Here is a 144,179-nt window from a genome sequence, read left to right on the forward strand (position 1 = left end):
AGACAGAACGTGTAAAGATGATGAATCTGCTAATCCCAGTGATATTGACTGAGGAGGTCTAAGAATGCTGCTATTGATCCTGAGCCTGAGGATGACACAGGGGTGTTAACTGTAGTCGGCCCCGCATTGGGCCTGTCATCCTCAGGTACATTTACAGCCATATTGAACGCACATAAAATAAGCCCATAAGCATGTGGGGAATGATTTAAGAGCATTGTGTCCCTCAAGAATTTAATCAATACTTCTTCATTTTCTCTGAGCTGGAGAGCTGTTTCCAGCAGTAATACAGCAACGTTACATCCTTCGTTTGAACTAAAGTGCTGAATATAATAATTGAATCCTGAGATTTGCTTGTGCTTAATTCTGCATTTACAGAGTCCAACTCTAGATTTCCCTCCCAGTCAGCAGTTGTATGTGGACTAGAGTGACGGCTGACATCATTAATATGAAAGGTGCACCTTCGGTCTCTCTCTGTCTAAAACCCAGCGAGCCCTTAGGGGGCACAAAGACCTCACTGTGTCCTTCACACATAAAATGCTTCCTCTATCTAAAGCTTCACCCTCTAGCCTTTCTCTCCATCATCAACCCCCCTAGGGCCTACACCACCAGGCTGTCATGGATACCAGCATGCCACAGAGGCCAGCTGATGCACTGATACAATAAGGTATCCATCAAGCACAGTCACAACATCAGATCCATCTGTAATGAAGTTATGGAGAGTGAAACTCATTGGGGCTTCCTTCCTCATAATCCAGATAGAAAACACACGGAGACAAATTAAATTAGACCAGAGCGGGGGATGACTGACTGAGGAGTACAGAGAGAGACACTAAATAGAACAGAGCTGACAGGAAGAAACACATTAGTGTTGGATGATGGTAGGAGGCTGACTAGGCAGCCCACACTATTGAAACCTTCCCACCTGACACTAGTGGTGGCATCACACACATGGAACAATGGAGTCATATTTAATCTCTCCATGTCTATGCAGCCGGCAGACAGTGAGTCATCAATTACGGAGGAAATTGGTGCACAAATGCAACTATCTTTAGTTTATACTGTGCCAAACCTTCATTAGCTTTTAAAGGTTTGGACAGCCTTTTATTGCCTGAACCCCAGCCAAGTGACTCTTACCTTTAATCACTGTTAGATTGTTTATAGGCCTACTTCCATGGTGAAGAACTGGGGATGAAGCACCACTCTGTATTGGTAGCAGAGGAGTCTTGTCCAGGGAGGAAGAGGATGATTCATTTGATGGAAAAAACAATAAAACATATTATTCAAAAATCCTCCCTGTAAATAGAATTACACCTCTGTTATACACACCAACAAATCTGATCAAACATACTAGTTTGCAGAGAGTTCTAAAAGGAAGGACACACTTGACCATGGTCTCCTTCCATGAGTGGAAAACCCCAAATCATGAATAAAAGGTATTGACGATGTTGCCATGGCAAAGTGACAGTTAGCTTTCTTCCTCTCTAGATAGCGAATGTCTGGTCCTGGTCTGAGGGTAAACAGGGACCAGAGATGTGATTGATTATGATGCTGATGATGATGCTGAGAGCCCTGGGGTGATTTCCTGCACGTTAAACTGGAGATTGATGGGGTTATTGACAAAGTGTCAGGTGCCAGGGACTATGAATCATTGTCAATGTGCTTTAGCTGGGCTGAACAATGGCCATGAGCTGTTACCAGGATAATACCCCCTGTTAACACGTCGCTGACATGATGCAGGCTAATGTGGTGTTTCCCTGCCTCTATAGGAATCCCTAAACTGTCCTCCTATGCCAAGACAGAGGACAAACTGTTCAAGAACCTCTTCAGAAACTACCAGAAATGGGTGAGGCCTGTGGAATACCTCAACGGCACAGTACGGGTCAGATTTGGACTGGCCATCTCCCAGCTAGTGGACGTGGTGAGAAAAATATGAATATTATGGGATATTGTGGTTTGTGTCTTCCTGATGATTATTTTGATGTTTGTCAATCCAAGCTGGACTTTCAAGGCAAAGAATCAGTGGAGGAAAAAGTACTCAATTCTCATACTTGAGTAAAAGTAAAGATACCTTAATAGAAAATGACTCAAGTAAAAGTGAAAGTAATCCAGTAAAATACTACTTGAGTAAAAGTCTGAAAGTATTTGGTTTAAAATATACTTAAGTATCAAAAGTATAAACCATTTTAAATTGTTTAAATTAAGCAAACCAGACGGCACCATTTTCTTGTTTTTTTATTTATTTATCAGTAGCCAGGGGCACACTCCAACACTCAGACATTCTTTACAAATGAAGAATGTGTGTTTAGTGAGGCCGCCAGATCAATGGCAGTAGGGATGACCAGCGATGTTGTCATGTTCATCATAACGAGGAGACCAAGGCGTGATAAGAATACATTCTTCTTTTAACAAAATGACCGTGACGCTACACTAACAAGTGCTGACAGGCAACTACACATAGAAAATAACCCACCAAACCAAAATTGCAAATGGCAACCTAAATAGGATCCCCAATCAGAGACAACGATAAACAGCTGTCTCTGATTGGGAACCAATTCAGGCCACCATAGACCTATAATAAACCTAGACTGACAAACACCCCTAGAAAAACAAAAAACCCTAGACAGGACAAACAAGCATACCCATCCTCGTCACACCCTGACCTGACCAAACTAATACATAAAACATAGACAACTAAGGTCAGGGCGTGACATATGTTTTCTTCTAAGTGTGTGCATTGGACCATTTTCCTGTCCTGCTAAGCATTCTAAATGTAATGAGTACTTTTGGGTGTCAGGGAAAATGTATTCTGTAAAAAGTACATTATTTTCTTCAGGAATGTAGTGAAGTAAAAGTAAACATTATCAAAAATATAAACAGCAAAGTACAGATACCCCCAAAAACTACTTGAGTAGTTTAAAGTATTTTTTTACTTAAGTACATTACATCACTGCAAAGAATATATCACTATAAATACATTTAGACTAATTTACATTCTGTTTTTTACCACATACTGACTGTATAACAACACAAAGGTACAGATAAAACCTTTACAGTATGCTCTCTCCATTACAGGACGAGAAGAACCAGTTGATGACAACCAATGTGTGGATGAAACAGGCAAGATCTTAAAAATATTTTGGGGGGGTATAGTATAATTAAGTGATATTTCCTGAGAAGCCAGTGTTTGGAGGATAAATTAGCACGGTGGTTGTTAGGCCCGAGACGAAGTCGAGTGCTGGCAAACCATGCCAATATGTCCTCCAATCACCGTCTTTGAGGGCATCACCTTTATACAATGGGTTACCAACATATTTATATTATGATTAGCATATTTTAATTAAAAAGTTATTTTGAGGAATTTATTCATACTATTTCATCGTTCCACAAGATATAGTCCTGACACAAATCTAGGTGTTTCTACCTAAGCCTGCTGGTTGTTCATTCTATCGGTTTGGTTCTCAGAGACGTGACCCAGTTGTTAAGTATTTTTGTTCTGTATCTATGGACGCGACCCAGTCGTTCGTTTAAGCTGTTTTCTAGTGACATTCATTTGGATACATCCATAACAATGATGATGCGCGATTTCACCTGCCATAGAAAATGTGCTCGCTCGTCAGAACACTGTTGTTCAGAGGAGTTAGCCAACAACAAAGCTAACACAATCACTTCAAACTGAAGCTGGAAAGACCGCAAACTAGCTGCACTTCATTTATTTGACCTGTTTCTAATGACATTTCTTTGTATATATCCCTCCCAAAAATGGACTGGCTGAGAAAAGCTGCCTGCTTGTCTGTCTTGTCCCTACTCCCGACCCCTACAAGTTCATTACTATGGGACAGCTGGAGATCAAATTTCAAAATTAAACAATGGTACAAATGTCAGAGAGACAGACAGCAAGGTTTATACAAATATCCACTATTGAAAACCAAATGCTAGTCTAACAGAAATGGGAGACAATGTCTAGGTGCTTTTTACATTGGAGGTCATGTTATAAATTGTCTGGCTGGGCTGATGAGACAGTGGATTGCACAGTGAGATTGAACAGTGCAAATAGGCATTTCAACGTCACAGCTTTAGCCGGTGGTAACTTGTGGAATAGACACCGACTGGAATGCGGTTTTAACCAATCAGCGTCCAGGATTAGACCCACCCATTGTATAATTCACAACACTCTACAGCAGTGGTTCCCAACCAGGGTTACTAGGACCCCCGGGGGTACTTGGCCTATCCAGAGGGGGTAATTGAAAAGACTCATAAGTCCACAGGGTTACATGCACATAAGCGGGTACTTCAGGGGTACTCCAGGCAAAGCAAAATTCAGTTGGGAGTACAATAACCAAAAAAGGTTGGGAACCACTGCTCTACAGCAGCGTCAGCTAGACATACAAAGGCGACATGGCATTTAGAGTAACAATCAACCTCCCTTCCCCCTGCATGTCCCCTTGTTCTGGTGGCATTTCACGAAAAGCTCACATCTTCATTTCTCCCCACCCTCCTCCACCTTCCCTTGTGCCCACACGAGCCACCCACTTTGCAACTCCCGCCCCCCGGCATCCTGCCTTGCCACCCAGCCCTCTTGGCAGCTTAATTCATATCCTCTGACTGCATCGGCTATCTGCAGCCAGGGAATCATCACTCCAGACCAGGGTCTGCGGGTCAGCCTCTCCCAAGTATGCCACAATGACAAACAACTCCATGCAAATCAGAGGACAGAGGGCAATAGCTAACATGGCCACAGTGGTGGAAAAAGTACTAAATACTCATACTTGAGTAAAAGTAAAGATACCTTAATAGAAAAAGACTCAAGTAAAAGTGAGTCATCCAATAAAATACTACTTCAGTAAAAGTCTAAAAGTATTTGGGTTTAAATATTCTTAAGTTTCAAAAGTAAATGTAATTGCTAAAATATACTTAAGTGTCGAAAGTAAAAGTATGAATAAATTAAAATTCCTTCTATTAAGCAAACCAGATGGCACAATTTATTTTACAGATAGCCAGGGTCACACTCCAACACTCAGACATTGTTTACAAATAAAGCATTTGTGTTTAGTGAGTCCGCCAGATCAGAGGCAGTAGGCATGACCAGGGATGTTCTCTTGATAATTGTGTGAATTGGACCATTTTCTGCCCTGCTAAGCATATAACGTGTACTTTTGGGTGTCAGGGAAAATGTATGGAGTAAAAAGTACATCATTTTCATTAGGAATGTAGTGAAGTAAAAGTAAAAGTTCAGATACACCCAAAAAATACTTAAGTAGTACTTTAAAGTATTTTTTACTTAAGTACTTTACACCACTGCATGGCCACATCTATTTGTCAGCGGTGAATGAGGACATAAGGTTGAAGATATTGCTCTGTCCACGTCAGTGCTTCTCTCCTATCTACTTTATTTGTTTCTTTAACCTGTCTCCTCCCCTTCATCTACACTGATTGAAGTGGATTTAACAAGTGACATCAACAAGGGATCATAGTTTTCACCTGGATTCACCTGGTCAGTCTATGTCCTGGAAAGAGCAGGTGTTCTTAATGTTTTGTACACTCAGTATATAGTGTAGTGCAATCAAATGTATCTCATGAGGAGAAAAGTAATTCATGGCGAGCTCCAGCAAAAGTCTTGTCAAATGGATCCGCTTGTAAAAAGAGATGACTCATCCCTCTCTCTCGCTCTCTCCCTCCCTCTCTCTCTCTCTCGCTCTCTCTCTCTCTCTCTCTCTCTCTCTCTCTCTCTCTCTCTCTCTCTCTCCTGTTTAGGAATGGTTGGACATGAAGCTACGCTGGGACCCTGATGACTACCTGGGCATCACTAACATCAGAGTCCCCTCGGACTCCATCTGGATCCCAGACATTGTGCTCTATGACAAGTAAGTACCATGCCCGACAGACTGCCAACAGTAGAACAAAAGATGGCACTGATATTGAACTAACACTTTCGGTTCAATATAATCTCCACATTAGGGTTGCAAAGGGAGGGTATATTACCAGTGCTTGACTTGGGCCGTAGCTGTCCGGAACGCCGTACTAGCACAACGTACAGCTCCTCTTTAAAAACAAAGTTGCCTTTCGCTGGCCCAGATTCACACACCGAGCCAAAAAATGTTGATAAAATCTGAATGAAGGTGGGATCGTCATTGAATAGCAATGGCGAGTTTCTGCTTTGTTCACGTTTATTTGTCGCTAGTCTCTGAATCTGTGAGTGCCAATATAGGCTGTTCGAGATAGCGCAGATTGAAAAAGTGCTAGGCTGAATGGCATGAATCCTGCTCCAAACGGTCAAATTAGGGTTTGTAAGGTAATGAAAAATAGTTGAATAATTGTTTCGAATGTAATTCAAAAAAGCACACTTTTAAATATGGTCAATCAATAAAAATAACTACATATCAGCCATTATCGGAATGACCCTTTAGTGCATGTCTGTGGTGTTGCGTATGTGTCAGTGTGGTGTTGCGTGTGTGCCAGTGTGGGGTTGCGTGTGTGCCAGTGTGGGGTTGCGTGTGTGCCAGTGTGGGGTTGCGTGTGTGCCAGTGTGGGGTTGCGTGTGTGCCAGTGTGGGGTTGCGTGTGTGCCAGTGTGGGGTTGCCCGAGGAGAGAGAGCGCGACATTCCAGCAGCAGGTATTCCATAATGACAGACAGACTAACTCGATCACCAATTCAATATATAACTTGTAGCAGTTATCTCGCTAGTTAACTAACGTATAGCTAACTAAGCATTCATTTCGTTGTTGCCTTTCCACCGGCACTGTAGAGCCTATCTGCAATGTTAAACAACTGTGATTCCCCCCTATTAAACAGTAGACATGTAATTGCGATAACGTAAAAATATTCTAAGAAATTGACAAATACATTTTTGTGCATAGATCTCCCTCAAAACATAAATATTTGTGCCTTATATATAAACAGGTCTAGTTAATACCTTGCTTTGAAGAAGCCTACCTTATCCATTTGTTGAATGAGAGAATCATTTTTATAGAGACAAAAGTATTTGGTTGTAATGTTGAAAAAGCCAAGCCTGCACACCCTGCTCTCCAGATAGAGAGTTAGTCACATGTTGTCAACATGGGGTCAACTCTCTAACAGTCCATTTCTATCTGGGGGGCTAAGTGCCTTGATCAAGGGCACAACAGCAGGAGAACGACGTGGTAGGTCTACATGGAATCAGACACTTCATCTTTCCAGTGTCAATAATGCTTGCTTTTTCATGTAGGCTATAATAATAGTCTTTTTTAAAAAAATTTAAAGGTCATATAGAAGTAATGGAAAATGAGTTTAATCCACTAACAGTGAATAATCAGAGGTCTCTATAACATAATCTCTAATGTACCGACTTGGAATAATACAGCTCCTACACTACTTCCATCCCAAGTCAAGTCAAGCACTGCATAATACTGGAAACTTTCCATGTTCACCAGTAAACTACCAGAATTTTGGTATGTTTCATGGATTTGATGTAATCTATTACAAGACATCTAGTGGCCCTTTTGGGTACTTCAGATTATCACAGGTGTCTGTAACAATCTCTGGCCCTCTGTGGCTGTTTTTACACAGGAAGCCCAATTCTGATCTTTTTTCTACTAATTGGTCGTTTGATGAATCACATCAGATCTTTTCACATTAGATATTTTTCAGAGTTGATCTGATTGTTCAAAAGACCAATGAATTAAAACAATCAGAATTGTGTAAATGCAGTCTTAGTGGCCTCATCACAGAAAATATCTTAAATAATTTAATAAGATGATTAAAAAAATTCATAAAATAGAATGAAAAAGCTGTAAAACATGAACCTAAATATAAACCATCAATTTAGTGAATACCATTGGTGTTTAATATGAGGGTTTCAAACATTTTTACTATGTCAGTATGTGTTTGTCAGTGTTTTGGCGTCAAACTGGTGGCAGTTGTGTTGCAGAGTTAATTGAAAAGAATGCTTTTTTAATTACTTAGGTTATTTTCTCTTGAACCATATGGTCTTTCTACTAGAAACTCATGGACAATATGGACACAGATATAATACATTAATACTATATATTCATTAAAAAAAATATATATTTTTCAAGTATAAATGACGAAAGTTACGATAGATTGCTATAGATTGTCTGTTAAATACCAAAATTGAAGATTCCAGTAACTTTGGGAAATTACCGGTAGCTTTGCAACCCTACACAGCATAGACTATATTTTGAACAGCACAAATTAAATGAATCCAACACATCAAGAAAAGCCTGATTCAACCCCGTAGAAGAATAACAGATGTTAACCCTTTCCTCTAACAGTGCCGATGGACGTTTTGAGGGCTCTGTCACCAAGGCTGTTGTCAAGTATGATGGCACCATCATCTGGACACAGCCCGCTAACTACAAGTCAGCCTGCATCATCGATGTCACCTTCTTCCCCTTTGACCTGCAGAACTGCTCCATGAAGTTTGGCTCCTGGACCTATGATGGCTCACAGGTTGTAGCCTACACAGCATTGTGAAACAGTCTACAGTATAGTAATGACCATACGGTCTTTAATTTATGTTAGAAATGTGTTAATCTCTTGTTTATACTTTGGGGAGTTGAAGGGAAGACACGTCTGTTGATGTTTAATCTTTTCTAACCTTGTATTCATTCAATAGGTTGACATCCTCCTGGAGGACTTCCATGTAGATAAGAGGGACTACTTTGACAATGGTGAATGGGAGATAGTGAAAGCGACAGGCAGCCGTGGTCTGAGGATGGACGGTCCCTGCCACTTCCCCTTCATCACCTACTCCTTTATCATCCGTAGACTGCCGCTCTTCTACACCCTCTTCCTCATTATCCCCTGTATCGGCCTTTCCTTCCTCACCATCCTGGTCTTCTACCTGCCCTCCAATGGCGGGGAGAAGATCTCCCTGTGCACCTCTGTGCTGGTGTCCCTCACCGTCTTCCTCCTCGTGATCGAGGAGATTATTCCGTCCTCCTCCAAGGTCATCCCTCTTATCGGGGAGTACCTGGTGTTCACCATGATCTTTGTCACGCTCTCAATTGTCATTACCGTCTTCGCTATCAACATCCACCACCGCTCCTCATCCACGCACCAAGGCATGGCGCCATGGGTGCGCCGTATCTTCCTGCACAGGCTGCCTAAGCTGCTGTGTATGCGCAGCCACGTGGACCGCTATGCTACCCCAGGCGGTGCCAGGGAAGGACTAACAGGGAGAGAGTGGGCAGGACTGGCAAGAAGAGAGGGGGTAGTAGGGGCCATTACGACGGGTTCTTCACCAGAGTCCACCCCTCATCTCTCCTCTAGGAATAACCTGCAGGCTGCTTTGGACTCTATCCGCTACATCACCATGCATGTGGTCAAGGAGAACGAGGTCAGAGAGGTAAGAACCCATTGAGTTACAGAGAATCAGTCTGCCCCTCAGTATCAATGACAAAGTTGGCATGAGAGAATATTGTGTTTATTTGTTATGACTTGAACACCATTCAAAATCAATTCTATAGTACTGAATTTAGGTTTTTGAAGTCTTACTGTAATTCTCTCTATATATTCATCTCCATACTGTATATTTGTCTCCATCCTCTGATTGTCACATGCAACTGCACCTCTGAGTGCAAAGCCCTCCCAGCCTGTGTCAACGAGGTCATGTGTTGGTGTCTGAAGGGCGTTTTGGTCTCTCTCTCCAGGTGGTGCAGGACTGGAAGTTTGTGGCTCAAGTTCTAGATCGTGTGTTCCTGTGGACCTTTCTCCTGGTCTCAGTACTGGGCTCTGCTCTGCTCTTCATCCCTGTCATCTACAAATGGGCAAACATCATCGTCCCCAACCATGCAGGCGGCAGCGGATAAGACTAAACTGAGACTAAGTGCACTGAGCACAATAATTTCAGAGACATTACAGTCAGTGCAGATAAAGAGACACTTACTCACGTGGGTGTGGGAGACCAGTTATAATTGCAATGGATTCTAGTTCCATCATGATTTTTGATTTGTGTAAATGAATGAGGGATTATTGTCTCTATGTTGCTGTATCTGTTTATAGATTAAATTAACAATCAATTGTTTTATATTCTGAATGGAGGATACCTCCCTATAGGCATATCTCACAAAGTAAAGTATAACAACGAATACAATTCTACAAGTTAGTGTCTTTCTTGCCTCTGAAAAACAGGCTTCTCACAGTTAAGGAGACAGGATTATGGAAGGCTGGCCACATGAGACTAGCTAATAGTTAACAGGTGTTAATTCATAACTTTTAATCCACCCCTTTGTAAATAAGTGTACAGTACCCTTTACCATTACCCTTTTATATATATGACCCATTACCTTTTATGTTTAAGTCAACATTAACCTTGTAACGGCTTTCCTCCTCTTCGTCTGAAGAGGAGTAGCAAGGATCGGACCAATACGCAGTGTGGTAAGTGTCCATGATACTTTAATAATCACTAAACACGACAAAATACAAAAATAACAAAGTGAATGAAAACGGAAACAACAAACCCCCCCCCCCCCCCCCCCCAAAGGTGTGAACTCCGGCCACAAAACCTGAACCTATAGGGGAGGGTCTGGGTGGGTGTCTGTCCACGGTGGCGGCTCTGGAGCGGGACGTGGACCCCGCTTCATCATAGTCTTTAACCGATTCTTAGCCCGCCTCCGTGGCGCCTTTCGAGCGGCGACCCTCGCCGCCGACCTCGGACTGGGGACCCTAACAACGGGTCCCGACGTGAAGGGCGATTCTGGCAGCTCCTGACTGACGGGCTGCTCTGGCAGCTCAGGACAGACGGGCGACTCTGGCAGCTCAGGGCAGACGGGCGACTCTGGCAGCTCAGGGCAGACGGGCGACTCTGGCAGCTCAGGACAGACGGGCGACTCTGGCAGCTCAGGACAGACGGGCGACTCTGGCAGCTCAGGACAGACGGGCGACTCTGGCAGCTCAGGACAGACGGGCGACTCTGGCAGCGCTGGACAGGAGGGAGCACCTGGAGGAAGGAGACGGAGAGACAGCCTGGTGCGTGGAGGAGGCACCGGATAGACCGGACCGTGGAGGCGCACTGGAGGTCTCGAGCGCCGATCCTGCACAACCCTACCTGGCTGGATACTCCCCGTCCGCACTGGGCTGTGCTGGCGAACTGGGGACACCGTGCGTAGGGCTGGTGCCATGTACCCCGGCCCAAGGAGATGCACTGGAGACCGGATGCGATGAGCCGGCTTCATGGCACCTGGCTCGATGCCCACTCTAGCCCGGCCGATACGAGGCGCTGCGATGTAACGCACCGGGCTATGCCTGCGCACCGGGGACACCGTGCGTCTCACGGCATAACACGGTGCCTGCCCGGTCCACCTCTCTCCACAGTAAGCACAGGGAGTTGGCTCAGGTCTCCTACCTGCCTCAGCCACACTTCCCGTGTGCCACCCCCCCTCCCCCCAATACATTTTTGGGGCTGCTTCTCGGGCTTCCTTGACCGCCGTGCGGAACTCCATTCTCCGGTATCCCTCCTCGCACTGTTCCAGAGAATCCCAGTAAGGGTTCCGGCACTCTCCCTGGGTCGACCGACCACCTTTCTATCTCGTCCCATGTTGTTACCTCTTCCAGATAGCGCTGCTCCTTACCACGCTGCATGGTCCTTTGGTGGTGGGTGATTCTGTAACGCTCGTCGTGGGTGGAAGAAGAGGAGGACCAATACGCAGCGTGGTAAGTGTTCATGATACGAATAATCACTGAACACGACAAAATACAAAATACAAAAAGTGAATGAAAACGAAAAACGAAACAGTCCTGAATGGTGACACAAACAACAAAACAGGAAACAATCACCCACGAAACACAGGTGGGGAAAGGCTACCTAAGTATGATTCTCAATCAGAGACAACTAACGACACCTGCCTCTTGATTGAGAACCATACCAGGCCAAACACAAAAACGCAACATAGAAAAACAAACATAGACAACCCACCCAACTCACTCCCTGACCATACTAAAACAAAGACAAAACAAAAGAACTAAGGTCAAAACGTGACAAACCTTTTATACCCTTTTATATACACTACCCTTTATATTACCCTTACATTACACTTTTCTATTTTATTAACTCTAGGTTGGTAAATTACAACAACAAAATTTTTTTTTAACAGTGGCTACATTCTCAGAAAAGCAGTGTTACATAACAAGATCAAGAAAGAGTTTAATTATAATCCACTTGAACAAGCTTCACTGAAGAATTCAGCTGTGAATGCTCTTGTATGAGCAAAAACTACTGTTTTAATGTAACTACTTTCCAGCTTCTAAGACCATCTCTTTGCATTACAGAGGTGTCTTGAGATGAGGTTTGAAGTCTGTGAGTCTGTTAGAAACTGGGGGACATAGTTGGGGACTTAAGTCAGTCAGAGTCTACCTGATACAAAAACAAGAGTTGTTGTTTTGCATTCTGTTCATCCCGCCTTCTGATTTCACCTATCATTCAGATGAAAGATGGCAAGCCATAATGGAAGCATAAACTCATACCTTCTCATATCTTTACTGGTTGTTTCTTGGAGAACCTACGATGGTGGGAAAATTCTACTATTTCCCTTAGAAGGTAGCCACTGGTTGAACATGGACAATCTGATTAAGGCTCTTCACTCTCGGGGACACACCGTCACAGTGGTACGGACAACTAAAGTTGGTATATTAAAGAAGGGTCTCTACATTACAGTTTTATTACAATACCTGTCACTGATGATGTGGAATATGAGGAATTTGTAAAGCCAATCGTGAAGAAAGTAATTGATATAGAGAGAGGAAAGAGCTCTGTATTAAACTTAATACATTTTCAAATCAAGATGTTCTCTGCAATGTCTAAGGTTCATGGACTGGAATGTGACACGGCAACTGCTGTATTGAAAGACAAGGATTTAATGAAGACCCTAAAGGAGAGCCAGTATGACAGTATGGTGTTTACTGACCCAACATGGGGAGCAGGTATTTCGGGTGGCTCACTGTCTTCAGGTACCTCTGGTCTACAATGTACGGTGGGGAAACAGTGGAGAGGAACATTTAAGCCATTGCACAGTTCCCCATGCCTTATATTACAATGACTGGATCAGGGCTCTCACACAAAATGATCTTCACAGAGAGAGTAAATAATAAGTGCTTTCGGGAAGCTCAAGACAGATTTTTTATTCAGCCACATTACCAAGATGTGTTTTGATAGCGACCAGTTTTGATAGCCTTTAGCCGCACCCTCATACTACTCCTTCTCTGTTCCGCGGGTGATGTGGAGGTAAACCCAGGCCCTGCATGTCCCCAGGCACCCTCATTTGTTGACTTCTGTGTTCGAAAAAGCCTTGGTTTCATGCATGTCAACATCAGAAGCCTCCTCCCTAAGTTTGTCTTACTCACTGCTTTAGCACACTCTGCTAACCCTGATGTCCTTGCTGTGTCTGAATCCTGGCTCAGGAAGGCCACCAAAAATTCAGAGATTTCCATACCCAACTATAACATCTTCCGTCAAGATAGAACTGCCAAAGGGGGAGGAGTTGCAGTTTACTGCAGAGATGGCCTGCAAAGTAATGTCATACTTTCCAGGTCCATACCCAAACAGTTCGAACTACTAATTTTGAAAATTACTCTCTCCAGAAATAAGTCTCTCACGGTTGCCGCCTGCTACCGACCCCCCTCAGCTCCCAGCTGTGCCCTGGACACCATTTGTGAATTGATCGCCCCCCATCTAGCTTCAGAGTTTGTTCTGTTAGGTGACCTAAACTGGGATATGCTTAACACCCCGCCAGTCCTACAATCTAAGCTAGATGCCCTCAATCTCACACAAATCATCAAGGAACCCACCAGGTACAACCCTAACTCTGTAAACAAGGGCACCCTCATAGACGTCATCCTGACCAACTGGCCCTCCAAATACACCTCCGCTGTCTTCAACCAGGATCTCAGCGATCACTGCCTCATTGCCTGTATCCGCTACGGAGCCGCAGTCAAACGACCACCCCTCATCACTGTCAAACGCTCCCTAAAACACTTCTGTGAGCAGGCCTTTCTAATCGACCTGGCCCGGGTATCCTGGAAGGACATTGACCTCATCCCGTCAGTTGAGGATGCCTGGTCATTCTTTAAAAGTAACTTCCTCACCATTTTAGATAAGCATGCTCCGTTCAAAAAATGCAGAACTAAGAACAGATACAGCCCTTGGTTCACCCCAGACCTGACTGCCCTCGACCAGCACAAAAACATCCTGTGGCGGACTGCAATAGCATCGAATAGTCCCCGTGATATGCAACTGTTCAGGGAAGTCCGGAACCAATACACGCAGTCAGTCAGGAAAGCTAAGGCCAGCTTCTTCAGGCAGAAGTTTGCATCCTGTAGCTCCAACTCCAAAAAGTTCTGGGACACTGTGAAGTCCATGGAGAACAAGAGCACCTCCTCCCAGCTGCCCACTGCACTGAGGCTAGGTAACACGGTCACCACTGATAAATCCATGATTATCGAAAACTTCAATAAGCATTTCTCAACGGCTGGCCATGCCTTCCGCCTGGCTACTTCAACCTCGACCAACAGCTCCGCCCCCCCCGCAGCTCCTCGCCCAAGCCTCTCCAGGTTCTCCTTTACCCAAATCCAGATAGCAGATGTTCTGAAAGAGCTGCAAAACCTGGACCCGTACAAATCAGCTGGGCTTGACAATCTGGACCCTCTATTTCTGAAACTATCTGCCACCATTGTCGCAACCCCTATTACCAGCCTGTTCAACCTCTCTTTCATCTCGTCTGAGATCCCCAAGGATTGGAAAGCTGCCGCAGTCATCCCCCTCTTCAAAGGGGGAGACACCCTGGACCCAAACTGTTACAGACCTATATCCATCCTGCCCTGCCTATCTAAGGTCTTCGAAAGCCAAGTCAACAAACAGGTCACTGACCATCTCGAATCCCACCGTACCTTCTCCGCTGTGCAATCTGGTTTCCGAGCCGGTCATGGGTGCACCTCAGCCACACTCAAGGTACTAAACGACATCATAACCGCCATCGATAAAAGACAATACTGTGCAGCCGTCTTCATCGACCTCGCCAAGGCTTTCGACTCTGTCAATCACCATATTCTTATCGGCAGACTCAGTAGCCTCGGTTTTTCGGATGACTGCCTTGCCTGGTTCACCAATTACTTTGCAGACAGAGTTCAGTGTGTCAAATCGGAGGGCATGCTGTCCGGTCCTCTGGCAGTCTCTATGGGGGTGCCACAGGGTTCAATTCTCGGGCCGACTCTTTTCTCTGTGTATATCAATGATGTTGCTCTTGCTGCGGGCGATTCCCTGATCCACCTCTACGCAGACGACACCATTCTATATACTTTCGGCCCGTCTTTGGACACTGTGCTATCTAACCTCCAAACAAGCTTCAATGCCATACAACACTCCTTCCGTGGCCTCCAACTGCTCTTAAACGCTAGTAAAACCAAATGCATGCTTTTCAACCGGTCGCTGCCTGCACCTGCATGCCCGACTAGCATCACCACCCTGGATGGTTCCGACCTAGAATATGTGGACGTCTATAAGTACCTAGGTGTCTGGCTAGACTGCAAACTCTCCTTCCAGACTCATATCAAACATCTCCAATCGAAAATCAAATCAAGAGTCGGCTTTCTATTCCGCAACAAAGCCTCCTTCACTCAAGCCGCCAAGCTTACCCTAGTAAAACTGACTATCCTACCGATCCTCGACTTCGGCGATGTCATCTACAAAATGGCTTCCAACACTCTACTCAGCAAACTGGATGCAGTCTATCACAGTGCCATCCGTTTTGTCACTAAAGCACCTTATACTACCCACCACTGCGACTTGTATGCTCTAGTCGGCTGGCCCTCGCTACATATTCGTCGCCAGACCCACTGGCTCCAGGTCATCTACAAGTCTATGCTAGGTAAAGCTCCGCCTTATCTCAGCTCACTGGTCACGATGGCAACACCCATCCGTAGCACGCGCTCCAGCAGGTGTATCTCACTGATCATCCCTAAAGCCAACACCTCATTTGGCCGCCTTTCGTTCCAGTACTCTGCTGCCTGTGACTGGAACGAATTGCAAAAATCGCTGAAGTTGGAGACTTTCATCTCCCTCACCAACTTCAAACATCAGCTATCTGAGCAGCTAACCGATCGCTGCAGCTGTACATAGTCTATTGGTAAATAGCCCACCCTTTTCACCTACCTCATCCCCGTACTGTTTTTATTTATTTACTTTTCTGCTCTTCTGCACACCAATATCTCTACCTGTACATGACCATCTGATCTTTTATCACTCCAGTGTTAATCTGCAAAATTGTAATTATTTGCCTACCTCATGCCTTTTGCACACATTGTATATAGACCCCCCCTTCGTTTTCTACTGTGTTATTGACTTGTTAATTGTTTACTCCATGTGTAACTCTTTGTTGTATGCTCACACTGCTATGCTTTATCTTGGCCAGGTCGCAGTTGCAAATGAGAACTTGTTCTCAACTAGCCTACCTGGTTAAATAAAGGTGAAATAAAAAAAAATAAAAAAATGTTTGTAATGGGTTTTTCCAACAAGGTGTGGACTTCTATGAGTTATTACAGGGGCTGGTCATTAGCTCATGAGAGTTGACTTTGTGTTCGACTTTTGTGTTCGAGCTCCCTCGTCCGACCATGACTAATTTTATCTATAGAGGGTTCCAATTTATGGGAGGGTTCCAATTCTCCCTATCGTGTGGGGTAGAAAAAGCATGAGGTAGTTCTATATGGGTAACTCTGAGGGCTTCCTTGAAATGTTTGGACGAGAAAATATTGTTGTTTGACATTGTGAAATGTGTCTGCAATGTTAAACAGTATTTTAATGAGTAATTTTATGCATCCAAATTATAATCATGTTCACTCACTGAGTTTTGAGTAACCATCACTGTGACTTTAACAAATGAAAAGGTTCTCAAAAAGCAGTACTTTGACCTTAACTTAACCCTTATAAACCAACACGCCACACAAAAGCCAAAGTTAACTGCACATTTTACACGTGGCTTCCATACACATAATATGAAGATCAACTGGTAAGTAATATTGCACTGCATCTCACCTCCAGACTGAATAAGCTAATAATATTTACGTTAATTTAATGTTCATAAACAAGGAGGAAAGGTATTGTGAGATATTGTTAACATTCTGAATCAAATGTGAATCTGAATGAAGAATAAAGTTTAATCTTCATTGTCTCAAACTCTCAAAACCCTAATGGGAATTAATAAGGCACTATTGAGAACAGCTTTCATGGTCTTTCATGATTTGTATCAAATCAAATTGTATTAGTTGGTCGCGTATGGATATTGAGCAGATATTATCACAGCTGTAACAAAATGTATGTACATAAATGAGAATATATATATATATATAGTCCGCTAACTGACAATATGTCAAAATCCATTCAATGTGTTATTCAAACTGAATATGATTTCCTATCTCTGTTTGTTTTATATTTCAGATAAATGATGACATACATTGGAAGCATGACTTTGTGCCTTTTGTTATTTCTGTTGATTATGTGTGGTTCAGTTTGCCATGGTGGGAAGTTGCTGGTCTTTCCTGGGGAGGGAAGTCACTGGGTTAACATGGACATTTTGATCAAGGCTCTTCACTCTCAGGGACACACCATCACAGTGGTACGAATGACAAAAAGTTGGTATATCAAAGAAGAATCGCCCTACTATAGTTCTATTACAATACCTGTCACTGACGCTATGGATGAGGAATTTGTAAAGCCAATTTTTAAGAAAGTAATTGATATAGAGAGAGGAACGAGCTCTGTATTAAACTTTATACATTTGCAAATCGAGATGATATCTGCCAGGTCTAAGTTTCATAAATATGCTAGTGACTTAGCAACTGCTGTATTGAAAGACAAGGATTTAATAAAGACCCTAAAGGAGAACCAGTATGACCTGGTGCTTACTGACCCATTATGGGGAGGAGGTCTATTGGTGGCTCACTACCTTCAGCTACCTCTTGTCTACAATGTACGGTGGACAATCAGTGGAGAGGGACATTTAATTATTGCACCATCACCAATGTCGTACATTCCAATGAATTTATCAGGGCACTCAGACAAAATGACTTTCACAGAGAGAGTAAAGAACATGCTTTTGTATTTGCTATTTACTGTTCGGGACAGGTTGACTGTCTGGCCACATTACCAGGCCGTTTGTGATGAGTTTTTCCAACCAGGTGTCGACTTCTATGAGTTATTACAAGGAGCTGATCTGTGGCTCATGAGAATTGACTTTGTGTTTGAATTTCCTCGTCCCACCATGCCTAATGTTATCTATATGGGAGGGTTCCAATGTAATCCTGCCAAACCTCTTCCCCAAGAACTGGAGAAGTTTGTTCATAGTTCTGGGGAACATGGAGTCATTATCATGTCTTTGGGGACTTTCATTACTGAATTTCCACATGATATAGCTGATGTGATTGCTGCTGCTTTTTCCCAACTGCCTCAGAAGGTAATCTGGAGACACAAAGGAGACAGGCCAGCTTCTCTGGGCAACAACACCTTAGTAGTTGACTGGATGCCTCAGAATGATCTGTTAGGACACCCTAAGACAAGGCTGTTTGTAGCTCATGGAGGAACAAATGGGGTTCAAGAGGCTCTTTACCATGGAATTCCTGTTGTGGGTCTACCTCTGTTTAATGATCAATATGACAACCTCCTTCGTCTGAAAGAGAGAGGAGGAGCAAAGCTTTTATCCATGGCAACAGTAGACAAGAACAATAACTTCCTAGAGGCCTTACAGGAAGTTCTGGATGAGCCGTCCTACAGGATGAACATGCAGAGACTCTCCAAGCTACACCGGGACGTGCCAATGAAACCCCTGGAAACTGCCCTCTTCTGGATTGAGTTTGTCATGAGACACAAAGGTGCTGCTCACCTGCGTACAGACTCCTACAAAATGCCCTGGTACTCGTACCACTCTGTAGATGTTGTCCTGATGTTGTTGGGTGTTGTGTCAGTGCTTCTTCTTCTTCTTGTTGCAATAGTCAGATATTTATGCATTAGAAAATGCTTGAAAAGAAAGATTAAAAGTGAATGAGCAGATCCAATTCTCCACATTCTGGTGCACACAAATAGTAGGATATGTATGACGTAAAGCTGTTATATGGAACTTTTAGAGCGACCCAACAAAACTCCTATAGATATGCGAGTTATGGATCTGTCATTCTCATTGAAAGCAAGTCTAAGACGCCGTAGCTCTGTTCTATGTGTGCTATCTCTATCTTTCCCACGTTTAAGTATCTTTTTGCTTCTTTTACTTTCGGTTTTGTACACCAGCTTCAAACAGCAGGAAATACAACATGTTTGGTTATGGAAAATATATTTCACAGTGGTTTAGATGATACAATGATTCTCTACACTACACTTGCTTGTTTTGCCACATAGACTGAAATTAGGCAAACGATTACAATTTTATCAACCAGGAAATGGCAGAGTGATTTCTGCATAGTACATCTTTAAATCATGAAAATGTATAATGTTGAATTGATGCCAGCATAATAAAATGCTTATGTATAATTTAGTGTGGAATATATTTGTTGTCAAGTATTTCCAGATGGTTGAGCATTTTGTGATTCAATTCTACACTGCAAATATTTACTGTAAGTGTTACATTCACAGTGTTAAAGATTTTTTACCCTGTGTAGTGTCAAAAAAATCAAAACCTCATCCATCATTATCATATTTACCATCATGCTCTATTGCAGGTTGATGTTTAGTATTGTTTGTTTCAATATCTGTGTTTTTGCATGTACATTGTGTCATGTCTTGTCATAATATGTCTTGTTCCTGTTCTTTCTCTTCACTCTGTCTCCCTCTGCTGGTCGTATCAGGCTACCTTCTCTTTCTCTCCTCCTCCAGCTGTTCCTCATCTCCTCTAACTACCTCGTTCACCCTTTTCCCACCTGTTCCCTTTTCCCCTCTGATTAGGTCTCTATTTCTCTCTCTGTTCCTGCTTCTTTCTTTGTCAGATTCTCGTTTGAGTTTCTCATGCCAGAACCAAACTATCGTCTTGTTTGCTTCACCCTTGTCCCATCCTGTTGGACTCTGCCTGTTCTTCTGATGCTACGTGTGATCAGGTACCTCTGTCCGCTACGACCCGCGCCTACCCAGAGAGACCAGCAGTCTGTCGCCGCAACCCAGCTATTCTCCTCTGCTGCTAAGAAGGGGACTCTTTTGTAAATATCAGAAGGACTTTCTGTTTCATTTGTCGCCCTCTCTGAGGGTTGTCTATTTTGCCATTTTCTACATCTGAAGAGGATCTATGTCTTCCCTGTGTTTTTACATTAAAGGACTCTGTTTTTGTTAAATCACTTTTGGGTCCTCACTCTAGTGCACAACACATTGATCTTATGCTACAGAAAGATACATACTTTGCCAGCCAGCATAATGTAATTTGCAGGCCTGATGTGGCTTGCGAGCCAAGAATTTCAGACCACAGTGTTAGGGAGAAACAAGCCCATCAAAGAAAGGCCATATGATGTATGTGATGTATTGTCATAAAGGGTTTAATCTTAATTAAACTATAACACATAGGCACTCACTTCGTGAAGGCTACAGGCCTGGAAGTGAATGAACAAATGCAACAAACTCTGTCACTAACAAACACAGTAATGGGTGGTAACTCAATCATTCCCTCAAAAGGCAGACTGGTAAATACACAATTAAGGCTTTACACCCTACAGTGTTAAAATATAATAAACTTCTAGAGTACAAATGTTGTCTGATGGAGTTGACTGTCAACAACTGCTACATAGTTCACACTTTCAAAACTGTTATTTTAACACCAGTTAAGTTGGACTCATATATACATTCTGATATAATACAATGTACAATCTCCGAGTTCAATGTACACTCGTGATTTTGCTGTGTACAGCTTAAATTGACAACCTCATAGCCTTAAATAATAACATAGCATTTAGAAGACGCTTTTATCCAAAGTCACGTACAGTCATGCGTGCATCATTCTTTTGTATATGAGTGGCCCCAGCTCTCACAAACACATTGCATATTCCAAACATGTACAAGTTGGTGAAAGTCCACAAACACAGGAACATTGTGTTCACTCAGATTAACTCACTCACTCTCATCAAGGGATTTTTACGTTAATGATTACATCTGTCAAATAATTGATATGGGTAGGTCTATTTGTGTGTTTAAACAGAAACAATGTGAATGTTAAAAAGCCCACGAAACACCTGAACACCTTCCTAATATTGAGTTGCCATTTTGTCCTCAGAATAGCCTCAATTTGTCAGTGCATGGACTCTACAAGGTGTTGAAAGCATTTCTCAAGGATGCTGGCCCATGTTGACTCCAGTGCTTCCCACAGTTGTGTCAAGTTGGCTAGATATCCTTTGGATGGTGGACCATTCTTGTTACAAACTGTTGAGCGTGAAAAATCCAGCTGCAATATGTAACTTTTTTTAACTACAGTTCTATTACAATACCTGTCACTTATGCTATGCATGAGGAATTTGTAAAGCCAATCACAAAGAAAGTAATTGATATAGAGAGAGGAACAACCTCTGTATTAAACTTTAAACATTTACAAATGGTGCATTCAACCCAGTGCATTAAAACTAAAAGCAGATTTACCTAGCTTTGGAGACCCTAGGAACCTCAACAGTAAACCAATCCTGTGAACGGGTTAGGCAACTCAGGTGTGTGTACTTCAACAGCAAAGTTTAGGAAGTTTAGGAAGTAGGGCCTTGTAAACAAAGTAATGTAGAGATCTACGGGTCTTTAGTTACGTTCAGCCAACCTTTTGATATAGGATACAGAGATGAGTATCAAAACTGTTGCCTGTAACAGAACGAAGCGCTCTATGGTAGATGGCATCCAAAAGTTTAAGAGTCGTAGCAGCTGCACTTTGATAAATAATATCATCATAATTAAGAACAGATAAAAGGTTGACTGAATCACCTGCTTCCTACTGCTTAGAGAAAGGCACAATCTGTTTCTGTAGAAAAAGACAACTTGAAATCTTAGCTTCTTAACCAGCACATCTACATGTTTTATTTAAATGTCAAATCACATAAATCAAAATGCCTAAGTATTTAAATATGCGGGAACACGTTAGATTGGAGAATGAGTGAACATGTAGTTAATCTGAAACATCCAGAGAGTTTACAAACAACATGTAGGTGAAAGTCCACAAACACAGAAACATAGCGTTCACTCAGATGAGCTCATTGAACTCTTTCTCATTGAGGGATTGTCTGTTCACGGTTACAACGTCTGTCAAATAATTGAGTAGGATAGGTCCGTTTATGTGTTAAAACAGAAACAAGGTGAATGTTAACAAGTCCACTCTAATGTATTGTCTATAAGACATCCTATCCCTGGAGGAGAGCCAGTATGACCTGGTGCCTACTGACCCAGCATGGGGAGCAGGTCTATTGGTGGCTCACTATCTTCAGCTACCTCTAGTCTACAATGTACGGTGGGTAAACAGTGGAGAGGGACATTTAATTATTGCACCATCACCAATGTCGTACATTCCAATGACTTTATCAGGGCACTCAGACAAAATGACTTTCACAGAGAGAGTAAAGAACATGCTTTTATATTTGCTATTTACTGTTCAGGACAGGTTGACTGTCTGGCCACATTACCAGGCCGTTTGTGATGAGTTTTTCCCAACTAGGTGTGGACTTCTATAAGTTATTACAAGGAGCTGATCTATGGCTCATGAGAGTTGACTTTGTGGTCGACTTTAAGTTTAAGCTCCCTCCCACCATGTCCATCATCCATTTCGTATGATATGTTACGAATTACAATTCGTATGATAAGTTACAAATTGTAAATCGTCCAATATATTACAAATTTGTCAAATGTATGATATGTTACGAATTCAAAATTGTTGTTTCTCCCGTCTCCACAGAGGAACTCTAGAGCTCTGTCAGAGTGACCATCGGGTTCTTGGTCACCTCCCTGACCCAGGGCCTTCTCCCCCGATTGCTCAGTTTGGACAGGAAACCAGCTCTAGGAAAAGTCTTGGTGGTTCCAAACTTCGTCCATTTAAGAATGATGGAGGCCACTGTGTTCTTGGGGACCATCAATGCTGCAAAAAAAATGTGGTACCCTTCCCCAGACCTGTGCCGCAACCCAATCCTGTCTCTGCACTTTACAGACAATTCCTTCGACCTCATGGCTTGGTTTTTGCTCTGAGGGACCTTTTGTAGGCAGTTGTGTGCCTTTCCAAATCACGTACAATCAATTGAATTTACCACAGGTGTCACGCCCTGACCTGAGTATTCTTTGTTTTCTTTATATTTTTGGTTAGGTCAGGGTGTGATATGGGTGTTTATATGTTTCTCTTGTCTAGGGGTTTTGTATGTTTATGGGGTTGGCACCAATCTAGGGTTTTTTGTATGTCTATGGTTGCCTAGATTGGTACTCAATTAGAGGCAGCTGTTTATAGTTGTCTCTGATTGGGAACCATGTTTAGGCAGCCATATTCTTTGGGTATTTTGTGGGTGGTTGTTTCCTGTGTCAGTGTTTATGCCACACGGGACTGTTTCGTTTCCATTCACTTTGTTATTTTGTATTTCTGTCGTGTTCAGTTTTGTGCTATTAAAACATGGACACTTACCACGCTGCGTATTTGGTCCGATCCTTGCTACTCCTCTTCAGACGAAGAGGACGATATCCGTTACAACAGGTGTAGAAACATCTCAAGGATAAAGAATGGAAATAGGATGCACCTGAGCTCAATTTCGAGTCTCACAGGAAATGGTATGAATACTTATGTGAATGAGGTATTTCTGTTTTTTATTGTTAATAAATTAGCAAACATTTCTAAAAAACCTGTTTTCACTTTGTCATTATGTTGTATTTTGTGTAGATCGCTGAGGACATGTTTTTATTTAATACATTTTAGAATGATCAAAATGTATCAAAATGTAGAAAAGTCAAGGTTGTTTGAATACTTTCAGAAGGCACTGCATACAGTGTATTCATACCCCTTGGATTACTTCACATTTTATTGTCTTACAAAGCGGGAATGAAATGGATTTAATTGTATTTTTTGTCAACAATCTACACAAAATATTCCGTAATGTCAGAGTGGAAGAAAAAATCTTAATTTATTTCAAAATGAATACAAATGTAATAACTAAAATATGGTTGTTACATAAGTATTCAGCTCCCTGAGTTAATACATGTTAGAAACATCTTAGGCATTGATTACAGCTCTTCTTGGGTAAGTCTCTGAGCTTTGAACTCCTGGATTGTGCAATATTTATTATTTTCAAAATTCTTCAAGCTCTTAAAAGATGTTGGGCATTTTCAAAACGTGACATTTTCAAGCAGATTTAAGCCAAAACTGTAACTTGGCCATTCAGGAACATTCACTCTCTTCTTGGTAAGCAACTCCAGTGTAGATTTGGCCTTGTGTTGAAGATTACTGTCCTGCTGAAAGGGGAATTCCTCTCCCAGTCTCTGTTGTAAAGCAAACTGAAGCAGGTTTTCCTTTGGTATTTAGCTCCATGTTTCTTTTATACTGAAAAACTCCCCAGTATTTGCTGATGTCAAGTCTACCCATGCTATGGTATGTTTGAAAATAAGGAGGCAATTACTTTGTTGTGTTGGAATTTCCCCAAACATTATGCGATGCATTTAGGCCAAAAAGTGTTTTCCTTTGCTGTGTTTTTTTTGCAGTATTACTTTAGTGCCCTGCTGTATACAAGATGCATGTTTTAGAATATTTTATATTCTGTATATTTGTATTCTTTCTTCCACTCTGTCATTTAGGTCATTATTGTGAGTCACTGCAGTGTTGTTGATCCATCCTCAGTTCTCCTATCACAGCCAATTTGTTTTTTATATATATATATTTTATTTTTGCATTTTCCAATTAAGAACATTCAAAACAAACGTGAAAAGATATTAGACAACGATAGGACAAAGTGACAGTAACAGACGAGCGTAACAAAAATAATAATTATAATTATATATACAAACATACAATAAGAAAAAAAAAATAACTAGACATTGGATCACCTGCCGTAGGCTACATATTATACATTACGTGTGAAACATTATGTGAGGATTATATATAGATTCAATCAATGAGATGTGGGGGGAGATTCTCCATATAGTCAATAAAAGGTTGCCAAATTCTGTAAAATGTCTTTAACTTATTCCTCAAGCAGTAAGTGATTTTCTCCAAAGGGATACAACTATTAACTTCCGATAGCCACATTGCAACTGGCAGGGAGGAATCCAATTTCCATTTCAAGGCAATACATTTCTTGGCAATCGCTAGCAATATTTCTGTTAGCTTTATAGTATGGCTTTGTCTAAGATTGGTGTGAGTAAAATTACCCAGTAGACAGACCTCCGGATCTAAAGGGAATGCAACCCTGTGAATTGAGGATATGGTATCACATACCCCCTGCCAGAAACCTTGTAGTTTTGAACACTGCCAAGTGGAATGGAGGAATGTTCCTTCATCTGAGCCACATCTAAAACATAGGGAGGAGATATCTGGGTTGAACTTGTGCAGTCTAGATGGGGTGATATAGAGCTGATGGAGGAAATTAAACTGGATCAGTCTGTATCTGGAGTTCAATGTGGATATAACACCATCCCTGCATAGGTCACTCCATAGATCCTCATCAAGATCAATACCCAGATCTTTTCCCCATCTAAGTCGGGGTTTATCTAGCCCAGGCAGTGTTAGTCCTGACATAAGAGCATCGTATACATCGTATACACGGGAAATGGTCTTGAAAAGTGGTTGGTCTGCGTTGCGAAGTTGTTCAATAGGTGACATCTTAGGTAGGTTCCATTGTCCCTTGAGAGTCACCCTAATAAATATTTTCGTAGTTGTAGGTAGCTAAAGAAGTCCCTGTTAGGCAAGTGGTATTTCTGTTTCAGCTGATCAAAAGACATAAGAACTCCCTCCTCGTAACAATGTTCCAGAAGAGTGATCCCCTTATCAGACCATGGTCTAAAGTTACTATTCTGGAAAAACATAGGGATCAATCTATTAAAGGGGTTTTAGGGGAAAGGAATCCCTCTCGTCCGAACAGCTCATGCAGTTTGCACCATGCCAGGACAGAATGTATGATTAAAGGGTTGTCTGTGATGGTTTTTATAGATTTTCTGTCCCATGTGTAAAACAATTCCACAGTGTCATCATTTACCTCAAGCTTTTCAATGTTCAACCATGAGGGAGAGAGACCATTGTCAAACCTCTGAGCCAGAAACCTAGACTGTGCAGCCCAGTAGTACATTCTAAAATTGGGTAATCAAGGGTCATTTTATCCAGGCCAACCCTAGGGGTTTTGCCGTGCCAGATAAACCGTCTGGTCAGCTTGTCGAGAGAGGGAAAAAATGCTGCGGGAACAGGGATAGGGAGAGATTGAAACAGATATAGAAATCTGGGCAGGACATTCATTTTAATTACGTTGATTCTACCCAGTAGAGTGAGAGGTAAGTCCATCCATTTACAAAGGTCAACCTCCACCTTTTGCAACAAACTGGCCAGATTGAGTTTATAGAGGTTGTTCAGATTACCATCCACCATTATGCCCAAATATGTGAAGCCCATAGGCAACCATCTAAAAGGAAACTTGTGCTTGATGGTATGATGGTCAAAGACAGACAACGGTAAGATTTCGCTTTTATCAAAATTGAAAAAACTATAACACTGTAGTAGAATCTGCAAGTGAGAGAGGGAGTGTTCTGGGTTTGTTAGAAATAAGATAAGGTCATCCACAAAGAGTGATAATTTATGGGTATGGGGGCACACCTCAAAGCCATGTATGTCAGGGCACGTTCTAATAGCCTCAGCCAACGGTTCGATGGCAAGGGCAAAGAGGTGGGGGCTAATTGGGCAACCTTGTCTGTTCCCCCTATAAAGAGGGAAAGAGGAGGAAGTAATCCCATTGGTAGCAATCCTAGCTTTAGGAGATTTGTAGAGTGATTTTATCAAATTTACAAACACGGTACCTAAACCGAACTTTTCCAAGACGCGAAATAGGTATGGCCATTCAACCCTATCAAAGGCCTTTTCAGCGTCGAGGGAGACTGTGACACTAGGTATTTTGTTTTTGTTAGCAAGGTGAATTATATCAAAGAACCTTCTGAGATTATTGGAAGACAATCTATTAATTATGAAGCCAGTCTGATTTGGGTTGACCAACAGGGGAAGACATGACTCCAGTCTCTTAGATAGCATCTTGGTGACCAGTTTACAATCTGTGTTAAGGAGAGAGATTGGTCTATAGGAGGCGCACTTTAGCAGGTTTTTCCCTTTCTTGTGGATTACAGTAATCACTGCTTGAGAGAAGGACTCTGGAAAGCAGTTGTCTTCTCTGGCTTTTTTAAGTACCTCCATAAGGTAGGGGACCAACAGCTCCCTAAATTCTTTATAGAACTCTGGAGGGAAGCCATCCTCCCCAGGAGATTTATTAGAAGGTAAGGATTTAATGGCCTCCAACAATTCAGGAACTGAGAAGCGTTCACTCAGGCGCTCGCTGTCTTCCCCTGACAGGCATGGGAGGTTGAGAGAGGAGAGAAAGGAGTTGATCTCTGATAGATCGTCGCTTGATTGGGAAGTGTAGAGGTCGTCATAGTATTTCTTAAAAGTATTATTCATTTCAGTAGGGTCGAAATATCTCATTAGTAAGAGTTTCTATGGCATTAATTGTCCTCTTACTTTCCTCTGCTTTCAGTTGCCATGCCAATACTTTGTGAGCTTTCTCTCCAAGCTCGTAATAACGCTGTTTTGATTTAGTAATGGCCCTCTCAGCTTGATATGTGTTCAGAATATTATATTTAAGTTTTTTATTTACCAAAAGCCTGTATAGATCTTTAGTCGGGCCTCTTTGGTAGGTTTTCTCTAGCTCGGAGATTTCAGATTCAAGGTCACTCAGTTCCGCACCGTGTTTTCTCTTCAGTCCTTTAGTATAGGAAATAATCTGTCCCCTCAGATAGGCCTTCAATGTGTCCCAAAGAATGAAGCTGTCAGGAGCAGAGGGTTTGTTTGATCTGCTCTTTGATGAATGCACAAAATTCAGGTTGCTTTAGGAGTGTAGAATTTAGTCTCCATCTATATGCTCCATTTACCTTGGTAGGAATGGAGATTGATAATACCAGAGGAGAATGGTCACTAAGCAATCTGGGGAGATACTCGACATCTAACACTATATGAAACAGTTGTGTCGAAAGTAAAAAGTTATCTATGCGTGTGTGTGTCTTGTGTGGGTGGGAATAAAAAGAGTAGTCCCTATCCTGTGGGTGCAACTGTCTCCAGATGTCTAGTAAATTGAGATCTTTCATGAATGACATGGTGAGCTTGCCGGCTTTGGTAAGAAGTGAGGGTTTATCAGAAGACCTATCAAGAACTGTATCTAAACAAAAATTAAAATCTCCTCCAACCAGTAGCCATCCTGGTGGTGCTTGAGCGACCTGAAGGAAGACATTCTGAATAAACATATGGTCATCGAAGTTAGGAGCATAAATATTCAATAGGGTCCAAGACTCTGAAAACATATGCCTCTGCACCAAAACAAACCTGCCAGAGGGATCAGAGATGGTGTTGTTGATGCAGAAGGGGATGTGTCTACTTATCAAAATTGCAGTTCCTCTTGCTTTGGAGTTAAAAGAGGAAGTAAAAACTTGGCCTACCCATTCCCTCTTCAATTTCTTGTGTTCACTGGCTGTAAGATGTGTTTCTTGTAAAAACACAATGTCAGCCTTTAATTTCTTAAGGTATGTATAGACTCTTTTCCTTTTAATCGGGCTGTTAAGACCTTTTACGTTGATTGTGACATATTTTAGTGGATTAAGCATAGGTTGGGTTTCAAATATGTAGCTGAATAGAAATCTATCAATATGCAGATAATTAGGAAATGTTTCAACTTTGGTTTGAGCACAAAATTGACCTGTGTGTCTCTTTAGGAAGGAAACAATAAACATAGAAAAAAGGAAGGAAAAAATAATAAAAATCCCACCCACCCTGATTGTCAGACTAAAACAACAATCCCAACAATCAAACATGAATACACTTGTAGAGATACGTTGCTGCTCGCTTTCCATCTTGCTCTTACTAGCTAAACCTTGGCGTAAACTAAAACCTGTGAGCTCTTTAAGTTGAAAACAAACGTTGTGAATAGACATTTATGGCTGAATATTTACTGCCCACGGTAAGGGCTGCTTGAGTCTCTTTTCGAAAGATTAACATAAATGAGGGGGAAAGCAGTGGGCCTAAGCCCACTTATTGCTTCGCCCAGTGGATATGGACTAAACCAAAATATTCTCTCCTGTAAATGTAATAGAACTCACCCCGGAAAGATACGGTTAGTTGAAAATGTACAAATCAATTATAGTGACCGGGAGATACCAGCAGTTCAGTCCGGATAAGAGAAAACAAACTACCTGCATTTTATCCCCCAGAGAGACCGTCCTGGCTCAGACGTTGCATTTTATCCCCCAGAGAGACCGTCCTGGCTCAGACGTTGCATTTTATCCCCCAGAGAGACCGTCCTGGCTCAGACGTTGCATTTTATCCCCCAGAGAGACCGTCCTGGCTCAGGCGTTGCATTTTATCCCCCAGAGAGACCGTCCTGGCTCAGGCGTTGCATTTTATCCCCCAGAGAGACCGTCCTGGCTCAGACGTTGCATTTTATCCCCCAGAGAGACCGTCCTGGCTCAGACGTTGCATTTTATCCCCCAGAGAGACCGTCCTGGCTCAGACGTTGCTCAGTTCTTTGAGAAAAGTGTGCACATCTCCCGGTGTGTTGAAGAGATGGCTTCGGCCTTTGTACTGAACTTTCATCCGCTCAGGGTGGATGAGGTAGCCGGTGATGTTCTTCTCCTTCAGTGCTTTGGCGGCAGGTCTGAACTGCTTGCGACGTCTGGCGAGATCCGCGCTCATATCTGGGAAAAGGCTGACCCTCTTTCCATCGATGGTGATGTCCCCTTTGGCTCTTGCGAGTTGCAGTATCTTCTCTCTGTCTTGGAAACGGAGGAACCTGATCAGGAAGGCTCGTGGGGGCTCATCTGGCCGGGGTTTCGGAGCTGATGTTCTGTGGGCGTGTTCAATTTCCAGCGGCTTGGTGAAGTGGATTATGCCTAGGACCTCCGGGATCCATTGAGTGAAGAAACGGACCGGGTCACGGCCCTCGCTGTCCTCTTTCAATCCCACCACACGGATATTACTAGGTCTACTCTGGTTCTCCATCTGATCTACCTTGTTTTTGAGGTAGGCATTGTCTTTTTGCAGTTGTTTCAAGACCTGGTCATGTCTAGTGATGGTATCTTCAACTGTGCTAATGCGCAACTCTCGTTCTCAAAAGGAGATCATTCATGTAGGATTTCAGGGTCGTCAATGGAAGAATGGAGTTCAGACGATTTCTTATCAATTTTCATAGAAAGACCTCTGTTACCATCCTGAATTTCCCGGAGGAGAGTAGCCAGCATGTCGGCAGGCTCGCAAGAGGCTGCTGAGAGCAACAGTCTGGAACTGTCGTCTGAGTTATGAGGGCTAATGCTAATCTTGCTAGCAGTAGCGTTATCGTTATCTTGGGAATCAACAACGTTTTGTTCGTCCTTCTTGCCTCTCGGTCGGAGGTCCCTGGCTCTTTGGGAAGGTAAGTACTTGACAATTTATCAGCCGATGTTAGAATATTGTTTCAACGTTGTTATTTAGGTAAAAATAGAATAACTTTGAAGAGCTCGGTTTGTCAACATCTGCTCAGCTCCGCGGCATCACGTGCTCGCCAATGAACTTTTAGCTGTTTTAAAATCACCAATGGTAACACCATGGTAACATCCCTGAGCAGTTTCATTCCTGTCCTGCAGCTCAGTTCAGAAGGATGACTGTATCTTTGATGTGTTTGGATGTTTTAATACATCATCCACAGCATAATTATTAACTTGACCATGCTTAAAGAGATATCCAATCTCTGATTTGTTATTGTTACCCATCTACCAATCACTGTTGTTCTTTATGAGGCTTTTGAAAAGCTCCCTAGTCTTTGTAGTTGAATATGTGCTTGAAATGTAATACTTGACTGAGGGACCTTACAGGTGTTATATGTATGGGGACAGAGGAAGGGTCATTCAAAAATCATGTCAACCCCTATCCATGTAACTTATTATGTGATTTGTTAACTTCATTGGGATAGGGAGCACTATTTTCACGTTTGGATGAAAAGCGTGCCCAAAGTAAACTGCCTGCTACTCAGGCCCAGAAGCTAGGATATGCATATAATTGGTAGATTTGGATAGAAAACACTCTAAAGTTTCTAAAACTGTTACAATAATGTCTGTGAGTATAACATAACTTATTTGGCAGGCGAAACCCCGAGGACAAACCATCCAGGATTTTTTGTTGTTGAGTTCACTGTGTTTTCAATTGGTTTTCTATGGGAATCTAGATTTCTGAGGCATCTGGTTCATATGGCTTCCACTCGATGTCAACAGTCTCTATAAATTGGTTGATGTTTTTCTTTTGAGTAATAAAGAGGTAACCCTTTCCTTTCTGAGTGTCGAGCCAAGTGGACTGTTTTGTTTGGGGCGCGCGACCTGAAGCTATTGAACACAGTATATTCCGTCTTAAATTTGATCGATTATTTACGTTTTAAAATACCTAAAGTTGGATTAGGAAAGTTGTTTGAAATGTTTGGACCAAGTTTACCGGTAATTTATTAGATCATTTGTAGTCATGTTGGGCAAGTTGGAACCTGTGTTTTTCTGAATCAAACGCGCCAAATAAATTGACATTTTGGGGATATAACGACAGAATTTATCGAACAAAAGGACCATTTGTGATGTTTATGGGACATTTTTGAGTGCCAACAGAAGAAGATCTTCAAAGGTAAGGCATGAATTATATTGTTTCTGAGTTTTGTGTCGCGCCTGGCGGGTTGAAATATGATTGTCATGTGTTTGTATGATGGGGTGTTGTCCTCAGATAATCGCATGGTTTGCTTTCGCTGTAAAGCCTTTTTGAAATCTGACAGGTGGCTGGATTAACAAAAAGTTTAGCTTTATTTTGGTGTATTGCACTTGTGATTTTATGAAGGTTAAATATTTCTAATAATTTAATTTGGATTTGGTGCTCTGCCATTTCACCGGATGTTGTCAAATCGATCCCGCTAACGGGATTTGATCCCTTTAAGACACATTTTACTGAACTAATTTATGCCACAACTATTTTAGTTATGCTTTTTTTATAATTATTTATTTGTATTCGACTTTGACATTACATAGTATTTTGTGTAGATTGCTGACAAAAAAATGGCATTTACATCAATGTTAATCCCACTTTAACACAGTAAAATGTGAAGAAATCCAAGGGGTCTAAATACTTTTTCAAGGCACTGTATATATATTTTTAGGCAGGGACATCACTAGAGATTCATGGATAGGGGGGCTACGCCTCTTTTAGGGGGGTCTGGGAATACTCCCCAAGGATTTCTTTTTAGACACTGATCAAATATGACTTACTTAAATTCTATCCAAATAAAGAAATTAAAGTCCACTCTGTCCCCATGCAACACCAACAAAAGGCAAAAATGGCAGTACTATGTAATGGCTGTACTATGTAGACAAAATACTTTATTTTGTGTGAGTGAGTGAGAGAGAGGAGGAGACCTGCAGGTCATATTATAACATTTGAAAAACATCTTTATTTAAGTTTCACCCTTTTGTTAATTGTTGCTCAAAATTTACCCAATAATTCAGACACATGGAAGATCCCAAACAAATATTACAACCTATATTACAGAACTGCTCCTCCTTCTCTCTTTTGATGCTTATTTTGTGGTTGGACGCATCAAAGTGTACCTCTTTTTTTTCAATTTAAAGTTTTATTAAGTTTTCTTGTTTTTCAATCAACCAACAAAACACATTCCACATTCACAGATGTGACAGGCTTTAAAAACACATTCCACATTCACAGATGTGACAGGCTTTAAAAACACATTCCACATTCACAGATGTAACAGGCTTTAAAAACACATTCCACATTCACAGATGTGACAGGCTTTAAAAACACATTCCACATTCACAGATGTGACAGGCTTTAAAAACACATTCCACATTCACAGATGTGACAGGCTTTAAAAACACATTCCACATTCACAGATGTGACAGGCTTTAAAAACACATTCCACATTCACAGATGTGACAGGCTTAAACACATTCCACATTCACAGATGTGACAGGCTTTAAAAACACATTCCACATTCACAGATGTGACAGGCTTAAAAAACACATTCCACATTCACAGATGTGACAGGCTTAAAAAACACATTCCACATTCACAGATGTGACAGGCTTTAAAAACACATTCCACATTCACAGATGTGACAGGCTTTAAAAACACATTCCACATTCACAGATGTGACAGGCTTTAAAAACACATTCCACATTCACAGATGTGACAGGCTTAAAAACACATTCCACATTCACAGATGTGACAGGCTTAAAAAACACATTCCACATTCACAGATGTGACAGGCTTAAAAAACACATTCCACATTCACAGATGTGACAGGCTTAAAAAACACATTCCACATTCACAGATGTGACAGGCTTAAAAAACACATTCCACATTCACAGATGTGACAGGCTTAAAAAACACATTCCACATTCACAGATGTGACAGGCTTAAAAACACATTCCACATTCACAGATGTGACAGGCTTAAAAAACACATTCCACATTCACAGATGTGACGGGCTTAAAAAAGAAAAAGTCAAAAAATAATAATACATTTGAAAAAATTTAAATAAAATTATAATGAATGATAAAGTCAAATAAAAGCATTTATTTTTCTTAATCTATTTATTTTCCTTGGTATATATATATATATATATATACGTACATACATACATACATACACACATACGCACACGTACTCAAAAACTAAATTAAAATAAAAACACACAAAAAAACATATAACACTTGCAGCAGCACTATCAAGGTTCTTATCAGCTATTTCAAGCATTCGCTGAGACGACGGGCCAATCATTTGTTTTTAGGTTTTACAGTACCTTACACAACATGTATCTGCGCATTTCCCTAGTCACCCCGTTCACTCTGTCCAGTTTGAAATATAGTTGAATAGTGGAGACCAGAGTCTATCAAACTTGGGCTGTCTCTTGTGGAGGTCATAAGTGAGCTTTTCAAGAGGAAGAAAGTCAACAATCTGGTCAATCCACATTTTAAATGTAGGAGGGGTATTAGAGGCCCACAATAGAAGAATACATTTCTTAGCAAAGTATGTAATAGTCATAAGCAAATTTTCTCTGTCAGGATCAAGAACAAAGTCCTGCTGGGCAAAGAAGAAGAAGATAGATACACGGGGTCATATCAGACTGTACCTCTAGTATTTTCTGTGCAGCAGTATGTACAGATTGCCAGAATCTGGCAATCTCTCTACAGCTCCAAAATACATGCATATAGGTTCCACTTTCAGAGGTACATCTTTTACAGTTAGGAGACATATCTGTTTTCATTCTATGGAGTCTCAAAGGAGTATAATAAAATTTGTACAAAAATTTGTAATTAGATTCTTTCATTTTTACACTGGTAGAGGAGCAGTATACCCTGTCACAAACCTCCGCCCATAACTCATCACTGATAGTCAGACCAAGGTCCTTTTCCCAGATTATTTTCAAAGGAGTAAAGGAGGAGCTTCCTTTCTCAGAAAGGAGTCTATAGATGTAAGACCTCTTGGAGGTAAATGAGGAAATTACATGTCTAATTTGAAGATATAAAAATAAAAAAATGGCATCTTGGTACATCGAATTCACTGCAGAGCTCTTGAAAGGATTTCAGTGTAGTGGTTTTCTGATGAAATAGGTCTGAAAAGGTCCTGATTCCTAGAGTATGCCAAAGATTAAAGTTGGCATCCCTCAGGGGTTTTGGCAAGTCTGGGTTGCCTACTATAGGCGAGTGAGAACATATTTGGGAGGAAATGCCCTCTTATTTTTAAAGGTTGCAAATCGGTCAATGACATTCTGACCCATTATCTTACGCAACCAGGAGTGCAGCCGGCGCATTGCACTAAAGGACCTTTCACAGGAACAGCTGCTCACAGGAATTGTGAGGGCAACCTGAATGATTTCCTTCAGAGAAGGAAACATATCATCATACAAGAGGTTATGCACAGTAAGCATATCTTTGGGAGGACGTCCAGCCTCTCTTTTCCAGGCAAGAAAGTTTCTGGCCAGCAACATCTCTTCTGTTTTAACATCAATACCGTGGTGCTTGGCAAACTCAGTTAAGCATGATGTACCTAGGATGTTTTTTGAGTTGGGGCTGCATGTCTGTATGCCTTTGAGCAGACCTGCATCTACAGTCGAGAATCGCTGGTCAAGCTCACACACCATGTCTAAGCAGGGGAGCAACAACTCTGTTTTCATTGTTTGGGAACATGTCAATTCTGTGCCTAAACCCAAGGAGGTCTCCACCACAAAATCTCCCATTTCCCTTTGTTTGCGCTTTCTTGCTGCATCTGCCTCTGGAATATTATGAATTTCACTGAGTGTTCTGTGCCAAATGCATCTGTGTTTCACATACAGCTTGTTTGCAGAAATAAGCTTCTGCCAGGTCTACAGTCTCTTTCTGGAGGAACTTAGGAAGTCCCTCAGTTATTGAAAGAGGAGACTGAAACATCAGTAGCAAATACACGGTGGAGAACTAATCAACAGCCATGGGGGATCCAATGGCAGATAGACAATCACAAATAGCAGTTAAAGTGTCCAGGACTACATTTATGGACCGCAGCTTGCATACCCAGCGAGTGTTTGAGAGCTGTACAAGTTCAGCTGATGCTATTCCAAGTTTGGACTGAGGTTATTTGAACTTGTGGGGGTTAAATAGGTACTAGTACTGAAAAACTAATACACATTCTCCAAAGTTTCAGCAGACTCCGGAATAGCCCTGCAAGAATGACACAACACCGAATTAAGCTCATGAGCATAGTAATGTACATAAATTGCCTCCAGATACAGGACTCTGAAATGTGCTTGCACACCTCCTTTGGACCCACTCATGACTAGACGTCGACCGATCAACGCCGATACTGATACCGATTTATTGGAGGACCAAAAAAAGCCGATGCCGATTAATAGGCCGATTCATTTTTATTTATTTGTAATAATGACAATTACAACAATATTGAATGAACACTTATTTTAACTTAATAGAATACATCAATAAAATCTATTTAGCCTCAAATAAATAATGAAACATGTTCAATTTGGTTTAAATAATGTAAAAACAAAGTGTTGGAGAAGAAAGTGAAAGTGCAATATGTGCCATGTAAGAAAGCTAATGTTTAAGTTCCTTGCTCAGAACATGAGAACATATGAAAGCTGGTGGTTCCTTTTAAGATGAGTCTTCAATATACCCAGATAAGAAGTTTTAGGTTGTAGTTATTATAGGAATTATAGGACTATTTCTCTCTATACCATTTGTATTTCATATACCTTTGACTATTGGATGTTCTTATAGGCACTTTAGTATTGCCAGTGTAACAGTATAGCTTCTGTCCCTCGGCTCGAACCAGGAACACATCGATAACAGCCACCCTCGAAGCAGCGTTACCCATTGAGAGCAAGGGGAATAACTACTCCAAGTCTCAAAGCAAGTGACGTTTGAAACGCTATTAGCGCGCACCCCGTTAACTAGCTAGCCATTTCACATCGGGTACACCAGCCTAATCTCGGGAGTTGATGTGCTTGAAGTCATAAACAGCGCAATGCTTGAAGCACAACGAAGAGCTGCTGGCAAAACGCACGAAAGTGCTGTTTGAATGAATGCTTACGAGCCTGCTGGTGCCTACCATCGCTCAGTCAGACTGCTCGATCAAATCATACTTAATAATAACATAATAACACACAGAAATGCGAGCCTTAGGTCATTAATATGGCCGAATCCGGAAACTATCATCTCGAAAACAAGACGTTTATTCTTTCAATGAAATACGGAACCGTTCTGTATTTTATCTAACGGGTGGCATCCATAAGTCTAAATATTCCTGTTACATTGCACAACCTTCAATGTTATGTCATAATTACATACAATTCTGGCAAATTAGGTGGCCCAAACTGTTGCATATACCCTGACTCTGCGTGCAATGAACACAAGAGAAGTGACACAATTTCACCTGGTTAATATTGCCTGCTAACCTGGATTTCTTTTAGCTAAATATGCAGGTTTAAAAATAAATACTTTTGTGTATTGATTTTAAGAAAGGCATTGATGTTTATGGTTAGGTACACATTGGAACAAGGACAGTTCTTTTTTGCGAATACGCACCGCATCGATTATATGCAATGCAGGACACGCTAGATAAACTAGTAATATCATCAACCATGTGTAGTTATCTAGTGATTATGATTGATTGATAGTTTTTTATAAGATAAGTTTAATGCTAGCTAGCAACTTACCTTGGCTTGCTGCATTCGCGTAACAGGCAGTCTCCTCGTGGAGTGCAATGAGAGGCAGGTGGTTAGTGTTGGACTAGTTAACTGTAAGGTTGCAAGATTGAATCCCAGAGCTGACAAGGTAAAAATCTGTCTTTCTGCCCCTGAACAAAGCAGTTAACCCACTGTTCCCAGGCCGCCATTGAAAATAAGAATGTGTTCTTAACTGACTTGCCAAGTTAAATAAAGATGAAATAAAAGGTGTAAAAAAAACAAAAAAACGGCCAAATCGGTGTCCAAAAATACCGATTTCCGATTGTTATGAAAACTTCAAATCGGCCCTAATTAATTAGCCATTCCGATTAACCGGTCAACCTCTACTCATGACAACTGTACCATCATAGATCTGTGCAACGCACTTTAGGCGTGCTACTCCTCTCATATGGAGCTGCCTTTGCAACTCATTAGCTATCATTTGGACATCAAATGACTTGATTTCTGCTAGTGCTAGTAAAAGCTCCTTAACTGCCCCTCTGTCAAATACCTAACACACAGAGCCAACTGTTCAGACTGCCCATCCCTGGCCTCATCTGCCATAATGGCATACATTCTAGACTTTAATCTCTTGAGCACAGCATTCGATCATGTCATTCTGAGATTCTGGACAGAGATACATTGCATTTGATGGAGTATTGTACCTCTGCAGGAAATGGTCAAACTCCTTCAAAAGCTCAATTTATTCAAGAAATGTCCCTCTATTTGTGCTTTCACTATATTCATCCCTCTTTCTCTGGATCTGGTTGTTGTCCCTCTCTCTCTGGATCTGTTTGTTGTCCCTCTCTCTCTGGATCTGTTTGTTGTCCCTCTTTCTCTGGATCTGGTTGTTGTCCCTCCCTCTCTGGATCTGGTTGTTGTCCCTCCCTGTCTGGATCTGTTTGTTGTCCCTCTTTCTCTGGATCTGGTTGTTGTCCATCTCTCTCTGGATCTGTTTGTTGTCCCTCTCTCTCTGGATCTGGTTGTTGTCCCTCTCTTTCTGGATCTGGTTGTTGTCCCTCTCTTTCTGGATCTGGTTGTTGTCCCTCCCCCTCTGGATCTGTTTGTTGTCCCTCCCTCTCTGGATCTGTTTGTTGTTCCTCCCTGTCTGGATCTGTTTGTTGTTCCTCCCTGTCTGGATCTGTTTGTTGTCCCTCCCTGTCTGGATCTGTTTGTTGTTCCTCCCTGTCTGGATCTGTATGTTGTTCCTCTCTCTCTGGATCTGTTTGTTGTCCCTCTTTCTCTGGATCTGTTTGTTGTTCCTCCCTGTCTGGATCTGTATGTTGTTCCTCCCTCTCTGGATCTGTTTGTTGTTCCTCCCTCTCTGGATCTGTTTGTTGTTCCTCTCTCTCTGGATCTGTTTGTTGTCCCTCCCTGTCTGGATCTATTTGTTGTTCCTCTCTCTCTGGATCTGGTTGTTGTCCCTCCCTCTCTGGATCTGGTTGTTGTCCCTCCCTGTCTGGATCTGGTTGTTGTCCATCTCTCTCTGGATCTGTTTGTTGTCCCTCTCTCTCTGGATCTGGTTGTTGTCCCTCTCTTTCTGGATCTGGTTGTTGTCCCTCCCCCTCTGGATCTGTTTGTTGTCCCTCCCTCTCTGGATCTGTTTGTTGTTCCTCCCTGTCTGGATCTGTTTGTTGTTCCTCCCTGTCTGGATCTGTTTGTTGTCCCTCCCTGTCTGGATCTGTTTGTTGTTCCTCCCTGTCTGGATCTGTATGTTGTTCCTCTCTCTCTGGATCTGTTTGTTGTCCCTCTTTCTCTGGATCTGTTTGTTGTTCCTCCCTGTCTGGATCTGTATGTTGTTCCTCCCTCTCTGGATCTGTTTGTTGTTCCTCCCTCTCTGGATCTGTTTGTTGTTCCTCTCTCTCTGGATCTGTTTGTTGTCCCTCCCTGTCTGGATCTATTTGTTGTTCCTCTCTCTCTGGATCTGTTTGTTGTCCCTCCCTGTCTGGATCTGTTTGTTGTTCCTCCCTCTCTGGATCTGTTTGTTGTTCCTCTCTCTCTGGATCTGTTTGTTGTCCCTCCCTCTCTGGATCTGTTTGTTGTCCCTCCCTGTCTGGATCTGTTTGTTGTTCCTCCCTGTCTGGATCTGTTTGTTGTCCCTCCCTGTCTGGATCTGTTTGTTGTTCCTCCCTGTCTGGATCTGTTTGTTGTTCCTCTCTCTCTGGATCTGTTTGTTGTTCCTCCCTCTCTGGATCTGTTTGTTGTCCCTCCCTCTCTGGATCTGTTTGTTGTCCCTCTTTCTCTGGATCTGTTTGTTGTCCCTCTTTCTCTGGATCTGGTTGTTGTCCCTCTCTCTCTGGATCTGTTTGTTGTCCCTCTCTCTCTGGATCTGTTTGTTGTCCCTCCCTCTCTGGATCTGTTTGTTGTCCCTCTTTCTCTGGATCTGGTTGTTGTCCCTCCCTCTCTGGATCTGGTTGTTGTCCCTCCCTGTCTGGATCTGGTTGTTGTCCCTCTTTCTCTGGATCTGGTTGTTGTCCATCTCTCTCTGGATCTGGTTGTTGTCCATCTCTCTCTGGATCTGTTTGTTGTCCCTCTCTCTCTGGATCTGGTTGTTGTCCCTCTCTTTCTGGATCTGTTTGTTGTCCCTCTCTTTCTGGATCTGGTTGTTGTCCCTCCCCCTCTGGATCTGTTTGTTGTCCCTCCCTCTCTGGATCTGTTTGTTGTTCCTCCCTGTCTGGATCTGTTTGTTGTTCCTCCCTGTCTGGATCTGTTTGTTGTTCCTCCCTGTCTGGATCTGTATGTTGTTCCTCTCTCTCTGGATCTGTTTGTTGTCCCTCTTTCTCTGGATCTGTTTGTTGTTCCTCCCTGTCTGGATCTGTATGTTGTTCCTCCCTCTCTGGATCTGTTTGTTGTTCCTCCCTCTCTGGATCTGTTTGTTGTTCCTCTCTCTCTGGATCTGTTTGTTGTCCCTCCCTGTCTGGATCTATTTGTTGTTCCTCTCTCTCTGGATCTGTTTGTTGTCCCTCCCTGTCTGGATCTGTTTGTTGTTCCTCCCTCTCTGGATCTGTTTGTTGTTCCTCTCTCTCTGGATCTGTTTGTTGTCCCTCCCTCTCTGGATCTGTTTGTTGTCCCTCCCTGTCTGGATCTGTTTGTTGTTCCTCCCTGTCTGGATCTGTTTGTTGTCCCTCCCTGTCTGGATCTGTTTGTTGTTCCTCCCTGTCTGGATCTGTTTGTTGTTCCTCTCTCTCTGGATCTGTTTGTTGTCCCTCCCTCTCTGGATCTGTTTGTTGTCCCTCCCTCTCTGGATCTGTTTGTTGTCCCTCTCTCTCTGGATCTGTTTGTTGTCCCTCTCTCTCTGGATCTGTTTGTTGTCCCTCTTTCTCTGGATCTGGTTGTTGTCCCTCCCTCTCTGGATCTGGTTGTTGTCCCTCCCTCTCTGGATCTGTTTGTTGTCCCTCTTTCTCTGGATCTGGTTGTTGTCCATCTCTCTCTGGATCTGGTTGTTGTCCATCTCTCTCTGGATCTGGTTGTTGTCCCTCTCTTTCTGGATCTGTTTGTTGTCCCTCCCTCTCTGGATCTGTTTGTTGTCCCTCTCTCTCTGGATCTGTTTGTTGTCTCTCTCTGGATCTGTTTGTTGTTCCTCTCTCTCTTTTTTCTGGATCTGTTTGTTGTCCCTCTCTCCCCCTCTGGATCTGTTTGTTGTCCCTCTCCCCCTCTCTGGATCTGTTTGTTGTCCCTCTCTCTCTCTCTCTCTGGATCTGTTTGTTGTCCCTCTCCCCCTCTCTGGATCTGTTTGTTGTCCCTCTCTCCCTCTCTGGATCTGTTTGTTGTTCCTCCCTGTATGGATCTGTTTGTTGTTCCTCCCTGTCTGGATCTGTTTGTTGTCTCTCCCTGTCTGGATCTGTTTCTGGCCCTCCCTGTCTGGATCTGGTTGTTGTTCCTCCCTGTCTGGATCTGTTTGTTGTCCCTCCCTCTCTGGATCTGTTTGTTGTTCCTCCCTCTCTGGATCTGTTTGTTGTTCCTCCCTGTCTGGATCTGTTTGTTGTTCCTCCCTGTCTGGATCTGTTTGTTGTCCCTCCCTGTCTGGATCTGTTTGTTGTTCCTCCCTGTCCGGATCTGTTTGTTGTTCCTCCCTGTCTGGATCTGTATGTTGTTCCTCTCTCTCTGGATCTGTTTGTTGTCCCTCTTTCTCTGGATCTGTTTGTTGTTCCTCCCTGTCTGGATCTGTATGTTGTTCCTCCCTCTCTGGATCTGTTTGTTGTTCCTCCCTCTCTGGATCTGTTTGTTGTTCCTCTCTCTCTGGATCTGTTTGTTGTCCCTCCCTGTCTGGATCTGTTTGTTGTTCCTCTCTCTCTGGATCTGTTTGTTGTCCCTCCCTGTCTGGATCTGTTTGTTGTTCCTCCCTCTCTGGATCTGTTTGTTGTTCCTCTCTCTCTGGATCTGTTTGTTGTCCCTCCCTGTCTGGATCTGTTTGTTGTTCCTCCCTGTCTGGATCTGTTTGTTGTTCCTCCCTGTCTGGATCTGTTTGTTGTTCCTCTCTCTCTGGATCTGTTTGTTGTCCCTCCCTGTCTGGATCTGTTTGTTGTCTCTCCCTGTCTGGATCTGTTTGTTGTCTCTCCCTGTCTGGATCTGTTTGTTGTTCCTCCCTGTCTGGATCTGTTTGTTGTCCCTCCCTGTCTGGATCTGTTTGTTGTCCCTCCCTGTCTGGATCTATTTGTTGTTCCTCCCTGTCTGGATCTGTTTGTTGTTCCTCCCTGTCTGGATCTGTTTGTTGTTCCTCCCTGTCTGGATCTGTTTGTTGTCCCTCCCTCTCTGGATCTGTTTGTTGTCCCTCCCTCTCTGGATCTGTTTGTTGTCCCTCTTTCTCTGGATCTGGTTGTTGTCCCTCTGTCTCTGGATCTGTTTGTTGTCCCTCTCTCTCTGGATCTGTTTGTTGTCCCTCCCTCTCTGGATCTGTTTGTTGTCCCTCTTTCTCTGGATCTGGTTGTTGTCCCTCCCTCTCTGGATCTGGTTGTTGTCCCTCCCTGTCTGGATCTGGTTGTTGTCCCTCCCTGTCTGGATCTGGTTGTTGTCCCTCTTTCTCTGGATCTGGTTGTTGTCCCTCTCTCTCTGGATCTGGTTGTTGTCCCTCTCTCTCTGGATCTGGTTGTTGTCCCTCTCTTTCTGGATCTGTTTGTTGTCCCTCCCTCTCTGGATCTGTTTGTTGTCCCTCCCTCTCTGGATCTGTTTGTTGTCCCTCTCTCTCTGGATCTGTTTGTTGTTCCTCTCTCTCTTTTTTCTGGATCTGTTTGTTGTCCCTCTCTCCCCCACTGGATCTGTTTGTTGTCCCTCTCCCCCTCTGGATCTGTTTGTTGTCCCTCTCCCCCTCTCTGGATCTGTTTGTTGTCCCTCTCTCTCTCTCTCTCTGGATCTGTTTGTTGTCCCTCTCCCCCTCTCTGGATCTGTTTGTTGTCCCTCTCTCCCTCTCTGGATCTGTTTGTTGTCCCTCCCTGTCTGGATCTGGTTGTTGTCCCTCCCTCTCTGGATCTGGTTGTTGTCCCTCCCTCTCTGGATCTGTTTGTTGTCCCTCTTTCTCTGGATCTGGTTGTTGTCCCTCCCTCTCTGGATCTGGTTGTTGTCCCTCCCTGTCTGGATCTGTTTGTTGTCCCTCTTTCTCTGGATCTGGTTGTTGTCCATCTCTCTCTGGATCTGGTTGTTGTCCATCTCTCTCTGGATCTGGTTGTTGTCCCTCTCTTTCTGGATCTGTTTGTTGTCCCTCCCTCTCTGGATCTGTTTGTTGTCCCTCTCTCTCTGGATCTGTTTGTTGTCTCTCTCTGGATCTGTTTGTTGTTCCTCTCTCTCTTTTTTCTGGATCTGTTTGTTGTCCCTCTCTCCCCCCTCTGGATCTGTTTGTTGTCCCTCTCCCCCCCCTCTGGATCTGTTTGTTGTCCCTCTCTCTCTCTCTCTCTGGATCTGTTTGTTGTCCCTCTCCCCCTCTCTGGATCTGTTTGTTGTCCCTCTCTCCCTCTCTGGATCTGTTTGTTGTTCCTCCCTGTCTGGATCTGTTTGTTGTTCCTCCCTGTCTGGATCTGTTTGTTGTCTCTCCCTGTCTGGATCTGTTTGTTGTCCCTCCCTGTCTGGATCTGGTTGTTGTTCCTCCCTGTCTGGATCTGTTTGTTGTCCCTCCCTCTCTGGATCTGTTTGTTGTTCCTCTCTCTCTGGATCTGTTTGTTGTCCCTCCCTGTCTGGATCTGTTTGTTGTTCCTCCCTCTCTGGATCTGTTTGTTGTCCCTCCCTGTCTGGATCTGTTTGTTGTTCCTCCCTCTCTGGATCTGTTTGTTGTTCCTCTCTCTCTGGATCTGTTTGTTGTCCCTCCCTGTCTGGATCTGTTTGTTGTTCCTCCCTGTCTGGATCTGTTTGTTGTTCCTCCCTGTCTGGATCTGTTTGTTGTTCCTCTCTCTCTGGATCTGTTTGTTGTCCCTCCCTGTCTGGATCTGTTTGTTGTCTCTCCCTGTCTGGATCTGTTTGTTGTCTCTCCCTGTCTGGATCTGTTTGTTGTTCCTCCCTGTCTGGATCTGTTTGTTGTCCCTCCCTGTCTGGATCTGTTTGTTGTCCCTCCCTGTCTGGATCTATTTGTTGTTCCTCCCTGTCTGGATCTGTTTGTTGTTCCTCCCTGTCTGGATCTGTTTGTTGTTCCTCCCTGTCTGGATCTGTTTGTTGTCCCTCCCTCTCTGGATCTGTTTGTTGTCCCTCCCTCTCTGGATCTGTTTGTTGTCCCTCTTTCTCTGGATCTGGTTGTTGTCCCTCTGTCTCTGGATCTGGTTGTTGTCCCTCTCTCTCTGGATCTGTTTGTTGTCCCTCCCTCTCTGGATCTGTTTGTTGTCCCTCTTTCTCTGGATCTGGTTGTTGTCCCTCCCTCTCTGGATCTGGTTGTTGTCCCTCCCTGTCTGGATCTGGTTGTTGTCCCTCCCTGTCTGGATCTGGTTGTTGTCCCTCTTTCTCTGGATCTGGTTGTTGTCCCTCTCTCTCTGGATCTGGTTGTTGTCCCTCTCTCTCTGGATCTGGTTGTTGTCCCTCTCTTTCTGGATCTGTTTGTTGTCCCTCCCTCTCTGGATCTGTTTGTTGTCCCTCCCTCTCTGGATCTGTTTGTTGTCCCTCTCTCTCTGGATCTGTTTGTTGTTCCTCTCTCTCTTTTTTCTGGATCTGTTTGTTGTCCCTCTCTCCCCCACTGGATCTGTTTGTTGTCCCTCTCCCCCTCTGGATCTGTTTGTTGTCCCTCTCCCCCCTCTCTGGATCTGTTTGTTGTCCCTCTCTCTCTCTCTCTCTGGATCTGTTTGTTGTCCCTCTCCCCCTCTCTGGATCTGTTTGTTGTCCCTCTCTCCCTCTCTGGATCTGTTTGTTGTCCCTCCCTGTCTGGATCTGGTTGTTGTCCCTCCCTCTCTGGATCTGGTTGTTGTCCCTCCCTCTCTGGATCTGTTTGTTGTCCCTCTTTCTCTGGATCTGGTTGTTGTCCCTCCCTCTCTGGATCTGGTTGTTGTCCCTCCCTGTCTGGATCTGTTTGTTGTCCCTCTTTCTCTGGATCTGGTTGTTGTCCATCTCTCTCTGGATCTGGTTGTTGTCCATCTCTCTCTGGATCTGGTTGTTGTCCCTCTCTTTCTGGATCTGTTTGTTGTCCCTCCCTCTCTGGATCTGTTTGTTGTCCCTCTCTCTCTGGATCTGTTTGTTGTCTCTCTCTGGATCTGTTTGTTGTTCCTCTCTCTCTTTTTTCTGGATCTGTTTGTTGTCCCTCTCTCCCCCTCTGGATCTGTTTGTTGTCCCTCTCCCCCCCTCTGGATCTGTTTGTTGTCCCTCTCTCTCTCTCTCTCTGGATCTGTTTGTTGTCCCTCTCCCCCTCTCTGGATCTGTTTGTTGTCCCTCTCTCCCTCTCTGGATCTGTTTGTTGTTCCTCCCTGTCTGGATCTGTTTGTTGTTCCTCCCTGTCTGGATCTGTTTGTTGTCTCTCCCTGTCTGGATCTGTTTGTTGTCCCTCCCTGTCTGGATCTGGTTGTTGTTCCTCCCTGTCTGGATCTGTTTGTTGTCCCTCCCTCTCTGGATCTGTTTGTTGTTCCTCTCTCTCTGGATCTGTTTGTTGTCCCTCCCTGTCTGGATCTGTTTGTTGTTCCTCCCTCTCTGGATCTGTTTGTTGTCCCTCCCTGTCTGGATCTGTTTGTTGTTCCTCCCTCTCTGGATCTGTTTGTTGTTCCTCTCTCTCTGGATCTGTTTGTTGTCCCTCCCTGTCTGGATCTGTTTGTTGTTCCTCCCTGTCTGGATCTGTTTGTTGTTCCTCCCTGTCTGGATCTGTTTGTTGTTCCTCCCTGTCTGGATCTGTTTGTTGTCCCTCCCTGTCTGGATCTGTTTGTTGTCTCTCCCTGTCTGGATCTGTTTGTTGTCTCTCCCTGTCTGGATCTGTTTGTTGTTTCCTCCCTGTCTGGATCTGTTTGTTGTCCCTCCCTGTCTGGATCTGTTTGTTGTCCCTCCCTGTCTGGATCTGTTTGTTGTTCCTCCCTGTCTGGATCTGTTTGTTGTTCCTCCCTGTCTGGATCTGTTTGTTGTTCCTCCCTGTCTGGATCTGTTTGTTGTCCCTCCCTCTCTGGATCTGTTTGTTGTCCCTCCCTCTCTGGATCTGTTTGTTGTCCCTCTTTCTCTGGATCTGTTTGTTGTCCCTCTGTCTCTGGATCTGTTTGTTGTCCCTCTCTCTCTGGATCTGTTTGTTGTCCCTCCCTCTCTGGATCTGTTTGTTGTCCCTCTTTCTCTGGATCTGGTTGTTGTCCCTCCCTCTCTGGATCTGGTTGTTGTCCCTCCCTGTCTGGATCTGTTTGTTGTCCCTCTTTCTCTGGATCTGGTTGTTGTCCCTCTCTCTCTGGATCTGTTTGTGGTCCCTCTCTCTCTGGATCTGGTTGTTGTCCCTCTCTTTCTGGATCTGTTTGTTGTCCCTCCCTCTCTGGATCTGTTTGTTGTCCCTCCCTCTCTGGATCTGTTTGTTGTCCCTCTCTCTCTGGATCTGTTTGTTGTTCCTCTCTCTCTTTTTTCTGGATCTGTTTGTTGTCCCTCTCTCCCCCTCTGGATCTGTTTGTTGTCCCTCTCCCCCTCTGGATCTGTTTGTTGTCCCTCTCCCCCTCTCTGGATCTGTTTGTTGTCCCTCTCTCTCTCTCTCTCTGGATCTGTTTGTTGTCCCTCTCCCCCTCTCTGGATCTGTTTGTTGTCCCTCTCTCCCTCTCTGGATCTGTTTGTTGTCCCTCCCTGTCTGGATCTGGTTGTTGTCCCTCCCTGTCTGGATCTGGTTGTTGTCCCTCCCTCTCTGGATCTGGTTGTTGTCCCTCCCACTCTGGATCTGGTTGTTGTCCCTCTCTCCCTCTCTGGATATGTTTGTTATCCCTCTTTCTCTGGATCTGTTTGTTGTCCCTCCCTGTCTGGATCTGGTTGATGTCCCTCCCACTCTGGATCTGGTTGTTGTCCCTCTCTCTCTCTCTGGATCTGGTTGTTGTCCCTCTCTCTCTCTCTGGATCTGTTTGTTGTCCCTCTCTCCCTGTCTGGATCTGTTTGTTGTCCCTCTCTCCCTGTCTGGATCTGGTTGTTGTCCCTCTTTCACTGGATCTGGTTGTTGTCCCTCCCTGTCTGGATCTGTTTGTTGTCCCTCTTTCTCTGGATCTGTTTGTTGTCCCTCCCTGTCTGGATCTGTTTGTTGTCCCTCTCTCTCTGGATCTGTTTGTTGTCCCTCTTTCTCTGGATCTGTTTGTTGTCCCTCTTTCTCTGGATCTGTTTGTTGTCCCTCCCTGTCTGGATCTGTTTGTTGTCCCTCTCTCTCTGGATCTGGTTGTTGTCCCTCTCTCTCTGGATCTGGTTGTTGTCCCTCTTTCTCTGGATCTGGTTGTTGTCCCTCCCTGTCTGGATCTGTTTGTTGTCCCTCCCTCTCTGGATCTGGTTGTTGTCCCTCTCTCTCTGGATCTGGTTGTTGTCCCTCTCTCTCTGGATCTGGTTGTTGTCCCTCTTTCTCTGGATCTGTTTGTTGTCCCTCCCTCTCTGGATCTGTTTGTTGTCCCTCCCTCTCTGGATCTGTTTGTTGTCCCTCCCTGTCTGGATCTGTTTGTTGTCCCTCTTTCTCTGGATGTGTTTGTTGTCCCTCCCTCTCTGGATCTGGTTGCTGTCCCTCCCTCTCTTTCTGGATCTGGTTGTTTGTTCCTCTCTCCCTCTCTGGATCTGGTTGTTGTCCCTCTCTCCCTCTCTGGATCTGGTTGTTGTCCCTCTCTCCCTCTCTGGATCTGGTTGTTGTCCCTCTCTCCCTCTCTGGATCTGGTTGTTGTCCCTCTCTCCCTCTGGTTGTTGTCCCTCCCTCTCTGGATCTGTTTGTTGTCCCTCCCTCTCTGGATCTGTTTGTTGTTCCTCTCTCACTTTTTCTGGATCTGTTTGTTGTCCCTCTCTCCCTCTCTGGATCTGTTTGTTGTCCCTCTCTCCCTCTCTGGATCTGTTTGTTGTCCCTCCCTGTCTTGATCTGTTTGTTGTCCCTCTCTCCCTCTCTGGACCTGTTTGTTGTCCCTCTCTCTCTCTCTCTCTGGATCTGTTTGTTGTCCCTCTCTCCCTCTCTGGATCTCTTTGTTGTCTCTCCCTCTCTGGATCTCTTTGTTGTCTCTCCCTCTCTGGATCTCTTTGTTGTCCCTCCCTCTCTGGATCTCTTTGTTGTCTCTCCCTCTCTGGATCTCTTTGTTGTCCCTCCCTCTCTGGATCTGGTTGTTGTCCCTCTCTCTCTGGATCTGGTTGTTGTCCCTCCCTCTCTGGATCTGGTTGTTGTCCCTCCCTCTCTGGATCTGGTTGTTGTCCCTCCCTCCCTCTCTGGATCTGGTTGTTGTCCCTCCCTCCCTCTCTGGATCTGGTTGTTGTCCCTCCCTCCCTCTCTGGATCTGGTTGTTGTCCCTCCCTCCCTCTCTTGATCTGGTTGTTGTCCCTCTCTCTCTCTCTGGATCTGGTTGTTGTCCCTCTCTCTCTCTCTGGATCTGGTTGTTGTCCCTCTCTCTCTCTCTGGATCTGGTTGTTGTCCCTCCCTCCCTGTCTGGATCTGGTTGTTGTCCCTCTCTCTCTCTCTGGATCTGGTTGTTGTCCCTCTCTCATCTCTCTCTGGATCTGGTTGTTGTCCCTCCCTGTCTGGATCTGTTTGTTGTTCCTCCCTGTCTGGATCTGTTTGTTGTCCCTCCCTGTCTGGATCTGTTTGTTGTCCCTCCCTGTCTGGATCTGTTTGTTGTCCCTCCCTGTCTGGATCTGTTGTTGTTCCTCCCTGTCTGGATCTGTTTGTTGTTCCTCCCTGTCTGGATCTGTTTGTTGTCCCTCCCTCTCTGGATCTGTTTGTTGTCCCTCTTTCTCTGGATCTGTTTTGTTGTCCCTCTGTCTCTGGATCTGTTTGTTGTCCCTCTCTCTCTGGATCTGTTTGTTGTCCCTCCCTCTCTGGATCTGTTTGTTGTCCCTCTTTCTCTGGATCTGGTTGTTGTCCCTCCCTCTCTGGATCTGGTTGTTGTCCCTCCCTGTCTGGATCTGTTTGTTGTCCCTCTTTCTCTGGATCTGGTTGTTGTCCCTCTTTCTCTGGATCTGGTTGTTGTCCCTCTCTCTCTGGATCTGTTTGTGGTCCCTCTCTCTCTGGATCTGGTTGTTGTCCCTCTCTTTCTGGATCTGGTTGTTGTCCCTCCCTCTCTGGATCTGGTTGTTGTCCCTCCCTCTCTGGATCTGTTTGTTGTCCCTCTCCTCTCTGGATCTGTTTGTTGTTCCTCTCTCTCTTTTTTCTGGATCTGTTTGTTGTCCCTCTCTCCCCCCTCTGGATCTGTTTGTTGTCCCTCTCCCCCTCTGGATCTGTTTGTTGTCCCTCTCCCCCTCTCTGGATCTGTTTGTTGTCCCTCTCTCTCTCTCTCTCTGGATCTGTTGTTGTCCCTCTCCCCCTCTCTGGATCTGTTTGTTGTCCCTCTCTCCCTCTCTGGATCTGTTTGTTGTCCCTCCCTGTCTGGATCTGGTTGTTGTCCCTCCCTGTCTGGATCTGGTTGTTGTCCCTCCCTCTCTGGATCTGGTTGTTGTCCCTCCCACTCTGGATCTGGTTGTTGTCCCTCTCTCCCTCTCTGGATATGTTTGTTGTCCCTCTTTCTCTGGATCTGTTTGTTGTCCCTCCCTGTCCTGGATCTGGTTGATGTCCCTCCCACTCTGGATCTGGTTGTTGTCCCTCTCTCTCTCTCTGGATCTGGTTGTTGTCCCTCTCTCTCTCTCTGGATCTGTTTGTTGTCCCTCTCTCCCTGTCTGGATCTGTTTGTTGTCCCTCTCTCCCTGTCTGGATCTGGTTGTTGTCCCTCTTTCACTGGATCTGGTTGTTGTCCCTCCCTGTCTGGATCTGTTTGTTGTCCCTCTTTCTCTGGATCTGTTTGTTGTCCCTCCCTGTCTGGATCTGTTTGTTGTCCCTCTCTCTCTGGATCTGTTTGTTGTCCCTCTTTCTCTGGATCTGTTTGTTGTCCCTCTTTCTCTGGATCTGTTTGTTGTCCCTCCCTGTCTGGATCTGTTTGTTGTCCCTCTCTCTCTGGATCTGGTTGTTGTCCCTCTTTCTCTGGATCTGGTTGTTGTCCCTCCCTGTCTGGATCTGTTTGTTGTCCCTCTTTCTCTGGATCTGTTTGTTGTCCCTCCCTGTCTGGATCTGTTTGTTGTCCCTCCCTCTCTGGATCTGGTTGTTGTCCCTCCCTCTCTGGATCTGGTTGTTGTCCCTCTCTCTCTGGATCTGGTTGTTGTCCCTCTCTCTCTGGATCTGGTTGTTGTCCCTCTTTCTCTGGATCTGTTTGTTGTCCCTCCCTCTCTGGATCTGTTTGTTGTCCCTCCCTCTCTGGATCTGTTTGTTGTCCCTCCCTGTCTGGATCTGTTTGTTGTCCCTCCCTGTCTGGATCTGTTTGTTGTCCCTCTTTCTCTGGATGTGTTTGTTTCCCTCCCTCTCTGGATCTGGTTGCTGTCCCTCCCTCTCTTTCTGGATCTGGTTGTTTGTTCCTCTCTCCCTCTCTGGATCTGGTTGTTGTCCCTCTCTCCCTCTCTGGATCTGGTTGTTGTCCCTCTCTCCCTCTCTGGATCTGGTTGTTGTCCCTCTCTCCCTCTCTGGATCTGGTTGTTGTCCCTCTCTCCCTCTCTGAATCTGGTTGTTGTCCCTCCCTCTCTGGATCTGTTTGTTGTCCCTCCCTCTCTGGATCTGTTTGTTGTTCCTCTCTCACTTTTTCTGGATCTGTTTGTTGTCCCTCTCTCCCTCTCTGGATCTGTTTGTTGTCCCTCTCTCCCTCTCTGGATCTGTTTGTTGTCCCTCTCTCCCTCTCTGGATCTGTTTGTTGTCCCTCCCTGTCTTGATCTGTTTGTTGTCCCTCTCTCCCTCTCTGGACCTGTTTGTTGTCCCTCTCTCTCTCTCTCTCTGGATCTGTTTGTTGTCCCTCTCTCCCTCTCTGGATCTCTTTGTTGTCTCTCCCTCTCTGGATCTCTTTGTTGTCTCTCCCTCTCTGGATCTCTTTGTTGTCCCTCCCTCTCTGGATCTCTTTGTTGTCTCTCCCTCTCTGGATCTCTTTGTTGTCCCTCCCTCTCTGGATCTGGTTGTTGTCCCTCTCTCTCTGGATCTGGTTGTTGTCCCTCCCTCTCTGGATCTGGTTGTTGTCCCTCCCTCTCTGGATCTGGTTGTTGTCCCTCCCTCCCTCTCTGGATCTGGTTGTTGTCCCTCCCTCCCTCTCTGGATCTGGTTGTTGTCCCTCCCTCCCTCTCTTGATCTGGTTGTTGTCCCTCTCTCTCTCTCTGGATCTGGTTGTTGTCCCTCTCTCTCTCTCTGGATCTGGTTGTTGTCCCTCTCTCTCTCTCTGGATCTGGTTGTTGTCCCTCCCTCCCTGTCTGGATCTGGTTGTTGTCCCTCTCTCTCTCTCTGGATCTGGTTGTTGTCCCTCTCTCTCTCTCTCTGGATCTGGTTGTTGTCCCTCTCTCTCTCTCTCTGGATCTGGTTGTTGTCCCTCTCTCTCTCTCTCTCTGGATCTGGTTGTTGTCCCTCTCTCTCTCTCTCTCTCTCTGGATCTGGTTGTTGTCCCTCTCTCTCTCTCTCTCTGGATCTGGTTGTTGTCCCTCTCTCTCTGGATCTGGTTGTTGTCCCTCTCTCTCTCTCTGGATCTGGTTGTTGTCCCTCTCTCTCTCTCTCTGGATCTGGTTGTTGTCCCTCCCTCTCTGGATCTGGTTGTTGTCCCTCCTTCCTTCTCTGGATCTGGTTGTTGTCCCTCCCTCCCTCTCTGGATCTGGTTGTTGTCCCTCTCTCTCTCTCTGGATCTGGTTGTTGTCCCTCTCTCTCTCTCTGGATCTGGTTGTTGTCCCTCTCTCCCTCTCTGGATCTGGTTGTTGTCCCTCCTTCCCTCTCTGGATCTGGTTGTTGTCCCTCCCTCCCTCTCTGGATCTGGTTGTTGTCCCTCTCTCTCTCTCTGGATCTGGTTGTTGTCCCTCTCTCTCTCTCTGGATCTGGTTGTTGTCCCTCTCTCTCTCTCTGGATCTGGTTGTTGTCCCTCTCTCTCTCTCTGGATCTGGTTGTTGTCCCTCTCTCTCTCTCTGGATCTGGTTGTTGTCCCTCTCTCTCTCTCTGGATCTGGTTGTTGTCCCTCTCTCTCTCTCTCTCTCTGGATCTGGTTGTTGTCCCTCTCTCTCTCTCTCTCTGTATCTGGTTGTTGTCCCTCTCTCTCTCTCTCTCTGGATCTGGTTGTTGTCCCTCTCTCTCTCTCTCTGGATCTGGTTGTTGTCCCTCCCTCTCTGGATCTGGTTGTTGTCCCTCCTTCCCTCTCTGGATCTGGTTGTTGTCCCTCCCTCCCTCTCTGGATCTGGTTGTTGTCCCTCTCTCTCTCTCTGGATCTGGTTGTTGTCCCTCTCTCTCTCTCTGGATCTGGTTGTTGTCCCTCTCTCTCTCTGGATCTGGTTGTTGTCCCTCTCTCTCTCTCTCTCTCTCTGGATCTGTTTGTTGTCCCTCTCTCTCTCTCTCTCTCTGGATCTGTTTGTTGTCTCTCTCTCTCTCTCTCTGGATCTGGTTGTTGTCTCTCTCTCTCTCTCTCTGGATCTGGTTGTTGTCTCTCTCTCTGGATCTGGTTGTTGTCTCTCTCTCTGGATCTGGTTGTTTTCCCTCTCTCTCTCTCTCTCTCGGATCTGGTTGTTGTCCCTCTCTCCCTCTCTCTCTGGATCTGGTTGTTGTCCCTCTCTCTCTTTCTCTGGATCTGGTTGTTGTCCCTCTCTCTCTCTCTCTCTCTCTGGATCTGGTTGTTGTCTCTCTCTCTCTCTCTCTCTTCTCTGGATCTGGTTGTTGTCCCTCTCTCTGGATCTGGTTGTTGTCCCTCTCTCTCTCTCTCTCTGGATCTGGTTGTTGTCCCTCTCTCTCTCTCTCTCTGGATCTGGTTGTTGTCCCTCTCTCTCTCTCTCTCTCTGGATCTGGTTGTTTCCCTCTCTCTCTCTCTCTGGATCTGGTTGTTGTCCCTCTCTCTCTCTCTCTGGATCTGGTTGTTGTCCCTCTCTCTCTCTCTGGATCTGGTTGTTGTCCCTCTCTCTCTCTCTCTCTCTCTCTCTCTGGATCTGGTTGTTGTCCCTCTCTCTCTCTCTCTCTCTCTGGATCTGGTTGTTGTCCCTCTCTCTCTCTCTCTCTCTGGATCTGGTTGTTGTCCCTCTCTCTCTCTCTCTCTCTCTGGATCTGGTTGTTGTCCCTCTCTCTCTCTCTCTCTCTCTGGATCTGGTTGTTGTCCCTCTCTCTCTCTCTCTCTCTCTGGATCTGGTTGTTGTCTCTCTCTCTCTCTCTCTCTCCTCTGGATCTGGTTGTTGTCTCTCTCTCTCTCTCTCTCTCTGGATCTGGTTGTTGTCTCTCTCTCTCTCTCTCTCTCTCTGGATCTGGTTGTTGTCTCTCTCTCTCTCTCTCTCTCTCTCTGGATCTGGTTGTTGTCTCTCTCTCTCTCTCTCTCTCTCTCTCTGGATCTGGTTGTTGTCTCTCTCTCTCTCTCTCTCTCTCTCTCTCTGGATCTGGTTGTTGTCTCTCTCTCTCTCTCTCTCTCTCTGGATCTGGTTGTTGTCTCTCTCTCTCTCTCTCTCTCTCTGGATCTGGTTGTTGTCTCTCTCTCTCTCTCTCTCTCTCTCTGGATCTGGTTTGTTGTCTCTCTCTCTCTCTCTCTCTCTGGATCTGGTTGTTGTCTCTCTCTCTCTCTCTCTCTGGATCTGGTTGTTGTCCCTCCCTCTCTCTCTCTGGATCTGGTTGTTGTCCCTCCCTCTCTGGATCTGTTTGTTGTCCCTCCCTCTCTGAATCTCTTTGTTGCCCCTGCCTGTCTGGATCCGTTTCTTGTTCCTCTTTCTCTGGGCATGCTTGCTCTCTCTCACTTATACAGCTCGCATGTTGATCCCTGCCTTGCATAGAAGCCTCTCTTTCTGCATGACCCTTTAAAATGTCATGAACATCATTCAGTTATGCCTAACAAAAGTACGACATATGCTGTCATATGCTGTATAAATGTAACTGAAAGCTTAAACATCTACTCGCTTATTTTATCACTAACCTTCATCAGACATGCTTCCTCAGCCCCGTCAGCCTCCAGATTATTTTCCTCATTCTTGTCTGCTGTGTTTTGACATGCATTGTTATTAAACTCATATTTACTATAAATCCAGGCTCAATATGTGATTAATCAGTTGAAGTTGTCATTTGTTTGAACTGGTAAAATCTTCATTTCTCCCTGAATTGGCCTTCGGCATAGCTGCTGGCCCTGCCTCTCTTGAAGAATTTCCGTATATCCATGTAACTTTAGTCCTTAGCTAGCCTATATTTTAGAAATGAAGGATAATACAATGACATTGTGATCAACACAATGTCACATTTTCTACACATGACCAACTGAATTGAGTATGATTGAGTATTGAGTATGACAATATATGTACATGATGTTACGTAATCTCTCTCATTTATAGCATGGCACAGATAGCAAAACTACATTAAATACAACGTTAATTAGATATCATATTAGATACCACATAATTTATGTCGAATTTAAAAGACACCGTAACGTTACTGTCTGTTACACTGTAATTTACAGACAGCCTCACATAAAAACGTATTGGTTAACAAAGCCTTGATTATGACCAAAGTCTATAGTGGTCTAGCGACGTCCCTGTTTTGTATATACCCACTGTTTACATGAATCGCGCAAAGTTGCCTGTTTTAGTCATGGCTTTGGTCACGTTTGAGTGGGTCAAACAAAAACACTCCAATGATGGTTGATAATAGAGCCTCACACAATGGAGGAGATGGCTGCAGGATGAGATTGGTGAAGAGCAACTGCAGAAACTTGCAGTCAAAACGTGTTATCCCTGTAACGCAATAAGGCGGTGACCGACTTGACAAAGTGATTTGCTCGAACGCGTCCATTCTGTATTATGACAAGTGACCTGTCTTGAAAAACCGGAGCGTTTGAAAATTGCGGGTGGGGCAACACGGATGTCAAGAGACTATACTATACTGACTTCGCCTTTCCGCTCTGGTTTCCGAGATGATCACAAATATCGACGAACTTATTTACAGCCATAAGAGGCTTTGAAATAGTCTTCACTAACAACTCTTTGGGTGAAAACCGGAACGTAAGCCTACAGTTAAATTCGTTTCGAATGTATGGATTCTGTCGTGACTTTGGTTGTTTACACTGTCAAGACATATCGTTTCTTTCTGATCTGCTGTAAAATATAATACAATGTTAACACGTACCCTAACATTATGATGTAAAATAGGTTTCTCATCGGAAAAATCTACAGAATTTGACAATTTCCTATGGTTGAAGGCAAATTTATATCGGAGAAAATGATTTATCTCAGGAATGAAAGATTATACAGTATTACGTAAACAACCTTTTGGTATAACTTGTCTAAACTTTAAAGTAGGCCAATCAGGCCTGTTTTCATTATTCTCATGTCAAAACATGATTTGATTTATTTTACCTTATTTTTGTATATTTCAGGTAAAATTAATGCATGTGTGAAGCAGCTAGTGAAGATGTGTCTTCCTGGTATCTTCATTGTTACCCTGTTGACCCTCTCAATTCCTGCTGTCCATGTTGGGAAAGTCCTGGTGTTTCCTCAAGACGGCAGCCACTGGATCAACATGAAGGTCATTATTGAAGCGCTGCATTCAAGAGGTCACAGTGTGTCAGTAGTACGGCCATCAGACAGCTGGTACATCAAGGAAACCTCCCCTCACTACAGTTCAATCACAATTGATATTCCAGGTGGAGCTGATGAGCAATTCTTTAGCTCATTTGTGTCAAGACAAATACAGATACAGAGAGAGGGAAAGTCTGCTTGGACTCGTTTTAGTTTGGACATGGAGTTGAAGGACAGATTTTCTGAAATGCACCGCAAAGTGTGTGAGATGGTAATCCAAATGTTAGAGAATGAACCGTTGATGCAGTCTATTAGAGAAACCAAGTATGACTTGGTTCTGACAGACCCAGCCAATGGGGGAGGTGTTGTGCTGGCACACTATTTAAATGTGCCCCTTGTTTTCAATGTTCGATGGACTATACATGGTGAGGCTCATTTTGCTATTGCTCCCTCTCCACTATCGTATGTTCCATTTCCTGTTGCAGAGTTAACAGACAATATGAGTTTTTTTCAGAGGGTCCGTAACTTCCTAGTTTATGTCATCAGGCAGCATCTGTACAAACAGACAGTGGGGCCTCATTATTCCGCTTTGGTTAGTCGTTACTTTAGTCCTGAGGTCGACTACTTCTCATTGTTTCAAGCTGCTGATTTATGGCTCATGAGAGTTGACTTTGTGTTTGAGTTCCCTCGTCCCACCATGCCTAATGTTATCTATATGGGAGGGTTCCAATGTAAACCTGCCAAGCCTCTTCCCCAAGAACTGGAGGAGTTTGCTCAGAGTTCTGGAGAGCATGGAATCATTATCATGTCTTTGGGGACTTTAATTGGACAACTTCCACATGATATAACTGATGAGATAGCTGCTGCTTTTTCCCAACTGCCTCAGAAGGTAATCTGGAGGTACAAAGGAGACAGGCCAGCTACTCTGGGTAACAACACCTTACTAGTTGACTGGATGCCTCAGAATGATCTTTTAGGACACCCTAAGACAAGGCTGTTTGTAGCTCATGGAGGAACAAATGGGATTTTTGAGGCTATCTACCACAGTGTTCCAATAGTAGGCCTTCCTCTGGTGTTCGACCAACCTGACAATCTTTCTAGAATGAAAGTGAAGGGTGTAGCAAAGGTTGTGGATTTAGCAACTCTAGATAGAAACATTTTCACCCGAGCCTTACAGGAAGTTCTGAATGAGCCGTCCTACAGGATGAACATGCAGAGACTCTCCAGGCTACACCGGGATGTGCCAATGGGACCCCTGGACACTGCCCTCTTCTGGATTGAGTTTGTCATGAGACACAAAGGTGCTGCTCACCTGCGTACAGAGTCCTACAGAATGCCCTGGTACTCCTACCACTCTGTAGATGTAATGGTGTTTCTACTGGCTGTTGTGTTATTTACTCTGCTGGCTTTCATTGGCATTATCAGATGTTTCTGTTGCAGGGCATGTTTGAAAATAAAAATGAAAGCGGAATGATTATGGATTTCATCTGTACAGAGAGTGGTATATGTACAAAGTGTGGTACATACAATATCTGTACAGAGTGTGGTACATAATTGTTTTCTCACTCATTTGACTTTTTGTTCACTTGACAAATACAGTTGAAATCGGAAGTTTACATACACCTTAGTCAAGTACATTTAAACTCAGTTTTTCACAATTCCTGAAATGTAATCCTAGTAAAAAATTCCCTGTCTTAGGTCAGTTTGGATCACTACTTTATTTCAAGAATTTGAAATGACAGAATAATAGTAGAGAGAATTGTTCATTTCAGCTTTTACTTCTTACATCCCATTCCCAGTCGGTCAGAAGTTTACATGTATTTGGTAGCATTGCCTTTAAATTGTGTAACTTGGGTCAAACGTTTCAGGTAGCCTTCCACAGGCCCATTCCTCCTGACAGAGCTGGTGTAACTGAGTCAGGTTTGTAGGCCTCCTTGCTCGCACATGTTTTTTGAGTTCCGCCCACACATTTTCTATAGGATTGAGGTCAGGGGCTTTGTGATGGCCACACCAATACCTTGACTTTGTCCTTAAGCCATTTTGCCACAACTTTGGAAGTATGCTTGGGGTCATTGTCCATTTGGAAGACCCATTTGCGACCAAGATTTAACTTCCTGACTGATGTCTTGAGATGTTGCTTCAATATATCCACATAATTTTGCTTCCTCATGATGCCATCTATGTTGTGAAATGCATCAGTCCTTCCTGCAGCAAAGCACACCCACAACATGATGCTGCCACCCCCGTCAGTTGGGATGGTTTTCTTCGGCTTGCAAGCATCCCCCTTTTTCCTCCAAACATAACGATGGTCATTATGACCAAACAGTTCTATTTTTGTACGATCTTTGTCACCATGTGCAGTTGCAAACCGTAGTCTGGCTTTTTTATGGCAGTTTTGGAGCAGTGGCTTCTTCCTTGCTGAGCGGCCTTTCAGGTTATGTCGATATAGGACTCGCTTTACTGTGGATATAGGTACTTTTGTACCCGTTTCCTCCAGCATCTTCACAAGGTCCTTTGCCGTTGTTCTGGGATTGATTTGCACTTTTTGCACCAAAGCACGTTCATCTCTAGGCGTCTCCTTCCTGAGAGGTATGACGGCTGCGTGGTCCCATGGTGTTTATACTTGCATACTATTGTTTGTATAGATGAACATGGTATCTTCAGGCGTTTGGAAATTGCTCCCAAAGATGAACCAGTCTTGTGGAGGTCTACCATTTTTATTCTGAGGTCTTGACTGATTTCTTTTGATTTTCCTATGATGTCAAGCAAAGAGGCACTGAGTTTGAAGGTAGGCCTTGAAAAACATCCACAGTTACACCTCCAAAGTATGTCAATTAGCCTATCAGAAGCTTCTAAAGCCATGACATCATTTTCTGGAATTTTTCAAGCTGTTTAAAGGCACAGTCAACTTAGTGTATGTAAACGTCTGACCCACTGGAATTGTGATACAGTGAATTCTAAGTGAAATAATCTGTCTGTAAACAATTGTTGGAAAAATGACTTGTGTCATGCACAAAGTAGATGTCTTAACCAACTTGCCAAAACTATAGTTTGATAAGACATTTGTGGTGTGGTTGAAAAACGAGTTTTAATGACTCCAACCTAAATGTATGTAAACTTCCGACTTCAACTGTATATGTGGCATTTATGTAGGCATAGGGTATTGTTGACAGATGTTTTATCTATTTGCTTTTTGAAGATTTTGCTAGATAAACAACTGCACATTAACTGTTCAGCCCATTTAAGGAAAGTCCAAATGTGCATTTTAAAATGTATGCTGTTATAGTTGTGTGTAGCTGCTTTCTTTGTGTGTAATCGTTAAACTGATGTCGATGTTTTTTCTCCAGAAGACCGGTAAGGAGCTCTAACCTTTAATAAAGTTATCATTAGATGTTTGGCAAAAACACTTTGTCCCTCATTGGTTTTTCTATTGTGGAGGTCATTTCAAAAGAACAAACAACTTTCAGTTTGTCATTATCCAGACTAACGACAACATCATTCTTCAGTCATTCAAGAAGCGTTGATAATTCAGAGGTAATATGATCCTGTGAGATCTGAGGAGGAATGTAAAGGGCTTTTCATACTGATGCTTATAAAATTACAGCATTGAACTACAATACAAAAGCCAACCAAGGCGGTCTGCATAGAGCAGAAAGAAGTCTGACTTTTCTCTACAGGACTCTGGTTGGAAGCCTCACTTAGTTTTTGCTTCACTTAGAAATACACAGAGTATATTTCCCCCCTTTTCCCTCAGAACATCCTCAATTCTTTGGGGCATGGAATCTACAAGGTGTCGAAAGCATTTGACAGGGATGCTGGCCCATGTTGACACCAATGCTTCCCACAGTTGTGTCAAGTTGGCTGGATGTCCTTAGAGTGGTGGACCTTCTTGATACATGGGAAACTGTTGATTGTGAAAAACCCAGAAGCGTTGCAGTTTTTGACACAAACCGGTGTGCCTGGCACCTACTACCATACCTGTATGGTAACAGATGTTCATAATGTTTTGTGCACTCAGTGTATTATAGGACCTTAGGATAATTGTTTAGTTGATGCATGCCAGCAAAGGCACTACACAACACTAAACAATACATTAATTGCAATATAACGGTGACAAACGATGCCCACAAGCTGTTTGGCCCTACATAAAGCTGTCCCAACAGAAGAGCTATCTTTTCAGCACAATGGAGTGAATCCTTACCACTGCTACTCCTGGCTATCAGCGGAGCCTTGTCTGGCAGCAAAACAGTCCATTCAGGCTCATTTACTGCCTACTAAAAAAACAGCTGATATGGCTGACTTGTTTAAACAAATGTGATTTCTACTGACAATTGAGATGTACAAACTATGGCATAAGGGAACGACGAGCGGATAAGAGGCCTTCTGTAATTTTGATTATGACAATTTCGATTAGTCATAACTATTTGTTCAGCACTTTTGAAATGTACAGAGACAGAATTCAGAACATGGGCCGTTTTTACAGTATTCTCCCTGTACACCAAGTCAGAACCGTAGGATAAATAAAGGGGGCATATAAGCAGACAATGAAAGCTCTTACAATATTCAATGATTACCTTTCTCTAAAACAGGCTATAAGCTACATGTGCACCACCAAGTCAGAACAATAGGCTAAGTTATGAGGGGGAAAGGGACCAAATTATTAGGGTGAGGCACATGGGCTACTAACAGCTTACTACATAACTGTCACGACTCCCGACAAAGTTGGCTCCCCTGCCTGTTTGGGCGGTGCTCGGCGGTCGTCATCACCAGTCTACTAGCCGCCACCGATCCCTTCTTCCCTTTCTGTTAGTTTAGTCTTATTAGTTGCACCTGTCCCTATTTGTGTTTTCTGGATTTTCTAGCCTATTTAAGCTTGTTAGGCCCGCTCTAGTTTGTGCGGGATTATTTTGTGTTTATGTTTATTGGATGTGGTTTTGTGCCCCGGACCGTTTTACCCTGTGTTTTGGGTTGGTCAGTGTTTTCCGCCCTGTGTTTGGGCATGACCGTTTGTGCCAGAATAAAGTGCCTATTTTTCTCAAACCCTCTGCTCTCTGCACCTTACTCCTACCTTTCACTCCTATTCATCTGTGACAACAACATACACTTAGTATTACTTTCTTAGCTGGCATATTACATAAGTTTTGCAACAGCATACAATACATTTTTGGAATCACCTTGTTGTTCTGTGGTCACTTGAACAGGACGGTGGTGCGGCAGTCGTTCTTTTGGCCAAATTTTGTCATCCAACTTTGTCATCAAAGTCTGGCTTTCTCTGGATTTATGGTGCTTTCAATATAACTGGGAACTCTGGAAAAAAAAAGAAGGTTGAATCATGATGTCAGTGATATTCAGGTCGGAGCTCTAGAAAGTGGCCAGAGTTCCCGACTTGGAATTCCGAGTTGGATGAGCATTCAAAACCAATTTTCCCAGTCTGAGCTCTTTTTCCCCCCCAGAGTTCCCAGTTGTCTTGAACTCACTAAAATCTGAGATCTACCAGTTCAGAGTTTCCAGTTGTTTTGAACGCGGCAGAAATCATGCTGGATTGACAGTATGGCCAATGTATTCAACCTTTTCTGGCCCATGGCATGTGAATGCTTTCTTTTAAAGCTTGGAAAAGAGACTCTTAAACTCAGACTTGGACCACACACCCACTCCACTGAATAGTAGGCTAATGATTGCTTTGCAATGCTTTCAGTTACCCACTGATTCCTTCCAAACCACTCATTGTTGAATTTGCGTTGTCCAACTTGTTGTGTAAAGTTTATGTCCAATGACCGATGAGTACAGATACATTTCATCTATAATTTTTCTTCATATGACAATGATTGAAAAGGATTTGCCAGTAGATTGATGACTGCTTGTCTAGCTTGCTAGCTAAGATTTTGAAGGTATGATGTTGACATGATGAGTCCAATCAAAGCTACGGTAGATATAACGTCATTTGATATAATTTTATCTGTGGCCAATGACCTTGAACCTTCTTGGATGGGCACTTCTAATGTAAATCTATGGCAGCACCTAAGGAGCTTGAATTTTCGATCTGTCCCCAGTAGATTTTGCAGTGATTTAGTGTCCCCATGCTTGACAGAACACTGAGCCAATCATGGCACAACTAGAGAACATTACCAACCCCTTCGCTCAGTATTTTCCGTTGGCTGCCCCACTACCACAGAAAGCACTGAGCTAGGCTGAAACACTTGCATTTTGGAACTGCCTTACTCAAGAAAGCAAAAAAGAGACCATGTTTGTATGTGACTTTATTAACTCTATTATTATTATTTTTACATTGTTTGCAAACTGATATGTGACACGTATTAATGGCAAAATAGCATCCAAAACAGCCAACAACAACAAATAGCCCTTACACAGCCTGGAGGTGTGTTGGGTCATTGTCCTGTCGAAAAACAAATGATAGTCCCACTAAGCGCAAACCAGATGGGATGGCGTATCGCTACAGAATGCTGTGGTAGCCATGCTGGTCAAGTGTGCCTTGAATTATAAATAAATCAGAGACAGTGTCACCAGCAAAGCACCCCCACACCATAAGACCTCCTCCATGCTTCACGGTGGAAACCACACATGCGGAGATCATCCGTGCTCCTACTCTGCGTCTCACAAAGACACTGCGGTTGGACCCAATAATCTCAAATTTGGACTCATCAGACCAAGGACAGATTTCCACCAGTTTAATGTCCATTGCTTGTGTTTCTTGGCCCAAGCAAGTCTCTTCTTCTTATTGGTGTCCTTTAGTCGTGATTTCTTTTCAGCAATTCGACCATGAAGGCCTGATTCACACAGTCTCCTCTGAACAGTTGATGTTGAGATGTGTCTGTTACTTGAACTCTGTAAAGCATTTATTTGGGCTGCAATTTCTGATGCTGGTAATTCTAATGAACTTATCCTCTGCAGCAGAGGTAACTCTGGTTCTTCCTTTCCTGTGGCGGTCCTCATGAGAGCCAGTTTTATCATAGCGCTTGATGGTTTTGAAACTGCACTTGAAGAAACCTTCAAAGTTCTTGACATTTTCCAGATTGACTGACCTTCATGTCTTAAAGTAATGATGGACTGTCCTTTCTCTTTGCTTATTGGAGCTGTTCTTGTCATAATATGGACATGGTCTTTTACCAAATAGGGCCATCTTCTGTATACCACCTCTACCTTGTCACAACACAACTGTTTGGCTCAAATGTATTTAGGAAAGAAATTCCACAAATTAACTTTTAACAAGGCACACCTGTTAATTGAAATGCATTCCAGGTGACTATCTCATGAAGCTGGTTGAGAGAATGCCACGATTGTGTGAAGCTGTCATCAAGGCAAAGGGTGGCTACATTGAAGAATCTCAAACATAAAATATATTTTGATTTGTTTAACCCTTATTTGGTTACTACATGATTCCAAATGTGTTATTTCATAGTTTTGAGGTCTTCACTATTATTCTACATAATAAATAAATAAAAACCCTGGAATGAGTAGATGTGTCCAAACTTTTGACTGGTGCTGTGTTTATTTTTTGTTAGCTAAACAGGTGGAGCTCAGAACAGGTGGGGGCTCTGCCCGACCTGCCCTGAATGACAGGTCGCCACTGAGTAATGCATAATTAAAATAATTAAAATCCTCCTCAGACATAGCATAACTTAGCTGACTAAGTTTCATTCAAGTTTACCAGGTAATTGATATCCCAGCCTTTACCCTCTTTTGTATTTGTCATACACGAGTGTGTGCAGTTTACTGCCCAGCCAAAGTAACTTGACCAGGCACATTTTTCTAGTGGCTTTTGTGCTACTCCATTATCTTTACAAGATGAAGTATGCAATAAAGAAATGAGGTTTTAGTGTGTACAAGTGTGAAAGTCCAACCCATGAATATGTTAAAAACATAGACTGCCATAAAATGACTACAGTATGCTCTCATTTTCCCTGTCAGAGTAAACAGTACATCAGAGCATGGTATACACTTAGGGAAATATCAACTTGACAGATTGTATAAAAGCAATGAAGGGTAACATAGCTGAAGTCGGAAGTTTACATATATCTTAGCCAAATACATTTAAACTCAGTTTTTCACAATTCCTGACATTTAATCCTAGTAAAAAGTCCCTGTCTTAGGTGAGTTAGGATCACTATTTTATTTTAAGAATGTGAAATGTCAGAATAATAGAATAGAATGATTTCTTTCAGCTTTTATTTCTTTCATCACATTCCCAGTGGGTCAGAAGTTTACATACACTCAATTAGTATTTGGTAAATTTGCCTTTAAATTGTGTAACTTGGGTCAAACATTTTGGGGAGCCTTCCACAAGCTTCCCAAAATAAGTTGGGTGAACTTTGGCCTGTTCCTCCTGACAGAGCTGGTGTAACTGAGTCTGGTTTGTAAGGCCTCCTCCTTGCGCGCACACACTTTTTCAGTTCTGCCCACAAATTTATATAGGATTGAGGTCAGGGATTTGTGATGGCCACTCCAATACCTTGACTTTGTTTTCCTTAAACCATTTTGCAACAACTTTGGAAGTATGCTTGGGGTCATTGTCCATTTGGAAGACCCATTTGCGACCAAGCTTTATCTTCCTGACTGATGTCTTGAGATGTTTCAATATATCCGCATACTTTTGCTCCCTCATGATGCCATCTATTTTGTGAAGTGCACCAGTCCCTCCTGTGTAACCGATGTGAAATGGCTAGCTAGTTAGCGGTGGTGCGCGCTAATAGCGTTTCAATCGGTGACGTCACTCGCTCTGAGACCTTGAAGTAGTTGTTCCCCTTGCTCTGCAAGGGCCGCGGCTTTGGTCCCTGGTTCGAGCCCAGGTAGGGGCGAGGAGAGGAACGGAAGCAATACTTTTACGCCAGCAGCAAAGCACACCCACAACATGATGCTGCCACTCCCGTGCTTCACGGTTGGGATGGTGTTCTTCAGCTTAGAAACCTCCCCCTTTCTCCTCCAAACATAACAATGGTCATTATGGCCAAACAGTTCTATTTTTGTTTCATCAGACCAGAGGACATTTCTCCAAAAAGTACAATCTTTGTCCCCATGTGTAGTTGCAAACCGTAGTCTGGCTTTTTTATGGCGGTTTTGGAGCAGTAGCTTCTTTCTTGCTGAGCTGCCTTTCAGGTTATGTCGATATAGGACTCTTTTTACTGTGGATATAGATACTTTTGTACCCATTTCCTACAGCATCTTCACAAGGTCCTTTGCTGTTCTGGGATTGATTTGCACTTTTCGCACCAAAGTAAGTTCATCTCTAGGAGACAGAATGCGTCTCCATCCTGAGCGGTATGACGGCCGCGTGGTCCCATGGTGTTTATACTTGCGTACTATTGATTATACAGATGAACGTGGTACCTTCAGGCGTTTGGAAATTGCTCCCAAGGATGAACCAGACTTGTGGAGGTCTAAAAAAAAAAATCTGAGGTCTTGGCTGATTTCTTTTGATTTTCCCATGATGTCAAGCGAAGAGTCACTGAGTTTGAAGGTAGGCCTTGAAATACAGTGCCTTGCGAAAGTATTCGGCCCCCTTGAACTTTGCGACCTTTTGCCACATTTCAGGCTTCAAACATAAAGATATAAAACTGTATTTTTTGTGAAGAATCAACAACAAGTGGGACACTCATGAAGTGGAACGACATTTATTGGATATTTCAAACTTTTTTAACAAATCAAAAACTGAAAAATTGGGCGTGCAAAATTATTCAGCCCCTTTACTTTCAGTGCAGCAAACTCTCTCCAGAAGTTCAGTGAGGAACTCTGAATGATCCAATGTTGACCTAAATGACTAATGATGATAAATATAATCCACCTGTGTGTAATCAAGTCTCCGTATAAATGCACCTGCACTGTGATAGTCTCAGAGGTCCGTTAAAAGCGCAGAGAGCATCATGAAGAACAAGGAACACACCAGGCAGGTCCGAGATACTGTTGTGAAGAAGTTTTTAAAGCTGGATTTGGATACAAAAAGATTTCTCAAGCTTTAAACATCCCAAGGAGCACTGTGCAAGCGATAATATTGAAATGGAAGGAGTATCAGACCACTGCAAATCTACCAAGACCTGGCAGTCCCTCTAAACTTTCAGCTCATACAAGGAGAAGACTGATCAGAGATGCAGCCAAGAGGCCCATGATCACTCTGGATGAACTGCAGAGATCTACAGCTGAGGTGGGAGACTCTGTCCATAGGACAACAATCAGTCGCATATTGCACAAATCTGGCCTTTATGGAAGAGTAGCAAGAAGAAAGCCATTTCTTAAAGATATCCATAAAAAGTGTCGTTTAAAGTTTGCCACAAGCCACCTGGGAGACACACCAAACATGTGGAAGAAGGTGCTCTGGTCAGATGAAACCAAAATTAAACTTTTTGGCAACAATGCAAAACGTTATGTTTGGTGTAAAAGCAACACAGCTCATCACCCTGAATACACCATCCCCACTGTCAAACATGGTGGTGGCAGCATCATGGTTTGGGCCTGCTTTTCTTCAGCAGGGACAGGGAAGATGGTTAAAATTGATGGGAAGATGGATGGAGCCAAATACAGGACCATTCTGGAAGAAAACCTGATGGAGTCTGCAAAAGACCTGAGACTGGGACGGAGATTTGTCTTCCAACAAGACAATGATCCAAAACATAAAGCAAAATCTACAATGGAATGGTTCAAAAATAAACATATCCAGGTGTTAGAATGGCCAAGTCAAAGTCCAGACCTGAATCCAATCGAGAATCTGTGGAAAGAACTGAAAACTGCTGTTCACAAATGCTCTCCATCCAACCTCACTGAGCTCGAGCTGTTTTGCAAGGAGGAATGGGAAAAAATGTCAGTCTCTCGATGTGCAAAACTGATAGAGACATACCCCAAGCGACTTACAGCTGTAATCGCAGCAAAAGGTGGCGCTACAAAGTATTAACTTAAGGGGGCTGAATAATTTTGCACGCCCAAAATTTCAGTTTTTGATTTGTTAAAAAAGTTTGAAATATCCAATAAATGTCGTTCCACTTCATGATTGTGTCCCACTTGTTGTTGATTCTTCACAAAAAAATACAGTTTTATATCTTTATGTTTGAAGCCTGAAATGTGGCAAAAGGTCGCAAAGTTCAAGGGGGACGAATACTTTCGCAAGGCACTGTACATCCACAGGTACTCCTCCAATTGACTCAAATTATGTCAATTAGCCTATCAGAAGCTTCTAAAGCCATGACATCATTTTCTGGATTTTTCCAAGCTGTTTACAGGCACAGTCAACTTAGTATATGCAACTTCTGACCCACTGGAATTGTGATACAGTGAATTATAAGTGAAATAATCTGTCTGTAAACAATTGTTGGAAAAATGTATTGTGTCATGCACAAAGTAGATGTCCTAACCGACTTGCCAAAACTATAGTTTGTTAACAAGACATTTGTGGAGTGGTTCGAGTTTTAATGACTCCAACCTAAGTGTATGTAAACTTCCAACTTCAGCTGTATGTACTGTATAAACCATCTGAGCCTTTACATTTGGATGTATGCCAAACCACTTTAGGGTTGTGAATGAACTAAATTGATTATTATTAGTGTATTCATTGATTGATCAAAATCTGTACCTTGGATTTCCCTTCATGAGGATGTGACATTGTATAGTGAAGGTGTCATGTGGTGTAGTAAATGATATACACTCATAAATCCGGCTGTGGGCTATAAATCTAAGTTATACGGTTTCATCCTTGGTGTAGGAAGGGGAAGGCTTTATTCAGACTTCTGTGTTTCTCTTTTGCCGATTGACATTGACTGTTCTACTGAGTGGACATTTGTGGAGACGATAACTATTCTGGATGTGGATTTATACATCTTTGCGACCAGGAAGTTGAAACACTGATTATCAAGGTAAATCTATAGCATTGATAAACTAGAAAGAGCAACAAGCTAATTACCTTGGTAAATGTATTCACCTTTTAGGCTACTGTACTACTACTGTGGTCAAATGATTAAAAGTGCCTTGAAATAGTTCCATTCTACTGTATAACTTACTGTACATACCAGTAACCTACATATAGTGCCTTCACTTTTTCCACATTTTGTTGTGTTACAGCCTGAATTATTTAAATAGATTGTTTTTGTCACTGGCCATGCACACAATACGCCATAAAGTGGAATTATGTTTTTACATTTTAAGACCTGAAATGCCTTGAGTCAATAAATATTCAACCCCTTTGTTATGGCTAGCCTAAATAAGTTCAGAAAATGTGGTTAACAAGTTACATAAGTTGCATGGACTCACTCTGTGTTCAATAATAGTGTTTAACAGGACTTTTTTATGACTAATCTTTGTACCTCACACATACAATTATCTGTAAGGACCCTCAGTCGAGCAGTAAATTTCAAACACAGATTCAACGACAAAGACCAGGGAGGTTTTCCAATACCTCGTAAAGAAAGACACCTATTGGTTGATGGGTACAAATAAAAAAAATCTGACATTGAATATCCCTTTGAGCATGGTGAAGATATTAATTACACTTTGAATGGTGTATCAATACGCCCAGTCACTAGAAAGATACAGGCGTCCTTCCTACTCAGTTGCCGGAGAGGAAGGAAACCGCTCAGGGCTTGATGGCGGTGATAGGAGAAAACTGAGGATAGATCAATAACATTGTAGTTACTCCACAATACTAACCTAATTGACAGAGTGAAAATACAAACACATTATTGAGTACCACTCTCTCTATTTTCAAGCGTAGTGGTGGTTGGTGTCGTTAAGGACTGGGGAGCTTTTCAGGATAAAAAAAATAAACAGAACGGAGTTCTCATGAAAATTACATTTTCTGTATAGATTTTTTAAAATTAATTTCTATAAACATGTCTTCACTTTGTCATTATGGGGTATTGTGTGTAGATGGGTGAGAGAAAAAAATATATTTAATCAATTTTGAATTTAGGCTGTAACACAACAAAATGTGGAATAAGTCAAGAGGTATGAATACTTTCAGAAGTCACCATTAGTATTTTTTTAATTCTTCAAGCTCTGTCAAGTTGATTGTTGATCATTACTAGTCAGCCATTTTCAAATATTGCTATAGATTTTCAAGCCTATTTAAGTCAAAACTGTAACTAGGCCACTCAGGAATATTCAATGTCGTCTTGTCATTCGAATTTTAAAAATATATTACATCTTTCCCAGGTCTTCTGGAAGGATACGAGATGCATCAGTTTATATTAGTCTTAATCACACTCCTGGTCTTATGGCCACCTACTGTTCATGGTGGGAAGGTCCTGGTGTTTCCAGTGGAAGGCAGCCATTGGATCAACATGAATGTCATTATTGAAGCGCTGCATTCAAGAGGTCACAGTGTGTCAGTAGTACGGCCATCAGACAGCTGGTACATCAAGGAAACCTCCCCTCACTACAGTTCAATCCCAATTGATATTCCTGGTGGATTTGATGAGGACTTTGCCACAGTGTTTGTGGGTAGACTTCTGGAGATCCAGAGAGAGGGAAAGGGTGCATGGGCTCGTTTTAAACTGGAAATGGAGCTCACGGTAAAAGCCGGAGAGATGCATGAAAAGATTTGTGAAATGCTTACATACATATTTGAGAATAAAGAGCTGATGAAATCTCTCCAGGATGCAAAGTACGACTTGGTTCTGACTGATCCTGCTATGGCAGGGGGAGTTATACTGGCACATTACCTTAGTTTACCCGTTGTTTTTAATGTCAGATGGACCATTCACGGTGAAGGTCATTTTGCTATAGCTCCCTCTCCTCTTTCATATGTTCCTATGGTAGGTGCAGAGTTAACGGACAAAATGACTTTTCTTGAGAAAGTAAAAAATGTACTGATTTATGGAATGAGCGCTGCTCAGATTGCACATGCTATTAGTCCACAATACACTGCCTTGGTTAGTCAGTACTTTGGTCCTGAGGTCGACTACTTCTCATTGTTTCAAGCTGCTGATTTATGGCTCATGAGAGTTGACTTTGTGTTTGAGTTCCCTCGTCCCACCATGCCTAATGTTATCTATATGGGAGGGTTCCAGTGTAAACCTGCCAAGCCTCTTCCCCAAGACCTGGAGGAGTTTGTTCATAGTTCAGGGGAACATGGAGTCATTATCATGTCTTTGGGAACCTTAGTTGCACAGCTTCCTCGTGATTTAACTGATGAATTGGCTGCTGCTTTTTCCAAACTGCCTCAGAAGGTAATCTGGAGACACAAAGGAGACAGGCCAACTACTCTGGGCAACAACACCTTACTAGTTGACTGGATGCCTCAGAATGATCTGTTAGGACACCCTAAGACAAGGCTGTTTGTGGCTCACGGAGGAACAAATGGGGTTCAAGAGGCTATCTACCACGGTGTTCCAATAGTAGGCTTACCACTGATTTTTGATCAACCTGACAATCTTCACAAAATGAAAGCCAGAGGAGCAGCGAAGATCCTGGATATTTTTACAATAAGCAGGGATATCTTCCTCCAGGCCTTACAGGAAGTTCTGAATGAGCCGTCCTACAGGATGAACATGCAGAGACTCTCCAGGCTACACCGGGACGTGCCAATGGAACCCCTGGACACTGCCCTCTTCTGGATTGAGTTTGTCATGAGACACAAAGGTGCTGCTCACCTGCGTACAGAGTCCTACAGAATGCCCTGGTACTCCTACCACTCTGTAGATGTAATGGTGTTTCTACTGGCTGTTGTGCTACTTATTATGCTGACTATTGTTGCAATCATCAGGTGTTTATGCTTCAGGATGTGTAGTAGACTAAAAATTAAACATGAATGAAGTTATTTGGCTTGAATAACAAAACACCAATGACAAATACAGTACATGTTTCATTGAGAAAGCAAAAATGTAAATACATTATTTACTGTCAAGAGAGATTGATACCACTTGCTAGCATAATGGATAGTTGCCTACTTGACAGTGATGGATAATAGCGTTGTTTTATTACCTCTGCAGCCAAAAACATTTCATATGTATTATATTTCATCATAACTTATGTTTTGATAGTCAAGCAAAGCAATAATATTGTATTCTGAACGTGATACATCACTGTACAAAAGCCTGAGCTTTTTTTCATTAAATAAATCATTTATTTAATAAAAAATGCATTGTACAGAGAGACTTTGAGTATGAGCAGTTGTTACATTTTAATTTGTCCCTGGTTAAACCTAATATCCAGTTTTACACATGAGACGACACATAACATTACTCCCTTTCGACAGTGCTACATGTGCATATTCTGCTTAGTATGAGATATATATTTTTTCTCTGAATAATGTCAACTACTGTATGTAGTTTAGCTGGGCCTAGGATTGGGCCTGGGAGTCAGTGGTCTGGGAGTGATGGGATGGGCCTCACAATAGAATGAGAAGGCCAGTCAAGGGAGGTACTCCTCCCAGACAGGGTAAAGACCAATCCTTTATTGCATACCTGCAGATGGCCACCATAGGTATTGAAGTGCAGCCTAGCCTAGCCCAGCCCAGCTCAGATACTGGGCCAGTCAAAGGTTTGGACATACTTACTCATTATTATTTTGATTTATTTAGACTATTTTCTACATTGTAGAATAATAGTGAAGACATCAAAACTATGAAATAACACATATGGAAACATGTAGTAACCAGAAAGTGTTTTTTTAAATTTTTTATATATACAGTATATATATATATATATATATATATGGAATGCTGGAATGCTTTTCCAACAGTCTTGAAGGAGTTCCCACATATGCTAAGCACTTGTTGGCTGCTTTTCTTTCACTCTGCAGTTCAACTCATCCCAAACCATCTTAAATGGTTTGAGGTCAGGTGATTGTGGATGCCAGGTCATCTGATGCAGCACTCCATCACTCTTCTTCTTGGTCAAATAGCCCTTACACAGCCTGGAGGTGTGTTGGGTCATTGTCATGTTGAAAAACAAATGATAGTCCCACTAAGCGTAAACAAGATGGGATGGTGTATCGCTGCAAAATGCTGTGATAGCCATAATGGTTAAGTGTGCCTTCAATTCTAAATAAATCGGAGACAGTGTCACCAGCAAAGCACCATCACACCTCTTCCTCCATGCCTTACGGTGTGAACCACACATGTGGAGATCATCCATTCACCTACTCTGCGTCTCACAAAGACATGGTGGTTGGAACCAAAAATCAAAAATTTGGACTTTGGAAAATCAGACCAAAGGACAGATTTCCAACATCAACAGTTGATGTTGAGATGTGTCTGTTACTTGAACTCTGTGAATAATTTATTTGGGCTGCAATTTCTGATGCTGGTAAGTCTAATGAACTTATCCTCTGCAGCAGAGGTAACTCTGGGTCTTCCTTTCCTGTGGCGGTCCTCATGAGAGCCAGTTTTATCGTAGCGCTTGATGATTTTTGCGACTGCACTTGAAGAAACATTCAAAGCTCTTGAGATGTTCCTGATTGACTGACCTTCATGTCTTAAAGTAATGATGGACTGTCCTTTCTATTTGCCTTTTTGAGGTGTTCTTGCCGTAATATGGTCTTGATCTTTTACCAAATAGGGCTATCTGCTGTATACCACCCCTAACCTGTCACAACACAACTGATTGGCTCAAACGCATTAAGGAAAGAAATTCCACACATGAACTTTTAACAAGGCACACCTGTTCATTGAAATATATTTCAGGTGACTACCTCATGATGCTGGTTGAGAGAATGCAATATTGTGCAAAGCTGTCATCAAGGCAAAGGGTCGCTACTTTGAAGAATCTCAAATTTAAAATATATATATATACAAATATGTTTAACACTTTCTGGTTACTACATGATTCCATATGTGTTAATTCATAGTTTTGATATCTTCGCTATTATTCTACAATGTAGAAAATAGTCAAATTAAGAAAAACCCTGGAATGAGTAGGTGTGTCCAAACTTTTGACTGGTACTATACATACTATATGACCTAGAACTGTGTCTGAAATGAGTCAAAATATATGTCTATGTAGGAAATATACATGAGGTACTGACATCATGAAGCAACAAATTAAAACTGGCTCAACCAGTTAGAATCAGATTGTCTACATGACTGTATAAACATATATTTCATTGAAGGCAGGTCATGAGAGTGTGTAGTGGTATGCACGTCCCAATTTTTCCCACTGTTGCTGGGCCAAATGCGGTTGATGATAATGAAAGAAAAGTCTGCACATGGTAAAGACGTATATTGCTCTCATGTACATTCCATGGGTGCAGCATGCAACCATGTATGGGCTTTTCTTTCATTAGTTTCATGAAATGAAATCACTCTCTGAATGATTAGTGCCATTGAAAATGCAAAAGGTAAATCCAAAAAATGGTAAAAGAAATCACCCCCAAAATCCTTATTTACAAATAGAAAGAGTAATTTCAAACGTGGGGGGCTGTCCTCTCACGTCGTCCTGGCTCTCAGAGAGCTCATCCTGAGCATGGTGAGCTCTGCTACGTCTGCATCCTGCATCTCAGACTCCTGCTGGCAGCTCTCTCTGATCACATACACTATGAGTCCCACACAGATGATTATGAGAAGAAATATACCTAGAACCTGATACATCAGGGGGCAGAAATAAAGATTGAATAAGGTGAATAACATCCTAAATGTGACTGCAATGCATAGACTAGGCATCTATGTCATTGATAACACACAACTCCATCACCCCACATAAGTAGAGGGCTTTGTAACAGGTAAGAGCTGTGCAGTAACATGAAGAGCTAGGGGCCATATGTATCAAGTGTTTCCGAGTAGGAGTGCTGACTTAGGATCAGTTTAGCCTTTTAGATCTTAATGAATAAGATTACATGGACGAGGGGACCTGATTCTAGATCAGCACTCACTGAATCGCTTGATACATATGGCCCCTAGCTCCTCATTCCACCTCATATAATGAAACATATGCATGTAACAATGTAGTGATATGCATGAAATGAAACTCACTTGAGACACAACAAATAGCTGCTGCGAGCGGAGCATTAGTTCTTGCGGTGTGACATCTCCCTCACTAGTTGGCTCACACCATTTCTGCGGTGCTGCTTTATCAACTATGACAAATCTGCCCTTCCAGTCTGTCATTGCACAAGCAAAGTACTGACCATCGAGGAACAACAAGATCAGCCACACGATTGCAGGAACAAAACTGGAAAAAGACACAGTCTTCCGGCACCACGTATCGCACCTGCATCCTTGAATGATCACCATCAACGTGAAGGCCATGACAGCAGGAATGATGAAGAAGGCAGATGAAAACAGTCCATTCCATTTAGGATTGCAAGGACACTCAAACTCCAGCTCCACCAGCTTCTCTAGTCCCATGAGGATAAATCCAAAAGCCACATTTGAGACCAGAGGACTGTTGCTAAGTTCATTTTTCAGTCTGGTAAGCCATTGTTGTCTACTTTCCATACTAAATAGACCAAGAAATGAGAGTAGTAGAGGTAAAAATCCCAACAGAGGGTGTACCGTTGTGAACACATTGGCAACAGTTAAGTGATGCGTGATTAACAGTTCTAGGGGTACGTTTTTCCCTCTGACAAAATACCACACTTCTACTCTCATTGGTTTTGAACAAAGGAGGGTGTGTCGTCGTCACTGACCTTTCCCCAACTGATTGGCTGGCGGGGCGTTTCAGGTGGGGTTAGATTTTAAATGTACTCTTCCACAGATAAACTAGAGGGAGGAGAGTAAAGTGGAGGGAAGTCCAGTTTGTTCTGCTATTGGGTGAGAAGACCAGCCATTTACAATACTTCCTCTAGCACACAAATACTCACAGTGCAATGGCCGGTGGATACTGTAGTGCGGCAGCAGTTGGTAGCAACTTTGGAATCAATTTCTCAGATACATTTAGCCACAGAATCAGTATATGGACAGTACTACTTAAACAGTGCCCCTCAAATGGATATTGCATGTGTACTATATACACACTGACTGAATGGGTTGCCATAGTCTGGCCTTTCATTTAGTATAGTGTGTTTTCCACTCGTTTCCAAAAAATATGAATATATACCCATTACGTATATTGATTTCCCCACTGCTAATGTTCACACAACACAATTTACCCAGTATGATTCAGTTGAATTCTGGCTTCTATAATGAACCACCAGATGTCGCCCATGTAACACCACTGCACAGATCTAGAATACAGGGATTAATGGGAGGCCATGTTAGTTAGGGTCAGTCTGATTGATACACAGTCCAGTCCAGTCCAGAAACCTGGAGTCACTGTATCCCGGGTTATGTCTTCCAGTGAAATGAGCTGATATGTGTGGTTCATGGCAGGGTTGTTACCACCCAGTGACCTGTTTCCTATGTATTTACAGTATTATGACGGGGCATGGCATTTGCGAAGATTAAACCACAGCCTATAATTACTTACCCTCAGGCAGGTGGCGGATTGATGATTTACCTGAATTCCTTGCCATTATAGCAATTATCAGTGTCTCTATAATTGTCATTGGTCAAGAGGTCTACTTTGAGATAAACCACCTGAAGTGGCCACTTTCTTTCTCTCTGTGTGCGTGTGTGTTTGCGCGCGAGCGTTTGTGGTTGCCCGCGTTTGTGGATGTGCATCTTGGATCAAGCTTTCCTGCGCCACATTTCGATGCTAATAATCCACATCACTGTCTGTCAATAAAGACGATTGATTTAATAAATGTGCAATGGAAATCAAATTGATGTAGGCAATAATTCATGCATATTCGGAATGATAGTAAAAATGTACACCTTTATTTTGGGCACTAAAGGTCCTCGTTTCTATGAGCGCCAATGCGCATCGGTCTGCGCATCTTTGATCCTTCAGAACTACAACCGTGGACTCTCTCACTGACATCGAAAGACCTCTTCCGCAATCCGATGAAGGAGGCTCCGTTTATGGCCCTACTACATCAGCATCCCTGACGGAGCTATCGGCCTGTCCTGGACCATTCCTTGCTGCCTTCATTTCGTTATTTTCCGGAGGACTTTACCTTTATAGCCTTCGTAGATCATTCTAAAGAACTCCGCATCCACTCTGCTATGCACCTTTAGACCAGATCTCTAATTCCCGCGATCAATATCTCATCTCCCACAATCGCCTTATCTCGTCCCTGCCTGGTCCTCTCATCGAACCCCAAGAATGCAGCCAAATGCAGTAATGTTGGCTGTGGTCCTTTTTGGAAACTTGATTCTGCATTACGTCTCGGCTCAAAACGGTAAGAATGAAGATGTGCCCATGCCCGGGATTGTACACAATCGCAGTCAGACACAGTGTCTTGCTAATTGTTCCAATGAGGAGCCTACTGTGACTTGAATATGTTTTTGATTAAGATTTGATGAAGGGGGCGTCTGTCATTTGACATAATGTCAAATATGAGGGCCATGGGCGCATTTACGCATCGCAATATAGTGTTTATTTGGAACAAACTCGTTTACATAACTCTGTTCACAGTATTTAGGGTGCTACATTTTTTACGACCATTTCCCTACGCACACGATTCTCAATTTTATAGTGTATGGAAATGGATTGAAACTAGATAAATATGCTATTGCAAACCAGTGCATAAATATCTTACAGCAAACCAGAGCATAGTTGTGCTTGCTTGGAATTTCCTAATATAAGCTCTATTAGATATGTCGTTCTGTTTGGAGTTAGTATTATATTATTATTATTTGATGGATACATTGGAATTTCTTAGTCTCCAGAAAAGATTTGTCTTCATTGATAAATAGATGACTGAATGCACAGATTGTTGACATGCTTTGATTGTAGCATATTTAGTATTTGGGATGTACGTATTGTTTGTTATGTTGTGAAGAAGAGCAGCGTAATGCATTCCTAGCGTAATGGAGATAGATGACTGTTGAAGAACCTGCCAAACAGTCTGCACGACTCAGGACTGTTAAGCCCATAGTCTCTCTCTGGCTAAAACACAACAAACAAATCATCGGGCTTTCATAATTAAAGAGGTCAATGTTACACTTTATATGAATGTGTGTGTGTGTGTGTGTGTGTGTGTGTGTGTGTGTGTCATTTCTACATCTCATGTTAATTAACAGGCAGACATTGTCATTGATATCATTCTTAGTGACAGTGTTGATATTTGGAAAGGTCATAACACGTTTTCTGCCCCCCCAAATACAATCGGCATTATAGTAAACAGCATCTTTGGTTTCCTGGAAATATTAGGCCCATTAGTGTGTGTTAGTGGAGTTGAGATTCTATTACATAATCACTGTTGGCTCAAAGCAGAGTGTTGATAACCTCAACACATATACACAACTTCCAACAAAACACATTTAGATTATCTGTCTGTAGCCTACATGTTTGAAGGTTATAATATCTTATTCCACAATATGATGAATAACCTTTCAAATGATTATCACCAATTACTTTCCACATTTGATTGATTTCAATTGTCTCTCCATGGGCCATCCAAGTTCATTTCTTTCAGTCTTTGATGAACACACAGTCATTCACAAGGGGCAGCATTGAGGGAAGTATAATTTGCTTGACATGAAGGATGCCTGAGCCTCCTCATCATTGCGTGTTAAGGGTTGCTTTCCCTGACATGACCCTGATGGATGGCCAATCCCAGTGAATCACTTCTGTCACCCAGAGGGGGCACACCAATCAGAGGCAGCCTCTACACAAAACACAGGCTAATGCATGTTCTCAGAGCTGAGCTACTACCAGCTACTGGTACATTTTATGACAAAAATGGTTTAAATAACGAAAGTTGCAATTTTGGATTGTGTTATAGGCCTATAGAAAACAAATAAAAATGCACCAGTCTATTACTGCTAGAACTGACTTTGCTGATAACTACTTTGTTGAGGGAAAATCTACTTGCTACGATTGTGATATGTTGTTGTTTCACCTAACTATTTTAAGTCGCTCTGGATAAGAGCATTTTCTAAAGGACTGTTAGCACTGTAAACACCGAAAGATTGTAATATGGAGTTGTACAGCAATAGTCACTCAAAGCAGAATAGAGAAATCAATCATTGGCTAAACTATTCTCACTAGAAGAAAAAGAAATGCACACCTATTTAGGCGAGGTGCTGGCTAGCGGAGTAGAAAACTTGAAAGTAAAAGAGAGCCGCACACTCTAGGAGCTCAGATGCAAAAGTTTAATTACCAACGTTTCGACAGCCAAGCTGTCTTCATCAGGGTATAGGGTACCCTGATGACAGCTTGGCTGTCGAAACGTTGGTAATTACAATGTTGCATCTGAGCTCCTAGAGTGTGCGGCTCTCTTTTACTTTCAAGTTTTCTACTATTCTCACTACCAGGGTTGATGTCAATTCCATTTAAATTCAGTCAATTTAGGAAGTAAACTGAAAATCCAATTTCCACTTTATGATTCTCTATGAGAAAAACATTTGCATTTCAGTTTGATTCTTGAATTGACTTTGTTGAAATGGAATTGCCACCAACCCTGCTTACTGCTAGTGTACAATGAGTGTACAAAACATTAGGAATCCCTTCCTAATCTGAAGTTGCACCCCTTTTTGCCCTCAGTTCGTCAGGACATGGACTCTACAAGGTGTCAAAAGTGTTCTACAGGGATGCTGGCCCTTGTTGACACCAAGCATTGTTGACTCCAATGCTTCCCACAGTTGTGTCAAGTTGGCTGGATGCCCTTTGGGTGGTGGACCATTCTTGATACACACAAGAAATTATTGAGCGTAAAAATCCTAGTAGCGTTGCAGTTATTGGACAGTCAAACCGGTACACCTGGCACCTAATACCCCGTTCAAAGGCACTTAAATATCCTCTGAATGGCACACATACACAATACATGTCTCAAATGTCTCAAGGCTAAGAAATCCTCCTTTAGCCTGTTTTCTTCCCTTCATCTACACTGATTGAAGTGGATGAATATAACCAGTGACATCAATAAGGGATTATAGCTTACACCTGGATTCACCTGGTCAGTCTATGTCATGGAAAGAGCAGGTGTTCCTAATGTTTTGTACACTCTGTGTACATTCATTAATTGATCTGGTGGATGAATTATGTGTCTTTGAGGACAAGCTTTGATGGTCCCCATCCACAAAGTCAGATCTACGCCCTCTATTGTTTGGTAAAGCCCAAGTGAAGGCATTCCAGTCTTTTCCCAGTGTTAGTGCCCTCTCTCTGGGTCCCATAGCGACACACAGGGCTCCCTCCACCATGGGTTCTGCTGCTCTGCTGAGACTCCCGGGGGGCTGTGGGAGACAGACTGGTGCTACCTTGTCACTCTGTCTGTCTGAGCCTCACTGTAACTGGTGAAGACTGATACAGCTCCTTTCTTTATTAGCCTACTGATGTATTACTGTTTATTAAAGTGATGTTGGGGCTTTAGACACTAGTGAGATACAGTTCTGTAGCTAGATACTGTAAAACACATTTATGAGGCTGTTATATAAACACAGTAATACAGTCATATTTTAATGAATGGTATAATGATGCTATTTGGTCCAACAAATATGGGTACATCCTCCAAACAAATGAATTCATATTTCACAGTCTGGATTTCGTGTGAGTGATGTAACGTGGCAGGTTTCACTATGTCACGTTTGATTTCCTCAGCAATATTGCAGATTCGGGGCAATGGCGTGTAAAGAAGTGTAATTATAAGGGCAGGGGATTTAATCACAGTACAGTATGTGTGAAGCAGAGGAGGGAGCTGAGCTGAGACTATTATACCTCTATATGCTTAGGGAGCCTGACCAACCATAGATGGTTGAGATTCAGCAACAGATATCTGGAGGACTGTAAATAGCATTGGTCCATTCTGCTGCCAGTCGCTATTTATAGAGCGGAGACACAGCACCCTGAGCACAGAGAACTGTGGCTTTAACGTCCTTTTGCGAAAGTGAGTCCATTAACTCTTAATGGGTAGCAGCATCCCTGTGCACAACTGTTTGGCTCTCTGAAGACTCACTAGATGCATGTGAAACATTTAAGCTCTTAAAGGGCCTCGTTCTTTTATGCATGAGGAATATGAAGAGGGGTTTTCTCCTGTCTCTAACCTTAAGATGCTGCTTATGGCAATGCACCATGAATAATCTCCCCCTATGAACAATTGAACAGCCATAACAGCTGTTCAATTGTTCAGGACATTTGTCTGTAGAATATCCTCTTTTTGAGTTGACATAGAATACAGACCACAATGTGAATTCCTTTGATGTGAGTTACCAATAGAATCGTGAACCAAGTCAAGCATCAACTCAATGCTGCTCTAAATGCGTCTGTTATCTTACTATAAGACAGAAAGCGATGACCTCTCATTATTTCTTCATGTAGTACAGTATTAGTAGGTTTGTGTGGCTCAAAGCCACAGACAGTTTATCGACACATCGTCCCAGCTTGTATCACAAAACACATTTCATGATCAAATTCCCTGAACCAGGGCCAGGCAACATTTTAAAAGGATACCTAAAATGGCATCTCGCTTACAATTAATAAGGGATTCAATTGACCTAACTGTAAGTTACAGAGTAGCTTGGTAACTGTAAGTCCATGCTGTATCACTGCCCATGTTCTGAGTAGCAGAGGACACATCTGTGAGACCGGAAAATGTGCTGTGGGACATAAGCCAGTTCTTCCACTGAGTCACAATAGCCCACTGTGAAACATGATACATACTGCACCGATGGCAACAGCATCAGGCACCCCACAGCCTCCAACACAGTACACACCAGACATACTGTAGCTACTGATGATGATACCCAAATGGAAGACGCTAGACGGAATTTTAAACAGAATGGAGACTTAATGTTGTTATGTGGTTGTGTAGAATATTCGTTCTGCGAGATTTGTTTCGTGGTTACAATGTGTGTTGTCACAGTGTGTCCACTAAAGAAAACCCCTAATTTGATAGTTGTTGTCACAAACTGTTATGGTGACATGGATGAGTGTCAGCTAGTCTTGTGGTATCTTAACCATGCTAGCTTTGCACAGTGACAGAGGGCCCGGGTTGTCTGTCATCTTGACCTCTGAAAGGGTTAATCGGGGAGCAATGTTTGCTGGTTGATGGGGATAAGCCCATTTCAGCCGGGGATGGGGGGGGGGTTTAACTCTCATGAAAGCGGTGGCTCCCCTCTATGACCCGAATGGCTGTCCCTGAGTAGTCACAGTAAGATGGCAGAAGTCACCTCCTCCCTCTTATCTCAGCTGTTGTTGCTAACTGCCATTTATCCACAACACCACTCTAATTCATGCAGGCATCACGGTTTATTGTTGATTTGTTCAAACGAATGAGGAAATCTATACCAGCCCACCCATCGATGTGTTAAGAGCAGCTCAGAAACAGATACATCATCCTTCAACCCACAGCAGTGACTCATTTACAACTGTCAGAGCAGGAGGCTTTGTGAAATCTTGGGCAATCGGCCAAGTGTAACACCTCTTAACCAGATGCTGGAAGCCAGCTAAGTTGGCTCTCCTACAAAAGTCAGATATACTGGCTAAGACAATGGAGCATCACACCACAGTACACGGATACTACAGCTAGATCTGTAATGCCCGTGATTTCAATATCAAATTCCAACATTCATTATATACTCCACTTTGAGTTTGTTTGTATTTATCCAACTATAGATATGCTCATATCTCCCTGCCCGCACAAAAATAAATGCCCTGCACATAGCCAGTGCAGTGGCTCTTGGGGTTATCTAGCTGAGGTCTGTCTGTGTTGTGGGACTGGGAGGCAGGTTACAGGTGGTTGACTCAAAGCCACTGCATGCCTGCCTGGTGATGTGTGCTCTGCTTTCAGTCCTCATGGGAGAGAGCTCCCCAACTCACTCACTAGGCCGGGCACATGTGTGATGGGCCACCACACATACTCAGAGGGGATCTATTCACCACAGTATACTCTATATGATGCTATATGACATAATGAAGTGCCTCGCAGAATAAACAGACATGAATGGATGCTTGTGATTCAGTCTGTGCTGTATATGAATCCATCCTCATTATGGAATAATTTCATTCACATCACCTATGTAATTGTGGTAGTATACTTTTAATGACATTACAGGCTACTCTCTTCTATGAAAACCTCCTGGTTCTCTTCACTTTCTGTTGCCCTCCAAGAGTGGAGGATGTGAGGCCGGTCCAGTTCTTTGATCTCAGTGGATGCTTTAGTTCGGAGGCAGCCTGAGCAGAGACGATGGGCGTCCAGGCTGGGCTTTACCCTCTGTGATGATGGGGGATGATTTGTTTCAGGAGAAACAAACAAACACTAATTACTCTGCATGTATCTGGGCGTCAGGCAAGATGGCACACGGTCTGTGTAGGCTGTGGGCTGTGGTCTGTGTAGGCTGTGGTCTGTGGTCTGTGTAGGCTGTGGTCTGTGTAGGCTCTGGTCTGTGTGGGCTGTGGTCTGTGTAGGCTGTGGTCGGTGTAGGCTGTGGTCTGTGTAGGCTCTGGTCTGTGTAAGTTCTGGTATGTGTAGGCTGTGGGCTGTGGTCTGTGTAGGCTGTGGTCTGTGTAGGCTGTGGTCTGTGTAGGCTGTGGTCTGTGTAGGCTCTGGTCTGTGCAGGTTCTGGTATGTGTAGGCTCTGGTCTGTGTAAATCAGGCCGGGCTAGTCTGGATCATTTCCAAATCATTTACCCTTTTCCTGTTGCCTTATTATTTACAGCTGCCTGTCACTCACTTCTAACTGTTGCTGCCAGGGTATAGTATGATCCTCACCTATGTATTGTTCAGTCTCTGGAACATCTTGCTCCGGGTTGACCAGACTAAAGAGTGTTTGGCTTCAGTTGTGTACAGAACATACTGTCTCTAGCTGTGGAAACACAGTGGCTGCATAGCTAGAAGTGTTTGACCTAAAATGGAAAATTATAGCCTACAGTATAAACACAGTCTCCTGGTTACAAACTGATACAGAACAGTATATTATTTGCCCAACTAAAACGCTAAGTATCTAGGTTATATTGCAATAATGAAATGTTAGGCACAGCTCATTTTAACATAGTACTGATAGCTATGTATAGGCGTCCAGTAACCTCCCCCCACTAGGTGCCTAGTAACCTTCCCCCACTAGGCAGCTAGTAACCTCCCCCCACTAGGCAGCTAGTAACCTCCCCCCCACTAAGCAGCTAGTAATCTCCCTCCACTAGTAATCTCCCCCCACTAGTAATCTCCCCCCACTAGGCAGCTAGTAACCTCCCCCCACTAGTAACCTCCTCCCACTAAGCAGCTAGTAACCTCCCCTCACTAGGCAGCTAGTAACCTCCCCAGACTAGGCAGCTAGTAACCTCCCCCCACTAGGCAGATAGTAACCTCCCCCCACTAGGCAGATAACAACCTCCCTCCACTAGGCAACTAGTAACCTCCCCCACAAGGCAGCTAGTAACCTCCCCCCACTAGGCAGCTAGTAACCTCCCCCCACTAGGCAGCTAGTAACCTCCCCCACTAGGCAGCTAGTAACCTCCCCCCACTAGGCAGCTAGTAACCTCCCCCACTAGGCAGCTAGTAACCTCCCCCCACTAGACAGCTAGTAACCTCCCCCACTAGGCAGCTAGTAACCTTCCCCCACTAGGCAGCTAGTAACCTCCCCCACTAGGCAGCTAGTAACCTCCCCCCACTAGGCAGCTAGTAACCTCCCCCACTAGGCAGCTAGTAACCTCCCCCCACTAGGCAGCTAGTAATCCTCCCCCCACTAGGCAGCTAGTAATCTCCCCCACTAGGCAGCTAGTAACCTCCCCCCTCTAGGCAGCTAGTAACCTCCCCCACTAGTAACCTCCCCCACTAGGCAGCTAGTAACCTCTCCCACTAGGTAGCTAGTAACCACCCTCCACTAGGCAGCTAGTAATCTCCCCCACTAGGCAGCTAGTAACCTCCCCCACTAGGCAGCTAGTAACCTCCCCCACTAGGCAGCTAGTAACCTCCCCCACTAGGCAGCTAGTAACCTCCCCCACTAGGCAGCTAGTTATTTCCCCCCACTAGGCAGCTAGTAACCTCCCCCACTAGGCAGCTAGTAACCTCTCCCCACTAGGCAGCTAGTAACCTCCCCCCACTAGCAGCTAGTAACCTCTCCCACTAGGCAGCTAGTAACCTCCCCCCACTAGGCAGCTAGTAACCTCTCCCACTAGGCAGCTAGTAACCTCTCCCCACTAGGCAGCTAGTAACCTCCCCCACTAGGCAGCTAGTAACCTCCCTCCACTAGGCAGCTAGTAATCTCCCCCACTAGGCAGCTAGTAACCTCCCCCACTAGGCAGCTAGTAACCTCCCCCACTAGGCAGCTAGTTATTTCCCCCCACTAGGCAGCTAGTAACCTCCCCCACTAGGCAGCTAGTAACCACTCCCCACTAGGCAGCTAGTAACCTCCCCCCACTAGCAGCTAGTAACCTCTCCCACTAGGCAGCTAGTAACCTCTCCCCACTAGGCAGCTAGTAACCTCCCCCCACTAGCAGCTAGTAACCTCTCCCACTAGGCAGCTAGTAACCTCCCCCCACTAGGCAGCTAGTAACCTCTCCCCACTAGGCAGCTAGTAACCTCCCCCACTAGGCAGCTAGTATCTCCCTCCACTAGGCAGCTAGTAACCTCCCCCACTAGGCAGCTAGTAACCTCCCCCACTAGGCAGCTAGTTATCTCCCCCCACTAGGCAGCTAGTAACCTCTCCCACTAGGCAGCTAGTAACCTCTCCCCACTAGCAGCTAGTAACCTCTCCCCACTAGCAGCTAGTAACCTCTCCCCACTAGGCAGCTTATCTGCTCATGTGTTAATTATACAGTACATTACTGTTGAGCAGGTTGGGCTGTTCTGTGAGGACCTGTAATCTGTTGTAGTAAGACACACGACTATAGCGCCACAGAGAGACTGCCTGCTCTGCTATCTCTTCCTGTGTCTCTCGTCTTCAGCATAGTCAGAGTTAGGGTTAGGGTGTGGCGGCCTTTTCTGTGATTCATCCGTGGACACGGCGAGGACATGGCGTAGAACAGGCAGTCAACGGAGTTCTTGCAACTCTAAGTCACAGCCCAGGTGATTTGGCTTCAGATTGATGAGTGCATTGAGTGCATTAGGTCTGTGCTAGAATGGCCTTGCAACAGGAACCCTAAGGCACAGCCCAGGTGATGAGTGCATTGGGTCTGTGCTAGAATGCTGGCATATGGTTTTAGGGGCTGACCTCTGCTGTGAAGCGGTAGTATGATTCATGTAATGAGAATGGCGTGCACACACACACACACACACACACACACACACACACACACACACACACACACACACACACACACACACACACACACACACACACACACACACAGTGATGATGATTCTGTGACATTTAAGTCCAGCTGATAGGGAATCACAGGATGGATGACCTCATTTCTAAAGTTGCCAATGCCATCATATACGCACAGACAATCAGATTGAAAACAAACAGAATGTATGTCTTGCTGTAGAAGAATAAATTACTACAGTACTAGTCATCAAAGCACATGCAATGTCTGCTGTTTCAGCTTCAATGCATTTCTCCACCTTTTTGATTCCTGACTGGGTCAGTTATGTTCCAAACCAGATTGGCTGTTAGAGCAGTTTCCTATTTCAGTTCTCAATTGACCAGAATAAAGAAAGGCCTGTACATAAGGTCCTCATCATGGTTCATAGGGCTTGAAGGAAATTATACTCAGCCAGTGTTACAAGTAGTCACATGACTTTCCATCGGCTTTGCCCTTTGACATAAATGTCACATCACACAACATGAGTTTCCTTAATGTGGCAAATGAACGAAACACTTCTGTAACCAGAGAGCTTTATAGTCAGTTGTCATTTCAATTTAACATCAAAGAGATACAAGAAAGCAAAGGCTTCCTTTTATGCAATATCTGTTCAGAAACTCACAGGGTTATTTCTGTGTGTTTCAGTGACTGTCAGATATAACATTGAATCTATTTATGTGGTTTTATGGGGCAGGAATGTAATCTCTGCATGCCATGTAAAGGTTGACAGATAGGAGGAAAATATAACTTGAGATGAAGAAACATGTTTTGACTAAGTTGTCCATATGTGAAACATGATTTACTTGTAGTTCTACTGCATGTTAGTTTGCTATGTTGTTCCATGTTAGTAGTGTCAAATCTTTATACATTTCACAATGGTGTGAGTAGGCAACATATTTTGCACAGTAAATCCATTTTATTTGTTTGTTTACACAGAAAATATACAACCCACTTTAAGCGTTGTAGCTTGCTTTTTTTTCTTGATTTGCCTTTAATCATCCTCTTCTTTTGTTTCCAACTGATCCCTGTTTGATTTGCTCCTATCTCCATCCCCTGGTCTCTCCATCCCCTCCCTCTTCCACTCTAACCCCTCTTCCACCCCCCTCCCCTCCTCCCCAATACACTTTTCCTCTCCAGCTGGGTTTGTGAAGTCGCCAATGTCTGAGACTAAGCTCACGCTGGACACCTTTGAGCTGTACTGCGACGTGATTGGTAACCCCACCCCCGAGATCCAGTGGTGGTACGCCGAGATCAACCGCGCCGACTCCTTCAAGCAGCTGTGGGACGGCGCCCGCAAGCGCCGCGTGTCCATCAACACGGCCTACGGCAACAACGGGGTGAGTGTGCTGGGCATCACGCGCCTCACGCTGGAGGACTCCGGGACCTACGAGTGCCGGGCCAGCAACAACCCACGGCGCAACGACCTGCGCCAAAACCCCGCCATCACCTGGATCCGAGCCCAGGCCACCATTTTGGTGCTGCAGAGTGAGTGGTCTATGTCCTGTAGTACCTAGCTGGTGAACAAACTAACAATCCCCTGCCTGTCCCACCACCACACTCCATTTAAAAAAAACTGAGTTCACACCTCCACCACAGCTGTCCCTGGCAACGACAAATAAAACAAAACACCAACCACCACCTTGTTCACACCTCCACCACAGCTGTCCCTGGCAACGACAAATAAAACAAAACACCAACCACCACCTTGTTCACACCTCCACCACAGCTGTCCCTGGCAACGACAAATAAAACAAAACACCAACCACCACCTTGTTATTTGTTCATTTCAAAGACTTGTCTTTGTTTTATTTTTCTGTATAAGAAATGGGAAGGCATTGTGTTTTATTTCCTCTTATAAGTACTGCCCTTTTATGTTTTTGTCCTATTATGTTGCTCCTATTTGTTTCCTCCTCGCTATGCAGAATTTGAGGATTCTCAGAATTCCGTAGATTTCCTGCCTCTCCCAAAACCCTGAGCGTTTTGTTGTAGATCACCACAAACCCAGAAACCTCCCCTGTATCTATCCACCTACCCCCTCTTTCCTCCCACACCAACCTCTCCTTCCCCACATACAGCCCATCCTGGCCGTTCTGGCCCTCTCCTCTGTCTCATGTGTCCTTCGACAGTTGTCCCGTTTCTTTCCTTATTCTCAAAAAAAAAAAAAACAATTCATCCATTTATTTCTGGATTTCTTTGTGATTTGTGTTTTTCTCTTGCGTTGAGTGGGTTGTTTTATTCACTTCAAAGCCCGGTGAAATTCTGCCCTGTCTGCACCATGTACTCTAGGCATCGCTGCGCTTTGAAGTTGTGCCACTTATATTAGTGGGGAAGGGGTAGATGGGACGTAAGAAGACAAGGAGGGAGCTGTCCAGGTGTAAAGCGTGCCCTTGTTTTAAACACATGACTCACCCTAATCCAATAAAGGACAGAAATGTATTTTTTCCTTTCTAGATTTGAGAGAGCTGGTTTCATTGCTGCAGCAGACAGTCTCTCTCTGGAGTCGCCTGTGTACTGTATGACCTTGTACCTTCTTAGCCAGTATTAAGTGTTTGAGCATGAATCAGTAATGACATTATATCCTCTCCCCTCTCTGCTGTATTGCATACAAACATTCAAACACACTGAATCTCAACTGGACCCTTTAAATGCGTGAACGCTCCATTGAGTGCCCAGCCCATTGGAGCACAGCGAGATATGGAATGTTGTTAGTCACAGCCATGCAGCCAGAAACTCTCAGAGGTTTACTACAGGAGTCAGCTCCTTCATCCCCTGTGCATTACCTACTGATCTGTCTGTCGTACACAGTGTTTACCGTGCTGTAGGACTACTGTCTGACTGCATGTGCACACTCACACCCATTACACTTCATTCCACCAGCTGGCTTGAGACATGGACAGTCGGCCTACAGTAGATATCTTAGTTTACTGGTGGTAGAAATGTGTCCATCATTAGGCTAACATGAAATTGGTCAAATCAATGTTTTCTTATTCAAAAGAGCAGACATTCGTTCCTAAAAAGAGCAGACATTCGTTCCTAAAAAGAGCAGACATACGTTCCTAAAAAGAGCAGACATTCATTCCTAAAAAGAGCAGACATTCGTTCCTAAAAAATCTGTACATGTTCTAATAATTGAGTCAGACCTTTTGTCATCCAATATATTCTGTCATTACTGAGTGTCAACGTTCTTGTTATAGACATGTAATAATATGTGTATATAACATGTATACAACAGGCTATACACACTGAACCAAAGGAGACGATAATGTATAGTTATTCGGGAATGTTTTCAAATATGTGCTTGTCTTGTTTTAACCGTTTCATTTGTGATTGTGCATAGATCTGGAGATCTATTCCAAAGTCAAGGCCATTTTAAAAAAATGAACTTAATATTGTTACTACATTTGTAATAAACTCCTTAGCTTAGGTAACAATTTAATCAACAGTGTACTTAATTGCACTAAACTAACTCATCTATACAGGCCTATACAGGGGGGGGGGGGTTGGCTCAACATACCAATCAAGTGGGCAAACATCCTCCCTCTGTCAGCAAGAAATAGCCATTACTGGCTCCATCCTCTAGGACTGTATGCAGGTCATAATGGAATAAAATGTACTACACTGTTATGAGTGGGTAACAGTATCAATGTAATGATGCTTTTACAATCCTAGACAGAGGTGACCACGTGGGTCAGTGCCTGTGTGCTGTGCATGACATCACAGATTCATTCTCTTTTTGAGCAGGTGTCCTACAAATGACCTTCTTCTGAGCTGAGAAAACCTCCCATGGAAAACACTGTGCCTTTAATGCCTAATTGCAAATTTCTTGAATGAACTTTTTCTGTGTAGTCCCAGGATGCCACACTATGTGGGCTGAGAGGCCTGTATAGGGGTTCTGAAGCAGAGAGAGAGAAGGGGAGACAGAGAGAGACAGAGAGATAGAGAGCGAGAGGGAGGGGGAGAGAGCCATAGAGTGAGAGGGGGCGAGAGAGAGAGAGGGAGGGGGAGGGAGGGAGAGAGCAATATAGAGGAGAAAGAGTGAGAGAGAGAGGGGGAAAAAGAAAGAGGAGAGCAATAGCGAGAGATTTCCCTCTAGCTATTGGGTATACAGAACTGCAGGAGTAGGTGCCATGAATGCTAATATAAGTCACTAGCCAGGACCCAGAGACTTTCCCCTCCCATCCTCTACTAGGAGGTTTGTAGTAGCAGCCAATAGTAAGATTATTATGCTCCTCTCCCTGGGGTTGTGTGGTTGCCATGGCTGGCTGCCGTGGGGGAGGGAGGGAGTGAGAGGAGCTTCCTCACTACCCAAGACTGCCTGCCTGCCTGTGCTCTCTGATGACACATCCTGCTTGAGCCTCCCTCTATGTCCTTGAGAAATGGACCCTTGGGTTGCTCTGTTAACAAATACACTAAATTATTATACTAGTAAAGAGCTAGTGGTTGTTATAGTGTAGTGCAGCAGTAGTCAAGCTGATGTTCACCTCATTTTTGTCGGCCACGATTATACACTATACTTTGTCCTCTTCTGTTTAGCTATTGGTTCTACTTCCACCCAATAGGTTTGCTAAAGATTATACCTTATTCACTTCCTGGTTTTGGTTTGAATGACATGACAGCAGTTATTTGGAAGATAGTCATTGGACTGAAAACATGTATGTTGTTCAAATTTCCCTCATACATTCAACCTCATATTTGTATAATCTCACGATAATTTCGAGGCTACATCACTCTTTTCGTATCCAAGTGCCTACCTGAATCAATTTAGACTGTTTAAAAGATATAGTAAACCAAACCTTGTTGCTGTCAATATCAAATTGAGTTCTACTGTATGAATTAGGCATAATGATAATATAGTTAGGTTCAGGAAGTTATCAAGTGCCAGTGGTTCCAAACCAAAGATGCTTTGGTGCTGGTCATCACCTTAAAGCTCATTACTTCCTAGACTCCAGGTAGCCTAGCGGGTAAGCGTGTTGGGCCACTAACCAAAAGGTTGCTGGTTAAAATGCCTATAACGACTGGTTTAAAAATCTGCCGATGTGACCTATATGCACCTGTAAGTTGCTCTGGATAAGAGTGTCTGCTAAACCGTAAATGTAGTGTCAATATGATTATCATCTCAAAATGGGAGCGGGAACAACAGAACTACTGTAGGTCTGTAAGGAGACTAATCATCATTTTTTTGCAGACTTCATTTTGTGAGGATATTTATTTTTAAGTCCATCTATTGTACGGTAACAACAGAACCAAAGACAGATACAGGGTTTAGTGTTGCATGTATTTTCCTGCCGCTCCATGTTGTGTTTCTTTATGTATTTGTGTTTTTGTTGTCTTCTGTTCCGGCCCCAACTCCCACGCACGTCCCCCACCCAGTCTGTGTGTGGGGAACAGTCAGTACAGTTACAGTTCTGCTATAGTGTTGAGCCCCAATTCAATGATAAGGGGTTGCTGTCTCTCTGTGTGTTTCAAGAGCCCAAGATCAATGTGTCAGATCAGATCATCCTACCCTCGGAGACCAAAGGACCCCCTGTCACCCTGCAGTGTAGCCTGACCAACGCCCACGAAGGCCAACAAGAGAGCTTCTGGATGAAGAACAGAGTGGAGATCGCAGACACACGGAACGAGCAGAAGAACACAGAGTACATGTGAGTCCTTACTTATTCTGTAGCTCTCTTACTAGAGCATTCAACAAAGCCTTTCTAATTGTCACACAGACTATCAACACTAAGACCAATCACCCTGAGATGGAAATAAGAACCATGTTACCAAGTCCTTTAGTGAAAACAGTTGTTGGGCAGCCCCATCCCTCGCAGGGCATAGCCATCAGAGCAGCCTCTGAGCTTAGAGCAGAGCAACCGGCCCCTGTACTGCACAACACCCCCATAGACATCTCCCAGACTCTCCCCAGCCAGGCGCGGACAGCTACATGAGGAGACCGCTGGGCAGCTCCTTTCCTGTCACATTACATCTCAGTACTCTACTAATGACTGACCCCAGAACAGACAACCCCGTGCTAACCTCTCCTCTCTCCTGACTGCCTAACACACAGCACAGTGCTAACAATGAACGCTAAGGACTTCCACACAACATGCATCATTGGGTGATGTATCATTGGGTGATGTATCATTGGGTGATGCATCATTCGGTGATGTATCATTGGGTGATGTATCATTGGGTGATGTATCATTGGGTGATGCATCATTGGGTGATGTATCATTGGGTGATGTATCATTGGGTGATATATCATTGGATGATGTATCATTGGGTGATGTACAATGATAGACAACAAAATTAGAGAAAATTAGTATTGTCTTTGCATACATGTTATTTTTGACTGAGCTAAAGTTATGAAGTAACTGATATTTTGTGATTTGTTGCAGAATCAAGAAACCAAGGTCAGACGACGCAGGGGAGTACATGTGTGTTTACACGTTTGAAACAGCTCCCAACGCCAACGCCACTATTGAGGTAAAAGGTAAGACTCTTTCGACCACCAGATCTCACTCACGGTATAAACTAATGACAGATACACTGTTGATTTTTATAATTAACCTCCACTTTAATCAATACTGTCACTTGACCCTCTGCCTTAACTAAGAGAGAGATAAAGTTATCCTATGAGGGATCTGATGGATAACACAATCTAGAGCTACTTCCTGTGAACAGATCCCCTTCCAGTAACAGACATTGAGATGTTGCTCTGGTGATGTGTTGTGGTGTTGACAGGCTGGCCTCTGGAGGCTGCTGTCACTTACTAAGAGGACAGGGCAGGACAGGCCAGCTGAAGGGAGGGACAGAGTCCTGTCTTCTCTGCTCTCTCTGGGAAGTCGATTCACACAGACACGCCTTCCTTCAGGCTAGTGTCTTCTCTGTACAAACTGGTCTAACAGTGACTTACTTGATTTATTTTTATTGGCTTATTAAGATTATCAGTCATTTTGCACCAGTTACCACATATACAGTGGGGCAAAAAAGTATTTAGTCAGCCACCAATTGTGCAAGTTCTCCCACTTAAAAAGATGAGAGAGACCTGTAATTTGAGCCAACCCCCCCCCCCCCCCCTGTATGTCTGTCATAGTTGAAGTGTACCTATGATGAAAATGACAGGCCTCTCTCATCTTTTTAAGTGGGAGAACTTGCACAATTGGTGGCTGACTAAATACTTTTTTTGCCCCACTGTAATTGGCGGAGGACCAAGGGTATTGTATTTGTGTCGTATTTGTCCTATTTTTAAGGGTAACCATGGTGATAATTAGTGATAATGTGTCAATTAATGTGGCTTATTCTGTACTGTAGATGTTGGATAACATTGTTTCACATTTGAATGCACATATTAAACTATTAGGATCATAAATTGACGTGAAAGACACTTTTAGAAAAACTGACACCCTAGCGAGATAAACTCACTGTCAACAGCGTTTATTTTCAGCAAACTTAAGATGTGTAAATATTTGTATGAACATAACGAGATTCAGCAACTGAGACATAAACTGAAGAAGTTCCACAGACATGTGACTAACATAATTGGAATAATGTGTCCCTTAACAAAAAGGGGGGCTTAAAATCAAAAGTAACAATCAGTATCTGGTGTGGCCACCAGCTGCATTAAGTATCGCAGTGCATCTCCTCCTCATGGACTGCACCAGATTTGCCAGATCTTGCAGTGAGATGTTACCCCACTCTTCCACCAGGGCACCTGCAAGTTCCCGGACATTTCTAGGGGGAATGGCCCTAGCCCTCACCCTCCAATCCAACAGGTCCCAGACGTGCTCAATGGGATTGAGATCCGGGCTCTTCGCTGGCCAGAACACAGACATTCCTGTCTTGCAGGAAATCACGCACAGAACGAGCAGTATGGCTGGTGGCATTGTCATGCTGGAGGGTCATGTCAGGATGAGCCTGCAGGTAGGGTACCACATGAGGGAGGAGGATGTCTTCCCTGTAACGCACAACGTTGAGATTGCCTGCAATGACAATTAGCGCAGTTGTCATTGATGATGTGACACACCTCCCCAGACCATGACGGACCCTACACCTCCAAATCGATCCCGCTCCAGAGTACAGGCCTCTGTGTAACGCTCATCCCTTCGACAATAAACGCAAATCCGACCATCACCCCTGGTGAGACAAAACCGTAACTTGTCAGTGAAGAGCACTTTTTGCCAGTCCTGTCTGGTCCAGCCACGGTGGGTTTGTGCACATAGGCGACGTTGTTTCCTGTGATGTCTGGTGAGGACCTGCCTTACAACAGGCCTACAAGCCCTCAGTCCAGCCTCTCTCAGCCGATTGCGGACAGTCTGAGCATTGATGGAGGGATTGTGCGTTCCTGGTGTAACTGGGGCAGTTGTTGTTGCCATCCTGTACCTGTCCCACAGGTGTGATGTTCGGATGTACCGATCCTGTGCAGGTGTTGTTACACGTGGTCTGCCACTGCGAGGACGATCCGCTGTCCATCCTGTCTCCCTGTAGCGCTGTCTTAGGCGTCTCACAGTATGAACATTGCAATTTATTTCCCTGGCCACATCTGCAGTCCTCATGCCTCCTTGCAGAATGCCTAAGGCACGTTCACACAGATGAGCAGGGACCCTGGGCATCTTTCTTTTGGTATTTTTTAGAGTCTGTAGAAAGACCTCTTTAGTGTCATAAGTTTTCATAACTGTGACCTTAATTTCCTACCGTCTTAATGACCGTTCCACAGGTGCATGTTCGTTAATTGTTTATGGTTCATTGAACAAGCATGGGAAACAGTGTTTAAACCCTTTACAATGAAGCTCTGTGAAGTTATTTTGATTTTTACAAAATTTCTTTGAAAGATAGGGTCCTGAAAAAGGGACGTTTCTTTTTTTGCAGTATAAAAGTTAACAGCTCACCCTTGAAGTGGAATAAGGGATTTTCCTCTGGGTGAGAAAGGACTTGCAAAACCCTGTTCTAGAGAAGCTTGCCTACATGTACAGTGCTTAAGCCAATTTGCTGTGACATTGCTATGATTATGCATACTGAGCTTGCCATTGATTGTTATGCCTGCTGTGGCTGTATTAAGCGCTAGCTGCCTGCGAGGTTGGTTGGTTGCGTAACGCGGGTGATGACCGTGTATGCTCTGCAGCTTCCTCCAGCCTGAGAGATGACAGGCCTCATCTCCAATCAAACCTCAGCGTCCTGACCCTAGGGCCGTGTGAAGGGAGGGAGGCAGGCAGGGAGGCTTGCTGCTCCTGGCTGTTAGAGCCTGCACAACACACTGCACAACTGCACAACACGTTTCCTGGACATACAAACACCATGACAGCACTGCCTTTCAACATTATTGTTTACTGTCTGGAAGTATTGACTGAATTGTTGACAGACGCTGTTAGTCGTATTTGGGATGCTGATGTCTTGGTTTGGAGGAAGCATGGACATGACAATTGTTTTTGAGATAGATTTAGATACCTTTGCAGGCTTTCCTGTTAATTGTTACAGTTAAGGACCGATTGAGGAATAGACTCAATAAAAACTACAGAGAATGATCATTCTAAGCAGAAATACATGATAGTTCTGACCAATTGCATCCAATTAGTCTTGCCCTGCCTTATACAATGGCACTGAGTCCCATACCATTAAACCCATACTCGGTCGTACCACCAGGTCCCATACATTAAGCATGGTAGAGGGGCCGAGCCTGTGTGCTCTCTGCTCCTGGCAGCTGAGCTCTGAGCTCCCCCCAGCTCCCCCTGGCTGCAGTGTCCTTGGCGCTCCCATCTCTCCAGCTCTCAGCTCAGAGCACTCAACAGATGGAGGCTTGTGTGATGGTGGTGTGGGATTAAGGTTCAGAATCCGCTCCCAGTCATTTGTAATGGCAGGACTTTGTTATCTACGATGATACAATAAGCTGCTGTCCTGAGCATGCATATTTTGCGCATCCCAATTATCTTTTGTATTTTTTGCTTTGCTATCCATGCATTTTTTAAAGAGATAATGCCACATTTAATCAAATCAATTATGAATTTTACAGATCTAGATTTTTTGGCATTTAAAAAAAAAAATCAACCGCAAGGTACAGGCCTGCAGGATAATGTGTCATATAATTCTTTATACCATGATATTGTTGAATACTTGTTTCTGAATGGCTTGAAGGGCATTCTAGAGCATGCCTTATTTCTCTATAAAGTACAATATATCAGCAGAGTAGAATTCAATGGCTATAGTACTTACATGTTCTATGTTTGAGCTGCTTTTGAAAGCAAAAGTCGAACTGAAAACATTATTGGCATTGTTTAATTCAATTTTCATAATAGCAACTAGGACTGATGGTTTGGTTAGTAAACTTGCTAGCTGTTTCAGTGGATGTTGAACACATTTCTTCCTGAAAATTAACACATTTCTAGCAGTAAATGTGTTAAATTATAACCATGGTATGCAAGGGATAATCAACTCGGGGCTCTATGCGTCACATGGAAAATAATGCAACTTCGTGGAAGGTTAGTTCCACTCCACACGATCATCAACTTTGAGCTCAAATGCTCTTTAAATTCAGTGGAGAGATGGGAGGTATCAAAAACAGTAAATAGAAAACGCTGCAGCACCAGGCCAGCTTCTCCACTGATCCTGCTTAATTGCATGGAAGGAATTACCGTAATTTCAAGGATTAGCAAAAGGCTGTGGCAGTTGTCTCCCGGCTCCAGAGCCGAGTTAAACAGACGATTCTGTCTGAAAACCCAGGGTGTTGCTGGGTTGGAGAATTTCACCTTTGAGAAAATCTCTCAGTCATTCGTTGACTGGCGTCTATGAACTGAAACTCTGCAAGATATGTAGGCCTACACCTTCAAAAGGCAGACTTGGAAGTAAGCCACAGCAAACCATGAGCTCTACCTTTTAAAGAAACTTGGCAATTGAATAAAACAGCTAAATGTGTCCCTGTCTCAATCACTGTGGTGATAAAGCACTGATTCCAGTGTAGGTCCATCTCCAGGGAAGTCAGTGCCTCACAGCTAAATCACGTAACAATTACCCAAATCCTTTCTTAATTTACCATCACTTTCATGTACATCCTAATGTTAGTTACCATAATCAAAATAGGTCCCGACAGATTTAACTATATTCTGACGTCTTGTTATTTAGAGAAGCCGATGAAGAACACCTTTGACACAAACATGGAACGTCTTGCATAAAATTTGGAATTTTTATTCAAATGCATTTCACTCCCTTTTCCCCTTGTTTTAGCGGCACCTGAGATCACGGGCCACAAGCGCAGTGACAATAAGAACGAGGGGCAGAGTGCTCTGTTGTACTGTAAGTCTGTGGGCTACCCCTTTCCCATCTGGACATGGCGTAAACTGGATGGCTCAAACTACATGGTACGTGTCCTCTTCCTTGGCTCTATATAATGCTAGATCAGGGGTTCCCAAACTTTCTTAGCCCACGACCCCATTTTGATATCTGAACATTATCAAATATCAAAGCCAATTGTTTACTTTTTTATTTGGGGCTATGGCTGTCAATTGAAAATGATTCTTGCATAAAGTATCTTATCTCACCGTCACTAATGAAATGGGTGTGCTTGATGAATGTCGTGGCGGAGCTTCTCAAAGTCAGGGGGCTTGGTCGACAGTGTGCACCTCATCTCTGCTGTCACATCCAACCTGGATCAATATTTGGTTATAATGCAGACGAGAGCACTGACGGTGCTTTCAAATCGACTGGGAACTCTGAAAAATACGAGGTCAAATCATGACGTCAGTGATGTTCAGGTTGGAAAGTCAGAGCTCAAGAAAGAGGCTCGAGTTGCCGAGTTCGAATTCCCAGTTGAATGACCGTTCAAAATTATTTTTCCCAGTCGGTGCTCATTTTTTTCTGAGTTCACAGTTTTCTTGAACGCACTGAAGTCGGAAGTCAGAGATTTCCAAGTTCCCAGTTGTTTTGAACGCGGCATTAATGCTCAGAGGGAGACGGCAGGGTATTATTCCCTTTGAGTCGGAAACCAAAACTCCTCCGTAGTGACCCGTGAATGCATTTGGTCACAAGACAGTTCAATCAGCTGTTCGATTTCACACCGGCATGTCAACTGAGCCAGGATCACAGTCAAACGGATTAGGAAGTAGGTCGTGTGGTACACTTACTGATGCTGTTTTCTGTTAGAAAGATGCACAGCGAAGGGAAGGGGGGCATGGTTTGCTTTTGAAAGACTCTCTCTCTCCAATAAGAATTCTTTCCTCTGAATCCACTGATTCGGTCACTCATCTGTAGAAGGATTTTGTATTTCCCCTGCATGCTTGTGTTCAGTTTGGTCAGTTTCCAAAATACGTCTGTTACATATGCAAGGAGACACATTTTATTTTCATTACACATAAAGTCAACCATGTCATTTTTTTTGTGAATGACAACAGTTGTGAATGACAACCTCTCAATGCAAAAAATCTTTCTAACCACGAAGCCTCGGTGTGAAATAGAACCCTGTCAGGCTCTGATCACATATCTCCACATGGTGGATGTGGTTTGATGTATACTGAACAAAAATATAAACACAACATGTAAAGTGTTGGTCCGATGTTTATGAGCTGAAATAAAAGATCCCAGAAAGTGTCCATATGCACAAAAAGCATATTTCTCTCAAATGCCAAGATAATCCATCTACCTGACAGGTGAGGCATATTTTTTTTCACCTTTATTTAACCAGGTAGGCTAGTTGAGAACAAGTTCTCATTTGCAACTGCGACCTGGCCAAGATAAAGCATAGCAGTGTGAGCAGACAACAAAGAGTTACACATGGAGTAAACAATTAACAAGTCAATAACACAGTAGAAAACAAAGGGGGAGTCTATATACAATGTGTGCAAAAGGCATGAGGAGGTAGGCAAATAATTACAATTTTGCAGATTAACACTGGAGTGATGAATGATCAGATGGTCATGTACAGGTAGAGATATTGGTGTGCAAAAGAGCAGAAAAGTAAATAAATAAAAACAGTATGGGGATGAGGTAGGTGAAAAAGGGTGGGCTATTTACCAATAGACTATGTACAGCTGCAGCGATCGGTTAGCTGCTCAGATAGCTGATGTTTGAAGTTGGTGAGGGAGATAAGAGTCTCCAACTTCAGCGATTTTTGCAATTCGTTCCAGTCACAGGCAGCAGAGTATTGGAACGAAAGGCGGCCAAATGAGGTGTTGGCTTTAGGGATGATCAGTGAGATACACCTGCTGGAGCGCGTGCTACGGATGGGTGTTGCCATCGTGACCAGTGAGCTGAGATAAGGCGGAGCTTTACCTAGCATGGACTTGTAGATGACCTGGAGCCAGTGGGTCTGGCGACGAATATGTAGCGAGGGCCAGCCGACTAGAGCATACAAGTCGCAGTGGTGGGTGGTATAAGGTGCTTTAGTGACAAAACGGATGGCACTGTGATAGACTGCATCCAGTTTGCTGAGTAGAGTGTTGGAAGCCATTTTGTAGATGACATCGCCGAAGTCGAGGATCGGTAGGATAGTCAGTTTTACTAGGGTAAGCTTGGCGGCGTGAGTGAAGGAGGCTTTGTTGCGGAATAGAAAGCCGACTCTTGATTTGATTTTCGATTGGAGATGTTTGATATGAGTCTGGAAGGAGAGTTTGCAGTCTAGCCAGACACCTAGGTACTTATAGACGTCCACATATTCTAGGTCGGAACCATCCAGGGTGGTGATGCTAGTCGGGCATGCGGGTGCAGGCAGCGACCGGTTGAAAAGCATGCATTTGGTTTTACTAGCGTTTAAGAGCAGTTGGAGGCCACGGAAGGAGTGTTGTATGGCATTGAAGCTTGTTTGGAGGTTAGATAGCACAGTGTCCAAAGACGGGCCGAAAGTATATAGAATGGTGTCGTCTGCGTAGAGGTGGATCAGGGAATTGCCCGCAGCAAGAGCAACATCATTGATATACACAGAGAAAAGAGTCGTCCCGAGAATTGAACCCTGTGGCACCCCCATAGAGACTGCCAGAGGACCGGACAGCATGCCCTCCGATTTGACACACTGAACTCTGTCTGCAAAGTAATTGGTGAACCAGGCAAGGCAGTCATCCGAAAAACCGAGGCTCCTGAGTCTGCCGATAAGAATATGGTGATTGACAGAGTCGAAAGCCTTGGCAAGGTCGATGAAGACGGCTGCACAGTACTGTCTTTTATCGATGGCGGTTATGATATCGTTTAGTACCTTGAGTGTGGCTGAGGTGCACCCATGACCGGCTCGGAAACCAGATTGCACAGCGGAGAAGGTACGGTGGGATTCGAGATGGTCAGTGACCTGTTTGTTGACTTGGCTTTCGAAGACCTTAGATAGGCATAAATTGATTAAACATCATGATCATTACACAGGTGCACCTTGTGCTGGGGACAATAAAAGGCCACTCTTAAATGTGCAGTTTTGCCATAGATGTCTCATGTTTTGAGAGAGCATACAATTGCCAAGCTGACTGCAGGAATGTCCACCAGAGCTGCTTCCAGATCATTTAATGTTAACTTCTCTACCAAAAGCCGCCTCCAACATCATTTTAGAGAATTTGGTAGTACGCTCAACCGGCCTCACAAATGCAGACCGCATGCAACCACGCCAGCCCAGGACCTCCACATCCAGCTTCTTCACCTGCGGGATCATCTGAGACCAACCACCCAGACAGCTGATGAAACCGAGGAGTATTTCTGTCTGTAATAAAGCCCTTTAGTGTGGAAAAACGTATTCTGATTGCCTATGCCCTCCCAGGCCCACCCATGGCTGCACCACTGCCCAGTCATGTAAAATCCATAGATTCAATTGACTGATTTCCTTATATGAACTGTAACTCAGTAAAATCCTTGAAATTGTTGCATGTTGTGTTTATATTTTTGTTCAGTATAGTTTACAATCAGTTACCTGCTGCAGTATACAGTATCTCCAAGTTCTGCGTTCAGCTCTTTTGTAATCAGTTGCTCTCGGTGTATAATACAATGCGTCCATATGGCAGAGGGAGACACATTCATAACTAGAGGGCAGAGGCCTGTCTGTTTTTCGTCGATATAGCTACGCAGCACACTGAACAGCCCCTGTGCCGTTTCATGCTCGGGAATCGTGAGGCAGAACAATATGTCCTCGTGAATAGCATCCCCTGACATGTATAGCCAACAAAACTCATCCATGGGCATCTCGGCCCTCACAGCTAGCGTCCATTTAGAGAGCATTAGCTGGGAGGTTTTTGAGTTGTACAGTCAGTTTTCTCTTGATTACTAGCAAAAGCATAAAATCTTTAGCAGTGTTATCTGACAAAGGTATTGATGTGAGTTTCTGTGCCTCTGCCTCCCCACACATTGTTTTCACCATATCAATTGTAGCCGGTAATATCAGAGTCTCTGCAATAGTGTGTGGTTTCATAGCGTAGCGAGCCTATTCATTCACTGTGGGAATGATTCAAGTGCAACAGTCAAGTGCAGCCTTTTCCCATGATCTAAGGGGGCTCTCTGGTTGAATTTCAGAATTAAATCATTTTCATTTAGATTAAGGTTAACCACATCAAAAAATGATTTTGAGATACTAAGATGATATTATAATATCCATATTTTTTGGGGTACATACATTTCCCCCCCCCCAGGATTTAAAAAATTCTCTCACGACCCCATTTTCATATCAGGTGACCCCGCATGGACCCTAGTTTGCGAACCGGTGTGCTAAACTACTGTGATAACTGTCTGGAATGTGATCATAAAATTGTCTGTAACATATAAATCATTGATATGCTAATTTACCCTCCTCTAGGAAATCGATAACTCCTCTGGCCGCTTCTTCATCACCAACAAAGACAACTACACAGAGCTGAACATCGTCAACCTGAACCGCACCTCGGACCCTGGTGAATACCAGTGCAATGCTACCAACCACATTGGCACCAAGTCCATGTCGTCCATCCTGCGAGTGCGCAGCCACCTGGCACCCCTCTGGCCCTTCCTGGGGGTGCTAGCGGAGATCATCATCCTGGTGGTCATCATCGTAGTGTATGAAAAACGCAAGAGGCCAGACGATGTGTTGGACGGTAAGACAACGTTAAATATAGTATTATATTGTATCTCTTTGGGGAGACAGACAACCTCTCGCCATGTTGTCATCGTCAGGCCTGTTTGATTATTATACTGGTCAGCGTTACTGGATGCTGTCATTGAAATGACTGTACAGTACGTTACCTTAACAGGAAAAGGGGTTATCGATCTCACCTGAAAGAGACCAACATGCTAGCACCGGCAGGGGAGTATGTACTGATTCAAGCAGTGCTTGTGGCCATGGGGTAAAATCAGGGAGTTAGAGGGAATTATGACCCAGGAAATAGGCTGCTGCTCCTAGAACAACACAAAGACATTCTCACTCCAGTTAAACAATGATTCAAATATCTGATTATGGGGCTGCACTCGGCTAGAAGTTCAACAGCCATCAAGAACCAATTCAAACAGGGTTCCTCTACCATCAGCACACACATTAATTACACTGTTACCAAGTGAACATGTTGCGGAGGCTATAAACACGGTGCTGAATATTCATGACGCTGACTCTGCTGTGTTAGCAGTAGCAGCGGAGACCCACTGTGAATAATTGACCTCTGTCGGGGGACACGCTCCCTGGATGCTCCGTCAGTACTGAGAAGGGAGACAGAGACACCGCTGGCTGTCAAACAGCGCAGCGCCACACATTAGCTGCATAATAATATGACCTTTAGAGATGCTCCACATTAGTAAACCAGGAGGGGGTCCACAGCTAACCTTTTAAATTAAAGAGTTGAAGTGCCGTTGCGGTCTCGCTAATGATGATAACCAGGGACCATTTTATCACCCGTCTGGAGAACTGATCAATTCATTTAATTGACAATAATTTGAGACAGGGAATCAGGGGAAGTTTGATGTGTTATTTTGGCTTTGTCCTACAAGTTCTGCCTATGGCTGAGGGCTTAAAGTAGAGAATCAAAAGTCCCTGTTCCCTACTCCAATTAAAGCACGTCACACCCACAGGTAAATTATTCTCAAAGTAGCCTACGCTGGTAACTGGTTACTACTTTTACAGAGTAATATCTGTCCTAATGGCAAAACCACTTGATAACATACAATAATATAAACTGTTAAAGCTAGATTCAAAAGTGTCAAAGTCAAACAAAGGTTTAAGCATTTGAGTGTAGACTCAAAGCCAAAAAGGCCGTTGAGGCTTCACCCGCCTATGGTTCTATCAACTTTATTCAGGATATCAGGAAGATATGAATTCATTGGTTAATATGACTTCTTTCCCCCTCTCTCCAAATGGCATCATTATCTAAACGGTTGGTAAGTGAGAGATCTTGCATGTTTTCAGAGAATGATTTTTTGATTTGATCCGTTTCTACTACAGTCCATCCAGACGACCATGTCAACACCCGTTTATCAGATTATTTGACTACAAGTTTTTTGGCATCTTTGCATAGACAATATATATGTTGAAATTATGTATATATTCCATTCGTATTCATCTCCATTTAGAGGGGCCAATGCAGTTTGACATGTTTTCTCCTGTATAGGTGGTGGTCTCTGATGCTTAAAACATATATTGCTATCAGCCTACTGAAATGCACTGCTAGGTCTTGTTTATAGCTGTATACATTTTATACAAGTCTTTTTCACTTGTCTTATATAGGAGTGGTAAATCACTCAAACCGCCCCACACAAATGAGGATGCACTCTAGGTTCCCCAAGGAAATGATAGCATCTACAGTATATCAGAAAAAGAAAACAGGGTAGATTTAAAAGATAAATGATGCATACTTCTATTTCTGAAGTCTGAACTGTGTCTGCACTGTATAATCCTTCCAGCGTTAAATATGTCAGTCAATTTGTTACACTGCAGTACACGATTAAACAGAAATTATGCAAAGTCACCAATAAAGTAAGCATTGGCTTTGTGCACAGTGTGAAGACAGTGTAGTGCTTTGAGAAATACCAACCAATCTCCTGCACCCGTAGTAGGCAAGGCCTCTAGTTTGGCAAGGGCTTATGTACAGGAGGGGGAGAGAGAGAGAACGTGCTTTGGTGTAGAACAGAGGTTGATACTTTTTTGGCCCCCCAACGAGTAGATGAAGGTAGATTATCTGCCATGGTCATATCAACCGAATCAGAGATGCAGCACACTGCATCACTTATGCTACTAGCCAGCTCTGAAATCTCCTTTTAGTATCCTCTATCCTCAAGAGCTTTGTTATAAACTCAGTTATGAAAACTTAGGACACTAAAGAGGCCTTTCTAATGACTCTGAAAAACACCAAAAGAAAGATGCCCAGGGTCCCTGCTCATCTGCGTGAACGTGCCTTAGGCATGCTGCAAGGAGGCATGAGGACTGCAGATGTGGCCAGGGAAATAAATTGCAATGTTCGTATTGTGAGACGCCTAAGACAGCGCTACAGGGAGACAGGGCGGACAGCTGATCGTCCTCGCAGTGGCAGACCACGTGTAACAACACCTGCACAGGATCGGTACATCTGAACATCACACCTGCGGGACAGGTACAGGATGGCAACAACAACTGCCTCAGTTACACCAGGAACGCACAATCCCTCCTACAATCCCTCCCTCCTAAGACTGTCTGCAATAAGCTGTGAGAGGCTGGACTGAGGGCTTGTAGGCCTGTTGTAAGGCAGGTCCTCACCAGACATCACCGGCAACAACGTCGCCCATGGGCACAAACCCACTGTTGCTGGACCAGACAGGACTAGCAAAAAGTGCTCTTCACTGACGAGTTGCGGTTTTGTCTCACCGGGGGTGATTGTCGGATTTGCGTTTATCGTCGAAGGAATGAGCGTTACACTGAGGCATGCACTCTATAGGGGGATCGATTTGGAGGTGGAGGGTCCGTCATGGTCTGGGGCGGTCTGTCACATCATCAATGACAACTGCGCTAGTTGTCATTGCAGGCATTCTCAACGCTGTGCGTTACAGGGAAGACATCCTCCTCCCTCATGTGGTACCCTACCTACAGGCTCATCCTGACATGACCCTCCAGCATGACAATGCCACCAGCCATACTGCTCGTTCTGTGCGTGATTTCCTGCAAGACAGGAATGTCAGTGTTCTGGCCAGCGAAGAGCCCGGTTCTCAATCCCATTGAGCACGTCTGGGACCTGTTGAATCGGAGAGTGAGGGCTTGGACCATTCCCCCCAGAAATGTCCAGGAACTTGCAGGTGCCTTGGTGGAAGAGGGGAGTAACATCTCACAGCAAGAACTGGCAAATCTGGTGCAGTCCATGAGGAGGAGATGCACTGCAGTACTTAATGCAGCTGGTGGTCACACCAGATACTGACTGTTACTTTTGATTTTGACCCCCCCCCCAGAATCCGTGTGGATGAGGCAAGGTAGACCTGGGGCGGCAGGGTAGCCTAGTGGTTAGAGTGTTGGACTAATAACCGAAAGGTTGCAAGTTCAAATCCCTGAGCTGACAAGGTACAAATCTGTCGTTCTGCCCCTGAACAGGCAGTTAACCCACTGTTCCTAGGCCGTCATTGAAAATAAGAATTTGTTCTTAACTGACTTGCCTAGTTAAATAAAGGTTAAATAAAAATAGAAAAACAAGACGTGACTGATCTGGGCCATATCTGATCTTGTGAAGGCTACTGGACATGCACATGGGTTAATCATACATAGACAACACCGGCCTGAACTTGTGAACAGGAACATTAGCCAGGAACATTAGCAGGACAGGAACATTAGCTAATCAGTTATAAGCACCAGTAGGAGTGGGCATGTCATGCCACCAATAAAATTTATGCGTCAATGTCTGAGCCAATAAGAGAATGGAAACTCAGCAAGACAACAAGATTCATAAAGTGGAGTGACAATGTTATGGGTAAGACTGTATAAAAGCCAATTACTAAGAATGAAGAGTCAGTTCTTCCATGGAATTGCTCCGCTTTGTTACTGTTTGTAATAAAGTCTATTTGAATTCACAAGCTCTGGGTATCTGAGAAGTATTTGATTCAACATTTCCACAACAGTATCAGCACTGATAATACACTGCCAAGTGATCCAAAGCAAAGGTTGACATTTTTTAAAGAGCAAAAACATTTTTAAATAACCATGTGAGGGTTCCACTTTATTTTACTGTGTGGGATCATTAGGAAACAACCAGGAAAAATGACATTATGCAAGCTGTTAAGAGCGTTGAGCCAGTAAGGTCGCTGGTTCGAATCCCCGAGCTGACTAGGTGAAAAGTCACTCTGAATTAACGCATCTTCTAAATGACTAAACTGTAAAAATGTAATGCAGAGCATATCAACCCATTGGCATACAATAATAACTTGCTGAATACATTGATCTTACCCTGGCTATACTCTTAATATTCTCCACACTGTAAAAGGCAGTGTTTTTGTTTGTTTGCAATTTCATAACTTGAATCACATATTCTAAACATTATCTTTGCCCGACTGGATATCTCTGCACCCAGGGGCTAGTTGTGAGTGAACTCAGATGGTAGTGTAAGGGTGGGAAAAGGTGGGGATTGGGAACGCACAAGCAGATTAGCCCCCTCTGTCCCCAAAACTGTCTCACATGCAGCCATTCTGTCCCGTCTCACATTGTGACCACCATACCCCCATTTAACTGCCAATGGCATGCTGCTGCTCTCTGGGCCGTATTCATAAATCATCTCAATAGTTTAGTGCTGATCTAGGATCAATTCCCCCCCTCTCTATATAACCTTACAGATTATGATCTAAACCTAAAAAGCAAACTGATCCTACATCCGCACTTCTACTCTGAAATGGTTTATGAATACGTGCCCCAGATCTCTGGTTGCATGCTACTGAACACACTTTCACTCTCCATGTTTACTAAACTGACCTACTGACCCATTCTTTCTCGTGTGTATGGTCAAAAACATGTACTAACTAGCTAATCACTCTAATGTGCAATGCCCACTCACACTGCATACTGCTGTGCAATTCAACTCTATTCCAATAAAACATGTCCACGTAAAGCCTGCTGAGTCTTTTATTGTCAGACTCAGTCAAATTAAAAATGCACGCCTAAATACCTTAAATAGTCAACTTTATTACTAGAACTTCGTTATTCTGTAATGACAAATGGAACTTGGGAACAACCCATGCAAAATACCCATACCGTGGGATCCACAAGGGAACTCGAAGAATGTTAACATCAGTTGCAAATGTGTAATACTTCACACTGACGTGATGTGACGTGATTGCATTTTAAACTGCTAGTCATGCAACAATCATGTAATTGAATCCATTTGATATTTAATTACAGTTAAGATGTCAACAACATTTGAAAGAAAATATGGGAGCAGTGTGTTGGACACTTCTGAGGGACGACCATGTTGTCTAATATTCCATTGTTTTTGTGCTCTTTCCCTTCTTCTATCCCCTCGTGACGAAGATGATGAGCCAGCCGCACCAACGTAAGTATGATAAATATTCTGTTCTCTCTACAATAAAAAATATATAATATACTGTGCATTCGGAAAGTATTCAGACCCCTTGGCTTTATCCACATTTTGTTACGCTACAGCCTTATTAAAAAAAAATATTTAAAAAAAAATCTATCTACACACAATACCCCATAATGACAAAGCAAAAACAGGTTTTTATACATTTTGCAAATGTATAAAAAGAAAACAACTGATATCACATTTACATAAGTATTCAGACCCTTTACTCAGTACATTGTAGAAGCATCCTTGGCAGAGATTACAGCCTCGAGTCTTCTTGGGTATGTCGCTACAGTGGTTGCTCCTTTAAAAGTTGTGTCATACTGCGGCACACCTTGCGGGCTACCGCAGCATTCTGTGGCACGTCATTTAATTGTCAGACATTTTTTGTGTTAATGCAAGTTAGTGCTAGTTTGACCACCAGAGGGCATCTGGTGGGAGACCAGGGTTCAATTCCCCAACCGGGAGGAAGGAGTAGGCTGTCCTTGTAATTAAGAATTTGTTCTCAACTGATTCCATGTGTGTTATTTCATATTTGTGATGTCTTCACTATTATTCTACAATGTAGAAAATAGTAAAAATATAGAAAAATCCTGTAATGAGTAGGTGTGTCCAAACTTTTGACTGGTATTTCATTTGATTAATATTATGGTGTTTCTATTCCATGAAAAACGAAAAACCCTCTGGGTAAATTCAGACTGTTTCGCTCTCGGCACGTACGGGACGTTCAGGCCGAGGAGTAGGGTTGATTTGAGCATTCTGGCCTTACAACGGCAGTCAAGCACCCAAGCTCACGTTGGGTAGCTTGCTAACTACTTCCAGACACAAATGAGACCACTCTGACCATTTTACTCACCCTAGCAGAGCTGTTTAAGCAGTTTTCGTGTTAACCAGGACGTTGGTGACTAACTGTGCTGCTGGAAACAATTTAACGGATGTTGAGCGCTCGTAAATTAATTATTCTGCGCTCTGGTACACTCAGATGAGAGTGCTCTGAAAACGGAGTAGATAGCCAGAGCGAATTTACGAAAGCACCGAATGTCCATTGAGAACACACATCGACTATACCATTTAGCTAAGCTAAGAATGACAGGAATAATCAAGTCAATAAACTTTGGATAGTTAGATAGCCTATAGTTAATATAATGTCGAGTTTGAACAGGTCAACATACACAAGGCTGCGGGGCCAGACGGATTACCAGGACTTGTGCTCCGGGCATGTGCTGACCAGCTGGCAGATGTCTTCACTGACATTTTCAACTCAATGACTCAATGTCCCTGATTGAGTCTGTAATACCAACATGTTTCAAGCAGACCACCATAGTCCCTGTGCCCAAGATCAAAGGCAACCTACCTAAATAACTACAGACCCATAGCACTCACGTCCGTAGCCATGAAGTGCTTTGAAAGGTTGGTAATGGCTCACATCAACCATTATCCCAGAAACCCTACACCCACTCCAATTTGCATATCACCCAAGCAGATCCACAGATGATGAAATCTCTATTGCACTCCACACAGCTCTTTCCCACCTGGACAAAAGGAACACTTATGTGAGAATGCAATTCACTGACTACAGCTCAGCATTCAACACCATAGTACCCTCAAAGCTCATCACTAAGCTGGGACTAAACACCTCCCTCGGCAACTGGATCCTGGACTTCCTGATAGGCTGCCCCCAGGTGGTGAGGGTAGGTAGCAACACATCTGCGTGCTTGCTCAGTCCCCTCCTGTACTCCCTGTTCACCCACGACTGCATGGCCAGGCACGACTCCAACACCATCATTAAGTTTGCAGACGACACAACAGTGCCTGATCACAGACAACGATGAGACAGCCTATAGGGAGAAGTTCAGAGACCTGGCCGGGTGGTGCCAGAATAACAACCTATCCCTCAACGTAACCAAGACTAAGGAGATGATTGTGGACTACAGGAAAAGGAGGACCGAGCACGCCCCCATTCTCATTGACAGGGCTGTAGTGGAGCATTTTGAGAGCTTCAAGTTCCTTGGTGTCCACATCAATAACAAACTAGAATGGTCCAAACACACCAAGACAGTCGTGAAGAGGGCACGACAAAGCCTATTCCCCATCAGGAAACTAAAAAGATTTGGCATGGGTCCAGAGATCCTCAAAAGGTTTGACAGCTGCAACATCGAGAGCATCCTGGTTGCATCACTGTCTGGTACGGCAATTGCTCAGCCTCAGCCTGCAAGACACTACAGAGGGTAGTGCGTACGGCCCAGTACATCACTGGGACTAAGCTGCATGCCATCCAGGACCTCTACACCAGGTGGTGTCAGAGGAAGGCCCTAAAAATTGTCAAAGACCCCAGCCACCTCAGTCATAGACTATTCTCTCTACTACCGCATGGCAACAGTTTTTATCCCCAAGCCATAAGACTCCTGTACAGGTAATCAAATGGCTACCCGGACTATTTGCACTATTTGCACATCAGAATTTGTGGGTTTTTGTTTGTCCACCCACCTCATGAGGATTGACCACAAGTTCTCAATGGGATTAAGGTCTGGGAAGTTTCCTGGCCATGGACCCAAAATATCAATGTTTTGTTCCCTGAGCCACGTAGTTATCACTTTTGCCTTATGGCAAGTGCTCCATCATGCTGGAAAAGGCATTGTTCGTCACCAAATTGTTCCTGGATGGCTGGGAGAAGTCGCTCTCTGAGGATGTGTTGGTACCATTCTTTATTCATGGCTGTGTTCTTTGGCAAAATTGTGAGTGAGCCCACTCCCTTGGCTGAGAAGCAACCCCACACATGAATGGTCTCAGGATGCTTTACTGTTGGCATGACACAGGACCGATGGTAGCGCTCACCTTGTCTTCTCCGGACAAGCTTTTTTCCGGATGCCCCAAACAATCGGAAAGGAGATTCATCAGAGAAAATGACTTTACTCCAGTCCTCAGCATTCCAATCCCTGTACCTTTTGCAGAATATCAGTCTGTCCCTGATGTTTTTCCTGGAGAGAAGTGGCTTCTTTGCTGCCCTTCTTGACACCAGGCCATCCTCCCAAAAGTCTTCGCCTCACTGTGCGTGCAGATGCACTCACACCTGCCTGCTGACATTCCTGAGCAAGCTCTGTACTGGTGGTGCCCCGATCCCGCAGCTGAATCAAGTTTAGGAGACGGTCCTGGCGCTTGCTGGACTTTCTTTGGCACCCTGAAGCCTTCTTCACAGCAATTGAACCACTCTCCTTGAAGTTCTTGATGAACCGATAAATGGTTGATTTAGGTTCAATCTTACTGGCAGCAATATCCTTGCCTGTGAAGCCCTTTTTGTGCAAAGCAATGGTGACGGCATGTGTTTCCTTGTAGGTAACCATGGTTGACAGAGGAAGAACAATGATTCCAAGCACCACCCTCCTTTTGAAGCTTCCAGTCTGTTATTCGAACTCAATCAGCATGACAGAGTGATCTCCAGCCTTGTCCTTGTTAACACTGTGTTAACGAGAATATCACTGACGTGACGTCAGCTGGTCCTTTTGTGGCAGGGATGAAATGCAGTGGAAATGTTTGGGGGTTGGGGATTCCGTTCATTTGCATGGCAAAGAGGGACTGCAATTAATTGCAATTCATCTGATCACTCTTCATAACATTCTGGAGTATATGCAAATTGCCATCATACAAACTGAGGCAGCAGACTTTGTGAAAATTAATATTTGTGTCATTCTCAAAACTTTTGGCCACGACTGTACATTCATGTACATACTACCTCAATTGGGAAGACCAACCAGTGCTCCCGCACATTGGCTAACCAGGCTATCTGCAATGTGTCCCGCCACCCACCAACCCCTCTTTTACACTACTGCTACACTCTGTTCATCATATATGCATAGTCACTTTAACCAGGTCTACATGTACATACTACCTCAATCAGCCTGACTAACCGGTGTCTGTATGTAGCCTTGCTTCTTTTATAGCCTCGCTACTGTATATAGCCTGTCTTTTTACTGTTGTTTTATTTCTTTACTTACCTATTGTTCACCTAATAACTTTTTTTGCACTATTGGTTAGAGCCTGTAAGTAAGCATTTCACTGTAAGGTCTACCTACACCTGTTGTAATCGGCGCACGTGACAAATAAACTTTGTTTTGATTTCAAACTACTAAGGTTATGTAGATAGCTAACATACCGGTAGATACTGCTGTAATGTTATGCTATGTGGTTTGTAAGGACAGCGTAGCTAACAAATTGTCAGCGAACATAACGTGTAAGGTCATATATTTGAAAAGTATTCACTTTATTACATTGAGTAGCAAGCTACCGTGAGGACGCGCTCTATCGACACTGCGGCTTGAGCATGCTTTTGGTGCCGTCGATAGCGGGCTGGACTTCGGGCAAGAAGGTTTAGGGTTCGAAAAATGCTCCCTGCTCGTTTCATTTGAAGTCGTGCACAATTATAAGATTATTATTTGGTTTATATTGCCCATTCATTGTCAGTTAGAGACACAGTAGTGCATTGGGACCCAAAAGCATAATCAGTGCCCAAACTCCCCAATGGTCATTAGGGCAAATCTGGTCTGTGATAGAACGTTTTTTACACCTTGCTTGGCTATTAGACAATTATTTAGTAAAAGTTTAATAGTCTATTGTTCAGCTATTAGCCCCCCTCCCCAACTTGCAACAAATTGTTGTTACTCCCATCTCGTTCCTCGCCCTCTTCCACGCGTCATTCTCTGCCTGAGTGGCTCGCTTGTGGGCGTGCATGCAGGATATGGCAGCATCTTCAGTTGTGCGTCAAGAATTCTGCATTGCAAGTTTGTATGAAGGTCTGGTTATTCACAAGCAAATTGTTATATGCTATGGAGGTACATTTGTCTATTTTTGTCGAGAGCAAAACATTATTTTCAATCAAAAATAATTGTTCTGAAAGCAAAAGATGCTTCAAAGTAAAAAAACTAATTTGCAATAAAATATTTTGTATTAGAGCGCAAAACATATTCGAGAACAAAACCTGTATTTGAAAACAATTTAATTTCGCTATCAACCCCCCTCCAGTTTGGCTTCAACCAATACTGTTCAGCCTTTCTTTCCGACACAAAGGAAGTCATAGCGGACACCTACGAAGGACTGTGTGATGATGGCATCTCAGGTAAGTAGCGCTGGGCTTTCTTCTGTCCAACTTCTACATAGCTAGTAGTTAGCTCCTACGATTCAGTGTCGGTTCATAACATTCTACTATATTACATAGATACATAAATACTGTAGAATGATAAATCATGCAATTATTATTATCAAGCTAACCAAAAACATTTAGCTACGTATGCCTGTTCTCGCCATTTTCAGTTTAATTCATCTAACTTTCTTTCATGGCAACTCATTAGCAGGCCCTGTCCTATTTGTTTCATAGTCGATATATAATCATATTTCATGACAGTGTAACGGATAGCTTTTTTTACAGAGGGATGAAAGAACACAATATGTCTGCCAGGGAATGCTACCCTGATATGTCAGATGAAATGTTAGACCAGAAAGTCAGGGCCATTAAGGCAAGGATGCCCCTTGCAGGCTTTAAATGGTCAAAAGGAAGTCTCCAAGTAATGGGCCATCGTGTACAATGGCGAAGAGTTAGGGAGTCTTTGCAGCGTGTAGATGGTGCAGGTATCATTGCCAGAACGATCCAGCTTCGTTGCATTGCTCGGCAAAAATACTCTGTTCCGGCTCCCGTCTCTCGTCCACATTGATACAAATCATAAATTGATAAGGTACTAAGATGTATGTCTCCATCAAATCTAAGAAGTTATTTGAACTTTTTTATTCTTACTTATTCGTAGACAAATGTTCAATGATGTATGCAATTGGAATTGTTCATCATCAACTGGTAATACATGAATACTGAAGCAGGTTCATAGGTTAAACAACTCACTTTTAATTCCAATGCTTTTTTTCAAGATACAACATTGTCATCTTTGGCAGTATAGATGGATTTTCAAGGAAGGTAAGTATATTATTTTGTATGCATATTGCATATTTCCCATCACCTAATGAACAACCACAATACCAGCCTGGTGTTAAGCTTTCTGTGCTGTATTGACGTCTCCTGAAAATGACACCTGCTGCTTTAGATTAAACAGTCATACCTCAGTTATTGTTTTCATATCTACAAAAAAACAAGCTATGTTCTTTACTTTCAGAGTGCGAGCTGATCAAAGGGTCGAAAATGTAGATATTGACAGATGTATGTTCACTGTCCGAGGAACAGGCAGTGGGAACCTTATTCCTGGCATAAGTGTCCATAACCAGAGGTAATTAACCTCTTCTGTGTTCTTTTTCTATCTTCCTCTCTGCCTGTCTTGTTGAACATGGAACCTGTCTCACATGCATTAATTAAAAAAACCTTAAGATGTCAGCTGCTCATTTTCCGATTTACACCACATTAACACTCAGCCATTTTCACTGGACTATCAAGCCCGTTGCTGCCAAGTCATGATTTCCCTGTGGGTAAGCCTTGCAATAACCAAGTGGTGAGACACATAGCCCTCTATATTTAAATGTTTAAGGTACACTCAGACAGGTGTCTGCGTCACAAAACAGTCAGTAACCACTCACAGAGGCTCACACAACTTGCATTTCTATAACCTCGGCCCCACCTCAGTGTTCACTATTCATGGAGGAAGACCACAGGACCACAGAGATTAGGTTCCTCCCCCACACAAAACCTTTTCTTTCTCTCTGTTAGAGTGGAACGCTTATGGAGTGTTTGGAGTGCTGTGACATGTCAGTACTACAACTTGCTGCACAGTTTGGAGGAAGAAGGCTACCTTGACCTGTCGAATTCTATCCACCTCTTCTGTGTGGGATATGTGTTCCTACCTCGTCTGCGGGCAGATCTGCACCATTTCACAGAGAGTTGGAATAATCACCCTTTAAGTCCATAGGTGAACCTGACACCTCACCAGCTGTTGCCTTAGTATTACACAACGGATTCAAATGATCAAGTCATCATCAAGCTTCAAGTGGTATTTATGTATTCATTTGTGATCTGGTAATGTAAAAGTCTAATAATGACATTATCTTCTATTTTTTGTCCTCATGTGACTGCTTTTCAGCATAAAGAACTCAGAGTTAATGATCCAAGGTCAGTTTTGCATTTCACCTCCTGATGATTATGATGACTGACCGTGTTAGAATTTTAAAAAACAAAGCTTAATCATGCTCTCTTTCTATCCATCGGTCTCTCGTCTGCAGGTATGTTTCCTCTCTCACGTCATCGCCACCTCACCCGCTCTTAAGATAACCTTTGGGCCTAGTGGGAGCCCAAGGCTGGTTAGGAGATACCACTAGAGACACGATGTAATTGTGATGAACTGAGAGAATATTAGGGTAGCACTGTAATTCATTAATCATATGCTGTCTTCCCTGCTCCTCTATTTTACCTCTTTCCTTTTCTGTCTTCTACACCTCTCTCCCCACCTCCTCTTGGTTCCTCTTTTTAAAATACACACAATTTGTGCATTGAAGTACAGATTTAACTTGTATTTGTAATATATTACAATTATAATATTTATAATGTGTGTATTATGTATTTATAACACCTGGATAATGAACTTTCAATAAAGCGTTTCACATTCTCCACTGGTTGAAATGAAGTATCTCATTGAAATACTACACCTATCCAGTGTCCTCAGATTAATGCAGATGAAGGGAGTTAGATATTCATAGGAAGCTGTTTTTTTCTCGCTATATGAATTACAAATCAGCCTTTTCTTAAATCATGTTTCTAGTCTTTTGCATAGTTACAATGTGTAATCATTGATGTCCCAGGAGCGGTAAACACTGTTGAAGTGTATAATTGTAATACATACATGCAGACACAGCATCATTCAAAGAATGGAGTTTGATACACCTAGTATTGGATATGACTGAAAAAGAATGTCTCAAAGAGATTCATACCTGAACCGCACCTTTATTTGCCAAGGAAGTGTACATGATCAGTGAATATATTCAATGTACAGGCTACAATGTGGGGATCTCATGCATGGTAATAACAGTACATGTATATAGGACTTGCATCCTTGGCACAATAAAGTTATTATATTCTACTCAATCCATAGGCTTCATTAATGCCATTCAGACTTGAAGTTGATACAACAACTATGATAGCTGAGGTTCATTGGTATGAATATTAGTTCAGAACCTAACGTTTTAAGGGTCCATACACAGATCGGCTACATACTGTAGCTAGCTACACATTCATAGGAATACAGTTATTTTTATCTTCCACTACACAATAAGCAAATAAATAGTTAGCTAGTTATGTTACTTCAGCTGCATTGCATGGCAAATATAAGCAAGGCAAGCTAACACAATTGTATTCAATTTGCAGTCAATGCTTTAGTTAGCTAGATTCTTTACATCCACTGTTTCACAAGATGACAGTCTGGCTTGCAGGTTCTCTCAGGAGTCCCTAAAACATTAAACACGAATTACATTTTCATACTCATGTCATAACACTAGCTAGCTGGCTAATGTTAGCTAGTCAGCTAACTTGCTAAATAGCAGTTTTTGTACATTCACTTTATGACAAAAAAATTGGCACAATCGTTTGTCTCTACATTAACTAACATATTCCTCTTAATTGTAAATGTTTTGCTTGATTTGTTATGATGTTATAATTACTTACATTTGCTACCACTGTAGCACTGTAGAAAGTCACCAGGGACGGGTGGCTCGTGTCAAATTTGTCATTGGAACCACTCGATATGATTGGTCATATAAAAACCTTGGGACCCAAATGCATAATGAGTGCTCTAACTCCCCCTTGCGGTGGTCTGGAGCCATGAAGCCGTGCCGCTGAGTACCTCTAGGTCCTGCGGTGTAAGCTCGCAAATTTTAAAGGAGGAACCACTGTACAAGCTTCGCACATCAGTATTTGGGGAGTTTCTCCCATTCTTCTCTGCAGATCCTCTCAAGCTGTCAGGTTGGATGGGGAGCGTTGCTGCACAGCTATTTTCAGGTCTCTCCAGAGATGTTTGATTGGGTTCAAGTCTGAGCTCTGGCTGGGCCACTCAAGGACATTCAGAGACTTGTCCCGAAGCCACTCCTGCATTGTCTTGGCGGTGTACTTAGGGTCGTTGTCCTGTTGGAAGATGAACCTTCTCCCCCTTCTGAGGTCTTGAGCGCTCTGGAGCAGGTTTTCATCAGGGATCTCTCTGTACTTTGCTCTGTTCATCTTTCCCTCGATCCTGACTAGTCTCCCAGTCCCTGCCGCTGAAAAACATGCCCACAGCACGACGATGCTACCACCATGCTTCACTGTAGGGATGGTGCCAGGTTTCCTCCAGACGTGACCCTTGGCATTCAGGCCAAAGAGTTCAATCTAACATCAGACCAGAGAATCTTGTTTCTCATGGTCAGAGTCCTTTAGTTGCCTCTTGGAAAACTCCAAGCGGGCTGTCGTGCATTTTACTGAGGAGTGGCTTCCGTCTGGCCACTCTACCATAAAAGCCTGATTGGTGGAGTGCTGCAAAGATGGTTGTCCTTCTGGAAGGTTCTCCCATCTCCACAGAGGAACTCAGGAGCTCTGTCAGAGTGACCATCGGTTCTTGGTTCCCACCCTGACCAAGGCCCTTCTCACCTGCGGCCAGCTGTAGGAACATTCTTGGTGATTCTAAACTTCCATTTAAGAATGATGGAGGCCACTGTGTTGTTGGGGACCTTCAATGTTTTTTTAATATATATTTTTTTACCTTCCCCAAATCTGTGTCTGTGCTCTACAGACAATTCCTTTGACCTCATGGCTTGGTTTTTGCTCTGACATGCACTGTCAACTGTGGGATCTTATATAGACAGGTGTGTGCAAATCAAAATCATGTCCAATCAATTGAATTTACTACAGGTGGACTCCAATCAAGTTGTAGAAACATCTCAAGGATGATCAATGGAAACAGAATGCACCTGAGCTCAATTTTGAGACTCATAGCAAAGGGTTTGAATACTTGTGTAAATAAGGTATTTCTGTTTTACCAAAAAAATTTAAAACCTTTTTTTGCTTTGGCATTATAGGACATTGTGTGTAGATTGATGAGGGGGGGAAATGATATAATCAATTTTACAATAAGGCTGTAAAGTAACAAAATGTGGAAAAGTCAATGGGTCTGAATACGTTCCGAATGCACTATATATATACATATAATAATTTCCCCCTGGAATTTGTATTTCTCTTGGCATTTCTTCACTAGGAAAACAAATTCGACAAACAACCACAAAGACAAAAATGTGCGCCAGAGGAATACAAAATGAGAAGCTACGCGTTGCAGTAAGTATTCTGGCCTTTATAAAATGAGAAGCTACTCGTCGTGAGTATTCCGGCGTTTATTAAATGAGAAGCTAGTCGTCGTAGTGAGTATTCCGGCCTTTATAAAATGAGAAGCTACTCCTCATAGTGAGTATTCCGGCCTTTGTAAAATGAGAAGCTACTCCTCGTAGTGAGTATTCCGGCCTTTATAAAATGAGAAGCTACTCCTCATAGTGAGTATTCCGGCCTTTATAAAATGAGAAGCTACTCCTCGTAGTGAGTATTCCGACCTTCAGAAAATGAGAAGCTACTCGTTGTAGTTAGTATTCCGAACTTTATAAGATGAGAAGCTACTCGTTGTAGTGAGTATTCCGGCCTTCATAAAATGAGAAGCTACTCATTGCAGTGAGTATTCTGGCCTTTAGAAAAAGGAATCTGAGGCATATGGAAGTCAACTAAGTGATATACTGTAGGAATGTGATAATGTGCACAGGGTATACTAATTCCTTCCTCCCCCGATTTTCATTAACAGATGACTAACTGCATATCTTGACCATATGAAGGTATCTGAGGAGGGAGCTCCAGGCAATTTTTAATGAAGCATATCTCATCTCTCTCTTATGAGAAAAAACAATAACAGTGTAACACTGGCAGAAAAGAAGATGGCTGTCTTAAGCATGACTTATTCAGTCTTACATGAACAGTCCTGGACGGAGAGATGACTAATTCCATCACGAAAGGTGTGCACATCTTTTTTTGTGTGCTGTTTGATGTCTCTTTTATTCATTTTATCATGTCCTCCAACCAGAGGTGATCCTTTTTGTATTACATATCATGTAAAACGCATGCAAATTATTACGCAATAGGATGCCCAAAATAGACTTTGTTGTTTTCCCTCATGTCTGTGTGGCTATTTTGCGTCCAAAGGAATTATGTTTTTTTATGAAATTGTCCTGAACTGAAAAATACTGTTCTATTCTTAAATAACTTTGTACAGCTGATTCAATGTCATTAAACTATGTTTGATTTAGTGAAAGGAAAGTCCACTCTTAACAGCCATTATAGTGAAAATGTGATGCAAGGGATTTGATGTCTGGCAGTATTTACTTGAAAATTATTATATGAAAATTACTACTATATCTATCTAGTTATAAATAAAATTAGTGTTTATTTTTATTTTTCAGAGTAACTTAGGATGTCTTGTATATGTTGAGGTACGAGTGTTCAAACAATAGCAAATACTGTATGTAAAGAAAAAAATACATTTTATATTTCCCAACTTAATTCATTCATTTTTATTTTTCTGAAATTGTACAGCATGGCTATTATCCTATGCAATATGTATTCATATATAGATATATTGGGGGCAGTTTGTTTTTCTCAGTGAAGCTTTAATATTGTGGGATCACTTGGAAGCTGGTATAGCAAAATGCACTGCTGTAGCTGCATGACTCCTGTCCTATAAATACACTATGTATCCATGTGTATTGCAGTGCAAATGGACCTACATTAGGGTGGGAATGGAAGGAGCTACGGTATCTCTAGCCACGATAAAACATCAGACCAATAACATACGAGACTAATACATTTTTGAAAATAAAAGGCTCCAAAATACATTTCATTTTTTGTCTCGAAAATCCTTTCTAGAAACCGCAACATTTGTCCTGCTACAAATATCCTCCTACAACACAATGGTCACTATGTTCCAGCACACATTTACAGAATCAGCAGCATGAAGAACAACACTAGAGGTCGACCGATTATGATTCTTCAATGCCGATACAGATTATTGGAGGACCAAAAAAAGCAGATTCCAATTAATCGGCCGATTTTTTAAAATGTATTTGTAATAATGACAATTACAACAATACTGAATGAACACTTATTTAAACTTAATATAATACATCAATAAAATCAATTTAGCCTCAAATAAATAATGAAACATGTTCAATTTGTTTTAAATAATGCAAAAACAAAGTGTTGGAGAAGAAAGTAAAAGTGAAATATGTGCCATGTAAGAAAGCTATATGAAAGCTGGTGGTTCCTTTTAAGATGAGTCTTCAATATTCCCAGGTAAGAAGTTTTAGGTTGTAGTTATTATAGGAATTATATTATTATTATTATTTCTCTCTATACCATTTGTATTTCATTAACCTTTGACTATTGGATGTTCTTATAGGCACTTTAGTATTGCCAGTGTAACAGTATAGCTTCCGTCCCTCTCCTCGCCCCTACCTGGGCTCGAACCAGGAACACAACGACAACAGCCACCCTCGAAGCAGCGTTACCCATGCAGAGCAAGGGGAACAACCACTCAAAGTCTCAGAGCAAGTGACGCTTGAAACGCTATTAGCGCGCTCCCCGCTAACTAGCTAGCCATTTCACAACCGTTACACCAGCCTAATCTCGGGAGTTGATAGGCTTGAAGTCATAAACTGCGCTGTGCTTGCGAAGAGCTGCTGGCAAAACACACTAAAGTGCTGTTTGAATGAATGCTTACGAGCCTGCTGCTGCCTACCATCGCTCAGTCAGACTGCTCTATCAAATCATAGACTTAGTTATAACATGATAACACACAGAAATACGAGCCTTAGGTTATTAATATGGCCGAATCCGGAAACGATCATCTCGAAAACAAAATGTTTATTCTTTCAGTGAAATACGGAACCGTTCTGTATTTTATCTAACGGGTGGCATCCATAAGTCAAAATATTCCTATTACATTGCACAACCTTCAATGTTATGTCATAATTACATACAATTCTGGGAAATTAGGCGGCCCAAACTGTTGCATATACACTGACTCTGCGTGCAATGAACGCAAGTGAAGTGACACAATTTCACCTGGTTAATATTGCCTGCTAACCTGGATTTCTTTTATCTAAATATGCAGGTTTAAAAATATATACTTCTGTGTATTGATTTTAAGAAAGGCATTGATGTTTATGGTTAGGTACACATTGGAGCAACGATACGCATCGATTATATGCAACGCAGGACACACTAGATAAACTAGTAATATCATCAACCATGTATAGTTAACTAGTGATTATGATTGATTGATTGTTTTTTATAAGACAAGTTTAATGCTAGCTAGCAACTTACCTCGGCTTACTGCATTCGCGTAACAGGCAGTCTCCTCGTGGAGTGCAATGTAATCAGGTGGTTAGAGCGTTGGACTAGTTAACTGTAACGTTGCAAGATTGAATCCCCGAGCTGACAAGATAAAAATCTGTCGTTCTGCCCCTGAACGAGGCAGTTAACCCACTGTTCCTAGGCCGTCATTGAAAATAAGAATGTGTTCTTAACTGACTTGCCCAGTTAAATAAAGATTAAATAAAGTTGTACATTTCTTTTAAAAATAAAATAAAATAGGCCAAATCGGTGTCCAAAAATACAGATTTCTGATTGTTATGAAAACTTGAAATCGACCCTAATTAAATCGGCCATTCCGATTAATCGGTCGACCTCTAAACAACACATCCCCCAACTCTTCCACAACCCACCTCCCACCCACATGTGTACCGTGTGTAGTGAGTTGACCTGTCTCCCTCTGGCTGTTCGTGTTGATGAGCTTCAGCTCCTCAGTCCTGGAGCACTCTCTTCAGCTTCCCTTCCACCTCCTCCACCAAGGCAGGGAAGCTGGGGTCCAAGAGACACAGGCGGAGGAAGGGCTCCAGCTCCCCACGGAACAGAGCACTGTGGCACCAGGGGCAAGGACAGACCATGCTCGCCCAGGAAGTGCTGAGGAAAAATAAAGATAGACCAGGGATCTGATAATTTGTTTGTATAGACTTAAAGCCATGATATCGGCTAACTATAATCTCCCACAAGTCAATTAAGTGTTAGGACTTTATAGGGTAACACACCAAGGAAGGTTAGAGCTGCATCATAGCTGCATCCTTTATTGAATGATTTCCCTCAGTCATCATAGCTCTTTCATCCTCACTGAGAGCTTTTTCAAATGTGTGTGTGTTGGTTTAATTTCTCCCCCTTCTGTGTGGGGAGGTTAAGGATTGACATATCACACATTGTCATTGATTCATACATAAAATCCATATTAACCTAGTTGGTTCCAGGGCTGTTCAGTATTAAACTAGCTATATTGTTTTCATGCTTGTAAATAGCACCATCTAGTGGGTGATTCTTACTGTAACAACAGCAACTTTAGTACCTCATTAAACTAGTTTGCCTCATACATTGTGAAGAATGACATTCTTAAAATAAGAACAGCAACACAGGTGAAAAAAAAGATACAATGCACTCATTTCAGTTAGTTAATGTATTGCAGGAGCTGTTACAATTCAGATGTTCCAAAATACACTTTCATGATGCAATACTTAGCTACATGTTTTCTGTGTGAATGTGTTGTTGAGTACCTGTTGATCCTGTGCAGTGGTCTTGGTAGGGGGCTGATTGGATGTTGGGGTGCAGCTGAGTGGTGGTGGTGCCCCCCCCCTGTGTGGTGACAGGCAGGTACTCCTTCAGTCTGAGTACTGCACTGCCACGCTCCTCCAGGGCCTCAGCCCTGCTGCCGCTGAACTGCATCCTGATCGAACAACTCTCCCCCTGCACATACACAGCATTGTTTTGTGTGAGAGCTGGCCTATATCTCCTCCTCACCGCTACTGAGACAATTTTGACCAGCAGACTACAAGCTTGACACGCCACTTACAATTCATCACAGTGACACGTACCTACAACACTTATATAGCCTACATATCACTCACAAGCTAGGCCCTTGGCAGAACATGGGCAGCCAAAGCACTGCTCGCAGCCAGCTAGCTGTGCCAAGACTGTTAAAATGCATCGTGTCAGGCCTCAGATCCCCTTAATTCAGGCCATTTAATGACCAATTACACTGTTGTCTCAGCACAGCCACCCCTGCCAAAAATTAGCTCTGCCACGCTCATGTCAATGTGAAATCTGGCTATGGTAAATAAAGCTGCCACTATACAAATTGCTGAGGAATTTACCTTGTGTAAAATTCTGGTGTTGCCTTGTAGTTAACATTAGCCTACCGTTTCATTTAAAACTAGGTGCTAGAATAATAATACAAGTTGGTATGTATACTGTTGTATACAGTACGACTGTAGCTTCTATTTAAAAATGGTGTTGTTTCTAAAAGCAAATAAAGGCTCCAAGAAAATCACTTTCGCAACCCACCTTAACAGTCAGACGGAAAAGTAGGGTATCTGATTTCTGCTGAACTTTGAGGAAGCTTGGAGCATCAAGCAAGGAAAACCCATCCTGAAAAATGCAATTAACACAACATTCAGACAGACTAACAATGGTAAACAAACAACAGTCAAAAGTCATAGTAGTAAAACCAAAGTCATATTGGATAGGGCACACAGCTAATCCTCACGTCTTCAAATGAGACATACATGTCCATTTAATAGTATCAGACGGAGCATGAAGCAATCACAGCTCTACTTTTGGTTAGCAGGAGCAATCTCAAATGATCTGAAATGACATAAGCGCGCCTGCAGGGGGCTCTATTGACTCAGAAACCCATCCAGACAGACCCTGTGACCAGCAGCATGCCATCAGTATGTATGTACTGTATTTGGAAAGATAACTTCCATCTCCATCTCGAACAACCAGCTGTTGGAGGCTGAATGTTGTTGTACTAAATATCATCTTTGAGAGTCATAAGCTGTGCTCGAATTCTCATACTAACCATACTATTTGAGACGTGATTTGAGTACATAGTATGCTTATTGGTCATAGTATGGATATAGTTAGCATGCCAAAAGTTGTCGTACTAAATGTGGAAAAATTTACAAAGTACACATGCAGTGGGCACTATTTCCGTGCTTTTAGGGCCCATAATGCAATTCTTCCAAAAATGGGCGTGGCTTCACAACATTTTCAGATTTGTAGAAAATGGCGGCCGAAGTCTGACGAAAGTGGATACAAGTTATTCATTGGTTTAACTAATCATGAAACATTTTAAGAAAATGTTGAGTAATGTAATAAAGTATTGACTTTTCAAATAGGTTTGTTGTGACAATTTGTTAGCTATGTTATCCTTATGAACAGCATAGCATTACAGCAGTAGGTATGTTAGCTGGCTACTAATAATACATTGAACTTGCCAGGCAGTATTATTAACAATCTGCTATCTAACTAACTACCCAACGTTTATTGACTTGATTATTCACATAATTATTAGCTAAGTGCTAAGGACATTGTTCATTTTAAATATCTACTCTGATTTCAGAGCAGTCTCGCGCAGAATAACTGATGACTTTATATTCAACACCCGTTGAATATGGCCGGTGTCAGTAAACGTCGGCAAAAAAAGCGTCAATAAATTGTTGCCAGCAGGACAGTTACAGCATAACCAGCTCTGCTAGGGAAAGCAAAATGGTGTTCTCTCAGCCTCATTTGTGTCTGGAAGTAGCTAGCCAACGTTAGCTTGGGTGCTTGACTGCCGTTGAATGCTCGGATCAACCCTACTTCTCAGCCAGAGCGTCCAGTGTGCGCTCTGAACGCTCCGAATTTATGAAGGGACAATCTGACAACGCTCTGGATTTACGAACGCCTAGAAGGCACTCTGGCACTCCAGATTGAATTTACGAACAGAATCAAAATCGTGAAATGTTTAGCTAGTTATTTGTTATGCCAGTGGTTCCCAAACTTTTTATAGTCCCGTACCCCTTCAAACATTCAACATCCAGCTGTGTTCCCCCTCTAGCACCAGGGTCAGCACACTCTCAAATGTTGTTTTTTGCCATCATTGTAAGCCTGCCACACACACGCTATACGATACATTAATTAAATAGAAGAATGAGTGTGAGTTTTTGTCACAACCTGGGTCGTGGGAAGCGACAAAGAACTCTTATAGGACCAGGGCACAAATAATATAATAATAATAATACATAATTTTGCTCTTTATTTAACCATCTTACATATAAAACCTTATTTGTTCATCGAAAATTGTGAATAACTCAACACACGTTAATGAGAAAAGTGTGCTTGAAGGATGCACATAACTCTGCAAAGTTGGGTTGTATTGGAGAGTCTCCTTCTTAAATAATTTTCCACACACAGTCTGTGCCTGTATTTAGTTTTCATGCTAGTGAGGGCCGAGAATCCACTCTCACATAGGTGTGCGGTTGCATCAGTGTCATCAGGACATCAGTGTCTTTTAACAGCGCAGTTGTGAAGTCAGAAGCTTACATATACACCTTAGCCAAATACATTTAAACTCAGTTTTTCACAATTCCTGACATTTAATCCTAGTAAGAATTCCCTGTCTTAGGTCAGTTAGGATCACCACTTTAGAATGTGAAATGTCAGAATAATAGTAGAGAGAATTATTTATTTCAGCTTTTATTTCTTTCATCATATTCCCAGTGGGTCAGAGGTTTACATACATACACTCAATTAGTATTTGGTAGCATTGTCTTTACATTGTTTAACTTGGGTCAAACGTTTCAGGTTTCCACAAGCTTCCCACAATAAGTTTGGAGAATCTTGGCCCATTCCTCCTGACAGAGCTGGTGTAACTGAGTCAGCTTTGTAGGCCTCCTTGCTTGCATATACTTTTTCAGTTCTGCCCACAAATGTTCTATGGGATTGAGGTCAGGGCTTTGTGATGGCCACTCCAATACCTTGACTTTGTTGTCCTTAAGCCATTTTGCCACAACTCTGGAAGAATGCTCGGGGTCATTGTCCATTTGGAAGACCGATTTGCGACCAAGCTTTAACTTCCTGACTGATGTCTTGAGATGTTGCTTCAATATATCCACATAATTTTCCTCCCTCATGAAGCCATCTATTTTGTGAAGTGCACCAGTTTATCTCTAGGAGACAGAACGCGTCTCCTTTCTGAGTGGAATGACGGCTGAGTGGTCCCATGGTGTTTATACTTGCGTACTATTGTTTGTACAGATGAATGTGGTACCTTCAGGCGTTTGGAAATTGCTCCCAAGGATGAACCAGACTTTTGATTTTCCCATGATGTCAAGCAAAGAGGCACTGAGTTTGAAGGTAGGCCTTGAAATACATCCATAGGTACACCTCCAATTGACTCAAATGATGTCAATTAGCCTATCAGAAGCTTCTAAAGCCATGACATAATTTTCTGGAATTTTCCAAGCTGTTTAAAGGCACAGTCAACTTAGTGTATGTAAACTTCTGACCCACTGGAATTGTGATACAGTGTATGTAAACTTCCGACTTCAACTGTATGGATGTATATATGTATATATATACACATATAAAGTGTAATGTTTTATGTAACAGAGCTGAATAGACGATCCATCCCTCCATTGTGCTGAAGTCCAATTGAAATGGAGAAACATAACTTGCAGTATCTACAGTGGCAAAAAAAGCATGTGAACACTTTGGAATTACCTGGATTTCTGCATAAATTGGTCATCAAATTTGATCTGATCTTCATCTAAGTCACAACAATAGACAAACATAGTGTGCTTAAACTAATAACACAAATTATTGTATTTGTCTTGTCTCTATTGAATACATCATTTAAACATTCACAGTGTAGGTTGGGAAAAGTATGTGAAACCTTAGGCTAATGACTTCTCCAAAAGCTAATTGGAGTCAGGAGTCAGCTAACCTGGAGTCAAATCAATGAGACGAGATTGGAGATGTTGGTTAGAGCTGCCTTGCCCTATAAAAAATACTCACAAAATTTGAGCTATTCACAAATCAAATCAAATCAAATTTATTTATATAGCCCTTCGTACATCAGCTGATATCTCAAAGTGCTGTACAGAAACCCAGCCTAAAACCCCAAACAGCAAGCAATGCTCTCCTCAAGAAGCATTGCCTGATGTGAACCATGCCTCAAACAAAGGAGATCTCAGAAGACCTAAGATTAAGAGTTGTTGACTTGCATAAAGCTGGAAAGGGTTACAAAAGTATCTCTAAAAGCCTTAATGTTCATCAGTCCACAGTAAGACAAATTGTCTATAAATGGAGAAAGTTCAGCACTGTTGCTACTCTCCACAGGAGTGGCCATCCTGCAAAGATGACTGCAAGAGCACAGCGCAGAATGCTCAATGAGGTTAAGAAGAATCCTAGAGTGTCAGCTAAAGACTTACAGAAATCTCTGGAACATGCTAACATCTCTGTTGACGAGTCTACAATACATAAAACACTAAACAAGAATGGTATTCATGGCAGGGCACCACGGAAGAAGCCACTGCTGTCCAAAAAAAAAACATTTTTGCAAGTCTGAAGTTTGCAAAAGTGCACCTGGATGTTCCACAGCGCTACTGGCAAAATATTCTGTGGACAGATGAAACTACAGTTTAGTTGTTTGGAAGGAACACACAACACTATGTGTAGAGAAAAAAAAGCACAGAACAGCACAGCACACCAACATCAAAACCTCATCCCAACTGTAAAGTATGGTGGAGGGAGCATCATGGTTTGGGGCTGCTTTGCTGCCTCAGGGCCTGGACAGCTTGCTATCATCGCCGGAAAAATTCATTCCCAAGTTTATCAAGACATTTTGCAGGAGAATGTTAGGGTATCTGTCCGCCAATTGAAGCTCAACAGAAGTTGGGTGATGCAACAGGACAATGACCCAAAACACAGAAGTAAATTAACAACAGAATGGCTTCAACAGAAGAAAATATGCCTTCTGGAGTGGCCCAGTCAGAGTCCTGACCTCAACCCGATTTGAGATGCTGAGGCATGTCCTCAAGAGAGCAGTTCACACCAGACATCCCAAGAATATTGCTGAACTGAAACATTTTTGTAAAGAGGAATGATCCAAAATTCCTCCTGACCGTTGTGCAGGTCTGATTCGCAACTACAGAAAACATTTGGTTGATGTTATTGCTGCCAAAGGAAGGTCAACCAGTTTTTAAATCCAAGGGTTCACATTCTTTTTCCAGCCTGCACTGTGAATGTTTGCACGGTGTGTTCAATAAAGACATGAAAACGTATAATTGGTTGTGTGTTATTAGTTTAAGCAGACTATGCATGTCTATTGTTGTGACCTAGATGAAGATCAGATCAAATTTTATGACCAATTTATGCAGAAATCCAGGTATTTCCAAAGGGTTCATATGTATTTTTTTTGCCACTGTAGATACTGCAAGTTATGTTTCTCCATTTCAAATGGACTTCAACACAATGGAGGGATGAATAGTCTACTCAGCTCTGTTACATAAAACATTACACTTCAGCTCCGTACTTCCAGATTCAAAACAGATTTCAATTTTCCTACTCCGCTGAGATGTTCTGAAGGGATTCTTTCTATTTTTAGTTGAACATTATCATATCAGGGAGTAATCACATTACATAATTTCAACAAGACTAGTCTTCAAGTCATTCTGTGAGGCATAGCCAGTCGTTTCTGAGAGAAAGCCCCCATTACACTATATCTTAGAATCAGGAGTAATCTGGATGATGATTACACACAATAACCCTCTCTCTCCTCCAGCATGGTGCATCCTAATATGGCATCATCATTCAGTTGGGACTCCCCTGGAATCAGCCACCGTGTACTACTGTAAACTCTCTTCATTGAAAGATACTCAAGAGCATTAAGATTAAGGGCGCCGATCTATCAATGACCACTATCCACTTTTGTCAGAGAGCACTTTGTGTCCTGACATGAATTAGCATGTTGGCTCAGCAAGATAGCTGTAGCCACTTTCCATCCAGCACTCGATGTGGCATAGTGCAGCTATGGCCATTGTGTTTCTACAGCCATTCCCGCTGGGTCTCTCAGCTGCACACAGAGTCTGGCAGTGAACCTTGAGGAGACACACACTAAACTACACACTAACACAGGCACTATTCTATGTACAGCTACAACCTAGCAGGTGTTCAGTATTTGTTCTCGTTCCTTGCATTTTCAAGGACTTGTAATCAAGTCCTTTGAATGTCCAAATTGGGGTCACTTTTCAACATTGTTGCAAAAAAACATACAATTGTATCCATAGCTAGGCTATCAGTTTATAATCCTAGTAAAATATATCTAAGCTTAGACTAGCCTGAGTTAGAAGGCATATTTGTTAATAAAAAATAAGTGTACAAAGTGTACAAAACATTAACACCTTCCTAATATTGATTTGCACCCCCTTTTGCCTTCAGAACAGCCCCAATTCTTTGGGGCATGGACTCTACAAGGTATTGAAAGCATTCCACAGGGATGCTGGCCTATGTTGATGCCAATGCTTCCCACAGTTGTGTCAAATTGGCTGGTTATCCTTTGGGTGGTGGACTAATCTTGATACACATGGGAAACTATTGAGTGTGAAAAACCCAGCAGCATTGCAGTTCTTGACACTCAAACTGGTGCACCTGGCATCTACTACCATACCCTGTTCAAAGACACTGTAATCTTTTGTCGTGCCCATTCACCCTCTGAATGGCCCACATACATAATCAATGTCTCAAGGCTTAAAAATCCTTATTTAACCTGTCTCTTCCCCTTTATCTACACTGATTAAAGTGGATTTAACAAGTGGCATCAGTAAGTGTTTATAGCTTTCAACTGGATTCACATATGTCATGGAAAGTGCAGGTGTTCCTAATGTTTTGTACAGTCAGTGTAATTTAGGCCAACAATGAGTGCAGGTTGGACAACAACAGCTATTATATGTCTATTGAGTGTACATTTGGCAGTAACTTGGTATATAATAATCAATTATTGAATATATTGGGGGATATTTTATTTTAATTTTATCATATTTGGATACATTGTTACTTGGCCTAGAGATGTGCATGCATGAAATGTGTCAGTCCAGATAAAATACAGTAAAAACTAGATCCAGATCCATCCAGGAATGACTTGACTTTAGGACATCAAAGGGCATATAAAGTCTAGTAGCTAGACCTCAACTCACTTACCAGAAGATCGTGACCTTGGGACACCAACATATGACCGGATTCCACAATGGTGAGCACCAATTCACCCGCGCTTTCACTGGGCTCAAACATCTAGAGAAGTTTCAAGACACATTTTTCAACATCACATCTGAGGCAAAATCCATAATGTAAAGTGTAGACCTATAACTCTTTGATTTGCTAATATAGTAAACTCGCCTATATTTGTAAACTATGTTTGGTTAGCCTAGCTAGCAAGTGGCATTAGGTACCTAACTTTGGCTAGCGTTATCTCATATAAAGACAGACGTTGTTGGACAAAATTCACGACTAGACAACTTCATGTCACCTTCCATGGATTACCGTCGTCTTCTTTGGTCCCAGGCAAAAAACGTTAAAAAAAAAGTTTCAACCTCCATATAGATTTATGTAACGTTACAGTTGTCATTTGTAAAAAAAAAAAATATTTAAGAATATAAGATATATATTTATAAGAAGAGCTAACGCTAGCTAGTTAGCCACGTTTGTTTTGCTTGATGAGCGCGGGAATATCAGAAAGTCATGAGTCACGTATATTGTGTTTCTGTGTGCTGGCTGGAGATGCTAGAAGTGCGTTTTTTGTGTGTCTGCCCAGCACATTAGTTGCACCTACTCAACTCTAACCTAATCCCCAAACTCAATTGCTAAAAAAATTTGATTTACTGAGTGATGTGTTGGTGGTGCTAGATTAGAATAGAGACCACATTTAAGTGCGCAAGGTATTCATAGCTCACATACAGCGTAAAGTCTTGAATAAAGTGTTTACATGCACCTTTGATATCACGCTCACGAGTATCCTTATATTCATGAATAAACAGAATATTCCTCATTTAAATGTATATGGAATAGTAACTGATATATATGAACACTGTCTGTTAGCAAATAACCTCTCGCAAATATAATATTAACTCTGCAGAATTATGCATTTCTTGCAGTAAAATGATACAACAAATGGTCATTTTGTCTCAGGAACAGACGTGGAGAAATATTATGTATTTCTTTCAATCTTTCTTGAGAAAATGTGAATGAGCATGTCATGTAATGTGTAATGTGTTATGCAAGCAGTATTTCACCAGTGGTGGTTGCTGATGTTTAAGAGGGAGGATGATACTTTTTTTAATGAGCATGGCCTTATTTCTATTACAGCATATTGGATGACTAAAATTCATATTCCATTCACCCAGCTCAATGTAACATCGATAGGTTTAGGCTACTACATGATCCTCAAATTTTCCCAATACCCATCATGAGGTTGCTAAAACCTAGCCTATAAAAGTTTGCAACGTAGGTGCACAGGTCGAGAGAAAAATGTGAGTAATCGAGGTGACAGTGACCGCCTTGCACACTCTTGCCTGCATCTAGCTGATATAGGCTGTAATCATTAGTCCACCAGTTGGAAACGAGAGTTTCTATTGGACAAATTCAGGTATGTTTATCCCTGTTTCGTTCTGTTTGCTTCTGTTTAAGAAAGTTTTTCAATAGAATCGGGAGAATGAATACCCCCTTGATCAAGTGCAAACACAGTTCACTTTCATAGCAGCCACATACAAACAGCATGAACATTTTGATCGTTGTATAATTCCTTCTCACATCTACATGCTCTCCTCCTCCCACTTTTTTCGCTTGTAGATTTCAGTGCACAACACATCAGCTGTCTGTGACCAGGTGAAAAAATATTTCCAAATCTTCATATCATAACTGCTGACCGCTACACACATCCTACATTTTTGTCACCATATTAGCTAACAACGTTAGTAATGTCATAGTCAATATAGCTACTAGAACTAACGCATTCATAAATCCGCTACAATCATGGAGTACAGTGAACAGTCAGCAAGCAGTTACACCCAGTAGAAATCATTTAATAAAACCAAAAGCTTATCTTTACTTGGAAGAGTTCCAGTGTTGGATAGCCATAGCCAGCTAGCTAACATAGCATCCCTCTGTTTGGTGCCTGGTGTTTTAGTAGGCTAAACTAGCTAGCTAAATGACAGTGAAAGTTTTTTTAAATACAAAAATTAATTTGTTCAAAACTGTTCAACTATTGTCTTTCTCTCTTTGAGTCAACTACTCACCACGCACTAGCTAGCTTATGCTTTTAGTACTAGATTCATTCTCTGATCCTTTGATTGGGTGGACAACATTGCAGTTCATGCTGCAACAACTCTGATAAGTTGGAGGACGTCCTCCAGAAGTTGTCATAATTGCTGTGTAAGTCTATGGAGGGGGGTGAGAACCATGAGCATCCTTGGTTTTGTATTGAAGTCAATGTACCTAGAGGAGGACGGAAACTGGTGGTGCTAACCTACAGAATGCTGTTGAGGCTACCGTAGACCTTCATTGCAAAACAGTTTGTTTTAATCAATTATTTGGTGATGTGAATATATTTTGTATAGGCCTAGTTTTATCTAAAAAGGGTAACTTTTTAAATGTTTCACTATTTTATTTTTATGAAATTCACTGAGGATGGTCCTCCCCTTCCTCTAAGGAGCCTCTACTGATTTTCAACCTCGTAAAATATGCACCAAAGATGAACTGAAGTCTTATCAGAAACTTGTTTCATTGTTTTCTCAGCTTTTCATTTCTTTAAAACCGGTCAAACTGATGACATTTGGACATTTTGCACAGGACCAATCTTTCCACTTTTTTCGAGTTATTGCATTTTCTTCCCGGTCCCTAAACAAAGCAGACAACTTTACCATTGTTACCTAGATTTCTAATGCATTCATTCTATCACTGTAAGACATTATTCTGCTGAGCACCACTTTATTTAGTCTTTTGGGGCAAAAAGTTATGACAGAAGAGAAGCTGCATGTATCTTAACTATAGTTGACATAGAAATGGCCTACCAAATGTCCAACAAAAGGTCTGAAATTATAATATGGCCTACCAAATGTTGGATATTATTAGCAGAAACATGTCTAAATTAGGGGTGAAAGTAGCCAGTAGGCTATAAGGTCCAGAACAGAGTAACAGCAAAATAAATAAATACATACATTTTTCATAAGAGAAAATCAAGTCTGAAATTTCAAGGTGGAAATGACAAACTTCATAAGCCTTTTTAAACCTCGAATGCACTATAAGTTTTACATTTCCTGCATTGCATCATTAGGCTGCATCATTAGGCTATAGGCTAACAAACAGTATAATGGACCTGCACTGAAACATATGTTGCATTTTTAGGTTTATCTATTATTTTTACTGCATCAGGGATAGCATACACAGATGATTCCGCTTGCAGTCTTCTTCAGTGTGTCGGTAAAAAAAAAAACATTCAAAACAGCATTTGTAGGGAACAACCGATGAGCAGCAGGTACTTCTAATCAGGGTTGCAAAACATCTGCCAATCAGGGATGTGGCTTTTCTGATCTACCTGTATACCACAAAGAAATCCAGAATTATTGGGTATGGGAGTGGGCACAAAGGGCATTTGAGGGCATCTTGAGTTAACCATTCATGAATCAATTGGCTTAGGTGTCTGCTCACTTGGATACATTATATTAATTCATGAGATGGCTTACCACAGCCTATATCCTTTTTGAACATAATTTTATTGATTTTATTTGCATAATTTAATTTAATTTGCATTATGTAGGCATTGTTAAGGTTGAGCAAAATATACAAAAAATAAATTTCTATAACTCTTTAACAATGTTTATTTCATATACTGTACATTTTGGTTTGTGAAAGTTATCTTGATAAATCACCAGTATGGCATTAAATTAGTGTAGCAGTATCCCCTACCAGCTGATCATTCTACCACAGCTGCTGTCTGCATATCCTACAACCTGATGAACAAAAGCATGAAGAATGGCATAGTAGCCTAAGTATCACCTTTGGATACGCATAGCCCAGGCTGCAAAAAAACAATCCCGAGGGGACATAACTTAAAAGGACCTGATAGCTATTGAAGAAATGGGGAGCGCTTTGCTTATTTGCAGTTCTCGCTTCTACAGACTGGTCTCATAGACTAGACATATTAGTATGATATGTTACATTTGGCATGGTTACATAAGATAGAAGGTTAAATGAAAGGAGTGGGGTTGGTATAACGTGAACGGTGTGTTTGAATCCCATTATGGAAACTTTAGCATTTTGGCTAATTAGCAACTTTGCAACGACTCACTACTTTTGAACTACTTTGCAACTGCTTAGCATGTTAGCTAACCAGTGCTTGACTTGGACTGAAATAGATGTTGCGCCGGTGTTTTGCCGAAAAGCTCCCCCCTGCCAGTCCCCCCCCCCCCCCCCCTTAGCGTGAACGCGCACGCACTCAATTCTATATTGCTGCGACTTGTTTGCTAGTTGAGATTACTGATCACGTTAGGCTGTGTTTCATTTTATGTCGGTTTGATCTTGGGGGAGACACTAGTAATGTCTGTAATTTTCAGTTTGGCTATTTGTTTCAATTGTATTAGTCTATAAATAAATCTCTTTGCCAAAATTCGTCATCTCTCCCATGTCTTATTCGACTAGTAGTTGTTCTGAAATGTTTATTGCTTGCCTACATTTTAATACCCTCCTGTATGTTTAATATAACACACATACATTCATTATTACCTTCGTTGCCTATCCTGACGTGTAGTGTGTTCTATAGAAAGTATTTGACTCTGATGTGTGCCACAGAAAGTATTTGACTCTAGCCACATGATTAAGGAAATTAGAAGGGGTGGGGGGTTCGGTAAGGCCATTTTCTTGCCTGACGAAATGTCGCCCCCCCCCCCTTCTATCTATTTATACTCTGGGCAAAAAAGGAAGTTATAAGGAAACGAGTGCATATACATAATCTCAGTAAACTGTTATATTGATAGAAAAAAATATTACAAAAATAAATACATGTATAATAATATAATAAACAAAACTATGACTGAATGTGCCTCCATGAAGAATCCCCTCCCCAATAGGTCCCTTCGCCCTCAATAGGACACCCCAGAACCTGCAACATCCCCATCAACCTCCCCCACCCCTCAACCACAAAACACAATAATGATAATAATAGAAAAAAGTACATATACATATTCATAGGACACTCAACTTATCTATTTTCCTACATCAGATATGCAGGTTACATTTCCACCTGGATGACAGCACATAATCAGCAAGACGGAGATGCTCTTCATCCGAGGGAATGCCTGCCCATCTTCAGATGTTAGATAACCCGAGATGATCTCGTCATTTACATTCCAGCCCTTGTCAGCTCCAGATTGGACTCCTTCAACTCACACCCTGCTGGAATCCCTGCATTCTCAGATTCGACCCCCTTTCTAATTTCCTTAATTTTGTGGCTAGAGTCAAATACTTTCTGTGGCACACATCAGAGTCAAATACTTTCTATAGAAAGTACGTCAGGATAGGCAACCGAAGGTAATAATGAATGTATGTGTGTTATATTAAACATACAGGAGGGTATTAAAATGTAGGCAAGCAATAAACATTTCAGAACAACTACTAGTCGAATAAGACATGGGAGAGATGACGAATTTTGGCAAAGAGATTTATTTTTAGACTAATACAATTGAAACAAATAGCCAAACCGAAAACTGCAGACATTACTTGTGCCTCCCCCGCGATCAAACCAACATATAAAATCAAATGAAACGCAGCCTAACGTGATCAGAAATCTCAACTAGCAAGCAAGTCGCAGCAATGAAGAACTGAGTGCGTGCGCGTTCACGCGAAGGGGAGGGGGGGATTCTGGCAGGAGGGAGCTTTTCAGCACAACACCTGTACTGTATATATTTAGGTGCAAGAGCTCCACAATACTTTTGAGCTAATATTCTAGAAAATGAACATGAGCTCAAGCAGTAGAACATTTAAGGTGCCGGTAGCTCCAGTGAGCTACTGCCCAAGTCAAGGACTGTAGCTAACCCTTCCCCTAACCTTAACCCTTTTAGCTAACCCTAACATTAACTGCTAACCTTAACCCCTAATGCTAGCTAGCTTTAGACACCTAGCTAACATTAGCCAAAACAAATTGGAATTCGTAACATATACCTTTTGTAAATTCGTAACATATTATACGATATCGTAACATATCATAGTAATTTCTAACACATCATACAAAATGGATGATGGACATCACAAATTAATACATACCATGCGAAAGGTAACATATCATACTAAGTGGAGTGTCTCGGATTTATGTCGACTACAGAGTAACAAGAAATGCTCTGAGACCACGTTGGCTCCTATGGTAACACATCAGCTTCATGAATATTCATGTTACCAGAATGCTTGGGATAGATGTCAGCGGGTCCTTGGATGCTGCTGCTGATGTAGCCTATGGTGCGTGATTGCATTGCATTGTTTATTATTGAGAGGCAGCTGACACAAATCTGGAGGAAAAGAGCATCCCTCCTCACGCTGTTCATGACCTCCTCGTCTCCTCTCTGTCAGTCGGTCATGCTAAAGTGGCTTCTTCCAGCACCCCCCCCCCCCCCCCCCCCCCCGCCCAGCCCCACTTGGTCCGCACACGGTTGGAGCGTACGTGCCTACCAGGAGTGTTATGGTGAAGCGGACTGTCAAAGCAGCGAGAGAAGGCATATCTAAACTGCCAGGTAATGATCGAGATAGCCTCTTCCTGTATTTGCACCAGAAGAGCCAAAGCCGCCCGTGTCATGTGTATCAGTGTAATGCTTTCAGGGTTTGAGATTAGCTCCAGACTGGTCGCTCTCACTCACAGATAGGGAGCTGTGTGGTTCGTGGCAATACTTCTCAACAGTAACCATCCTATTCTGGACATCTATTGCATTTGAATTTGTTCGTTCCTTTTCAATGTCATAATGGACAGGTTGCACTCCTCCATGCGTAAAAGGCTCTACAGTTTGCCACAGCATATTGGACAGAAAGCTTCTATTATGGGCGAAGGAGAAGACGGCGACAAGGACACCCGGAGGAAGAGTATTAGGATGAAACCCTTGCCGTCACCAACCTCCAGAGGAAGCTTCAAAGGCATCGGGGAGACCAGAAGTGGGGACACAGTGATCATGGAGACGGACATTGGGAGACCAACGAAGACCAGTTTAAACGGAGATTGTCGGAGATTTCGTGGCAGTCTCTCCTCCATCACCAGTCGGCATGTGCACGACTCAGACTCGGCGGAGGAGAGGCACCTCATCACAGAGGGGGACGTCACCCCGAGCGAGGAGAGCCCTCCCGGAGCTATTGGCGGTGCGGCGGACCAAGGTGCGCAAGGCGCCAGCGGTGGTGGTGCTGGTGGTGCCCAACATGCTTCTCTTGACCAGGAATCAGGGTTCATAAAGTTGGATGGCATTGATCAAATTTCCCCGGACGACGAGAGATTGTACCAGGCAGGATTCATACACAGGCAGTTTGGGGCAATGCTGCAACCGGGGGTCAACAAGTTCTCCCTGAGGATGTTTGGGAGCGAAAAGGCAGTGGAACGGGAACAGGAGCGGGTTAAATCCGCCGGATTTTGGATAATTCATCCTTACAGTGATTTCAGGTAACTAACTCCATTGCGCTCTGGCTAGACGTCAGAGCGCCATGCGCTGATGAAGTGTGGGCAGGATGCGTCCATACACACTCACCTAGCCTACAAGGCAAATGAAATGGGTACTTTCTCTTCAACTAATAATTTCACTAGCTCACTATCAGGCACAATGGCAAATGCATTAGTGATAGGGTATTTAGTGATGGCATCAGAAAATGCAGTCATCTCGGATATAAAAGGATACATTTGGTTTAGGCCTAATTCGGTGCGTAAATGTGTGTGGAATCATTTGTTTAATGAATTGAAAACGAATCAAAAATCATTTACACGTCGGAGGATTACATAATCTGATGATATTTACTCTTCATTTTAATTGTATTTATTAGACATCAGCTATAATATAGCTATAACTTATTCAACATTGGAAATACAATTATAAAGTAAAATAAATCTAATATAGGCTAATATATCCGTGGTGTCAGAATAATGTGTGCAGGAACAGGCCGAACATCACACACATAGATGGTTCTCAAAGGTGTCTGTTCAGTTTCTTCTAGGATAAATCACCTTTTAAAACATAATTAATCGAAGTGCACCAATGTTCCATGTTCTCTCTTTTTCATTAAATCCAAATTATACTCAGGGAATTGATTTATCACTAATCAATGTACAGCAACTCTATTGGCTTGATGAGAGGTGATGTGCTAATGACTGAATAATTAGCCCCCCGCCACCATGCACGCACACACACACACACACACACACACACACACACACACACACACACACACACACACACACACACACACACACACACACACACACACACACACACTACTTGTATTTAAGGTTTCAGGTATCATGTGTTCAACATTATCATAACCAGTTCTACCTATAAATTACCAGTATCATTCTTCAAGTTTTCATATAAGAGGTATAAATGGAAGTGCAGCCTCATTCTCTTGTTATTCATTAAGTATTGCCCTTGACTGTGACATTGGCTATACAGTACAGTGCATGCATCTGATGCATGGCTTCAAAGGTAAAGCACAGGATTGCTCAGCATTATGGACATTGTCCATTATTGATGCTATACCTCAAGGGCCTACTGGCCATATGTCCAAAAACATACAGTGAATTCTGAAGAATATCCAGAGAACGGGTGAAACATTGTGGTGAAACATGGCTACAGAGAGTATGATGTACAGCACAAACCAATATGACTGTAGCCTGCATTTATAAAGCCTTTTCACACATTTTCAAAATAAGCAGTGATCTTTATAATCCCAATAATGTAATTAAGTTAATAACAACCTCTTACACAGGTTTAATTTATTCAGTGGATTGTAATCATTCAGCTCATGCATATAATATAGGATGGATTAGGAGGGAATATTGTATTAAGGAATAATGTTTTTACGCCAAAAGTTGAATACAGTATTGCAGCAACCAGATACAAAGTTTGATATTGCAATTGTAATATTTGTTATGCATAATTCAAATAGTAAATATATATTGTACAATATCATACCATACTATATTAAACTATACTACAATTGAACACAATTTTATCTGATCCCATGAAACAAATTATAGTAATATACATCAATGCTTATTGTTCTTTCATGTAGGAGTTCAACCAAATTATGTCAAATACATAAACATTTTTGAGAGGTGATCACCCTAGTCGTCATGCTTTCCAGTATTCTGATACATTCAAAAAATATTTTGGTCATTGATACATTTAGTGTCTGGCTGCCATACTGGGGATCTGTATCAGCGTTTCAAGGACAGTGAAATGGCACATGAAAACCTTTTACACTGTTGGCCTCTGGCCTCATGCTTACCTTGTTGTTTTGAGGTGAAACTGAATTGTCAACTGGACATACAAAATCTCTAATCATACGGTTAAAATAAAAGCCTCCAACTATTGACATTACATGCTGGCTAATGCCTGTATTGTTACCAGAAGAACTAACTGCTAACTCTAAGTGCAAAAATGTATCATAGTGTTGTGAAAGACAATAGCAGAAGCCTAATTGCCCAACAGATCTTTCTCTGTCCTTGACATTGGATCTGATCCAGCCAGTTTTTCTTTGGTTCATCTACTGTACACTAATATACGGATATACAGTAATGCCACGTCCAACCCCATCACCTGTCACACAAGCAGAAGGTGTGTCATAACAGTAGTGCTTCAAGAACAAGACCAGGTTTGTCTCACTTGTGAGAGACAAGTGTCCGTGACGAGTGTGTACAGGCAGTCTAGGCTGGTGGCCAGAGGGGGAGAGAAGGAGCAGGCAGGCAGCAGTGTCAGGCAGGCAGACACAGCCCAGTGCTGTGGATAGAGAGAGAAGGCTCAGGGAAAGGAAGACACTCCATGGAAAACAGACTGATTTATCTGCTTGTTTCCCCATTGGTCTTGTGAATCTACACAGACATTCTGCTGCCTTTACATCACAGGATGGTGCACAATTCTCAGATGCCTGGATTACTCAGCTCAGGCTGCCAAGAAAAGAAAAGGGATGCCATTTGCTTTGCCTTTGCAAAAAGTGTATGTGTGTGTGTGTGTGTTTATGCACTGTGCAAGTGACAGTATATACATTAGTAGTAGACATGCATATCTGAGTAAGTTACCCAGACTATTTTCATTGCTCCCCCTTTTACACTTCTGCTACTCTCTGTTATTATCTATGCATAGTCACTTTAATAACTCTACCTACAGTACATGTACATAGTACCTCAATTATCTCAACTAACCGGTGCCCCCGCACATTGACTCTGTACCGGTACCCCCTGTGTGTAGCCTCGCTATTGTGATTTTACTGCTGATTATTTGTTACTTTTATTTCTTATTCTTGATTTTTTGTGTGTATTTTTTATTTTTGTAATTTTTTAAACTGCATTATTGGTTAGGGCTTGGAAGTAAGCATTTCACTGTAAGGTCTAAACCTGTTGTATTTGGCGCATGTGACAAATACAATTGGATTTGTTTTGAAGTTGGGAGTACAATCATATGATTTATTGTACCACCATATTTGTTTGTTTCATCCAGGGGTATATTCCAACAGTGTTGACTAACCTTCATAGTACACAGTATTCAGTAAAAGGAACACTGGTTTCCTTTTGTCTTATTGTCAGTATTCTGATTATGTTTATGCATTTCATACCAAGGTTATAGGATGATTTCTTTCTCCGTGTGGAGTATTGGTATTCAGCGAGGGCTAGATCACAGATGCTGCAATCAGTTATCTGACTGTTACCCCTCTCTCCCACCACAAGGGCCATCGTCTCCTTTCCCAATGTGACCCCTCCCACCTGTACCACTACAGTTAGCACCTCCTACACTAAAGTCACTCCTCTGTCCCCCACACCTGCAATTGCCTCCCACTCTTGCTATAATTACCTACACCCCCTACTCCCCTCTTTCCCCTTCTAAAGAAGTGAGATGAGAGTTATTCTATAGACAGGAGTCTGCCAGTTCTATTATACCCCCTCCCTCTGTAGTTACAGTCTCTGACTCCCCCTGCCATCCAACACATCCTAATGTCCAGTGGCCATGCCTGCCAAGTGGCATGAGAATCAGGTCAATCACTTGCCCTGCTCAGTGTGTGTGGGAGGGTATTACTGTATATCGGCATAATTATATTTGAAACATTTCGGCTAGCTGACAGCAGTTTACACGCTATAAAATCAGTTGACTGTGATTATATGGGACGTTCCTCTCACTTGTGCAGTCCTGACTCATTGTTAAATGGTCTGCTATCGTTATAATTTAGTCATCCAGTTCATGCCTTTACCCTTAACATAGGTCACAATGAACATTCTGTGCTTCAGCCTGCTTAAGTGTCCCCATTGAAGTACAATACTCTGCTAATGAGTAGTCTTGAACACCCGACGCTAGGCAACAGTAACTAGGGTCTGGTTTCAATGATGGAAACTTTTGGCATAGAGGTACTGTCACTGCCTACGTTGCTACTTTATCAGCTTAAATAAACTACAAAATAGTTGCTAGCAAGATGGAGATCACAGAGGCTATTTTTAATGAGTGCGTTTCCCAAGAGGCTCGTTTGCACTAGTTTTAGTTAAGGTAGTTGATGCAAAGGTTTTGACGTTCTGGCATGTCTGCCTCGTAATTTGTTGGGAGTGTCCTCAGATTTTGTCTCTTCCCTTATCGAAGTAGACAGTGACGTAGTTCCTCTATGCCAAAAGAGTCCATCATTGAAGCCAGATCCTAGTCACTGTGTTGCCTAGGGTCGGGTTTTTGGTACTAGCTAATGAGTGCAGCTGTCTAAATGTATATGAGATGAGCAAACTAACTTGTTTTTTTGCAGTGTGTCATCCCACTAAGCATCCTTAGCTGTAGCCTGTAATCTTGCTCCCTCCACTAACAGGTTGTATTGTCACATATAGACTTGTGTGAGAGATTGGATTAATTCTTGTTTGCACAGTACAGTAGGTTGTGTAAGATGTTTCCTGTTTCTTCTAGTTGTAATTATGAAGGAATGGGAACAGGTTGAATGCTTGAGGAGAAGACAAATAAGGTTATGTCAGACCATGGGGGGAAGCTGAGTAAGAAAGGGCCCACCCCCCAGTCCATGCAGTCAACAGTAGATGTGTCTCTGTTGAGATTTTGTATGAATTCACATTCAAATCTTTATATTATCCAGCCAGGCTTTTGGTCAGATGAGACTAAAGGTAGCCTTTTTATTTGTAGAGCCTTTCAAACCTACTTGGTAATGTGATGTTAAAGGTGCAATGTGCAGAAATCTTTCTGCTATTTCCTGGTTGCTAAGATTCTAATAGTTAGCCTGATTTCAGTTTATGTGACAAAACAAGCGGACATTGTGTAGAGAATCATTGTTTCTGTCTAAACAGCTGTGAAATATATTTTCCATAACCAGAAATATTGTATTTTCAGCTGTTTGAAGCTGGTGTACAAAACTGAAAGTAAAACATGTAAAAACAAAACTTCAGAACTGGAAGCATAGAAAATAGCACACATAGAACAGATCTACTGTTTCCTAGACTTGCTTTCAATGAGAATTACATATCTATAACTCACATTTCTATGTGAAATTGGTCGGGTCGCCCAAAAAGTTGCATATTGCAGCTTTAAAGGAGGGGGGTTATGATAATGAGTAAGTGTTTGTTTCTGTGTTGTTGCCATGGAATAAACACAAAATACTAGTGCCCCTGACAGGCGTATTGACTACAATCAGAGACAGAAATAACACATGACTGAAATTAAAGTATAGAAGGAGATGAAGGAGGATCTTGTAATGGGCATGGTTGGAGAAGTCAAAACTCTGTGATTGAGTTTCAATTTCCCTGGCTGCACCAAAGCCTTTGCTATTTAATATTGTCATAATAAGCACAAATTAAAGTGTCACTGGGAGTCACATACAGTCATGACTACAGAAATTCAGCAATATTTTCTCTTGTCAACTATTGTATAACGTTGAGAGGGAGGGGAGGAGCACAGCACATCTTCTGAGGGGAAAAGACGGCTTAAAAATGGCATCGTAATCCAATCTAAAGGCTCATTTCCAGAGCCCAAGCTGTACAGCCTCATTTCTGCTCATTGCTGAATATGCATCTTCTTCCTTCCTGCGGGGAAGTGATGTAGCCAGCCAGCCAACCAGCCTGCAGCATAGGTGATTGATTAGTAATTTTGTATGGGGTGAATCAGTGAGAGATTTGGCAAGGTAAATGACGGATGATGTGGCAGCAAAACGTTGTTCTGTCACGACTTCCACCGAAGTCGGTTCCTCTCCTTGTTCAGGCGGCGTTCGGCGGTCGATGTCACCGGCCTTCTAGCCATCGCCGCTCCATTTTTAATTGTTACATTTGTTTTGTCTTGTTCCCCGCACACCTGGTTTACATTCCATAATCACATTATATATATATATTCCTCTGTTCCCCCCCATGTCCTTGTGTGGAATTGTTTTATGTGACGTGCTATGGCGCGTGTTCATTTCACGAAGTATGTTTATTTGGTAAACTCCAGCTTTTGTGACTGTTTTCGCGCTTTTCACCTTTGCCATTTTTGCTGGAGGTTTTGATGCAGTTGCGTCCGTCTGCTGTTTGCTCCTGCCTAAATAAAGTGTGCGCCTGTTCACAACTTTCTGCTCTCCTGCACCTGACTTCGCTACCAGTACGCACACCCGTGACATGTTCTCTAATCTTCAAGTACCTTTTAATAACCTTGTAATTCAGCAGCACCCTTAACAATACATCATCAGTAGTAGTTTACTGTTTAATACTGCCATATCCCCATGGAGTTGGAAAAAGACAAGACTTTTAACATGAAAGCTTATTTTGGTTTTAAAGACTCTATTAAGCTTTAAAACAGTGCTGCCAACCCAATCAGAAGAGGAGGTTAACCTGGCCTGCTGTGTCTGTCAATCAGTCGATTCCCTCCCTCTGCTTAACCTTCCACCTAAGCCTCAGCCTAACCCTCTGCCAGGAGATTCCCTGTTCAAACCTTCAAAACCCACTTCTCACCAGGCTTTTTATTCATCCTGCATAACCATCGCCATCTCCCCAAAGAGATTTCACCCGGCAGTAAGGCCTCTAAAAAGAAATCTAGTTCCTCCTCTTCCTGTTACCTTTCCAGAGGAATACATTAAAGAGAAGTAGAGCAGATTTAGAAGACAGAATGCACATTACTGTAGGTTGAATGCATTTCAAGGGCCAAGAAACACCTTTATATCCAAATGTGCATTAGCAGAAATACTTCCTTCTGAATGCATTTGGTAACACCCATTAGTTCAGCTTGCTTTAACTTCCCATGACAGGGTTATTATCCTGTTTCTAAAATACATCTCTGTTTGGAAATCTATTGTAGCGATCAGCCTGTAAAACTGGGATAAGAGTTGTGCTGGTCATTATGAAACTAAAGGGGAACGCTTGCTTCTGAATCAAAACTGTTGCTCTGGAAATACAAATGTTTCAGCAGCTCAAAAGTAAATATATGAAATGTCTCTTGTATTCCAGCCTGGACAAGTTTTCTGTGTGTATAAAGGCTTCCGTTTGTATCCCCTTTTGGTTCATCAAAACAATAATGGCATCCCAATTCAATATGAGGTCTTATAACTGACTCTACCATTTCTATTTCAGTACATAAATGAAGATTGCACATTGAATGAAAGCAGAACTGTTTGTATGGTGACTGGTCATATTGATCTTGTGACAGTGCTTTGTAAATGTGTCTGTTGGAAGCACAACAAACAGCTTGTCATACAGAAATACATCTTTGCCAGTTCAATCATTGATTGTTTCATAGGTAGAGAAAACTATAGGCTATATCAATGTACGGCAGACTGTTTCTAATACACTATAGTGACAGGGTACTAAAACCTCTTGGAAAAATTGCATTTTGAATGACAAATGACACAGGTGTAATACATGGCTGCAATGCTTTAGTACTATTCCTCCTGCTTGCTGACACGCTCGCACACATACACGCTCGCACACACACACACGCTCACACACACACACACACACACACGCTCGCACTCACACACACACACACACACACACGCTCACACACACACGCTCGCACACACACGCTCGCACACACACGCTCGCACACACACACACACACACACACACACACACACACACACACACACACACACACACACACACACACACACACACACACACACACACACTTTATCTCTCACTCTCTCTCTCTTCACTTGCTCTTAGGTCAGGTAGAAAGGGAGGGGGTGGGATCAGCTGACAGTGTTGTCTACGTTCAGCCAGGTTGATTACAGTTGATTTGAGGGTGCGTTTTCATATTGATTTGTTTGGGTCTTGCGGGACCTCTAGCTTGTCATTGGGGGATTTATAGAAAATGAGCTGGGAGGAAATAATCCAGGCTCTCCACCCTGCATGGTAGCCTCATGCAGCCATAGGCTCGGACTGGCTGCTCAAACCCTATTGTTGGGTGTTGGGAGTGAGTGTCGCTCCCAGGCCCCGGCCCCCAGCCAGCCCTCATGGAGCATGTCTCTCCTCTGCACGGCACACCACAGTACAGTGCTAATAACCTATGGAGTAGGGGATGCCATAGTGGGGAAACGGTTGCGGCGGGTGGAGTCATTGCACCCTTTTTTCATTTAGTGAAGGTAAAGCACAGGATTAGCGTGAGCTCTGGGTTTGGCCGAGCCTGAGAGTGGGGTAATCAGAAGAGGCTGCCGCCGTGTCCATCCACCAATATTAGGAGCACACATCACATCACAGGAGATTATTACAACACAATTTATTTAATGGAGCGAGGATGGGATAGAGAGGCTGAGGGTGGACCGTGCCATGGGGGAGGGCTGCCTGTCAACGTGGCACGGCGGCGGAGTGATTGAAATGTACCGTATGACCTCAGTACACTTGTGGGAGCGTGACACGCAAAGCAAACACGCCTCATTTGAGAATATATGTATATTTATGTATATCAATGTATTTTTTTTCCTATTATGTCATTTAATTAGAAAGTAACCATGGTGATGGTAATCTGCTAGGGTGAGATTATATTGATTGATATACATTT

At 42.9% G+C, this 144,179-nt stretch overlaps 4 protein-coding genes, 1 long non-coding RNA gene and 2 pseudogenes across 9 annotated transcripts in view; all 7 read left to right on the forward strand.

The window, feature by feature from the left end:
* The window catches only part of LOC109887060 (neuronal acetylcholine receptor subunit alpha-5), a 14,519-nt gene extending 4,191 nt beyond the window's left edge, over positions 1–10,328 (forward strand). Inside the window, exons 3-8 of the mRNA XM_020478561.2 lie at positions 1,767–1,918; positions 3,073–3,117; positions 5,752–5,861; positions 8,269–8,446; positions 8,613–9,344; positions 9,649–10,328. Of these exons, the coding sequence (XP_020334150.1) occupies positions 1,767–1,918; positions 3,073–3,117; positions 5,752–5,861; positions 8,269–8,446; positions 8,613–9,344; positions 9,649–9,807 (1,376 nt within the window). The 3' untranslated portion in view covers positions 9,808–10,328. The remainder of the gene's footprint in view (positions 1–1,766; positions 1,919–3,072; positions 3,118–5,751; positions 5,862–8,268; positions 8,447–8,612; positions 9,345–9,648) is intronic.
* Positions 10,329–16,503: 6,175 nt separating this feature from the next.
* LOC109887049 (UDP-glucuronosyltransferase 2B13-like) lies at positions 16,504–19,506 on the forward strand. Its single transcript, XM_020478556.2, has 2 exons — positions 16,504–16,992; positions 17,421–19,506. Exon 2 carries the CDS (start codon positions 17,425–17,427, stop codon positions 19,021–19,023), a length of 1,599 nt encoding a protein of 532 aa, XP_020334145.1. The 5' UTR covers positions 16,504–16,992; positions 17,421–17,424; the 3' UTR covers positions 19,024–19,506.
* Positions 19,507–54,803: 35,297 nt separating this feature from the next.
* LOC109887080 (UDP-glucuronosyltransferase 2C1 pseudogene) lies at positions 54,804–56,979 on the forward strand (annotated as a pseudogene). The gene is made up of 2 exons (XR_004206373.1): positions 54,804–54,982; positions 55,357–56,979. The product of XR_004206373.1 is annotated as a UDP-glucuronosyltransferase 2C1 pseudogene (transcript).
* A 10,214-nt stretch (positions 56,980–67,193) lies between these two features.
* Positions 67,194–70,587, forward strand: LOC109887071 (UDP-glucuronosyltransferase 2A1 pseudogene; annotated as a pseudogene).
* A 4,654-nt stretch (positions 70,588–75,241) lies between these two features.
* On the forward strand, positions 75,242–117,937 carry LOC109887091 (neuroplastin-like). Of its 4 annotated transcripts, none has more exons than XM_020478589.2 (9): positions 75,242–75,649; positions 85,789–86,136; positions 90,119–90,293; positions 91,029–91,123; positions 95,845–95,978; positions 100,373–100,646; positions 106,010–106,031; positions 116,261–116,337; positions 116,849–117,937. In XM_020478589.2, the coding sequence occupies exons 1-8, from the start codon at positions 75,574–75,576 to the stop codon at positions 116,319–116,321; spliced, it is 1,185 nt and encodes a 394-aa protein (XP_020334178.1). In that variant the 5' UTR covers positions 75,242–75,573; the 3' UTR covers positions 116,322–116,337; positions 116,849–117,937. The 4 variants fall into 4 exon arrangements, with proteins under 4 accessions (XP_020334178.1, XP_020334189.1, XP_020334184.1 ...); XM_020478595.2 differs by having other exon boundaries at positions 75,297–75,649; positions 106,022–106,031; XM_020478600.2 differs by lacking the exon at positions 116,261–116,337 and having other exon boundaries at positions 75,292–75,649.
* LOC109887122 (uncharacterized) lies at positions 110,074–113,613 on the forward strand. Its single transcript, XR_004206383.1, has 3 exons — positions 110,074–112,017; positions 112,214–112,324; positions 112,759–113,613. It is a non-coding gene; the product is annotated as an uncharacterized LOC109887122 (long non-coding RNA).
* A 17,095-nt stretch (positions 117,938–135,032) lies between the features above and the next one.
* LOC109874509 (potassium/sodium hyperpolarization-activated cyclic nucleotide-gated channel 4-like) overlaps positions 135,033–144,179 on the forward strand; it is a 101,942-nt gene continuing 92,795 nt past the window's right edge. The window contains exon 1 of the mRNA XM_031815710.1: positions 135,033–135,640. Within this exon, the coding sequence (XP_031671570.1) occupies positions 135,033–135,640 (608 nt within the window). The remainder of the gene's footprint in view (positions 135,641–144,179) is intronic.

Source organism: Oncorhynchus kisutch, linkage group LG3 (genome assembly GCF_002021735.2).
Source record: "Oncorhynchus kisutch isolate 150728-3 linkage group LG3, Okis_V2, whole genome shotgun sequence".
In the NCBI taxonomy this organism is placed as follows: Eukaryota; Metazoa; Chordata; class Actinopteri; order Salmoniformes; family Salmonidae; genus Oncorhynchus; species Oncorhynchus kisutch.

Bases quoted from the DNA above. Each gene is read 5' to 3' on its own strand.
- LOC109887049 (XM_020478556.2), top strand. From the start codon at position 17,425: ATGATGACATACATTGGAAGCATGACTTTGTGCCTTTTGTTATTTCTG.
- LOC109887091 (XM_020478589.2), top strand. From the start codon at position 75,574: ATGCAGCCAAATGCAGTAATGTTGGCTGTGGTCCTTTTTGGAAACTTG. The intron at 75,650-85,788 runs GTAAGAATGAAG...TTTCCTCTCCAG, and splicing joins TTACGTCTCGGCTCAAAACG to CTGGGTTTGTGAAGTCGCCA. The intron at 90,294-91,028 runs GTGAGTCCTTAC...GATTTGTTGCAG, and splicing joins CAGAAGAACACAGAGTACAT to AATCAAGAAACCAAGGTCAG.